The 128,317-nt window shown below is 39.2% G+C and overlaps 6 protein-coding genes across 9 annotated transcripts; 3 read left to right on the forward strand and 3 right to left on the reverse strand.

The window, feature by feature from the left end:
* Positions 1–3,351: 3,351 nt before the first annotated feature.
* chaf1b (chromatin assembly factor 1, subunit B) lies at positions 3,352–15,023 on the reverse strand. Its single transcript, XM_084724986.1, has 14 exons — positions 14,907–15,023; positions 13,436–13,581; positions 12,490–12,622; positions 12,226–12,346; positions 11,581–11,684; positions 11,329–11,425; positions 11,079–11,163; positions 9,785–9,878; positions 9,598–9,667; positions 9,410–9,501; positions 9,143–9,302; positions 8,057–8,596; positions 5,396–5,484; positions 3,352–4,051 (listed from the first exon to the last, which is right to left on the reverse strand). Exons 2-14 carry the CDS (start codon positions 13,559–13,561, stop codon positions 3,951–3,953), a joined length of 1,812 nt encoding a protein of 603 aa, XP_084581112.1. The 5' UTR covers positions 13,562–13,581; positions 14,907–15,023; the 3' UTR covers positions 3,352–3,950.
* A 2,512-nt stretch (positions 15,024–17,535) lies between these two features.
* Positions 17,536–35,617, reverse strand: morc3a (MORC family CW-type zinc finger 3a). Of its 2 annotated transcripts, none has more exons than XM_084724989.1 (19): positions 35,518–35,617; positions 29,245–29,317; positions 26,300–26,432; positions 25,921–26,147; positions 25,414–25,570; positions 25,188–25,326; positions 24,336–24,464; positions 24,056–24,175; positions 23,862–23,959; positions 23,567–23,671; positions 23,353–23,481; positions 22,463–22,540; positions 22,268–22,295; positions 22,064–22,177; positions 21,901–21,937; positions 21,676–21,748; positions 19,643–20,741; positions 19,046–19,206; positions 17,536–18,215 (listed from the first exon to the last, which is right to left on the reverse strand). In XM_084724989.1, exons 1-19 carry the CDS (start codon positions 35,593–35,595, stop codon positions 18,035–18,037), a joined length of 3,159 nt encoding a protein of 1,052 aa, XP_084581115.1. In that variant the 5' UTR covers positions 35,596–35,617; the 3' UTR covers positions 17,536–18,034. The 2 variants fall into 2 exon arrangements, with proteins under 2 accessions (XP_084581115.1, XP_084581113.1); XM_084724987.1 differs by having other exon boundaries at positions 21,841–21,937; positions 35,518–35,616.
* A 2,573-nt stretch (positions 35,618–38,190) lies between these two features.
* Positions 38,191–73,060, reverse strand: dop1b (DOP1 leucine zipper like protein B). Of its 3 annotated transcripts, XM_084724991.1 has the most exons (39): positions 72,784–72,974; positions 67,276–67,327; positions 66,867–67,044; positions 65,079–65,260; positions 64,803–64,973; positions 62,224–62,413; positions 61,991–62,089; positions 61,227–61,350; positions 61,029–61,138; positions 60,156–60,267; positions 59,797–59,917; positions 59,559–59,678; positions 58,702–58,810; positions 57,364–57,600; positions 56,963–57,267; positions 55,570–55,973; positions 54,151–54,422; positions 53,904–54,056; positions 52,619–52,719; positions 51,716–51,906; positions 49,381–50,968; positions 46,101–46,200; positions 45,799–45,990; positions 45,571–45,693; positions 45,334–45,468; positions 45,193–45,248; positions 44,996–45,100; positions 44,364–44,430; positions 44,112–44,271; positions 43,375–43,457; positions 43,182–43,291; positions 42,949–43,098; positions 41,966–42,027; positions 40,716–40,844; positions 40,461–40,597; positions 40,307–40,362; positions 40,065–40,208; positions 39,785–39,917; positions 38,191–39,449 (listed from the first exon to the last, which is right to left on the reverse strand). In XM_084724991.1, the coding sequence occupies exons 3-39, from the start codon at positions 67,002–67,004 to the stop codon at positions 39,192–39,194; spliced, it is 6,927 nt and encodes a 2,308-aa protein (XP_084581117.1). In that variant the 5' UTR covers positions 67,005–67,044; positions 67,276–67,327; positions 72,784–72,974; the 3' UTR covers positions 38,191–39,191. The 3 variants fall into 3 exon arrangements, with proteins under 3 accessions (XP_084581117.1, XP_084581118.1, XP_084581116.1); XM_084724992.1 differs by lacking the exon at positions 67,276–67,327 and having other exon boundaries at positions 72,918–73,060; XM_084724990.1 differs by lacking the exon at positions 67,276–67,327.
* A 14,893-nt stretch (positions 73,061–87,953) lies between these two features.
* On the forward strand, positions 87,954–98,663 carry slc5a3b (solute carrier family 5 member 3b). The gene is made up of 2 exons (XM_084724994.1): positions 87,954–88,340; positions 94,182–98,663. Exon 2 carries the CDS (start codon positions 94,414–94,416, stop codon positions 96,547–96,549), a length of 2,136 nt encoding a protein of 711 aa, XP_084581120.1. The 5' UTR covers positions 87,954–88,340; positions 94,182–94,413; the 3' UTR covers positions 96,550–98,663.
* Positions 98,664–113,719: 15,056 nt separating this feature from the next.
* Positions 113,720–115,370, forward strand: LOC146322877 (potassium voltage-gated channel subfamily E member 2-like). The gene is made up of 2 exons (XM_084724071.1): positions 113,720–113,830; positions 114,821–115,370. The coding sequence occupies exons 1-2, from the start codon at positions 113,801–113,803 to the stop codon at positions 115,133–115,135; spliced, it is 345 nt and encodes a 114-aa protein (XP_084580197.1). The 5' UTR covers positions 113,720–113,800; the 3' UTR covers positions 115,136–115,370.
* A 2,659-nt stretch (positions 115,371–118,029) lies between these two features.
* casq2 (calsequestrin 2) lies at positions 118,030–125,528 on the forward strand. The gene is made up of 11 exons (XM_084724995.1): positions 118,030–118,430; positions 121,398–121,482; positions 122,245–122,345; positions 122,428–122,539; positions 123,007–123,080; positions 123,331–123,461; positions 123,628–123,673; positions 123,758–123,812; positions 124,625–124,725; positions 124,890–124,964; positions 125,071–125,528. Exons 1-11 carry the CDS (start codon positions 118,194–118,196, stop codon positions 125,365–125,367), a joined length of 1,314 nt encoding a protein of 437 aa, XP_084581121.1. The 5' UTR covers positions 118,030–118,193; the 3' UTR covers positions 125,368–125,528.
* The last annotated feature ends 2,789 nt before the right edge of the window (positions 125,529–128,317 follow it).

Consider the following 128,317-nt stretch of genomic DNA (forward strand, 5'->3'; position numbering starts at 1 on the left):
TTAATATATACTAGAGCTGCACAATTTATCGCAATATTGTTGAAATCACAATATGGGCAACTGCAATATCAAAATTGCAGAACCAAATCACAATTTTTTGAAAAAGGAAAAATGTATGAGAAAGAGAGATCCCAGCCTTAAAAAAAAATCATGTTCTTCAGATGAAAGAAAACATGTTTGTTTGGTACAGACCCCAACAAATATCACATAATCACAAATTTAAGTTTTTTTAGTAAAAATAAAAATTTAAATGCAAAAATTCCCACTAATCATATTGCATATCACAATTGCAATTTCAGTAAAAATTATTCCAATATGACGTTTTTACCTAATCATGCAGTCCTAATACATACATTTATTTTGGCCTATTTGTCTACTTTTTTACAGTTAGTTATTTTTAATTATTAAAAATGCAGGTGAAAGCTATTTCAGTGCCCTGGTATCATTTTGGACAATAACTTTTATTGCTAAACTGTAAAATATCCTCTCTCTACTGTTTGCTGCTTTTGAGGAATCATTGCAACAAATCTGTGTCTATGTATATATTCTATATTCTGTATATTCTGTATATGTATGAACAATATCAGCTAAAATACGATATTAGATTATTTTTTTTACTCCCAAATATCTGCCCCCAAAATCCAGCATCGTTCGCTCTACTTTTTTGGATGCTCCTTTTCCTGTTGGGTAATATAAAGATCTTGGTGCCATGAAGTTTGTACAAATATACGCGTTCAAAAAATCTATTTGCTTCACTTGTTTCACTGTCAAGTTAAACACGATACACCAACCTTATAGACATTTGTGTATGTTTTCATCGACTGACACCAACATCGGAAGACATAGTCTTGTTTCTGAATTATAATGTTCTCAAGCTTATGTCTCTTACAGGGAAATATGAAATCCATAAGGCTGGGTAATAATGCTTCATAACCACTGCTAATATCCATCTATTCTGTGACGTGCAGCATCTCTTAGACTCTGTTTTTAAGACAACAGGCAAGAAGGCTATTATAACCTCTCAACTGATTGGATAACTGTAATGAAAATAAATAAGACGTGGGCTATAGTATACATGTAAGTTTACATGCCTACTGTACAGTTTAATGTTCCCTGTCCTATTACTTTTTTTTTCTGTTTTCCTTTTTTTATCATCATGCATCACTGTGTGTATGGATGTGTTTGTGTCTGATCAGCGCATCTGAATACTCCTGGACTGATCAGCCTATTTTTTTGTGCACATTCATAACTGCATGCTGAAGGACCTCTGTGATTCAGAGTTGTTGAAAAAACATTTTTTTGTCTCCATGCAAGGTGACAGCCGTGGCCAGAGCCTTTATGTTTTCAGGTCATCCCATTCTTGTGAACACGATATCTCAAGAACACCTTGGAGGACATCTTTCAAACTCGGTACAGATGACCACTTGGACTCAAGGATGAACTGACGAACTGTCACAGTGACCTCACTAAACATATTATTGGCCTTAACTCAGTAATTAATTTGCTAATTTTGACAAAATTACACACAAATATCTAATAGGATAAAATAATGAGGTGATGACATTTTACATCCAAAAGGTCAAACATCAGCTTCACTGTGGCATCATCATGTTCAGCTCTCTGTCAGTCCTCTGTAAAAATAGTCTCTAAGTGAAGACGGCATGTATTTCACTAGAAATTATTCCCTGGAATCAGTTATGTCAATATATGGATAACCTAAATTTTGCCAAAGAATACACTCAATACCTTTTATTAAATTCTTTCAAAGTTACAAGTTAATATAGTGGTAAGTTTCATATTAAATTCCTTCAAAGTCTTCACTACATGCATTATATGAGTCTGGACAGACATGGATGTAAACTGCAACTGATTGGTGGAGACATACAACTGTGAGGCAGTAATTCAACTGATAAATTCACTGGGAACAGTTTCACATGTCTTTTTGTCAATGCTGGAATAAAGTTGTTCCAACAGCAGGAGCTGTGACTTTTTGTGTAAAGATGAAGAACTGAGTCTTCAGACTGAGAAAATGTAAAAGAAAATTAAATTTGTCAGTGTGACAGATGAGTTGTTGATTCAACTTAGTATCTTATGTTTATTGGACATGTTTCATCCAGTACAACTAAATTAATATCAAGTTTATTTGACTAGAAAAGTTTGCTTAGAATCATTACAAGATTATTCTTTTCTCTTTTCAAAATAAATCACGTTGAAATGTTAAGGCAGCTCGGACACTGCCGTCAGGTTTAAACAGATACTTTATTTTTACAGTTTACATGTCCTGGATAATTTACTGGATCATCACTGTATCAATGTTTATATTTGACTTCTTTTGGGCCAATAAATAAATAAAGGATTTCTTAGGCCCACATATGCTCTAAGTTTGTACTTTTTTAAAATGAAAATGAAAAAAGGATTTTATGTCTTAGAATGACCTGCAGGTTTGACTCAAACTAACCCCGTCCCTCTAAGCAAGTTTTAAACAAAAGTTCTCGCTACAATCGATAATTAATGTTGTCATACACTCTCTGTGCTCCTTTAACATCTCCTGTTTATGTGTGGACATTAGTTTTTACACTGTAAAACTTGTAACATCTGGTTTTGTATCTTATTCTATTATATAATCAATGTGCACACAAAGTGTAACTTCTGTCACTGTAGAAAAGTAGATTTTTATATTAACTGGTTTTAGCTGGTTAAATAAAATTTACCCAATTTTTTTCATGTCACTGACCTATAAACTGACACAAATTAGACGACAGAACCCCTTTTGATTAGATTTTGTCTCAGGGTCTCCCATCTGTCAAGATTTTAGGTTTTTGTTCTTGTTGTATAACAGAATATGTAGTGTTTCCTTTGTCATTTTCATACAGCTGTGGAAACAGAGGAAACACTTGTGTATAAAACCATGAACAAGTGGTCATTGGGTTACTTATAGATGAAAAATAAATCAAATAATTAAATTACAAATTATTTCCTGTGGAAATCTCAAGATCCCCAGACCCCCACGTTAGAACAAGCAATTTACACCACCATGTAGTGAATTGCAATCTATAGAAAATATAATGTGAAAGTTAACTGAATAATTAAATATGAAAATCCCTAAAAAAAAAAGTCTTGTCATGAATGCACATCTACTTGGCAAACTTGCACCATTAATTCCCCATTAGCCTCAATACAACTTACAATGTCTAAAGAGATGAATACTTTTAAATCTAAGTTTAATACAAAGACCACTCATGAATAATCATTTTCCTAAGAGAAAATGTTTTCCACAACTGCCAGCTGTAGCTCGTAGTTAAGAAAGCACCAATCACCCCACAGCCATTTGCTGCACTTGAACATGACCTGTATATGAAACATCCTTTATTATACAATAATAAAAACAACTTCAGTACTTGACAATGTTGAGGTTTTCACTCACACTGCGGATTAAACAGCTAATTTGTCAAATTCTTCAGCAAAGTAAGACTCAAGTTGAATATCCAAAGCTCTCACAGACACTAAACCTTGAGGCACTTCTTTTGTTTTTTTGCACTCAGGTTTTCAGGGCAGTTTTAGTTTCACAATTACATTTATGAAAAGAATGTTCCTTTTTTTTTTATACAAAATTTAAGCATTTGAATGCGAAATCACATAATACAGTTACCTCAATACTTGTTTACTATATGATACAAAACACACACACACACACAACTAAAAGAAGAGTTAATTCAAGGCCACTTACTGCAGTTCAGTTCATATTATAGCTGACTACATTATGTGAGGTTAAAGTTTCATCTAGTTACATCAAGTACAAACAGTATCAACCCAGAACAGGACGCTACTGCACTGTGGCGATACATCCGTGGGCAGCCTGGGTGGTTTGGTGCCGAGGCTCCTTTAACTGTCACCTTCTGCTGTATTTGCTCCTCTCTGATCTCACAGCACCACACCGCTCCCAGTAAACACTAAGCTTTGTTGACACTGGTCTTTGCTGGAGGCTCGCTGGTCTTGGGTCGTTTGGACTCTGGAGGCTGACACACTGGATCAGTGGGAGGAGAAGGACGCTCTGGAGTAAAGAAGGGATCAGTGACAGAAGCGTTACACATGAGGACTATAAGCTTCTGCTTGCTTTAACAAAATTCAGTCAACATTTACAGTTGTATACTAATAATGAAACTGCTGAAACAAGGGCACAGTTAGATTCCAATAACTTGTATATTTATGGAAACTGATAGTCTGCCTTGCAAGTCCACTTGGGCTGGGCATCTATTGATGCAAGATACTAACTTACATTGATATCAGAATATAGATGATGGTGGTGGACTGGTGACTTTAAGTTTACCACACCCAACAGAAATGATAGTCAAACCCAAAAAATTAACCCCAAATGTAAACAGTAATATCAGTTCAGTTAAGAGTTTTTAAGCTTTTCTGCCAGGCTATAGAAAAAAAACACACAGCAGATGTCATGTCAGTGTTGAATGTGATTAAATATTGTAAAGTGAAGAAAAAACAAAAGCACAATTACTGTGAAAATACAATGATCACAACTATAGATGCACCGATTGGTCTGATAATGAGTTTCTTCAGGATTTCTGCAGGTATTTACAAGATAACTGAGGACATTTTCAGACCATCGTGAATAAAATTTAAGACCCATATCATGTCCATACTGACAAAAAGTATGTTCATTAATCTCTTGTTAAATCATTTATTTTAATTAATCTTTTAATGTAATCTGCCAATTCAAACTGTGTAATGTAAGACCTCTTGTGCTTTCCACGCTTGAAGGGGAAGCATTAAGTTAGCAGGGCTTGTATTAGAGGTTTTTGGTTCCATGTTAATTTCACTTTGTGGTTTTTACAGCATAATCAATACACATTTATCCAAAACATATTTAAAAGTGAGACTGGTGCTAATGCAACATCATAATCCAATCAATTTCTAAGACCAATCAAGACATTTTATGGTTTAAATTCAGATTATTGGATTTCAGTCTCTTTAAGGACCAGTGGAAACCCTGCACTCAGTCAATGTCATTAACAAGTTTCTTTCTGCCATCAGATACAATTTTTTTAGTGCCACAGCAGCCCCTGGCCTCATGTTACCTTCCATAAGAACAATTCCTAGGAGTCTGAAGCAGTGAAAAATACAGATTTTTAAACTGGGGTGGGGGTGGGGGAATCACTGTTGGGGTCACTGCTCTGTATTGTCAGATACCCTGTGTTGAGGGATCCGACTCAGTATTAAAGGAGAAAAACAGAGGAGTGGCGCATCCCTAATCATAACAGACTGTGGGATAAAGGCTGAGGAATTTTGCATCAGCATTGACCGTGATTTTCAGTCATAAAACTTGTGATACTTCCAGCATGAAGGACGACAGCTGAAGTAGTTGCCCTCGCTCACTAACCATGTTTGGCCTTCTCAGTGGAGGCTGGAGTGCGGAAGAGTGAACTAACGGCTGGAGATCGGGATGAAACGGGAGTCAGAGATACTCTCCTGTAAACAGATAGAAAAAGCACAAATGGTAAAAACACTTCAAGCATTGGACAGAAGAAAAAACAGATAAAACACAACCACAGAATACAACAATAAATTGTATTCTTGCACATAGAACAAAGTTAATCACTGTTCCAATTCATTTATCCTCTTTTTTTTTTTTTTTTTGTACTTCTGATTCAGTCGTTGCCCACTAGTGAAACTAGTCAAGACTAGCCAAGGCAAACGTTCCAAGTTACAGATACAAGGCAAATACAAAAGCATGTGCAGACCTGCCATTGTCTACACACAGTCTGTCAGAGTGATTATTATTTTATAGTCAGTGGGGGGTCCAACGAATCCCTCATACCAGACAGGGCTTTGTTCTCACTGCCAGTACGGACCACATGTAAACCAACAAAACATCACAAGCCATTTATATTTATCCTGCAGTTGGAGATGAACATTTAAAAGTGAATTTCAAAACATGTTTTAGACATTTTAAAAGAACATATCTCACTCTTGGTGTTTGTCTCTGTAAATTGCATCTTTAGAGATAATCAGCTTAGTTACTTTAGTCTTTAGTGGGGGAGGGAGGTGGACACTGAGTGCTCTGTGTAGTTACTTCCTCAGTCTGACTCACAACACATTTGAATAGCCCAAATATTTCCATAAATTACAATATGGATTGTGATTGTGTGAGGCAGCACCTACATTCTTCACACCAACAGCACATTTAAACAGACTTTTGAATACCCTTAATGAATGAAAAGATCTGAATTACATTCAGTCTGCCGCACGAGTCCCATATCTTCTCGGTGATGGTTTGACTACACCTTCCTATCAAATTACGAGTGATACTGATTACTAATGAGGTGGTTTCACCGCATGTCAGTGAGCGCCCCAGTCAAAGTTTAAGAGTCATGGTGACCGAGGTTTTGCTATCCTGGACCACGGATTGTGCGACAGTCTCCCTCTGGAGGTCGCACTTAATCTTCTACAGTTTTTGCACGTTTGATTTAAATATTTACCCTGAAACTTATTGTCTTTTTTAAAACTGTGAAGCACTTTATAACCCTAGTTTTGAAAAGTGATATATGAGTAAAGGTTTACATAGTAATAATCATGTAAATGTTCTATGCACAGGAAACAAAATAAATGACATGAAACATCCACTAACACTACACACAAAACAAAACATTAGGTAGATAAAAATTAATCAAATATCACAATAAAGAAAATGTCTTGACATTGTACATATTGAAGGGTTAATTACTTTATTATTTTATCTTATAAAAGAACTGCTACCAAGTGTTGGATTCTTTTTGTTTTGCCTACATAATTCAAACATGCATTGCCAAAGACAACTCAAGCAATTTTTTTGCACATGCTGAGGTCATAGCTGGCTACTTTTATTTTATTAAAGCAGTAAAGCAGAAGAACTTTAATTTAAAAGAACAACCTTTATATGAACAAAAGATGCTGTAAATGTCATATTTATCATTTAATAAAGGCTGTTTTTTCAAATTGTGTTTTTTCTTTGTTAATATTACAATACATACCATGTCATGGACCTTTTATCGTGGTATTATCATACCGTGACTTTTTGTTATCGTTACATTCCAAGGAAGTATGACTTTGCCCTAGTTTTGGCTCCAGAATTAATTGAAATATGGCCAGGAGAAATTTCCAAATTGCAGAAATGGTAAGAGGTAAGAGATTAAAAGACCCAAACAATGTCACATCATGATTTTAGCTTTTTTTTCACTGAAAATTAAAATTGTGATGCATAAATGATCATCCCCACTAACTCTGACTGATTTTTTTTAACCATAATGTGCAGCCTTCAATTGAATAATTGATTGACGGCTAATTAATCACAACTAGTGTCATAATATTAAAGCTACAGTAGGCAACATTGTTTTGGTATAACTGAGAAATAATTTTAAAAAAACAACTTTCAGCATATTGTAAATCAGGTGTTCTGAGAGAGAACTAGACTTCTGCACCTCCTCTACGGCTCTGTTTTCAGCATTTAGAGAATCTGGCTGTGACGCTAGACTTAAACCAATCACAGATCTTTTAAGATCTGGGGTACAGTTTTATGACTGAATTCTTCCAAAAATTAGTAACACAGACACGCTATGGCAATTTCAAAATAAAAGCACATCTAAAAAAATGATATAGATTGATATTTTCACTTTGCATCAATCATACTGGATTGCTGAACAATGAATCAATATGTCGACTCAGACCGATGTATCGCTACACCCCTACTACTTAACGTAGCCTATTTAACGTAGAAAACCTGGTGCTTGCACACATGCACTTGGAGAAACTGAAAATTTAACATATCACTAAACCCTAACAGCCATTTCTAATTATTTCCTGAAATATTACAGAGTAAATGATCAATCTATAATGTAATAATGATGTGCAGCCCTAATACAAACACACCTACCCTTACATGCTTGAAAAAAAATTACCTGCCAACAATCAAAGCATGCTGAGCCAATATAAAGGTTCACCCTCAGTGTTATAATAATCAACTCACTCTGACAGAATCAAACTTGATAACTCGTGCTCAGTATACCTTGGGGTGGGCCCCTTTTGAGGTGGTGTTGTGGTATTGGCGCCGTTGAGGACTTTAGGGGTGGAGGGAGTGAGGGGGGTGACGCGTGGCTGGGTGGTGGAGTTGGTCGGGGTGAGAGGGGCGACACTGGGTTGAGGAGTGGAGGGTGCGCTTGTGCTCGCAGATGTTGGTGTCTGAGGTCCTGAAGTAGCTTTAGGGGTAGAGGGCTTCCCCCAGCCCTCCAGGGTGTTGAGGGTGATCCTGCGAGGCTGAGGTTTAGACTTGGCACTGGGGGTGCTCTTCTTCTCCTCTGGGGGCGTGACAGAGGGAGCATCTTTCCCGGTTTGGGATGTGGGAGTTGGGGCTGAGTTTGGTGGCTGGGTCACAGGAGATGAGGTCTTGGCCGATTTCTTGATCTTTTTCTCCACGCCACTGTTTGGAGTAAAGATCTCCAGGGTGGGGGGCTCCTTCAGCGGAGTGCCCAGCTCTCCAGGAGAGAAGGACAGGAAGGAGCAATAGCCGTCCGTGGAGGACACAGCCAGGAAGGAACCATCACGAGACCTACAGAGGATATAATAGAAAAACATGTTTGCGGGTGAATGAAAAACAGAATTTTTAAATTCATACCTCTAATTTTTACGATATTTCTGTGTGAACGTATCTTTTAACACAGGACTATTATACTCTTTTATAATGGAGGGTAGGATGTGACAAGCTGGATCTTCCTCAGCACCAAAACACCCCCCCCCAAGATAAACCCAGTCACACCCTCATCCACGATCCATCCACAATCCACTCACTCATTCGTTCATGGTTTGTGCCACCATTCAGTTCACTCCCCATATCAGTCACTCAGTCAGGAGAGCAGGAGAGGAGAGAGTGGGAGACAAACAGAGCAGCTAAACGTTTCATCCGCCACTGTCTGCTGTCCTCCGGTCCACAAACTCCGCTAACCTTTCACAACCCCTGGATCGGTTCCTCCCTCTCCCTAAATCAGCTGTTCACTGAAGCTGGTCAAGACACACACCTCAGTTCATTTCCTCAAACGACAACTATTCAAAAAGGTGTTCAGTTGTGCAAGAAAGAGCTACAGATGAAGTAGATTACCATGTCAGGTCGCTGAGCGTGTGGTAGTGGACGTTGGACACGAGGCCGAATGGAAGGGTCTGCTGCGTGTCATACAAGAATATGGAGTCTTCAGAGGCTACAGCGAACACCATGCGGTACGGCAGCTGGAACACGTTGGGAAGAGTCTGAACAGAACCGTCTGTAGGGGACAAGGGGAGGAAAAATGAAGAGCACATGCAAGTAAAACATAAAAGAACATAAAGTGTGCAGACAGTTAAGAAAGGAGGGTTTAATTATCATCCTTGCCTTCTCCCTTCTTGGTCCTCAGCTCAAAATAGATGGGGCAGCAGCGCACAGCCAGTGTAGCTTTAGAGGGACAAGGCAGGTGGGCGATTGGCCTAAAACACACAGACAGGGATTTGTACATCATTAATATATTCATAAATGACTCTGAAAAAAAAACTATAAACACCACAGCATGGCACAAAACTTACCTCTTGAGACCCTTCCTGGAAAAGATGTAGGTGGTATTTATGATGTTTTCTCCGATTTCCACACACCCAGCTGAGGTTAAAAAAGGTGACGACAGTAGACAGAACTTTGAATTAGACAAATGATCTTATCTAGGATATGATGCACTGAATTTCGCTGGGATATTCTAAATAAATGTTGTGTAGATACCTGGGGCAAGCAGGAAAGACCCATCTGGTGTGAATGAAAGTCGTCTGAAAAATGACCTCATGCTGTCATCATGAAACATTCTGTACTGTTTGACCTGCAAACAAAATGATAAAGGACATGATGAATGATAAAAATCATAAATGACAAAGATAACAGCAATGATGTTGTTGTTGTAGTAAGTATTGCTGTGCTTTGGCAATATTGTTCGCCAGACATTTATACCAATAAAACATATTGAATTGAACTGAATTATTGAGAAACGCAGCACTGTGAGCACGTATGTTACATGTCTCACTCTCTTGGCTGTGGGGCAGAAGTTCTCTGAAGATTTCACACAGTAAATTTAATTCATTTTAAGACCAAATATGGGGGATTATAAACAAGTTTAAGGCAACAGGTGGCCAAAACAGCAGTGAGAATGGAGTTGGTTTTATGTAGACTAATTTCAAAAATGCACATGCAAAAGGTAAAAATTAGATATGAGGTTCTGTCTACATGTAAGTATTAACTTGTTTGAAAAAAGACAAAGCATTGGAGTGACTCAACCAGGCCTTGACATTAACTCTTTTGTGGCCCAGCTATTCCATTTCTGCTTTCAACTGCCCCATAGTTAACAACCATTGTCTCAAACTGAAGGTCTTTTTTCCATTCTACAAAATAAAATCAGTTTAATAACTTGGTTTCAGTAATTCGTGTCACTTCACCGACTTGTTTTGATCTCCCATGCAGGTCTGACAGTTGGTCCCTGCATGTCTGACTATAAACATAAACTGATAGTGTGCAAGTGTGCGTGTTGTAGAGCTAGTGTCAGCGCCATCTCACACTTTTTGAGTTTAAACACCTAACAGTTAGGGCTGCAACTAACAATTATTTTCTTTATTGACTCATCTGACAAAAAATTTTCACATTAGAATCTATTAATTGTTTAGTCTAGAAGACATGATTGTCAAAAATGCTCATCACAATTCACACGAGCCCAAAGTGTCTTTGTCAAACCAACAGTCCAAAACGCAAAGACTCTTCATTCACTATCATGAATGACACAGAAAAGCCTTACATTTAAGAAGCTGAAACCAGATAATCGTTGCAGCTCTACTAACAATTAAAATTCTATACATTCTAACTCAGAATTACAGCAAAATAATTCATTTGTAATCATAAGTTTCTCTGTCTGTCCCAGATATTGTGTCTTTGTGTCTCAGGGGCTATTTTTATTCTTCCCAGGATAACAGGACATCCTTAATTTTGAGTGCTGGACTGAACAAGGTGTCACCAAATTGAAGTTTCTACTGACCTCTCCCTCTGCAAGTGGCCCAGAGCTCATTTTACTGACAAAGAAGGCCTTCTTCTTGGTGTGTGTACTGTACACACGCATCACTCTGAAAGGGAGGAAAAACATAAAACATCTTAAGCACCAAGGTGCTGAAAACCCCACTGTAAGTGAGTAGCTAAGCAACAGCAAATACATTCATTTACTGATGATTTGACCCATAGAGAAGCCATGAGTGGTCTGAAACTGGGCATCTGAATCTCTGTTGTTCTACCTGTCACAGCTGAGAGTGGCTACATATTGCCCCAGGGGATCCCAGGTCACCCCCTGCACATAGCTCTTATGGTCATTCAAGATACACAGCTTCTGACCTAAACAAAGAAACAAACACAATAAATTCATAGACAATATAAGACTTGCTTTCACATTTTTTACAGTATACTGTGTATTTGCATTTCTAAAATACAAATAGAACAGATGAAAGTTTAAAATATGTTAACCGATATCTATACAAGTGTAAGCAAACCTTTGTTGATGTCCCACATAACAGCCGTGTTGTCGACAGACCCAGACACCATGAAGTTTCCATCCCGTGTCCAGCTGATGTCATACACATCCTCTATGTGTCCCCTAAAGACAAATTAAATGATAAGACATTTCTTTATAAAACCATACTGATGATACAAATTTAGATCATTAAGACAGCGAATTACAAAATGGACAAATCAAGCAGATCTCCAAACTCTGAATGATGAAATATTATTCACAACAGCTGTGATTCTTTGGTAATTCTAAAATGCACTTGTCAGACCTTGGTGGCTGTAAATGCTGACCAAGACAGTGAGGTGTAGGATGAACAGAAGAATTATGACCTAATATATCGGCAAGTGCCCTTGCATTATTGATTGCCTGATGACACTTAACTGCATTACTGCCAAAGACCAGAAAGATCTTACAGCTTTGACAGGACTCCACACTGTGCCAGTGCAGTGGCCACATCAAAATTATTAAAGGAGGTTGTATTTTTGACACCGTGCTATTGTCAGCTGTAACACAGCCTAGGAGACTTCAGAATCTAAGTAAAAATTGAATAGAAATTGAAAAGAATTTGAGAAGAATTGTTCTTAAAACACCCTCATTCGATGGGATCAAACCGGCCAGAGTTGTGTACCTTAATGTCTTGACCACAGACCAGCTCTCCTTGTTGAGCTGAGCATCTTCATCCTCCTGGAACATGGGGGCCTGCTCAGGCTCCTTAGAGTCATTGAGCTTCCACAGCAGAATCGCTGCATCTGTAACCCCCCAAAAACAAACAAAAAAAACGTCATTACTAAAGACCAATCTATTTTAAATGTCCTATTCTATAAATAGTTACTATAAAAAAATTACGTATCACAAATTTTTGCCTTGTGTCTGTGCGTTATGGATGACATACCATCTCCTCCTGAGGCAAGCAGCTCTCCATTCGGGCTGAAGCGCACTACGTTGACAGCCTTGGTGTGTCTTGCTAGATTAGACAGAAACTCCACCACTGCCTTCCCGTCTGGGCCCATGTCCACCCGCCACAGCTGCATCAACATCAGGGCAAGAGGTCATTAAACACATACTCAGTAAATAGGGATATACATGTATGTGCACAACATGTTTTTTTTCACCTGATACATAAACTGATAACACCTGCTTCTTGTGGCCAATGCCAATAAAATACCCAATAATTTCAATATTTTGTACTTTAAAAAGAAATTCATATAACTTGTAGTTTTCTAGCCTGTAGTCCTTGTAGTTTATGTACACCTGAGTGAAAGAAGTGCTAAGATGTAGTGAGTAAAGGTGGATGATTTAAAATTCCACATCTCTGAGCTAACCAAATCTTACTGATGTCACCATTATAAGAAACACAAAGAACAGTTCAGGATAGGGGCACAGTGCAGAGATGGACATATTCTATATTCACAGAGCCTTCACTCTGAACAGCCTAGTAAGTAAAAGAACCAAAGAACTGGTAGAACAATAGCCAAGTGTCAGGGAGAAGAAATCACAGCTTATTAAAAATGTATGATTGTTATGTTCTAAAAAATATGTAATACAAAGAATATTATAAAAGGTTCCTAAAAATATCAGTAAAACCCATCTATGTAATATTCCCAGGAAACAATCTGCTGAAAATTCATACAAATTGCTTGTTTTACACAAACTTCCTGATGTTATTGTGTTCCCTGTGTGGGTTAATTGCACAGTTTATCAGTTATTCTGTACTGTTATGGTTAAATATGCCACTTAGTCAGGGGTCGTCAGTGTACTCAATGATAGAAAAGGGGCAGGAAAAATGTTGGTTCATCACTGCATTAACCAAATGTATTCACTCCTGTCTCTCTACTCACTCTGACTGTAGTGTCCACTCCAGCTGTGGCCAGCCGATGAATTCGTCCATCAGAACTGTGCTGGAAGTCCAGACTGTAGACTGGCTCCTTGTTGTGCCATGCAATCTCACACGTTACCACCTTCATTTTGTATATCTAAGTCTGACCTCCAGAGGAAAAAACAAACAAACAAACAGACAAACATGTAAATGTGACGCTTCAGACAGATTTAAACAGGCTGATAGTGGCTCAGCAGCCAACACAGACTGTCATCTACACTCATCGCCCACTTGACCCCCTTTTGCTCTCAGAACTGCCTTAATTCTTCATGGCATAGATTCAACAAGGTGCTGGAAACATTCCTCAGAGATTTTGGGTACATATTGATATGATAGCATCATGTAGTTGCTGCAGATTTTTCAGCTGCACATCCATGATGCAGATCTCCCATTCCACCACATCCCAAAGGTGCTCTATTGGATTGAGATCTGGTGACTGTGGAGTTCAAGAAACCAGTTTGAGATGATTTGCGACATGGCGCGTTATCCTGCGGGGAGTAGCCATCAGAAGATGCGTAGACTGCGGTCATAAAGGGATGGACATGGTCAGCAGCAATACACAGGTAGGCTGTGGTGTTTAAACGATGCTCAACTAGTACTAGGGGGCCCAAAGTGTGCCAAGAAAATATCTCCCACACCATTACACCAGTACCAGCAGCCTGAACTGTCAATACAAGGCAGGATGGATCCATGTGTGTTCAGAGATGGTCTTCTGCATACCTTGATTGTAACTGTTATTGTGTGGTTATTTGAGTTGTCTGCTGCCTTCCTGTCATTCTCCTCTCACCTCTGGCATCAACAAGGCATTTTCATCCAGTGGACTGCCACTCACTGGATATTTTATCTTTTTTTTTAAAAACCCTAGAGATGGTTGTGTGTGAAAATCCCAGTAGATCAGCAGTTTCTGAAATACTCAGACCAGCCCCTCTGGTACCAATAACCATGCCACGTTCAAAGTCACGTTAAGTCACCTTTCTTCCGCATTCTGATGCCCAGTTTGCACTTCAGCAGCTTGTCTTGACCATGTCTAGCTACATGCCTAAATGCATTGAGTTGCGTTGTTTTTGACTGATAAGATATTTACATTAACGAGCAGTTGAGTAGGTATTCCTAATGAAGTGGCAGAGTATATATGTGCGGGACGACGTGGACCCTTTCACAGAATGCAGAAGAAAATAACGTCATAAAACTGATTATGTGGCTACACAGTCATTGGAACAGACTGCTGTAACTAGCTAACATCGTTAGCAATAAACTTAGCGGGCTTATTGTAAAGATTAGTGACTAACGTTATGGAGAAACGACAAAACTAAATATGTGGCTACATAAGTATATGTTAGCTAATGCGTATGTTCGTTACGACCACAGTCAAGTTTTATCTGTTTATTTATTGAACCTAACTTAAGTTATCTCGAACTAATTTTCAGTCTTACCTCCTCTGTTGTCCAGCTGAAGCGATTAGTAAATTCCCGCGTACGATTCTTTCAAAACTTCCGGTCGAGTATGCTGCAGTGATTGGACAAAACTGCGGAACAGGCGGTGACTGTCGCAAACGATCATTGGTCTTGTCTCGATCACGTGGGAACCCTGTCGCGAGAGTAAGTATTTTAACTCAAACCATAATCTTTACCTTAACCCCATTTAACCTAACTGTTTTTGTCCCTAAACCTAAACACGTCTTAACAGCAGCGTTGTCGCATTATAAAACATAGTTAGCTTTTACAAGATATACAATGAAGAAACAATGCTTACAAATCTCGCGAGAGTTTCGTAAATCTAGTGGTAAAAAAAAAAAAAAAAAACTGCTCATAATATGGGTAATTCGACCGAATTTTTTAGGGCTCACTTTGATCATTTTGGGATTTTTGTTTCGTTTTCCAATTTCAGTTTTCTTTTTTAAAATAATTTTGTCTGTGTCAATGCTAACAGCATACATTTTGGGGAGTCTAAACGTTTTTTAGTTTTTTTTAGTTTTTAATTTCAATCTGTCAGAGGTCTGTAATAGGCTCTGGCATTCACTATACACTTAATGCATTTGGTACGAAAAATGCACCACTGAAACCCATTAAAACCATGATTTTTGATCCCATGGTAGTCACAGCATTATATGTATTTCTCAATATTAGGCTTTCATTCTTAAGTTTTTGCTTCAAAATTGTAGTTTTCCTGTTCGCCACCAGATTTCTGCCATTTTCTTATGTTTGGCATAAAGGGAAATTATGTGTTTTTTTCCTGGTTTCCTGTAAGGGCACTATTGTTGTATAATGGAGCCAATGAAGGCATAATTATGCCTGCCAGGTGTAAACCAGATTGGGATCGTGTTATCGCTTCCATGTGTATGTGTGCGTGTGTGCATGTCTGTGTGTATGATCATGTGTGAGTGGGTGTGTGAGCATGTGTGGGACTGAGTGTCTGAGTGAGTGCATGTCTGCATCATGCCTGGAACTACAGGTTGTCCGCAGCTTATCTCAAATACTACTGGAGTGATCACCCTATTTTTTATGCACATTCATGTGCTGAAGGACCTCTGTGATTTAGAATTCTTAGAAATCCTTGAAAAGCCTTTTTTTTTTTTTTTTTAAATATTTTTATGCTTTTATGTTTTAAAGGCATAATGCATTATGTGTATAGGTCATCCAGTTCGCATGAAGGCCATATCTCAAGAACACCAAGAGGGAATTTCTTCAAACTTTACACAAATGTTCACTTTGACTCAGAGATGAACTGATTAAAAATTGTGGGTCAAGGTCAAAGGTCTTGTGAATATCACATCTCAAGAACATCTTTATGGAATTTTCTTCAAATTTTAACTAGGTCAACATCACTGTGACCTGACTAAACACGTTTTTGGCCATATCTCAAGATTTCATTAGCTATGGCAGGGAGAGATAGAAATTATATTGTGTAGGCAGTAGTTACAATTCCCCCTACCTGTCTCTCACAGACACATCACCCATCGCTCATCCATCCACTTATACACACATGCACATGCACATGCAAATGCATTCAAACTCAATAGTATGCATGCAAATGCATGTGCACGTATAGGCATGGTTCAAATTACAGGGAGCTAAGGTGAGCTCAGCTCACCTGACAAGGACACAAGCTCCCCCGAAAACCTAATCTGGGACATTTGAGGGGAGCTCTAAAACATGATGGTCCTGAAATAAATAATAATCCTTAAATTGGCTGTGCACACCGAAAAACAGAGCTCCCCCAAAAGCCACTGTGCTAACTATTCAAAATGTGTATTGGTTTATCACAGGCCATTTTATTTAGGCTTTTTTTTTTTTTTTTTTTACAATGTTTCTGAATGAGGACTGTGCATTTTACATGAGGTTATCTTAAAATTCAACATCCCCTCCCCTCCGAGGATCAGTAAAGTATTTCTGATTCTGATAGAGTAACTGTTGTTTTTTGTGTTGTTGTTTTGTTACTGCTGATGCTTTTTGTTAAAGAGGAAATTTAGCTTCTTATATTATTTTTACTGAAGAAAATAGAAGAGTTCATCTGAGTTTACAGCACATCATGTCTATTACACCTGTTAGCCACTTCTCTGAAATTTGCAAATAAATTCATGTTTTGGAGCAGGGTTTCTCAAAGTTATGATGACTGACTGCCAGTACAGGGCCACATGGGAAAACTCATTAACTTGTTGTAGGATTGGTCTCATAATGGTGTTTAATATTAAATTCACACGTTTTCAGAAGACAGAACATTTTATCTGTCCCCCGAGTTCTTAATCTTCTCTTGGGGACAAAAGTCTAACTTCCACAGCACTGTTGTGTAATTAATGCAGCTTCCTGAATGATGATCATGTATCCTTTCAGTGTTCAGAGGAAGAACTATTTACCTGAAGGTACAACATGCAGATTCAGCCCTCTATCATAGCTGCCTGTTATTTCAGCAAGCACAATCAGTCTCAGGACTTAGAGGGGAGGTTCTTGATAACCTTCTCAGTTAAATTTCAGTTGGTATCACTCAGAAACACACTTGTTGGCAGCCCTATCTTCTGTAATGTCTTTCCTATCAGAAGAACTCACAAGGATACTAACATTATCCTTAAAGTGTTCCACAGAGCATTTAATCACAAAGCCAGGAAATATAAAAATATATGACAGAATCAATAAAAAAAAATATGATAAAATACAAACCAAGGAGTGAACAGTCAGCTGTCACTGGGAAACAGAATCAGACACAGAATGAGAACTTTTTCAAAATAACCCTGGCATCATTACTTGGCTATTAGCTAACCTTAAGACAATATTGTGACTAGAATGAGCAAACTAAACAGTTAAAAGATGAATGGATTACTTCTATGATTCTTCCCCAGAACGCAAGAGCAAAAATGATTGGCTTATGACATTTATTTATGTATGCTGTGGCTGTATTATTCACATGATTTTTTTTTATCCAACCATATTCATCTTTTAGGATAAAGTAATGTGTTGCATTTACTGTATATTATTATAAAACCTAAAAACATATATGCATCTTCAATAAATATGAGTTAATGTTCCACACTCACAGGAATCTGTATATATTATTGTACTGTATTGCATTATTTTGTCGTATTTATTGCTCTGCCCTCCGGCCCCACTGGTCCGACAGAATCCACAGTGGTGAGAACCTGCTCTAGGATCTCATCAATTACATTGCACTCATAATTCACTTGGTCCAGCTCCAGAGCAGGCACGAAGGAGACGAGAAGGCGCCCGATGCTGTGTCGAAGCTCAATCAAACTGAAGGGAGGAGAGACACACAAATTCAGTTCAGCATGTATGAATTTGTTAGATAGTCGTAATTAATACAACATAAAACTTAAAGTGATTGTTTGTACTTCATTTCACGTCATCAGACGTAAAAAGCTGTAATTTATATTAAAAAAAAAACGAATGATATGTTCTTTGTTAGACATAGGGCTGTATGATATGGTAAAAAAAATCCTGTTGCTTGTTTTTGATTGAAATTGTGATCTGCAATACGATTAGTGGGAATGATCATTTTTGCATTACAATTTTCATTCTCACTGGACAAAAGAAAACTAGGCCCCAGTTAAAATCCTGATGATGTATCATCTGTTGGAGTCTGTACCAAACAAATATGTTTCCTTTTTCAGAAAATTGCACTTTGGTTCAGGTTCTGTGATTTGGATATTGCACCTGGCCATACTGCAGGATTAATTTTGCAGCCGTAATTAGACAGTTATTTTTTAGACAATGAACACACACTGCTATACCAAAATTAGACACCAAACACCTCATGAAACACGACCAAGCTGCACTTTGTATCAAATAAGACAAAAACAAGAAATAGGTTCTTTATTTGACAGTGTTATACCCTTTATTAGACTCTCATTAGACTTAATTAGAGGGTAATTAGGGTCCCATTACAAGAGAATTGAATTAGAGTACCGCTGGGTGTATAGTGTCTAAATGAGGGAGAGCTGTGGTTGTTTACTGTGTAATAAAGAAAATATTGTGTCTCTTTTTGTGTAAATACAAAGTATAGCTTGTTATGTCATATCAGTGTACTGTATAAGTGTGAGCAAGTGATTTTTCAACAGTCCAACCTTTTGAATGTATTCGAGCTTGAATCCGCTGCTCCCCCTGCTGCCTCCTCTGGACCAGTCGTGCTTCCCTCTTGAGCATCTTCTCTCTGCTGCTGCAGGCTCAACCTGAGCTCTTCACACTGGGATGCCAGGTTTGCCCTTTCCTCCTCCACACTGTCCAACTGTTGTGGAAACACATAGGGAACCCCAGTAGGAAAAAATAAAATTAAGAAAGAAGGGAGCAGCAGGTCAACATCAACAAAACAAAAGGTACAAAGTTAACAAAAATCTACAGGAGCTAGCAAGTGTGTATATAGAGAGAACCCATTATCGGAAATTAAGGAAAATGATAATTTATAACTGCACAAACTTGCATATCTTCTTTTTATAGTTTGTTTCTTTTGCAGAAAGTGCACAGACAAATTTAGGTTCGGATTTGTAGGATATAAATTGATTGTCCAAACATAATGAAAATATTTGTTAAGAACAAATGGGCTTAGGGATGAAAGTCAATGTCAGGCTGAGGAAGTTGGAAAACATTGAGAAACTGCTGTTTTTGGTCTTTCTATGGGATTTGCTGATAATTAGAAAAATACAAAATACAGCTGGAACACCGACCTTTGAACGCAGTTCTTCCATCTCCTTGTTTCTTTGATCCAGTTCCCGGAGCAGATGGTCAACCTGCACTGCAATCTCATCAAGGTCCTTTTCCTCAGCTTGGACAGCACTGGGCTTGATTTCAGCAGCTGCCAGTGAAGCCTCTTTTTCCTTAATCAATTCATCGACTTTCTGTTTGGCCTTCTCAAACAGGCTTTTGTAGTCCTTCCCACCGTCCGTTTCCTCCGTTTGGCTGGCCTGGTGACAACACTCCGTCTTTACATTGATCCGAGACAGCTCCTCCAGCTTGCCCTGCATGTCTTGGAGTTGGCAGGTAAGTTTATGGACCTGCTCTTTCAGGGAGTCTCTCTCCTGAGCTGTAGCGTTCATGAGCTCCAGGAGCTGGTCTTGCTGTTCCTGGACTTCCTCCATGCTGGTGTAGAGAAGTGGAGAGTCTCCCTTATGAGAGGCATTTGCACAGGAAGGTCCAGCAACGTCTTCATCAGTCTGACAATTTGTCATTCCCTTCTGCACGGTCTGCTCGCCTTGATTCTCGCTTTGAGACTCTCCACGGCTCTCTTCCTTAATTCCTCTTTGCTCAGTACTGACATCAACATCCACACCCAAATTCTGCTCTTTACTACTCGGCCCCGCTCTCTCCTCCCCTTCAGTCTGACTTTGGGTCTCCTCTTCTATCTTCACGTTGGGCACTTCTGTCTGGGTGGTGGTGCTGGCCACAAGAGGGGATGGTGGGGAGGGACTTGTTCCCACAGATGCTGACACTGCAGTCCCCGTTTCTGCAACATTCGTCTCCGAGGCGACATCTGGAGCAGCATCATTGCTGTGATCTAACACCATGCCTGCGTCACTTTGCTCTTTTTCTGTCTTCACTTTAGTCAAATCAAAGCCCGGCTTTTGAGGTTTGGGGGTGCTGGCAGTCTCCAAGATGAAAATGTCATCATCAGTATCATCATCATCATCATCAAAAGCAGGTCCTGGTGGGGAGCTCTGTTGACTCATATCCACTGATGTTGATGGACCTGAAGTGCCTGAAAGGAAGCCATTCATTTTGGGTCTTTTGGGCGTACTTTGTGGAGAAGCAGGTTGAGTTCTTTTCCCCCTGCAGTGCAAACAAAGCAGAGTTAATATACTTCTGAAACAAAGTAAAGTTGAGAAATTAGTGTCTGTGAAGATTCTCAGTCATCCAGGTCATGGTATTCATAGCAAGGGTTGTCGTAGGCAACTGGACTCGAGTTCTTGAGGACGTTTTGCCTCTCATCCAAGAAACTGAAGAAGCTTCTTTGACAAACCTTGCTATGAATTGAGAAATAAGTGAAATTAAGACTGTGTTTTCGTCACAGTTTTCACCACTTTTTCCCTGATGTAAACGAGATGATAACTGAACAAATATGAATTCGCCATAACTGTGACCGGCTATTGTGGTGGACAGGGTGGAGAATTTTCATGGACCAACCGACTTTTGAAGCTGCTGGTCGCAGCCAATAGAAAGTAATTTATGCTGACAAAAATCCCGACTAAATCTATCGACACTTTCATCAATGAATAAAAACAAGACGAAAAATGTTAGGGAGCAACAACTGGTGAAGAGACCCGATCTCTTCCCCACATTAAACACAACTTTTTCACTGAATATTTTCAACTTGCACTTCATTAAGTTACAGCTATTACAGTATACAGTGAATACTTGAAACAAGTATGCAACAAAAAGAAGAATGCATGTTTAAGGCAATGTAGTTTACTTGATGTCTGACATACGATGGGAGAAAAAAAGCAGACATGTAGTGTACTTTATGTTAATAATAGGTTAATAGATGTTTTCTTCTGGTGTTTGAGTTTGTAAATTGAAGTGGAGCATTTAAATAATGCATTACACTTATTTGAATCTACTATAGATTTAGTCTTATGATATTTAGTTGACTAAAACCAAAACAATTCATGACTAAAAAAAAGGCATTTTGGTCAAAAGACTAGAACTAAAACTAAATCCAAACTTCCTGTCAATATTAACACTTTCAAACAGCACGATATCATACCTTTGTGGTCCTGGTGACAGCGAGCATACGTTAGTTATCACTGGAAGACCACTGCTACTGGACGGGCTGCAGGCTGAAGAGAAGGAAGACAGATATTTTTTTTTAATTTCTTTCTCACAGTGTCTCTCTCTCACACACAAAATAAAAACAGCATTTTTTTTTTACCAGCTGGTGAAATGGTGGAAGATAAGGCTCTTGCAGCTCTTACTGGTGTGTTAAACCTACTCTTTGGGGTCGTTGGGGTGGAGGGGGAAAGGTCAGGCTGTTCAGAATAATGAAAAGAAAACAGAGATATGTTTTTTAAATAATTATAAATATTAATATAAAAATAATTATTTTAAGTGTCAACTTTAGTCATGACGTCTTTGGTGTAAAATGGAAAACACACTTTTTGACGCAGCTGTCGTTTCAGATTTTCACTCTTCCGTTTAAGGGCCTCTTTTTGCCTGATGAGATCAGCCATCCGCTGTGCTTCCTGACGCTTTCGCTCCTCCTCCTCTTCCTAGAAAAAAAAAAAATCCCCCAGGAGCTATTAATTGTGTTTACTTTTATGGAATCAATACTGTCACAAAAAGAACAACTTATTCTGTACCTTTTGTCTTTTTTTGTCTTCTCTCTCTCTGTAAAAAAGAAATAAATCACAGAGGTGTCACTTCATTTAGAACAGGTTAGGTTTAATTTTGTCAGCTTAACACAACAATGTGTAGACAGTACACTGTCTACACATTGTTGTGTTGTTCTGTCTTCTGTGTAGGCAGTTTTTATTGAGTACTAAAATGGGACTCACTTTTGTTTGTAGGTCTTGCGGTATGAGGGGCGCGTCTCATCATCAGAGTCCACAGGCTCTTGCTCTATCTGGCAGTTCCTGGGAGGACAAATCAGATAGAGATTAAAAACATTAGCAAACATCCACTGAGGCTGAGCAACATCTGGGTTTATTGATATGAAAACTTTTTTGTTTGTTTGGTGTGATTTAGATTTAGCTCAATGGGGAACATTTATGAGAACAAGAGCTGCTACCTGGCAGGTGTAAATACTGAGAAGTTATTACTTCTTGCTTTACAACTTTCCACTAATTGGCAGACAGAATTAAAATACTCAGAAACTGACTGATGCTGAACAGTACTGATGTTTATTTAGCTATTTATTTTATTTTTATTTATTCTTTTCTCACTGTGCCATTTCTTTAGTATATGCATTTGTTCAATTATTTAACACGTTAAATAAAATATATAATATTCTAAAATAAACTTATATTTCTAAAGAAAATAACCTTCTGAGTACCTTTCCATAGTCATATTGGTGCACAATTAATACAGAAAAGGTTTATTTTCATTCTAGCCCAATAATTCACTATATCGGCCACCATACAGAAATCAGTGATTTTTTCTCCTCTAAAATCTATATTACTTTAATGGCTGGCCTAACTACCACCCCTTTTCCATACAGATGTGCTGCTCTTCTTCAATTTCTTTATGAGAACCTTTTCAAGAATCATGTCCCTTAAAGCACATTAAACACAGGAACACTTGAGAAATGATCAGATGTCATGCAAAGATGATGGTATCCAAGTAGGCACAGTTTATTTGCCCTGGTAGAATACTTAAATGAGAGCAGAAAACTGTAAGAAGATATTAGGATATCAGTTAACAGGAATACCTGTTTTGCTCTGGTTACCTGAACTGAGGATCGGGGTTCAAACGGCAGTACCACTGATCTGGCAGCTTACTGCAGTCAATCCCATCGGGGAGTTTGCGCCATTTCATACACTCATCACACTGCACCCAATTTTGATCTGGTCGCTTCCTGAGGACGTACATAAACACAAGAATCAGCATGTAGACAACATCGTTAGATCAATGTATGTAGAATCACTGCAAAATGTACTAACACAGTATCTTCCACTGGTAAGCTGTTTGGATCCTCTGTTTTCCTCCTGTGGCGGATTTCCTCCCAGTACTCCTCCAGTTTGGTCGCCAGATTGTTCATAGTTTTCCTGTACCAAGACATGAAGAAGAAATTCTGCATTTCTGGCCAAGTGATGACAAAAAAACAAAAACTCATAAAATGATCAAGCTTATAACAAATATACATATTTTATGTGAAAGATCCAAACTCATATATACCTATTAGACAAGACATAATCAGACAAATGCAATCAAAACTGAACGTGTTGGTATGATTACCTGTACTTATCCGTCTCATTAAAGCTCTGTTTGTTATGAGTAGGTTCCAGAAAGTTACACTCTATGATCCCAATGACCCCAACACCTTTGTAATTGGCCTGCAGAAGGCAAAGAGTAATAAGCACACCAGATACAGCATACAGAAACACTTAGTAATATGTGCATAAAGAAACACACTTAACAAAACAACTGACCTTCAGCTGGCAGCCCACACGTTCATAGGCTTTGATGAGCCGGTTCTTGTGATACATCATAACGCCATACTGGTCTTTACTTTTGGTGTTATAACCAAAAGTCATACAAACACGTTTGGGCTGAAATAACTTTAAGGAAAACTCAAGAGCAGAGATATCAACATGTTCTGTGCACATACAAATGTCCTAATTCCTCAATATTCAATATATATTTGAAACCAAAGAGAAAAAGAATAAAGAAAAAAAGTTCAGCTCAAGAGGACCTGTGATGAAAGGATACCAGGAAACTGGGTTTGTAGTAGTCCTTCCTGACAAGGGCCAAAGTCTTAGTAATGAGCTGAGTTTTCACCTTTTGACTACGTATGATGATCTGCATCCGAGGCTTCAGGTAGAGAATACTGCAATATGCCTACACCCATGACAAGAAAAGAAAATTAACACTTAATTGAACATCAGCATCAGTCGCAACATGTAATAGCCAAATAGTAGAGACTGGGCAGCACTGTGAGACACATGAGAGCCAGTGAGAGATAATGGTGGTAGGGAGCTGTTGGGTCTGAAATCAATATAAGGCGAATGTTTTTTCTGTTATATTTCTTTGTATTTGCAGATGCAGCCACAAACTGTGTTTACCAACAATGATTTCCTGGAGTGTTCCTGAGCCAGTGTATTAATATCCTTTATAAAATCCTGTGGGTTTCAGTGCAGTGACAGAAGGTCACAGGGAGGTACTACTGCTGTAATTATGTTACTGACTTATCAAGGTCAGTGAAAATTATCCAGGTCATTTCCATATACTGAACAATACCACCCGTTCACATGCATGTTTGAATGTCGCAACATTTTAGCCAACCTGATAACAATCCCACAGCACTTTTTCCTGGCTCTTAAACAACTAAGCTGCCAATAATACTTTTACAAAACATCATCCTCAAACTGTGAAACAAATACTCTACCCGCCTAAAGGAAGAAATACATAGCCCACAACATGACTTGGTTATACTGCTGCTTGTTTTGATTAGCTAGCACATGTTTGTCTGCGTTCTCTCTCTACAGCCTGTCATTCAAAGTTCAGCTTAAGTATTTAAATCATTAGGAATTGTTTGAAGACATGCAAATTACTGCTCCTTACCCGCAGTGAGCATTCACTCTCAGGGATATGTGATTTGACCCCTGGAGATTTGTCATTCATTTCCTCGTGGAGATCTGGTGGAATTCGGATATCGTAACGATCCGTTTCAAAATCAAATTCTACTGTTTCAGCATATGTTCTATAAAAAAGACATAGAAACATAGAAAATCAAATTTTTCCATTAAGAAATAAAACACATTTTTGTATGTGTGGAGTGCAGACAGACCTGCGGAGATTCCAGATGATGATCCGTGTGCCAGTTTTATTGGTGGAACTGGAGGAGGTGATGGCGCTGATCTCTGTAAGCAGTTCTTCCTGTGTCTTGAAAGGGGAATAGGCCAAGATGTCCCGCAGACTCGCTTTGTGCTCCTCTCTTACACTGAGTAAAGCTGACGTTAAGGATAACTTGCAATAAAAAATTAGGACAAATGGATCTTTAGAGAAACTATGTCTGAAGGTCAAACTCATGAAAACGTTTTATCCAGCTCACATAAAATATAAAACATAAAAATAAAACTTGTCTTGACTTGATCTTGTCAAATTAAAAAACAAAAAAAACAAAAAAAAAACAAATCATATTCCAGAGTAGGGCAGAAAGATATCCAAAAAAAAAAAAGCATAGTCCTCCTGTACCCAAATCAGCTGGCAACTTATGATACTTTAAAAAACTACCACTACTACTTCAAGTTCATTTACATGATAAAATATGCCTTAACATATTGGTAAAGGATATGCTTATTGGTTTCTCTCTGCTCAAAGCAGACAATAGGTATAATTATTTGCTCAGCCTTAATTTTTTCCAGGTAGGTCTGAGAGAGCATCCCAACACATGAGGTTCTCTTTGACTTGGAGAAGACGATGGCGTCTTTGCCAAGACGCATGGATCCAGACTTGAAACCGTTGCCATAGACTCCAATTGGCTGGTGACCATTTTTAGCAGTCTTGTCACTGTATCCAAAGCTTGAGGGAGAAAAAAATCATGTATTCTTTAGTGAATATATAAATCCAATAATTGTTCTAATTGTGTACAGCATTTGTTTTTAAAGATTTTAGGCAGATGATACATTTTTTTCCAAAATTTCCCCCAAAATACCATGCGGCAGTGTCTGTACCTGAGCATATTATGCATTGTTTCATAAGCCAGTCCATTTCCATCATCCATAAAAGTGAGGCATTCTTGTCCTTGGACCACAGTCTTATCAATCCAGAAGTGTTTGGCAAGGGCATCTGGATCACAGGCATTGTCTGTCAAAATAAAACATTTTTTAATTCTGTTGTACATTTTATTCACCACTTTTACATATTAAAATTAATATTAAATTTAAGCTTTAAAGTCAATTTCATATGTGAAGGATGTTAATTTATGTAGCTGCTCACATTGTGCCGTGTGCAGTTTTCAGGGGCTCTATTTAATTTGGCCTTACATTTTATTAATTATTTTCTAGCTTGAATTTGAGGTACAGGCTAGCCACTGCACTCTTAATACAATATTTTATGGCTGCCATTACCTCAGGATTCTAGTGAGGCTCTGCCAGCACCATCCTCACTCTCCACCTGAGCTCATCACTATTAAAAAGCTTTCACATATCAGTGAGAGCAGTGACTTAAACATACATTAATAGGAGATAAGACTGAATACTGGGGCAGCGTCTTTGTTTTTGAGTTAGTTCTGAAATATGCAGTTTTTGAAAAGGACAGCTGAATGGACGCAACTGCATACACAGTACAGGCCCAACTAAATCCCTCCATAAATAAAGAAACAAATCGATATTTTCCCCTTTTTAGAATATTCTTTAAGTAGTGACATGATTGTCTTTACAACGATATTACATCAAAGGCTGCATACGTATTGGTATTTGAATCAGGCTATTTAAAAGTGCTGAGACTCAGCATATAATCAAGTTGGTACACCTACCTGGCATAACAAAATGCTTTGTCACTTACAAAATCAAACCCGAAGGAATTAAGTCTGTGGTGTTTCATTCATTCAAATGTTTGCTACAGGTTAATATTGTTGGTTGTTTGTGTACTAAGAGGAATCTTGGTGTTGATTACTGAGGCTCTATACATTTTGTAAATGTATAGAGCCAGGAAAGTGACTTTAGATTGTGGCATAAACAAAACCTGAATTGAGATGTTTTTTTAAAGACAATTACAAATGTAGTTGAAGACCTATTTAACATCCATATTGACAAAAAGTACACAGTTTGCAATAGTTAGTTAGTAGGGATGAGTATCGAGGACCGGTACTAAATTGGTACTGGTTCCTGATCGGTCAGTAGCAAAGTATTGATGAGCTCCTGGACAAGCAGTACTGCTATCAGCATTTATGTCATGTTAATTTGCTCTAAAGCCCACATTTGACAGAATCAGGAGTTGCAGCAATCAGACATAGGGGTGTGGCGGGGTATTAAGCTGTGCTTAGAACATACTGTGAAATAATTGCAAAACAATTGTTTTACTCCACTGATTCAGCAGACTTTCTCCCCATTCAGTATGTACCCTGTGCACTCTCTCTCCCACTCTGTCTCTCTCCCAAACACACTGACACAAACAAAGCAAAGCTTCTTGCGTCACTATTTTGCAGCGTAAACTGCAGCCAGATGCAGACGTCAAAGCTGGTCACACAAAATAAACCAAGCGAGGACACAGTTGGGAATGCTGTAGTATTGTGTCGGTCACAAATGTCTCACTCGAAAGAACGGATCTTCAAAGTGAACAAACTTAACCACTTCCTGAAACTATCTGTCCTCAGCCAGTTCACTTGAGGGAACGTGCAGAGATTCACTCACCAAGCCTGTCTCACTTCACTGAATCACCATCGAATGCACTGCACACACTTATTGAGAGCCCTGAGCTGTTGACATGCACTGTGTCGTTGCAGCCTGCCCATCTCCCTCTCCCCCCCGTTGTGTCCTGAAGTCTTGGGAAGGAAATGTTATCAGATATTTTATTTAATAATTAGTAGGGCTGCACAATTTGGTAAAAAAAAAAGTGAGTGGTTCACAGCGGCTGAGCATTTCTGAATGTTTTGTACTGGACAGTGATCTGGAGCTTTGAGCAGCTCCTGCCCGTCCCTCTCCCTCTCCCTCTCCCTCTCCCTCTCCCTCTCCCTCTCCCTCTTCCCCTACCTCCTTATCAAGCAAGTGTAAGGAAAATGTACTGTACAAAATAAGGTAAGAAATTGAGCTTTCAGTTTGCAAACAGTATCTATATCCAAATAAATTCTCAGCTCACTGGCTCCTTCACAAACAACCGCTGCCAGTGCACTAGTCAGTGAGCTGGACTGAATGATAGTGTGCTCTCTTGCTCAGTGAGTGGGACTGTGCAGCTGTTTCCCCATCATGTGCTGTGTTTCTCCAAAAGTTTACTCTGGTTTAACTTTTCCTCTACATGGCTCTGACCCCCCCCGTGTCCCCTCCTGCTTATATTTGCCCTGTAAGTGTGCAGTCGAGACGAGGGACACAGAGAGACGAAGTGAAAGGAGCAGTGACATGCAGTGGCTGTACAGTTTAGGCATTTGATACACATCCCTAGTGGTTGTTTTATGGTTGTTACAGCATGAACAACAGCCTACAGATTTCTTTTCTTATTTAAAAGTAAAACTGAAGTTATATTCAACTCTGTAACAGCACCATTAACAGAGTAAGTGTTAATGCATTAAAAAATAAAACATGGGCATAAAAAAACAAGCTTCCAATAAAGAATAAATGTAAGACCGTGAACTTACAATGTTATTATTTAATTTTGATATTTTTTGCATTGTGGTGCATTTTTCAATGACAGTGCCAAATGTTTAATGTAAATTTTTATTTTCAGTGCCAAACTCTAAAGTCACTGTCCTGGCTCTGTTAACATCTGTCCTGATGACAGAAAAATAAAACCTAATTGCAGTTTCATGCACTTATAAAATAAATGATACATACAGTAATCATAGAATCATAATTATGCCATCTGAAAATGTCACGCAGATCAACTGGCACTAGTATACAGTGAGATAGAAACTTAAGGAAACCCGCCCGTTTCACATGAAAACCACCATGTGATGATGACTCACCGATTAGCTCAGCTATGGCACTGAAGGGCCACGTGTGGCTGGTGGAGTTTGAGTGAAGATACTTGGGACAAAGCTGCAAGTGGAGCACATTAACAATGACACAGTGGATATACCTGTTTTTCATACATACATGCAAACATCATCTATTCAAATTAACTCCAAATCCATGATTTGATTAAGCTTCTGATTTTAAAATCACAAGTCATTGTTAGACTATCAGTCACATTTTATATATATACATATATAACAAATTAAGCTTCTTCAAGATTTATAGACTTACAACTTTAAACTGCAAGTCTATAAATCTTGAAGAAGCTTAATTTGTTATTTATGTTTTCTATTGTTGCTCTTTCAAACAAAAAACAAACATTGTATTCTATAGCTCTATCAATGTTATAATTAATTCACTGTGCACAAAGTCTTCTTCTTGCTTTTATCTGACATTTCAGAGTGAAGAGGGACAGGAAATGTGGGTTGAGAAGAGGAGGGAGATTGGTATGACACGCGACAAAAGCTCCTCAGTTAGAAGACGCTCACACCAAAATTGATATTACCCCATGTCTTATGTGGTCAGGACAGTGTTAAAGCGAAACTGAATTTTGCTTTCATATCTGTAACAAGAGCAGTGGGGTGTTGAAAATTTTGTGATGTGAGGTTGAGACTCTGTCCCGCAGTGTAATGAACAATGGAAATAGAGGAAACAAACATGAGCAAAACATTGAGAAAAAAAGCTTTCTTTGTATTAAAGTGACTGGATTTGAAATCAACAGCTTGTGTTTCAAAAAAGCAGTCTGACTGATTTGTGCTGGTGCACGTCACGAATGTTAAGAACATTTATCTCTTATATGCAAACTGCATAAATAGTAGGTTAAATTCAGCCGGCCGTACAGATTTTGTAGTGAAGTGATTGCATTCTTGTAATCAATTAAGTGAGGGATAATGTACAGTGAGCGGGTGACTATGGCAAAATAAACCCTTACAGGGTGATGCAGGAGTCTTGAATTACCCTGAAAGGGTATTTTTCCATTATGACCTGCTCACTGTATGTTATCCCACTCATTACATGGTTACTTACAAAAAAAACAATGAATAACTAGAACTGCAAGCAGTTATGAACGGGGGCCAAGCCTCCCCGTGCGACTCGGTCCCCGCGGCCCTCGGAGCCCACGCAGGGCTCGGGCCGATCGCGGGGATGCGCGCTGTCATCCGAGCTACAGTAATCGTTGTAGCGGGAAGTGCGTCGGTAGCGCGAAAAGCTGAACATGTGGCGATTTTGATTTGTTGTAATAAATCCCGCCCACTTTGACCAATCATTAGGTAACTTTGCGGTTGGCCTCAGGAGGGAACCCACATCATGCACAGCGAATTTCGTACGAATCTGAGCAACTTTTGGGAAACTTGATGTTTTTGGGTTTGTAGCGCCCCCTATTGGCCGATCTGCACCAAATTTGGCACAGAGTCTGTGGATGACCTCTGGAACGAGCGTCTTAAGTTTGAAGTGAAAAGACTTTAGTTTGACTGAAATATGACACAACATGTGTGTTTTAAGCGAGCCAAAAAAATGTTTGGTTATAATTAGCGCATTTTTTGCAAAAATTATTTTGATAAGTTTTGATCAGACACATCTAGACATTCTATGTGCAAAGTTTGGCGCAGATGGCGCTTAAACTGTAGGAGGAGTTTGAAAAAGTAGGTTTCAGACATGTGGCGACTTACCGACGGGAATTTGCAGCAAAAGTGGGCGGGGCCTATGTCAGAAAATCCAGCGCTATTCAGGGAATACGGCAATATAAGATTTTTCAATGTGTCATTTAAAATGTGGAAGTTATAGGCAAAAATGCGTTATAGCGCCACCTAGTGAAGTACACATGCAATTTTCAATAGGCACGATCTGAAACCTATTCTACATGTACCCAGAAAATTTCAAAGCCCTAAGTATTATACTTTGGCAGAAATTAAAGTTTGTTGTTTATCTTGTAATAAGCCCCGCCCACATTGACCTGTCATGACCCCCTTCAAGATATGGCCTCAGGACTGGCCCTACATCGTATGGACCAAATTTCGTAGAAATTGGTGCAGCCGTTCTAGAGATATAAACTTCCCACATTTGTAGCGCCCCCTAGGGGCCAACATTCTCCAAATTCAGCTCATAGGCTCCCGGTCTCATGCCAACCGAGGATCTCTGATTTGGTGTCGATAGCATTTACTTTGACTAAGATATGCAACATTTTCCATTTTTATGGCTAGCTACAGAAATTTGTTCGTTAATAATTTGCGGAATCAACCCAAATACCAAATAAACCCAATAAAAATCTTCTGATAACTTTAGGTCATGACGAGCAGAAGAGTGTACGGGCCAATTTTCATGCAGATCGGACAAAATCCCTAGGAGGAGTTCGAAAAAGCAGGTTTTCCAGTTTTCGCAATTTTGCGAAAAAAGTATTTAGGCGGAAGTGGGCGTGGCCAATTGCAAAGTGACTCAGCTCTATTCGAGGGATTTGGGGATATAAGGTTTTTGAACGTGCGACATATGGTGTGGGAGTTATAGGCCAAAACGCGTTGGCCTTGGTTATAGCGCCCCCTGCAGGCGGACATGTGCAGTTTTTTGCGTCTGAGGTACGTGCAGGGGTCTGGGCCAGCCCTCCAAATTGCACCATCCTACCTTGCACGGTTTAGCCTGCAGCACCAGTTTTATCAACGGAAGAATAAAAATAGAAAATAAAAATCAAAACAAAAACAATAGGGTTCCCAGCACCACTGGTCCTGGGAAACGCAAGCATACGCGTTTCCCAGGCCCCGCGGGCTTGGCCCCCTAATTAGATGCCTAAATATTACTGTAAAAAGGATTTTATTGCTTCTGTAGAGTCTATGATCAGAACTGCGTCCACAGCAACAGTCTGTTCTTCATAACAACGGCCTGTGACACATAGAAACAGTCTGTTGTACTGAAATAATAGACTTTAGAATGCTGCAACTGGCCAATCAGAATCAGCCAATCATTTCTTAATTCTGGAACATATCTTCTTTGTTTATGTGAAGAAATGAAGCATGTATGATATTTTTATAAAGCATGGCTCACCATTTTGTTGTAATTGACACAACAGTGACATCTTTGATAATTTGGAACAGCATGTTTGGTAATTTTGGACACAAGGTTTTATTAGGGTAGGCCCTGGTTTTCAACCCTAATGAATATTTTTAAGTGTTTTGTTTTTCTCAACCTTAAACACAGAGTATGTCTAAAGTTACTTGACATTTTGGAATAGCCTATTATGTGTTATGGTATCTTCATTCTGCCTTCACTCCCCTTTTTGTATTCGTTATTCCCTACAGGTTCTCCCTGTTTTTCCACTCGCCCTTTCAATCTCTCATGTGATGTGGCTGTTTCCTGAATATGAGTCTACACTGCAATAAGTTCTAAAATATATACAAAGCTATAAAAACATGTTTTATTTTCATTAGATGCTCACTTTCTAAATATAACAAATCATTGTTCCTGTTTCCTTCTACAAGTGTAACTATAGTTATTATACACATTACAATTTTGGGTTATTTGTAGTAACTTACTTTACTGATTTTGTGTGACTTATTAAGCTGTAGTTTACTGTGATATATTTCATTATAATAATTTCACAACATTATTATGGACTTGCAGAATTAAGTTTGCTGGTACAAAGGGTGTTACATCTGCTAATTATTTCATTGTCATTTACAGCACTGTAAACATCAGCAAATGCCTTTAACTCTGCATCGTGGCGCTTCTTTAGATGTCGAGCGGCTACTTTTCATGATGTGGTATCGGGTGTGGGGTATCGGAGTAGTTTTATGGGTAGGAGTACGAGGATGTGAGGACAGTATCAGATGGATCCGATGCTGGTATTTGCATCATTGCATCCCTATCACAGATTAAGCATTAAAGCCAGTTTCACAGACAGGGCACATGCTGTTGTTCTAATGGTGCTCACAAAAACTCCATTACTGGAGTAAAAGGCAAAACAATGGCAGGAGATTCATCAAAAAAAACTTCATTGAGTATGGAAAAAGAAATTGCATCAAAATAACCAGTTATTAAAAACAAAAAACAGACTCATCTGGCCTCTGTAACGCATGCTGGTCTCATTTAGATAAAGGCTGCCTAAAGTGTTGCGTGCAGACCATAGAGTTCGACTTAGCCCACCAAATGTTTCTAACTAAAAAAATATTTTTAATTTAACCTGCAGTCCTTTCCTTCAAGTCGTCTCCAGTCTCTCCTATCTTTCTTGTCTATCTTCACCTGTCCTGTCCAATAAAGGTAAAAAAAAAAAAAAAAAGACCTTAAAAAGTGCTCTTTAAATATGTAGGATTCCTACTTTTGAATTATTTTCATAATCTGAGTCGTTGGGCAGAGTGACACTTTGTGTAGAAAGTAATTTAATGAAAGGAACTTGGCATTCTAATACCATTTTGCATCTTGATAGTACAATACAGTACAACAGGTGTTTGCTTTGCTGTTTTGACCCTGCTAGGGAAAAACTCTGGCCACATCTAATTTGGATATTCTAAATAGTTCACGCTCTCTCGCAAACAGCACTACTGTAAATAGAAATTAAACCTGCCTCGGTTTAGGATAAATTTAAGTTACAATTTAGTCCTAGAGTAGCTTTAATCCTCCCTCTTGCAATCAGCTTAGTTTAACCCAGTACATACTAAATCTATGACTATTTTAAGGTAAATCAGTGTAGGTCCCTTTGAAACAGCTTAAACAGGCATTTTAGTCTAGGACTAGGCTCAAGCCTTGTCTGTGAAACCAGCCCAAATAGGTCTGTGGACAACACTTACATTAGGAGACACCAACATTGTTGCTAGATTACACTAAATTCCTTATTAGATCAGTGCTTGTACCACTACAATATTTCTCTTGTCAGAGAAAATTATTATATTTAAAGAGCCAGTGTGTGGCTTTTAGTAGAATTTAGCAGCGAGGTTGCATATTGGAAACACATCACCTCACCCTACCTGACTGCTGAAAGTTCAGTCATTATTTACTTACCCTCACACTATTAAAGGTTGGGTTTGTTTGTTTTTTTTAGTACACAAAGTATTGGAGTTTCACAGGAAAAAGTATTGCAGAATCTCCCAAACAATGTAAGTGAATGGTGATCAGTTTTTAAACAGAAAAAAACTACTGAAAAAACAAAACAAAACAAAACAAAACATATGTTCAAATGGTGCATGCAGACACAAATGTCACCTCAAGCTAAGGATCTACAGTGAAGATTTAGCCTAATCATAGTGTAAATGACATATTTTTTTTTTTTCGGTTGTTTTTCTATTTGAAAACTGGTTACCCACCTCAATTATTTGGGAGAGTCTGATGTTTTTCCTGTGAAACTCCATTAGTATTTTGTGCATTGAAAAACCTAACCTAACCTTCAATCAGCATAAGGATGAGTAGATAATGGCTGAATTTTCATTTTTGGGGAAAGTGCTCACAATTTGCAACCCTTGCATGTATGTATTTATTTTGTTTCACATGCTCATTCCCTCCATATTCTATTCTGGATTTATTTAATGGTCAGGGTTTCATTTTGAGAGTATTTTAAAGGAACTACAACTCTAATTTCCGTGTACAGCCCTGTGTTGTATAATGACAATAAACGTTATCGTAATCAGCAAGATATCTACCAGAAGGCCATGAAAGCTTAACTACCCCTCCCACGTGTGTTTGATGCTACCCACACAACCCACACCAATTTAATCATGAGACTCGCAGCATGTTATCAGATTCAATCATTAAAATGTTTTGACCTTACTAGCTAGCTAAACGTTTCAGGGCAAGAATACAATGTCAGCCCATTAACTAAATCTGAATTCACCCTTCAGTTTAACAGACTGTTATTACTGTTTTTAAGTAGCAGAGCAGTGATAGTAAAGTAACAGGGGTTTGCATCATCAAACCGAAAGTCAATCTTAGCCTTGATGATCCCAGTGATTTGAAGGAGTTTACAGGTGGAATATAACAGCGAACAACTGTAGTTTTTAGCTAACTATAGTATGTTTCCGTTGGTGGCTCACAAACACCACTAAATTTCACTTAATAAGCTAACGCGGTAAAGCTGACCACAGAGCAGTAGTTAAAAGTAAAGTGCGTATTAACATCGTAATTAAGATAGTATGCAGATTTAACCCAATTTTCCACTTTAATAGAACGTATATGTTCGTTGCTCTCCACATTAGTTGGCGTCACAGTCTAACGGTAAAAAAAAATCCTTACAAAAAATGAAATTAACTCACCGTGCTGACCGGGACACCGCGGTCCGTTTGAGCAGCCATATTTCCGTAAATAAGGTTGGCGGAACGTACCACTTCCATGGGATGAGGAGAAGGAGGGGGAGGAGAAGACGAAGGCCCTCCCCTTTCGCTGTTCAATGGCGGTTAGCAAACAGCTTTAGGTGCATTACCGCCACCGTCTGGGTTGGAGTATGATTTAGGAAGGTTATTTTTCTTCATCTTTATATCTGCAAACCGGCGTTAAAGGTGATGTACTTGTTTCTCCCCTAGCTTTAAGAGCCCTTTGGTGCTCCCCTCCCTTCCCATTTCGACCACGCTGTCCTTCAGTGTTTTCCTTTCTGGAATGAACTTCCTACATCCAAACAGATCATCCTCAACAGTTTCCCTACATCCACAAGTTTCACATTTATCTAATTCTGACTTTTTCATGATGAACAAAGTACCCTTTAATCCTGTGGCCTAATCTTATCCCAGTGAAAGTGACATCTTTCCTACATTTTCCTCCATACCTTTTAACTCTAACATACCTTTGAATTTTATGTTAACCCCTACCCTTTGTGTCGTTATTCCAGGTTTCCTGCCAATTAGGAAGGTTGTTAAACTATTACATTCTGTTAATTCTTATTTTTTTCGAAATTTTAAAAAATCCTGTATCCCACAACACCCGAGCTCCTAGTTCAAGTGACCTCTTTAGAGTCCTGATTTCTCACAAAGTGGATCAGAAAAATGTGACGTGAGGGTGCGCACAAGAGATTTTCTTAAAACAAAAGTAATTTATTAAGACAATAGTCAACACAAATCATAAGACAATTCAATACAGTGATGCATTTTGTTTTTATTTTCTGTTTCAGTTTAATAATAAAAAACTAAAAAATGAAACTAAACATGTTTAACAGTAAAAACAAAACTGAAAGAAGAAAACCCACTCTGGAAACTATCTGAAACTAAAGGGTGTATTTGTAGGGGCAACATTTAAATGGATAGTTCACCCAAAAAAGAAAATTCAGTCATTATTTTACTCTACATGCTGATTGAAGGTCAGTGTTAGTTTTTTTAGTCCACAAAACACCACTGTAGTTTCACAGGAAAACAGCTTTAAGAATCTCCCAGACAATTTAAGTGAATGGTGATTAGTTTTCAAATGGAAAAACAAAAACAAACCTAACAAAAAATGCTTTCATACTGCTTGTCTGGCATAATCCAAGTCTCCTAATTTCCCAACAGGCCGTTTACTTGCACATACTGCACACATCACACTGTACACACATCCAGTTCAGATGGTGCACACACAGATGAATGTTGCATCTAGCTAGCGCTCAACAGTGAAGATTTAGGCTACAAACATGATGTAAATGAAGACTTTCAAGTCAGCTCGGCATGTCTGGGCTTTAGGAGACTTGGATTACTCCAAACCACAGAATGGCGGCATTTTATGTTTTTTTCTGTAGTTGTTTTTTTTTCTATCTGAAAACCACAGTCAGTTTTTTTGGGAGATTCTCCAACAGTTTTCCTTTGAAACTCCAGCAGTGTTTTGTGGATTAGAAAATTTAACCTGACCATCAATCAGTCTGAGTGTGTGTACATAGTGACTGAATTTTAATTTTTTTCTATTTCTTTAAAGGGCGGCACAGTGGTGCAGTGGTTAGCACTGCTGCTCACAGCAAGAAGGTCCTGAGTTCGAATCCTCCAGCTGGCTGGGGCGGGGCCTTTCTGTGCAGAGTTTGCATGTTCTCCCTGTGTCTGTGTGGGTTCTCTCCGGGTTCTCTGGCTTCCTCCCACAGTCCAAAGACATGCATGCTAGGTTAATTGGTGATTCTAAATTGCCCGTAGGTGTGAGTGTGAGTGTGAGTGGTTATCTGTCTCTATGTGTCAGCCCTGCGATGAACTGGCGTCTTGTCCAGGGTGAACCCCGCCTTTCGCCCAATGTCAGCTGGGATAGACTCCAGCCCCCCGCGACCCTTCGGGAATAAGTGGCGACTCAAACACAGTCATGTAGACATCAGTCCCACAGGATCTTGGCTTAGTCGTTCTGGATCACCTTTGGAGGTGTCTTCCACCTTGATCCCGGGACCTCCAGCCCATACTCGGTACAGATGTTCCTGTGTATGATGCTGGCCACCTGGTTATGACGCTCCATGTATGCCTTCCCTGCCAGCATCTTACACCCTGCTGTTATGTGCTGGATTGTCTCAGGGGCATCTTTGCACAACCTGCACCTAGGGTCTTGTCTGCTGTGGTAGATCCTGGCCTCTATTGACCTTGTATTCAAGGCTTGCCCATGATCAGTGCCTCTGTACTGTCTTTCAGTCCAGCCTTGTCAAACTCAGTTGATTAGAGTAATATCTATTCTGTTGTTAGTATTAACAATAATCATACTCCTAGCCTACTTAATAATCCATTATGGCTAGACCACGACCGTGGCATCCATTTAGACAACCAGGACTTTGTGGTTTCAGAGGTACTGTTTGTTTTCTACGTTTTCTAACTCTCATTATTGTTCTTCCTATTGTGGACACACACCAATGACAACAAACTATCATACAAAGTGGGAAGTGTCAGTGCTCTGTGACACTTCGACGTGTGCAGGAGTTGACGGGGATCGAACCTCCAACCCTGCAATTTTTTTTTTCCACAGTTCTAACACAAATGCATAAAAACAAGCTGCTAAACACAATATTTAAGCTTAATGTTTAATTTAATGAGTCTTTTCTGTTAATTCAAAACTTCACATGGTCCTTTAAACATCCAAAATAAATTACTTGAGCATTCAGCACGGTGGAAGAAAACGACAACAGGCAGACGTGAAAACTATCCATGAACAACTACAGAAAGAAACGCTGATTTCCCTTAAACACCAAAAATGACAAGCACGTATTTTAGCGAGGTACATCCACTAATATTTCAAAGGATTTTCTTGATGCATACAAAGCACATTCAGTAACTTCCTCATAAAACTCTGAACATAAAGCTTGTGAGGTCCCATGATGCTGTATCCAATAGGAAAGAGAAAGTACCTCTACAACAGACGTGTACTGTAGTCTTTACATTCTTAGTCAGACAGAAATACATATGCATGTACTGGAGTGTGGTTATGAAAGAGTCAAAAGAACATATTAACAATACTTAATAAGGTTTTTCACAGTGAATCTGCTATTTGGTTTCAAACTAAAAAATATTAACTGGAACTATTGTTATTATAAGGTGCATGACTTACTAACAACGGGTAATAATTCAAGGTTGGTTTACATAATAAGTATTTTTAGTCGTAACATTTTTTAGTCTAAAACCATAAAGCAAAGAGTAGACACTATGAAACAATCTCAATGAAAGCATGTTTTTCAAGAGATCATCCTTGAGAAAGAAAGAAGCTTTCTACAGGAATTTGTATTTACTACTATTTTTCAGATATCCAAAAAGCCCACTGAAATAACTACAAAGTCCCTTAGCTTTCCTATACAGATTCAGTGTGAGAGCACCTCGGAGGTAAATGAATTTATGTGGAAATCAGACAAGTTAAAACATTAAAAAACAGAATTCAAAACATTTCCTTTTTTTCTGGTTCACAACACAACATTATCACGGGTTGTGCCTATTTCAGGTGTCCCACTCGTATGGCTGCATGTACAGTAATAAGCTCAAGAAGAGGATTTAGTTCATGAGAACTTCATGCTGGAGTTCTAACTCTCCATGAAGTCCAGGAACTCTTCCTCAGTGATGAACTCCAGCTTCTTCAGGACCGCGTCCGAACTGGCTGCTGGGTACTCTGCTACTGGGTAGTGGGGCATAGGGTTGCTGTAAGGGGGAGGGCTCTGGAAGGAACAGCAAAGGGTGCGGAGGAAAGGCAGCAGCTGGGTGATGGAGGACAGGGAGCGCTGAGTGAGGAGGGGGAACTCCAAACGCTCAGTGGAAGATTCCTCGCTCAGCCCGTTCAGTATCTGGAATAACAGGACAGGACAGAACGTCAAAATCAGAGAAAGATGTGGCCATTTCACAACACAGATCTGACAAATATGACTTATGGGGTTTGTATGTTTGCTTGTAACACAATATAAACAAAGATCAATTTAAGAGGAAGTTTATCAGAATTGCCACTGGGATATTCATTAAATGATGCCATTCCACAATAACAAGGGTTCCTAAAAAATTTCCATAGACATATTATGACCGACAGTCATTCTGAGTATGTCATCAAAATGACCATTCTAGAGTCTAATGGGAACCATCATCTACGAATTTGAAATGTGCAATTTTAACTCACATGTGACCTTACCCCATATCGCTGCTGTATCAGTTCCAGTGTTCTGACAACATGTGGTGTGCACTCCTGCTCTCCTTCAATCAGCGCAGTCTCTGGGCCACTGTAGCGGTTCACATCCACCTCAGGAACAAAGGCCCAACGATACCTAGACATTGAGCGGATAGTTACACAGAAAAGGTCAGATAAAAAAAATAATACACAATACAAGGTAACTCACGCAACACCATAGCTTATGAAAAGACATATGTTAGCGTGTCCTTTAAATGATTTTCATCCTGAACTGAGCTCTTACATCTGAAACAGAGGTATACTCTCTGGAGGAAAAGCCAGGGAGGTGTCCAGAAACTTGCAGGCTGACAGGTACATGTCCAACTCTGCCTGGGAGAAATTCACTGGTCCATTTCTGTCCAGGGCTCCACGCACCACTTTAGCCAGCCTAGGTGGTACAAAAGAGCACAAGAAAAAAAAAAGAGAGGTATTTTGAGATACTGTCAACAGTGAAATATGAATTTGGGAATAAAAGAAAACACTCACTTTGAGACATCTTTATCTGGCTGCAGAGCTTTCTCCAGACGTGCAAATATGCGAATCTGGAAAAAAAAAAAGCATACCAAAAAAATTTCAATTATGATGATTAAAATAGAGAATTGTGTGCACAAAGTCAGGCTCTCAGTGGATGGGATCGTACCAGTTCTGTGACCATGATTGGCCAAAGAGATGTGAGGTGCTGGGATGAAATCCGCAACAGGAGAACGCGAAACATCAGGAACATCTGGGCTGAAACAGCAGCGCTAGGGTTCATACGCAAAGCTTCAGTGAGACGCTCTGAAAGACAGGGGAAAGTTTTTTAACCGAATAAGAACACAGTCCATTTGAATGTCTGTTTCTATCACAGAACTGAACATAATAACTTAAACATCACCATAAATATCCAGTACCATACCTTGGATGAGGGGCAGATACAGATGGTACTGGTCAAGTTCTCCACTGAACATGGCAAACGCCTGGCGCTTCAGCAGCATGGGTTTCTGGTCTACATTAGCAAACAGTTTCAGAGAGCCGCTCTGCATGCCTGCAGAACAAGCAAATACAGGTTTATAACAGCAAACAGTCAAAAATATCTCTGTAATTTGAATCTGATACACTTCTTCCAGAAGTGACATTCAAGCTTTAGTGATTTGAAAACAATTTCTATCTACTTTCTGGCGTGAAAAAGCCCATTACTATATAAATGATTCGTCATTTTTTCCCCCAATACTGTTTTTTAGATGATAAAACTATAGTTCTGTTTAGGATGCTAATGTTAGTTTAACTGCCACATGATTCATATTAAAGAAATTATATATATAAATATTAAATCTTACTCTAAAGATTTATCTAAAATTACAATTGAGTCTATTCATCTACATGATTCTTGGGATTTTTTGTTGATGAGACTGAGCAGAGAACAGTCTGACAGGGTTAGCAGAAAAATACATAAATCTATTGGTACATTAAGGCCGAATAGTCCTCTTTGTCACTACAAACCATCTCCTAACTCTTTATTTAAGCAGCACCACAGAAGAAGGAGTGCTGCTGTACTGAAGATCAGCACGGCTGTGATTCATGTGACAGTTTTACAAACACCACTTATTATTTAGGGTTTTGAATAAGCAACAAGAAATTATGACTTATATTTTTATTTACTCATTTATTTGGCTGCGATAACATAAATAGTTCCACAACAGGATTGGGACTGGTCTGTTACCAAGCAACACAAATAATTTCCTGCGGAGGCCTACACCTTACTGCAGTAGAGCTCTCTCTTTAGTTGTCCAAATGGATCCATAAAACAGACTGAATTTTGCCCTTCTTAAGGGACTGAATTTGAACGTTTAACTTTTTGAAACTAGCCAAGTCTGAGAGCAGTTCACGGAAGAATGTGTCTTCTTACTGGCTACAGCTGCAGCGCACATACAGTCACAAGCAAAACAAGATGGTGAGCTTTCGTTTTGGGACTGTGTCAGATTTTGTTTTCAGTTTTTAGATCCAACACAGCGCTGTGATTTTTTTATTATGCAAAATAAAACTAAACTTAACTCTACCTGTCCATCTTTGAATACTTGTTGTTTAACAGTCTCACAATTAGATTACAGTTGTGATTACGATTGTCTAGTTCCAGCACCACAAATGTTTCCTGGAGGCAGTACTCACTCATGAGGTCTTTAAACATGGTCTTCTCATGAGTCAGCAGGTGGTCAATGATGGACTTCCAGCTGTAGAGAACACAGGACAGTCACGCAGAGTACATTAGATAGAAGTGAACTCTAGTTAACCCATATAATAATGTTAAACACAGCTGACAGACAAAATATGTCTTTATAAACAAACAGCAAGATAATTACACACATGCTTTGCACTCTTTACAATAATAGCTTTAGTTTCATGTGGTCATGTGAAAAATTTCCCTGCTCCTGTAAACTTGTTAACATCTGACACACTTCTCTCAACATATTTCAAACTCGAGGCATGTCAGCTCCTGGATTTGCTTGACAAACTAACCAGTCCCCACCAGAACTTCCCTACAGTGTCCCTGAGATCTCAACACACTGCAACTTAAGAATCTTCACTAATTTGACAACACATTTTTTATTTTATTGGTTTTAAAACATCTTGCCAAAGGACTGCAGTTTTATTAGCCAGCAGGCTAACAATGGCTCATTTACAGAAATGTTGTTAAATGTGTGTTGTCCTTAAAAATAAAAAAACATGACATGAAAATTTAGTGTGCGCTGTCTCCAAACGATTTTGGACCAACAATCTTTATACAGTTAATGCAACAGCTCATAGCTCATTATGAGAAGGACACAGAAACAAACTAAAATAAAATTTCAAAATAAAGGTCTTGCAAAATATGTGTCAGAATGTGAAGAATAAAAATAAAATAAAAGTTTTTCATCAGAATATTGAAAATGGTATTGAATACTGATATTTTTCAAAGTATAGTACTAAAGTTAGAAATTCAAGTATTGTGTCAACAGTATCGTACATTTATTGTTTATTTATTCTGTATGACAGATTATGACTCATCTGTTTGTGTGCATATATGTCGTTCAATATTACAGCACTTCCTGGTTGTACAAGAGAGGTGAATAATTGTGTGTAAATAATTTTATCCAACAAACAAACATACTAACCTGGGAGCGCAGGAGGCATCCATGGTGAAGAAGAGAGGGTCCATGAAAAGCTCAAAGACCTCTTTCCTCCAGGCCCTTTTGGTGTAGGCATACCCACTCAGACTACTCAGCAGCTGAGCCCCTGCTTCAAAGCTGGGCATGTTGTAGGCACTAGAGGAGAGAATGCCAAGTTATATGAAGCCTATTAAGATAAAAGCTTTTATCTTTTTAGACAGCCGAGCGACAGTAGTTACCTGTGGTTCTTCAGGTACGGGAAAACATAGTACATGAGTCGAGAAATGAGAGGAACAGCTTTCTCCTTCTCATCACTGCGGTAAACCATGTCAAGAAGGGGTGCCAAGACCTACACAGTGACAAAATGTGTTACAAAATACAAACAATCATCCATTATTTCTCTCGCCATAAATAAGACCTCAAAAGCCCTACCTCAGCCAGGAGTACAAGCGCTTGCACGCTGTAAACTGAGGGGGCTGACGAGGAAACCATGGTGCTAGCTTGAGCCACCGACTCTGAGAGGAAGATAAGGAGAATGAGAAGAGTGAGTTTACTTGTTATTACTTTAAGTTACCATTCAATTTAAGAGACAAACACCCCCAAAATATGCCAGGAAAATGTCCCAGACAGCATAATAAAGCCATCAGGACCCTCTCACTGTAAGGGTCAAGCGTTTGGGCCTGTAATTATACCACAGATCTAAATGCAGATATCACTTAAATCATTGTTCATGATTAAGCACTAGACACTTGAGCCCAATTAATTCTGAATTGGAAAAAAGCAACTTAGGTCTTTTCCTCTTGCCATCTTGGTCAAAAATCAAGTTCAGCATTTTTACACACATCGCAGAGCACAAGAGGCTGTTCATAAGGATTTCCTTTAATTTGTAATCCATCTGAACATGGGAGCCAAATATTACTCTCTTGTTCAACCAGACTTGCAGAACATGCAAGTTCAATGGTCTACTGCTACTTCGATCTGTTTTGTTACTGTCTGACTTTGGTGTTTTGAAAAGTTAGTTTGTATTCATAGGTTGTATTTGGGCAGCAGAAGACCAGCAACTCCTGTGGTCTGCGAGGTAACATTACCGAATTTATCAATCTGAGTCTGGATGAGCAATTGAGAGCAATATTTTCATGCATGCATTTGTCAGAGGGATCTATCGTTACCATAGTGGTCTCCATCCATGTCTGCGTCATCAGGTTCCTCTGCTTCAGCGCACACCTGTGGCTGAACTTTGACCTCGAGGCTGCGGCTTAGCCAGCTGGTCTGCTCCAGAGACGACCCTGCGATCCCGCCCACTGCCTCGAGGATCCGCTGAGTCACCTCCTGCACAACAACATCACCATCAGTATCTTCACAGTATCTAACATGGACTCACTATGTCAATCATAGCTACAGCAATTCAACGTGCTTCATACCTGCAGATCTCTAGTGTCCTTCTTATTGTCCAGGTTTGGGAGCCTGTTGACAAAGTCATTGAGAATTCTGCAAGACAGAAATAATAAATTAATGTTGTATTTTCCAAAAGGATATTAACTAGGATACACGTTCAACAATTTGAACAAATACAATCAGCCGGTCAATCATTGCCACTTCATAACATGAAACATGACATTTGTCAGTGCAAGTTCACTTTTCACAAGATTTAGCTCAAAGGTCTGTCTGCTGAGTGCAGACATGGACCATAGCGCATTTATGAGCTTTTTGGTGTGTATGCTCTGATACTTAAAAGAAAATTAGCTGCTAACTATTTTGAAGCAATTTCAAGCATCTAAAATGTGAGGATTAGCTGTTTTTGTTTGTCATTTATGACAGTACATGGGTTTTGGACTGTTAATGAGACAAAAAAAGCAATTAACTGCAAGTAACTGCAAAGAGCATTTTTCACAATCTGAAACTTTCTAGACTGAAGGATTAATCTATTATTATTTATCTATTATAATCAGCAGGTTAATCAATAATGAAAATAATTGTTAGTTGCAGCCCTATATAGAAGTATTGCTGATAATAATCAGAGTACAGTATAAGAACTGAATGTATAAAAACTGACCCGAGCAGTAAGAAGTGTCCAGGCGGGGCCAGGTTGAGTTGAACAGACTCCCGTAAGAGACTGAGGAGAGGACCAACGTTTTCCTGGAGAGCTTGAGCTGAAATGCTAAACACAGAAACAGAGATTATTATAAACAAGAGCATTTGTAAAATAGCTTTATTAAACCTGAGGTGGGGACATTGTATTTTCCAACTCACGTCTGGATATAGGCGTAGCTGAACTGTAACATCGGGATATCGACCAGGCTTGACTTCTGATGAAGAGCAAAGTGGAAAATGTTACAAAAATAAAGGAAAATTGACTTCAGAAGTTTTATGCATGTATGTGTATTTGTGTACCTGTTCTCTTTTGATCTGATGTGGTTTTTTCACCACCTCCTTGACCAGTTGTAGGATGGTGTCTGTGTGCAAGGTGTTCAGTGATTTCACCAGATCCACAATGGCTAGACGAGCCTCACTGGCCACTGGTAAAACCTAAAAGAAGACAGGAGTGTGATGAAGCAAACAAGCCTCTCGGTGATAGATGACCAAGTGCACGTATCTTTGCTTCATTTCTAGACTCACTGCAGTTCTTACTTTGTTTTTATGTCTCCTTTTACCCTTTCTTCTGCTCCAAACCTCTCCCAGTGAAGCCATGAGTTGAACCCCATACTGCCCAGTCAGAGGGACCAGGAACTCCAGTATCCTCTGCCGTAAGATCTAAAGATGCACACGCCGAAAATGGATGAAAGTTTAGATAATAATGCATGCACATGGATAAAACTGAACAAAATATGTAAGCAAACGCATGTATGTAACCCACACCTTTGTGCTTTTAAAGTAGACAGAGGTAGAGGAGTGTCTGCTGCTCTGGGCGGAGTCAGATGCACGCTTCTGGAACTCTTCCCTCATGACCACCCCCCATAACAATGCCATACTGCTGAGCATGTGCGGCAGTGCCTCGATCACAGCGCTGCGTGCGTTACGGACATCCATAGAATCGCAGGGAACCAAGGACTGACAGAGAGAGAAAAAGAGAGGAAATGAGCATTTATATTCTCATACTATAGACATAAGAGGAACATATCTGTGTGTGTGTGTGTGTGTGTGTGGGAATCATTCCTCACCCTCTTGTTGTCCAGCAGACAATAGTGTGTAATAGCGGTGAGGCCTTCAAGCAGAGTCAGAGGGTAGTCAGGAGCAATGTTTTCCCTCCTACCACTCAGGCTGAGCAGAAGAGACAAACATACATCACACATTTAATTAGTTTCTAGCAGTAAAGATTTAATATGTGAGTGGTGGAATTCTACAAAATTTAGGGACTATTGTTTTCTTCTTTGGCGACTAATAAATTGATGGCTGCCGCTGATTCTTGCACATTCACTACGATACACACTGACACACATACCCACTTACAAAGATTATTAGGAGTGTAACAGACAATCCAATATTTCAAAGTAAAAAAAAACATATTGTCATACTCAAGATAGCCTTTATTCTGAAATTCCCGTGCTGCACGTCTGTGTCACCGTTTACACCCAAGCACGCCTTAACAATCATTCAAACAGGAAGCACTATTGGTCTTTATCACTTACTGTGTCCATGGCAGTTTTTATGAGGAAATAATAACACAGCTGAGAGTTTAACTGAATCCACAGCTGCCCTTCTGACATAAGATCAGACAGATAGTGTGTTGCTGCTGATTAAAAGAATCCTTGTGGCTAAAAGTGAGTATACCTGACAATAAATAGAGTTTTGTACATGATTATGCATCGCTGTATTGTAGGCCTATTACCTCCTAGTCTGTCGGTCTTACAGCAAGTTAATAGTTACAGGTATAAGATACGACTTCTGCTGTGGCTGTGCTGCGTAGCGGGGACAAAGTGAAAATTTATCTGGACCACAACAGCACAACTTCGTTGTTAAAATTTCACAGCAGGGATTACATGTGAGTCAGAAACAAAATATAATGATTTTAGTGTTTGAATTATGTGAAGAGAGACAGCGAGAGTGAGGGGTGACTGTATGACTGCCTCTTTTAACTCTCCTCCCTCCTCTCCATGACTTCTAATCGCTCAATCCTGTTACTGAGTGCTCATATTTGAGACTGTCAAGACAGATGTTGCACTCAGCTATCCCGCCCATCATGTAACTGACTGTGTTAAAAGGGCAGATGATTTTGCTTCATATTGATCGCAGGCTCTTAAATCAAATCGAATCAAAATCAGATTTTGTGATTCTACTGGCAAACTAAGCAGTGTGTCTTTCACTGTGACTGTTTTATATGGCGCTTGTGAAGAGGAAAATATTCTTCTCTGACTCTGTTGTCTTTTCTCTGTTTACTTTTTTATATGGTTTTCAGTCATGGGTTCTGGGACTTGAGGCTAACATTTAATGTTTCATGTCAAGGGGGAGACCTGACAGGCAGCCTTGAACATGAAAAATGACAAAAGGAGATTTGCTTGAGGATGAAGATGTTGTGGTGAAAATGGTGAAAATTCCATTTGGGGTTCCTCAGAAAAATTCTGCTTATCTTCATTTTATTTATACCAATACAGAATTTCTACGCAAGTTACCTCAGTACAAGACTCTTCATGGGCCAATTGAGGAATCTCAACTACACAAAACAGTTTTATTTAATATTTTTATGACAACTTCCGGACATATAGTGAGAAAACAGGGTGGTTGAATGTTGGGAAACTCTTAAAACTGTCTAACATGAAAAGGATTTTGGTAAGACTGCACCCAAGCATCTCACTCCATTTCATTTCTAATAGATTTAAGGCACAGAACACTGCAAATTTACACAAAACCCCAGCAGATCCCCTCTTTGTATTAAATGCAAAGTTTCTGGTTCTGTATAGCACAGGAGTTGAATATAATCATGAAAGTCAGGGCAGTTTTTATTGGGGCTATGATGAAAAGCAGAAATCTTTTTCAAGCCAGAAATGCATACTATTTAACTGGATTCAAGAAGAAATGTAATGGTATATAGAAATCTTTGGAATACTTCATATGGAAAGACTCTGCCAAAATAAAAGGAAATGAAAGTAGCTTCATAAGTGTACAGTACCTATTAATAACTCCCTTGTTCAATGATTTTAGTCACTTGCTTCAAAGAGGAAGTGGCATAATGGACTAGAAAGCTCCAGAGACCCTTCTACCATACATTTTATGAATGATTTGTATGTACGCAGTAGTGTGTCAGGAACAGTGTGGACATCATGCATCTTTCTATGATTAATGTGTGAGGTGAGATTTTTCCATTGTTAACGCCACTTTAAGTAATGTTCTTTTTTTGGGCATTTTATGCCTTTACTGACAGGACAGCTGAAGATGTGACAGGAACGGGGGAACGACACGCAGCAAAGGGCCACAGGCGGGAGTCGAACCCACGGCTGGTGCAGAGGACCCATAGCCCCTGCACATGGACTGAGCTACCCAAGCACCCCAAGTATTGTTCATATTTTGCTGATTTAGGAGGCCCATGTGGAAAAGCAGTAGCATTTCCAGTGCAACCACAAAATATAATCTACTTAAAACTCTCCTCAAGTACGAGGGGTATTCAAAAAGTTCTAAGACAAATTACATAAATTCAAACTGAGTCAAAATAGTGTAACAAAATGACCTTGAATCGTACCACTGATGACTTATAAACAAATTTGACAAGTTACAGCATTCTAACTTTGTTATTCAATGTTCCAGGTTACATATTACAAAACCAACTTTTTTGACCATCCAAAATGAGCCAATTTGAAGTTCGAGCAAACATCAAATTTCTAACAAAACTTCAATGGAAAACTACAGAAATCATTGATTCTTTGCAAAATGTTTATGGAGACTCTTCACCTTCTAGAGCCGTATTTCCAAAGTTGAAGGAACGTTTGAAAGGAACAAGATTTCAGTCCATACTTGAAGCGAAGAGGGAGGTTGTGACCTGGTTGACTAGACAAGCTCCAGAATTCTATCAAGAAGGAATTTCTCAGTGGAAACATCGCTTGCAGAAGTGTATTGAGTTAGGTGGATCTTATGCTGAAAAATAATTTTGTATCTTTCATAAATAAAGTTTTTTTTCAATTTGTCTCAGAACTTTTTGAATTACCCTCGTATTTAGGTTTTAGGTAGTTTTAACTGGTACTGATCACTGTATCTTTGACAAGGAAAATGTAAACAGAGACTAATTTCATCTGACCCGGTGGGAGGCATTAAAAACAACCATAGAGAAGTAGCCAGTCTTCTCACTGATAGTCTTATTAGCTTATGACGGTCATATAAATGCATCGATATGAAATTGAGGCTGTTTCGTAACCCGTTAAAAACTCTTTGTAGCTGCTTTAAAAAAAACAGCAGGACAAATTAAAAACTATCAAATTGTCACAGTGTGAAAAACTATACTGCGTGATCTACCTCTGATTTGTCTTTCCTCCATCATGCTCGTACAGCTTGACCAGCTCGTCCAAGTTCCTGCAGATCTGACTGATGAGTGGAGCCACGATGATGCCCAGTGAGCGACCCAAGTACGGCAGAGAGGAGCACAGCAGTGACACCCAGTGGGGGTGCATAGAGTAGCCGTACTGAGGCTGCAGCGCTCTGGCCGCCGCAGAGACAAACATTCCTTGAGCTGTGATGGGGTGGCTTTGGACATACTGGGCCGCCTTGATGGACTGCTGAAAAAGAACCGCAGTTTGCCACTCACGGGCCAGGGGGGTGTTGGCAGTTGGTGATTCACGAGGCTCTGTGGGTTGGCCACCAGATCCAGCTGCTGGTACAGCCCCACCAGGCCACACATGGTATTCCAGGACTATGAGAACCTGGAGGAGTTTCAGTAATTCCATCTGTAAGGGGTACTGCTCCTGCCCTCCTCCTGTTCCAAGATTCACCAGACTCTCCTCTGACAGTCCTCCCTGCTCCTCAAGCAGTTCCACACCCTTGGGCGCTCCCTTGTCCGTTCCCCTTTGGCTGACATACATGGATGCAGAGAGTGTAAGCAGAGCATACTGTTGCACTTTACATTCTAAGAGGAGTCTGCGGATGGGCTCCAGGCTGGCCCCGTTGCCCTCTTGTCCCCGTGCCACGCAGCCAAGCTGGTTCACCATCCGTGTCAGCACCTCAACACTCTTCACCTGCACCTCCCTGTTCCCCTGCAGGTCCAGCGGAGCCAGGCTCAGGTAGGACGGGTAATGAGAGCGCAGGAATCTCAGACACAAGGACACCAGCAGCTCAATGAGCAGAGACGGAGGCACAGAGGGGGAGGAGGAAGGGGAGAGCAGGCAGCCGTAGAAACAGTGACCATCCTGAGCCTGTTGGTGGCGCTGCAGGAGGTTGGAGACCAGATTCAAATGTGCAGCAGAGCTTGTGTCCAGAGAGGTGGAGGAGAGTGCATCCACCAGAGGGCACTCGGCGCTGCTCCTCAGCAGGCTGTCAAGCAGTGCCAGGCCTTGGAGCAGATGGCGCCAGCCACCCGCCACAGGATATAGGAGCACGTGGCGGAACAGAGAGTCGATGGCCTCTCTCTTCTCCCGCTCCTGTTTCAGCAGGCGAGACCTGGCCATGGCCTCCAGCTCTAAGTCCTCCTCATCCTCACTCGACAGCGAGTCAGACGCCTGCGTGTGCTCCGACTCTGCTCTCCGCAGGCCGTTCACCACACCTGCTTCCTCAGTGCTACGGTAGGGGGCGGAGCCAGAGCTCGAGTTCTCAGTGGATACCTGGGCACCACTGGTATCAGCTGACTCAGTGTGCTCACTCTCAGCCTCCTCCTCCTCCTCCTCCTCCTCTCTATACTCCTCTTCCGTTTCTTCACTCTCACTCCTTGATATCGCTAAAGCGTCTGGCGGTTTGGCGAGCTCTGCTCCGCTGTCTAACTCGGTCCACAAGGACTCCCTGTCCACAATGTTCATCAGATTTAAGGTGGTGACCTCTGTTGCCATGGCATCTCCAGATGTCCCAGAAGTTCTGGTGGAGCTTCGACTTCTGTTGCTTAAAGCTTTCAGGTTACCTTTAAGAAACAAAACAAACAACACATGAGGGCTGACAGCCAGGGCTCAGCTGGTCGATTAGTTGGATGTTATGCTCTTGTCTGACCAAATTCTGATTGGTTGGTCAGTCACTGGTGTTACACTAATAAAGAGAGAAGTGCTTCTTAATCTATTATTGTCAGAGGGCAGGACAACTGCAGACCTGATGTGTTTTATTTTTGAGCGACATGTTATTTACTTGCTTTCAAACAAACTGACACCAGGTTAAAGTATCTGCACAAATGCACTGCTTTTTTATGGTTGTTTTTTGTGAAAGCAAAAGCTGCGTAAGTGCTGAGATTGTTTTTGTTCAGAAGCCGGTGTTACCCTCGTTGCTGGTACATTATTGCTGTAGGTGAATTTACTTGATATGCCGTAAAGGTAACGATATATCTAGGTGTGAATAAGAAATGGTTAAACTGCAGGAATTCATTTGCTTGGCAATACTGTGCACGTTTGATTGGACCCATTTACACTACCAGGTAGTACTCACTTGGTTCACTGTAAATGATTAAGTTAATTTAGAGACAACTTTCAGATTTTAATAAAAACTAAACTAAAACTAAAGATTTTTTAACAATTAAAACTAAACTGAGATGAAGAAACGCACTCTGGAAATTGAAATTAAACTGAATAGAACCAAAAATTTTAAATTAAATAAAAATAAAAACTAATGAAAAATTCAAAATTGTAGTAAATCTGCAGCACATGCTGACAGATTCACTTACCAGCGGTGACATTTTGCTTGATGCTCTGAATGGAGCAGCGCTGCGTGGAGGGGTGAAGCAGCAGCAGCAGAATAGGCTCCAGGATCCGAATGACGTCACTGAGGGAAAGAGCCCTGACCAGCCAGCACTGCGCTGCTGCACTTATAGAGCCATCTGTGCAGCTCAGACTGTCCACCACAACACACAGAGACCTGAGAGACAGACACATTTCAACAGTCAGAGACAAAGCTTTCATTCTTTATTTTGACAGCATGCTGTAAATGATGCCAGTTAGCTGAGTTCAGTGAGGTTCAAATCTACTAGGGCTGGAATGATACACTTATCTCCTGATTCGATACCATCTTGGGAGCCAATCTGATTATGTATTTGGATTCTTAAGTATTACGATTCAATTTTATGATATATTGCAATTTTTGTTTGCTGTTTTAACATAAGACCATAGAAAAAAGTTGAGTCATGCATTTCTATATATTGTATATTATGTAATTTCCAAAAACAGTTATACCTTAGATCTTACTCAATCTGTAGTTTTTGGACACGTTTGCAGTCTGGTTTGAATTCATGGTGTTCTTTACACTGACATGACTTTCAGATATTTACATATTCAGAGTGATCATTTGGACAGTTTTAACTGATTAATATTAGCTGTGACAGAAGTGCTGTTGGTCTGCCTGAGGTTTCACATTTGCATGAAGTTGAACTTTTCCTCAACTTTATTGTGTAGCAAGTAGGTCCATTATCGGGGGAACACTGACACAGACGTTGAGGATGTAAGCTACATAAAGTGAATATCGGGACAGTATTAGTTTTCAAGAATTACCCAGAGAAACACTGATATACATTAATAAACACAATACCTTCTATTTGTCTTAAGGGCAAACCTCTTTTCCACCATGTACTAACCGGTCAAAGGAGCGACTGAGAGACATGGTCCTGTTGGTCTGGATCTCTCGGGTCAGGTGCCATAAAACTGTGAAGCGGTGAAGTGCTTCAAGACGAACAGCCTTGGGCAGAAAAACACAAGATAAACCTTCAAACTTGTCACATTTCTTAGTGTATCTGTTTGTGTGTCCAACTTAAACCGAATAGAGAAAGGGAGATGTGCACATCCTGGTTAAAATGTTTATTTGTGTGACCTTTCAAACTCCAGGCTCTTCCTCAGACTGCTTGTCGTAAGGAAGGAAGAGGCTGGAGCTCACAACATCATGCAAATAAATACTTTAAACGGGAGCTCACGTCCCATTGAGACAAGTCTAGAAGATGCTGGGAGAAAATTAAATTGTTTGAACAAACTGATCTTGAATTACTTTTAAACTCTGATAAAACTAAATGCTGTTCTCCAGAAAACTGACTGATACTGTTTCACTGACATGAATATTAGCACCTACCTTGGTTTCTGGCACAATGACAAAGCTGTGCTTCAAAAACATTAATGAACTCACTAAGTACATGAAAGCAAAGCCAGCATTATTTTATAAAAATCAGGCATATTTTACTCAAAAGCGCAAAACACAAATTGTTTAGTCCTTTTTTTAGACTATGGCAATGTGTTTTCTTATGCACTCTCGTGCTTCCTACTTTTGAATTTCTCAATGCAGTCTCCCATTCTGTCCTTGGGTTCATAACCAGGGAGGGCTTCAGAATAAACTGTTGTATTCTATATGAGGAAGTTGGATGGCAGTCCTTGGCAGTGAGAAGAGAGCCACGTCTATTTATTTAAAAAGCATTTACTAGAAAACTTCCTGGGCATCTCTCATACGTCTTTTCATTGTCACACTGCACTAGGTCCCAAATCTATCTTGTCCTCAAAAACCATCTTGTTATTACTGGGATTGGGAAATTGGCTTATAAAAAAAGCTATACTCCACACAAGTGGAACTACCTCCAGAATCTTTTAAAATCAGACAAGCTAATTCCTTTTAATCAATTTAAGTCTCTTCTGACTGACATAGAGCAGTGTGAACATGTGTTTCCTCTTGTATTCATGCCTCTGGACTCTTTGTTGATATACCATAACTTCCTATATGTGAGTTGTTGTTGATGTATACTTTAACTCTTGTGCGCTTTTATTGTTTGTATATCCAGAGCTTGCTCTCAGTGGCCCTCCCTATTTAAATAAAGGTCTGATGATGATGATGATGATGATGATGATGAAATTGTGATTCAGCATGTGTGCAGGTATATTCACCTTGTCTTTGTGCAACAGCGCCTGGCAGATGATGTCTTCACAGATGGATGCTGATGGAGCCAAACAGTGAAGCCTGTAGAAGAGTTCCACACAGGAAATGTGCTGCTCTCTTCGCTCTGTGTCCAGCTGGTTCCACAGCACCTGGGACACCCTCTGGGTCATGGCAAAAAAAAAAGGTAGATCTTAAAATACCACATTAATTTACAGCTGTAAGATACACCAATATTCTTCTGTTCTCTAAACTGACCTGATAAAAATCTGTGTGCTCCTCGATGGCACGCAGCAGAGCAGGGTAGATGGGTGGCACGGTGACCATCTGCAGCCGGCCACTCAGAGGATTGGAGTCAGATGACTGGTAGCGTCTGTGCTTGTCCTGGATGACCAGCGCTAAGGACTGGGAGTGGTTGATGAGCTCCAACAGGGAGGCCACTGCAGTGTGCTGGATGTTGTAGTCCCTGGACAGGCAGCAAAGTGTCATCAAGGACCTCAACCACACTGGCAGGCTGTCCATGTCACTGCCTATGGAAAACAAAAAGTTTTTAATATTATTACCTGTTTGTGGGTTAAAGAAGCACTCAACCTATTTTATTTTACACATAAAGATCAATTAACTTGTTACAAGGAGGGCTACTCATCCTGTAAAAACAGGAAAAAATCCCAATAATATCATCAGGTTTATCTCAGAGTGGACTTGAGAATTTGAAAAATGTATTTACCAGGCAAGAGGATTTAAATAAAAATTCTATTAGCTGCATTATAGGAAATGTGGGATCCAGTGATTTACCTTTTGGAACTTAAAGTCAGGAAATCTTGGCCTCTGCTTCACCAGTTTCGACCATTTTTTCATCTGTTTCTTGCATGTTCCCCAATTTTATGGAAGTGCAAAACTAAATCACTGGAGTGCTCATGTAACTAAGAAGGTGGTCACAATATATTGGTATGAACTTAGCTGGAAAATTACCATCTACTCCAGGGTTCCTGCTTTTCTCAAAATCGTATGTGCTTTTAACGAGACAGTGCTAGCTAAGTAAAAAAGTAATGTGAGCCAGTATTTAGCTGGTGTTGGAGTGATTCTTTGAACCCTGGCTTCCCATTTATTATTATCCAACTCTTTCAACAATGCAAAACACACATTTGAAACCACTGCTACTTGCCAGAGTTGAATCACAAACCTTTGTAGGAAAAACAACCTAGAGAGAATGTCAACTTTAGCGCTTGAAAAAAGGATGATAACCTATTCAACATTATTCAACCTTTTAAAGCTTTTTGAGAAGAAAGAAATGTTTGTCTATGTCTATAAATATAATAAAAACAACCAGTTACCAGCTATCAGTGACTAATATTTGCACTTGAAGGAAAATGTAATTCAAATCATTTGGAGTTTCTGTCTCTCAAGTTGTAAAATCATCCAACCTGCACGTGCTACCATGTGACGTGACTTGGATGTGTGTGCTTTTACAACATAACCTAGAGCAGCCTATTCAAAATACTTTCGTCGAACTACCATTTTAATGTTAATATGATCATGAACATAATCTAGATCATCTGTAGCTCTGACTGATAACCTAATTATTCATTCTCAGCTAAAGGAAAATAGGAGAATTAAATAATTTGACCAGAAAAATGGTCAGCGATATCACTTCTTAGGAAGGCCCCTGGCGCTGACCTTTGTGACCAAACATGTCTGTGTGGAGAGCCAGAGTCTCCTCTTCACTTAGGTAGACAGGGAAGGTGGTGCACTCAAGCAGCAGGTGGCAGGTGGCGGTGAAGGCTTGTCGACAGGCTTCAGAGATCTCTGCCCTGCCCCGGGGCATGTAGCCAGCTGCCCAGTCCAGACTTCCTAAATGCCCACGCTCCTTTTTCTTCTCCGTGGGGGCTGCTGAGAACTGGACGTCAGATGTAGGACGGGATTTGATTTTGTTTGGAGTGAACAGTTCAGTCAGTTTGTCCTTAATTTCCCGTCCCCCTATGCCTGTCAACGAAGTCTTCTGATCCAGCATGGCAGCAGACAGGTCAGGCTGGGGTACTTCCTCCGGTCCACTGACATCCTCCACCTGCACCAGCAGGTACCTGAAACACAGTAGGAAGGAAAATATTTAGACATTACAGTTAATAAAAGAGGCTCATCAGCTCATCTGATGTAGTGCTGGGTGATTCATTGTGCATAATTAATGTGTGATAGAGCAGATGGCCATATTTAACTTTTCCAGTGGTTGACCCTGAAGTGTAGTTACGTTACTGTAGTCAACCATAAAGTGTGAAGATAAGCTCAGGCTGCAGTATAATAGTTACTAAAAGGCTGTTTGTTGTGTGTGTTTTTTGTGTCTTTTGCTTTGTGTTTAATTTTACTTAAATTTTAGCTTAACTTTTTCTTGCCTTTGTTTGGCTTCACTGTTTGGCCTTCTGTTGTTATATTGCTTCCTGGGTCTCCTATTTTTGCTTTGTCTGTCAAAGCACTTTGTATACTACATTATTCATTTATTATTACTTGTAGCTGCTAACTAGCCAGCTCACTTTTACTACAAACCCCTCTAGACCTCTGTCACACACAGAGGTTACCCACAAGCCCACCCTGCTTTAAGGGGAAGGCTCGGCTGGTAACGCAACAGGTCCAGGTAGGCTGTAAGTGTGCTAACAAGAGGTGGAAGAAGTATACAGGTCCATTACTTAAACAAACACACTAATACCAACCTCACTTTGACAAAACTCTACTACAAGTAAAAGGTCTACATTCCTAACATTACTAAGGTAGTGTGACAGTATTATAGCAAAATTTGCTGGAATTAGTCATTGTGCAGTGTCAGATTAATATGCTGCATTAATGGGTCTGTTGCATTTTACTGCTGTAGATGTTTAAGGTTGTGTTAGTTGTAACTACTTTATATGCTGTTGCAATGAGAATTTTTATATGCTGTTGTAATGAGAATTTACAGAACACTGTTTTAGGAAAAAAGTAAACTCAAGATATAAATGGTATACCAACGTATAGCCTAAAATTATCAGGATTATTTATAAGCCATATCACCCTGCCCTAATTTGATCAGGACTCAGTTGTTCACCTCGTGGTTATGAAGGCCAGGATGTCCTGCATACACTGGGTCATGGTGTCTACACTGCCTCCCCTCCTCCACACTCCCTCGCCTTCTTTGCAAACTCCATTTCTCTCGGGCGCCAGCCCCATCCCCGGTGGGAGATGCTGCTCTGACGGTGAGGCGCTGATGCCCAGTCCGCTGTCTTCAGACCTGAGTGTCGGGTAAATACCATCTGCAGGCTCTGCCTCATCTCCTCCATCTCTGTGTAGCTCTTCATCTCCATGGTGACCATTAACCTGACCATTGTCTTTCTTTTCCTCAGTCTCTATATCCTAGATAGAGAATAATTGATATGATGAGGCACAGTTAAACATTAAATATATTGTTTTAAAAGAAATCATACTGGTATGGACTGTAAAATGTCTGACCTGAGTCTTTTTGCTTTCCTCCTCTGGTGACTGTAGCTCCATGTCCTCTGTGTGTGCCCCTGCCTCAATGTCCATATACGCCACAGGCATCTGGATCTTACTCAGGACCTTGAAGCAGGCACGTAGACCGTGTGTGACATCTTCAAGGCTAACGGTGTCCATGTGGCCGCGCAGAGTCTGCAGCATGGTGCTCAGCATCTCAGGAAGGAACTCGGACTGGATGTCAGCATAGAGCTCCTGCGGGAAAAACCAAACATGTAAAACACACTGTTTGTACATAGACATTCCTTTAGGTGTGTGTGTGAGTCACAGTTGGGTCAACTAGTGCTGAATAGTCAATATTTGTTTAAACCTAACTGTGACTGAGTACCAGAACTATGCAAGACGTTCAACCAAAGAAAAGCTTAACATTTTTCTCTGTTTTGTGAAAAAAGTAAGATTTTATTGATTATTTTTTGAGCACTAAATAGTCTAGCCCTTAGTTACAATGCTGAACTTTTTGACACTTTATGAGCAGGAACGCAGCCTCAGATCCACAGGCAAGGTTCTTTTGGTTGTTCCACAGTTCCTCAGGACTATACAGAACTGTACTTTGAAACGGCCATCTTTAGGAAATTAGGCAGGAAAAAATCTGTTTCTTCTTTTAAATTCCTTATAAAAACACACTTTTATAGACAGACTTTTCTGAAATTATCACTCTCTTTGCATTATCATTTTGGAGATTAGAATCACTGAAGGTTCTTTGTATTTACTGTGCTTCATTTGTATTCTCCTTTAATCCTATTTTTCATAATCTTTCAAAATATACTTGTATGTAAAGTTGTGGCCTGTTCTTAATAGCATCTTTGTTATCTTTCTTTTTAGAAAAATACAATTCCAGAGGTTTTCAAGGTGGGCCTCCAAACAGTTGCAGGGAAGGTTCCCTGAATGGAAATGAAAAATGTGGTTAAAACAGTTCAGAGAGACAGACATTTGGGGGAATTTTACTGTTATCCCCAGCTTCCCAGAATTAGAAACTAGTAAATACCTTTGGGACAGATTTTTACATGTACTTGGTGTAGCCTGAAAGGCTATCAAAGCTTTTTCCAAGCTTTGTCCCAGAAGAGGCCCACAGTCTCAGACTTTGAAAACCCCTGCTATACAGAGAAAAATTATTATTACCATTATTATCATTGTTAGTAGTAGTATAAGTAGCAATAGTACTAGTATAACACTAATCTGTTTTGTCTAAATTTGTAGTATCTAAATATTTAGAATTATTGGCAAACATTTGTTCTGGGTTGATCCTTCCAGCATAAGGGAGGGAACTAATAGTGTGCAAGGTGTGAGTTGTTTTACCAGAGGAAGAACGTCAAGCAGGAAGATGATGAGATAGGACATCTCTGCGACAGATGGAGCAGGGTGACTGCGGTCCTGCCAGGGAGGTGTTGGTGGGTCATCTTTGGCACTGAAGAGTAAAAAGAGAGAAATAAAAACAAGGATCCTTCTCAGCTCACATATGAGGGTTTGGCTTTTAACGTTACTGGTCTAATGCTGTAATACTGTATGTGTAGATAATCTTGCATTTTCTGATTTGGCATCGCATACTGTGTTATCAACACTAGACAGGTTTAAAGCACCTGAAAAAATAGTAAAAATACAGATATGATATTAAAGTTGACTATCTCATAAAGTATCCACAACAGTCTGAGTGCAAATAAATGTTCATAACATCTCCCTTAGGAGTAGCCAGATTCCATAAGGTAAAACTGTGATTTTACCTCACAGAACACCGGTGTTGTTGGACTATTGCTGATTTGATCCATTAATTAGTTACTGTGTGACCTATTGTGTAAGATTTCCAACTCATTACTTTGCAGCTGAACTAATGTTACTTGCTGCAGATCAATGCAACTGAAGACCAGCAGTTCCAGTCTTCTGCAAGGTAAAATTACTGTTAAAACGGCTTTAAAGATGCAAATTAAGTGGCAGCAGAGAGGTTTTGTTTCACCTGTTTGGTGAGACTGGACTTTGGACTTAATTGCAGAATTTTTGTAATAAATGTCCAAGCAAAGTGTACAAAAACTTAAATGACAATATTTCTAATTGGATTAAAACTAATTTCTAATACTTCTTAGATGATTACTAATATGAACGTAAAACCCTAAATTACAAAGTTAGAAAGCTATTGTGGATTTAGATCGTCTGTGCCATACCTGAGAGAAGTGCAGAAGCGTCTGGTCATGTACTCCCACAGGTATTCACTGTTCATGGAGCTCACAAACATATTCATCGTCTTTATGATCTCTGATGCATTCTTATTCTCCTTTATTTTGCTGTTAAAAAGAAACCACAAGAAAAGAATCATCTGTTTATAGGTTTCATTTGCTATTTGTTGCATTTTAGCTACATATTTATCATCTGTGCACCTTTCCTGTTATTTATTGCTCTCACCTGGCTAGCTGGTTGCCTGAAAGCCCTGAACTGGTGATGGTTTCCTCCCCAAGCATCTCTCGACAGTAGCTGTGAAAGGCTCGGACAACCTCCAACAACACGCTGCTCAGGACCACTGGACCTAAGCAGAAACACGGTCATATCACAGTAAAACATGCTTAGAGTAAAGCTGAGACATTAAAGGGATAGTGGGATAAGTTGTACTTTTCCATAGTCAGTAGGCAATACACTCCCTACTGATAAGTACATCATACAGCCCCACTTCAAATAATTCAAACTATCCTTTTAATAAAGAGTGCTGGACTTAGTAATTCAGCATTTTGATGTGTTTGTGTACTGCATTGCTCAGTGCCACCTACCTATCTCTGGCTTATCCAGCAGGCTGATGATGATGCGAAAGGGCCTGAGGTATCCAATCACATTCTCCGGGTCGCTCTGCACATCCTTTTGTTTGAGGATGTTAATCAGAGCCTGAAGTGACGGAAAATAGCAGATAAGAACATGAGACACAGGTGACAAACATACATTGGTACACTGTTCAAACAGACACACCTGACCAAGACGTGACATGTGAATTACGATTCCTCTCATCTAAAGTACGAGCTGAATATATACTCCGTTCTAGGGCTGTCACAATATCAGATTTTCACAACACAAATTCACAACAATGATTTTATCACAATGCCTATAGAAAATTTAAAGAATTATCAGTCAAATTAATCTCTAACTTTGCTTACTGTGCACTTTGTCACAGCACAGAAGCTAAGCAATGTGGACAGGGTCAGCAGCAAACGGCACTGTAGCCACATAAAAAGGATCACCAAAAAAAACAAACAAACAACAAAAAAAGATATTATACAAGATATATACAAGCTTTGGAGAGAGTCATATTTGGTTCTTATAATGATGGTTTCCCATCAGAAGAAAAGGCTGTCTGACGGCAAAGTTGCAGTGAAAATAAAAGTAAAATAAAAAATAAAAAGTGGCTATAATTTGTTTTGTTGCTGAACCCGTCCACAGCAGTTCATTGCTTGGCCTCCATGCTGGCACTCCTCTCTGCTTCTCCACACTGGGGGCATGCTGACCAACATCTAAGTAGTCTATACAAGTACAAGTACTTTATACAACTCCACTTCAAATAATCTGAGCTGTCCCTTTAAGAACATTGAAAAAAAGATACGTATTTTTTAGGTTGTGGCATGTCTCTGTGTGCTAACACATTAGTGAGTTACCTGCACAAGGCAATCTCTAGAGTAAGTGTTGAAGTAGTAGGACGTATGTTCCTCTGTGGTAGTGGACAGGGTGGGGTGTGGTGCCACCATTCCTCCTTTTATGTCAGTCCCTGAAAACACCAGAGACCCAACAGTAAACAATACTGAGGTAACTAACACACCGACTAGATAATTCATTACTGAAGTAATAATCAGTACCTAGGAGCCAGGCGTAAAGGCGTCTGTTAAGGGACATGTCTCTGCGCAGTAGTGTAAGTGAGGCTGCAGACACCACTGTGATCATTTCTTCCACACTCATGGCAATAGAGGCCTCCGCTGGATCCTAAAACAACAACACAGAGAGTAAGATTTGGACGACGAACAACAGGAAAGAAAGGGGTTGTATTGACAGAAGTGTCCCTATGTTCAGTGGAACAGAAAAGTAGTACACAATATTTTCAAGCAGCGGTTTGGTCAGAACACATGAAAAAGATATTGGATAGCTAACAAAAGCAGTGACGCAGGGTTCAACATACATTCCCTAATAATCAGAATCTAATTATGTTATAAGGGCTCTGACTAACAGGATTTCGAAATGAGAAGAAATGGAGAAACACTTTACTTAGATCAGTTAGAACCAGGGATCATTAATCAGTTTATTAACAAACTATCTACCATTACTCTAGAGCTCACAGGTTTTCTCACAGTTTGGTCTGGTTTGCCTTGTTAGTATAGAAATGTCAGTAATTGCATCCCATTTGACTTTATTTTGTCTGGTTGAGCAATTTGTTGAATAAAGATAGGCGGACAAGAGCAGCTGTTTAGAGCAACAGCCTTGTGTTTGTTTAAATTGTTTGTACTTCATAAATTAATGTTTCACACAACTAATGTGCCGCTGGTGTTGTTTAGATAAGATTTAAAGAGGTGCATTTTGTATCTTATTAATTTTTACTGGAAGTGAGTGCGTTCATGTGTGCACATACCAGGCATTCAGCGAAGGGGAAAAAGTAGAGCAGGATTTCAAGCATGTTCCTCTGCACCAGGACATTTGAATCTTGCAGAGAAAGACACACAGACTTCACCTGAAGACAGACAGACAGAAGTTCAAACAGTTAACAACAGATGCTGATGGAGCAGACAATAGAACTCAGCTGAAATATATTAATTATCAAATGTTCCTAAAACCACTTGTGTGCAGTAAGACAGACAAACTCACTGCCAGTCGGCGATCGTAGCCCAGCATGTGTGTTTGCTGGCGCAGGGACGCCACGTGATCAAAGTGTGTGACAATAAAGATGGAGGCAGGCAGTCGCACTGATGGGCTGACCAGCATACTGCCCCACAGGGCACCATAGAAGACCTGCTGACCCACCAGCAGCGACAACTTCAGCAGTAATGCATCAGTCCTGGACAGGGGACAAAATGGAGAGCAGTCACTGACATGTGGTTCAACAATACAGCCACTGATAAATCTATATTTCTGAGTGCTAGGCCAGCCTTGTGGTTAGTGATGTCACAGCAATCAATTCTGATCGAAATCATCTATTGTTTCAGTACACAAGCACTGTTTAGACAGTATACAATCCCACCTACAATTAGCTAAAAAAAGCACCAAGAGCAACTCTTTGTCAGTATGTTAGCTAAAAAGCTGTAAATCTAAACTCCTGTTCAGCCACGCCTTCTTCACTGGTTTAGCACTTCCCAATTCTTCCCAACTCTTTGATATCAAGCTGTGGCCCCTCTCTCTATATGCACTACTGTGTAAATTTAACGATGAAAGCTGACAGATCGTTGATAATCTCAAACTGAAATGTTTACATATCTGAGTAAGCAAATAGAACAATGCAAAGTGAGATATAACTTGCTCTACTGTGATAGTGGGTGTAGGTAAGAGTAATAAGACTTTATTTCTGGGATTAGAATATACACAGTTATGTGTGAACTCCTGTTCATTTCAGGGGCATATCGTGGCAATTTTCTATTTCGACTCTGAAAATGAGGAATGAGACAAAAATCTCTTACAACCCAAACACACTGAAAACACCCTGAAGTGTGCGTTTTGAAGTGCACGTATTTTTTTAAATGACCAAACCCACGTGTTATTAACTGTGTTAAACTGCCCTGCTCCAACTTTGGAGTGTCAAATGAAGACCTACATTTTTTTTTCTACAACAGCAGTATCTGTTTTGGAGAGAACTACAAGAAGGAGCATGTAAATATAGATAATTAAACTTTCTCTGATCATGAATCCTGATGTTACTGTACAGTTCTGTGCAGACTGGAGTCTCTGTTAACAGTGACAAATGTTACATACACTCTATAAAACATCCCTCACTGTGCTGCATTGTTATAAAATAGGATGAACTGTCCACACGCCACCTCTCCCTTTTCATCTCCTCGGTGTATGTTGGAGTTCAAGACTGTGTCTGCTGTAGTTTATTGTAAACTGTTGCTAACAATCAAGTTATCCTGGCTGCCTAAACCAAAAAACATGACATGATCAATATGATCTCAAACCATTTAGTATGAGGTTGTTGTGTAAATGGACCTGAAAAAAGTCAAGATTTTTTTTCTCTAGAAGACACGCAAAATAAAATGTCATTAATAAAAATACTAACCAAATAATCAGATACATATAAACAGCAACCTTTTTGCAAAATACTGCTGCATCGGTGGTATTCGCATTTCAAATCTGATGGCTGCAGGGTGCCATAGGAGCATTAAGTGACATGTGTCAAATGAGGTGTGTCAATTACTGCTTTCAGTGCATTTGGGCCTTTACAGTATTGTCACACTTTTAATGCTTAGAGGATGCACACAAGACAAAGGTTAGTTTGTAATATGCACACTGATGGGAAGCTCTTCTCTCTCTTTACACCTTGGTTCGGGGCTCCCCTCTGATTGAGGTTGCTTCTTTCAGTTAGCATCTTCCATGACTTTTTGATTGAGACAATAGTGCATAAGCCAAATGGTCTTCTGATGACATCCAGATCGGCAATGCTGCCTTAGTCGAAGCAATCAGGCCAAGATCTATTTAGTTAACTCAAAGGTTACATTGTACATGATTCAACATGATTAAACACAGGAAAATTAACATGATTACAAGCGCATGATCTGATTTCCCCTACAAGCACAACACTAGCTCAATCACCCCTCAAAAAGAACAACGGCTCTTTAGAATATATTTGATTGTTTTGGGGTTTTTTTGCTGTAAAGGATTAGATTACTATGAAAACAAATTCCATTAGAAAACCAGAACTGTCCAACTAAGTGCTTTCCCACTTCACTACACTGTATGTGGTTCACAGCTCATTAGTTCTCTCTGTTATTAGTAAGTATGTACAATATCTTTAAAAAGTATTTCTCTAAAACAACAAACAACAAATTTTGAACAAATTTTACTTACATGCAAGAAAATATTGCATTTTTGGGGTACTATTTTCAGCAGCAGATTAATGCACATTAGGTATTGTAGTGAGTATTTGCAGCAGCAGGATACAGTTCTTGGGTTCGACATAAACTATTGTGCTTCTGTTCAACGTAATGAAGGAATATGTCACCCAGTGCAACTGTGTGGCTCGTTAATGTGATTTTAGACAAGAAAAGAGATGTATGACCGAGAGGTACTTTTTAGTAGGATCAATTAATTGTTAGTTTTGGTCTTTTCATGATTTGCTGACCAAGAGTAAAATATAAAATATTGTCAGACTTTACCTATAAATTTACAACGAGAACAAAAGAACACTTTGAGATAATTCTTTCTTTCCCCTGGTGAACAAAACAGGCGCTATGTACCTGTCATAAACCTCGAGTCCCTCCTCCAGGCCTGGCAGTAGTCCAGTTATGAAGGCCTGAAGACTGGGCAGTAAAGCCCTCTGCAGCGGGAGATAGTAACGCTCGTAAAGTGTCAGCAGCACAGGCTTCACTGCCATGGCTGCATGGCCCAACAGCGGGAACAATCCTGAGCTGTAAAACAGTAAAACGACACACTTGCTCACAAGTTATTTCATAAAAAGCTGCACAGACCATCTCTCTCCTTGAAGCAGTAAAGTAATTATGCTACTTTCTCACCTGTAAATGAACAGATCCTTGGCCAGCCATTTTGTACCGATGATTTTGAAAATGACCTCGTAGGTCTCCAGTGCCTTTAGGTGTACTCCGCTTGGCAGAGCCGGGTGCAGGCACTGGGCGAGACGCTTCCCTATGATCAGCCTCTTGGGCAGGAGCGAGTAGCGAAGGTTACTCTGCAGGGCCTGAAAGAAAGAGACAGAAGAATGGAAAAAACATTAAAGTGAGAATTTGGCAGAACCATCCAGTAAAACAAATAAACCCATACAGGCACATTTCAAGAGATTTTGTGCGTTTTCTTGTTGTGCAGTTTCATGTTTACCATGAAAATTTCTGACCCTCACATTCTCTGTGTACTTTAAGGACCATTTTCATGCACCAACACACAAAGACACTCCAAAGTAAATATCTGCTCTGCAAGTGGAAATAAAAGTGACACATTTATTGCCCAAAATAAATGGCCAGATGTCTTGAGTAGTAAGGTTGTAAAACAGAAGCCATTTTCATTTTTAATATTAAATTGAAAATCGATCAAAGTAAGTTCTCAGTTTTTCAGTCAACAATCAAAATCAAAGATACAATCTGCAATTCTCCCAGTATTTTTTTCTGCAACCCCAAGTGTGCAGCATCTGAAGAAAAACAACACGACAAGATGTCACAGTGCATTTTACCAGCTATTATATCACACTTGTTACTTGTTACTATACTTCTTTTTAAAGAAGAATTTGAAAATGTAAGTTACAGCTATCAGGGCATAAAACCTATAATCTCTTAATCTTTATAAATCAAGGTTTGATAGTCTACAATGGCAAAGCCTTTAGTGCAAAAAAAAAAAGTGTAAATCTAAAAATCAAAAATGTCAAGTCAGTAAAATCTAGTCAAGTGAGTCTTAGATTTTGAGAACTGTGACACCCCTCGTCTTCACATCACTCCAAACAACATCCTGACAATCAGATCAGGATTTCAGTTCAGGACATTTTTGCTCCTCCACACTGTTGATATCAATATAAACCAAGTCTCATCTACTTGATAGAAACAGATGGCAGTGTGAGACACTTTGTGGTGTGCTGGGATTTCATCTGATCTATGAGCAGGACATACACTTTTAAATCACAGACGCGGTGATAAGAAATATACAAGCAAGCAAGTATGAAGCAGCAACAAACCATCTGGGCTGAATAATTTCGAAAAATATGTAATTGGCATAAACTATCCCTGCAACATGAAAATAGTTCATTTAAAAAGAAAATCTTACACACATTTTGTCTTAAACAGATATCGCACCTCCTGTGATTGAATATTGCAGTTGAGAATATTGCGATGTATGTCAAATTTCGATTTGCTGTTCAGCCCTTCACACCATCCAACATCATCGACACACCCACTTGCTTGACCTGCTCTATTGACACATGTGGCTCACCCGGACTTTGGACTAGAGAGCTGGTAAATTTAACTGCTGAACAACTGACACGGACACTGGCATTCACACATACAGCTCCTCTGGGTAATGTCTAGGTATGTGCAGGTTTGCGGCGCATGTGTGAAAGGGCCACGAGAGAAAGAATCAAAAAAACAAGACTTCCTCATATGTACAGAGAACTGAAACACACAAAGCAGCAGTGAAATTGAAAATTGCAAAATATCTGCACCAAAAAAATAAAACATCACATTAAACAACAGACCACAGGTCATCATTATATTGACTGTTTTTATACTATAAGCGGGAGCAGCACATGTTAGCAATTAGAGTACTTCTGTGACATCAGGTCCAATCTGTGCATCATACTGTACCTTATTGAGTTTGCCCAGGGAGGAGATGAGATCTGCCCACTCACTCGAGGACTCGAAGTTCCGCAGCGCCTTTTCAATGACAGCTGCATAGCTACGGTAACGGTAATCATTCTGCAGTTCCAGCTCCTCAGGATCCATGATGCATCAGACTGATCCCAGCATGTTCAGCACAATAACTCTGGACAAGAGGAGAGACGAACGGGAGGCCTTGAGTCGAGAGGCAGTGCGTTTATCAGACTCACAAGAGAAATCAGTTCTGTCTGCAACCTTTTGGATATCAGTCTGCCACTGAGGCCTGTTTATGGCAAATAAAATTAGCCAATTAGCTCAGTTCACTGATATACACAAGCTCCGAGGCTATAGAGACAAATGTCCTCATTCATGACTGGTCAGTGTTTGTCTCACTGACCTGTCTCGCAGTCTGATGAGGGAGGAGTCATTCTAACACAAGCTGTGTGGCCCTGCAGAAAAACAAGTTATGGACTGCCGCAAATAACACACAGATGGATATAGTTTGTTTCTCTCATGTCTACATGGTGAAATTAACAGCAGCTTTAACTTTTTTCTTTGGTCCTCTGGAGCCAAACCTGCAATATTCATTACATTATAGGTGTAGGGGTTGGAAACAAAAATGATTCTCTTAAACATCTTATCTATGTAGTAGCTAGTAGCTCTATGCTAACACATAAAGGGAATCCCTATTAACACATGAATGGAAGTTTTCAACATAATCATGCTAATATTATCTTAACAGATCCATGAGCATGTTTTCAGGCATATAATCCCTCTGCTCCATGGAAACAAACTAATGACTTCACATTGTTACCTCAATCTATTACTCTACACAGACCAGCCACAGCAACCTCAAAACTCAAAACTTTTTCACTTTTTATAATGGGTGTTAACAGACTGTTGTTGGAACGGGGTCCGTACGGATCACCCCCCATGGTTCAGCCTGCGTGTGACCCTCGGAATAAATGAAACCATCACAGTGCGAAACGCAGTTTTACTGTTGCTGTTACTTTTTGAAGTAATAATTCCCTGAATCTCAATGCAGAGTACCAGTGAAAAGACGAGAAAGATGCAAGCTGTGTTTTACTCTGCAGCACATCTCAGTGTGGCAGCGGACTCTGAAAAAAAGGGGTGACACATCGCCTCTATGGAGCGAAATACCGATCGTGACATGTTTAGCAGTGTAACTAGGAAACTGTGCAAGCTGTTGTCATAGAAAAAGATCATAAGATTGTGATGTTTACTGCAACCTCAGTGATATCTGCTTCTACTCACAGCGCCTCGCTGCTTACCAGTGCAGATCTGCCTGTGACAGTGTGTCTGTGATGATTAGCTATTACTCATTAAGTGTAACCAATCATATGTTGGTGTGGGTGGGAACACACATTTTTCTTTTTTGCTCAGGTGAAAAATGATCCAGTCCGTGACTCAAAACTGTGATACAATCTGAACTGTTGAGGTTTGTGATGTGTTCCACCCCTACTTTTTAAGGTTTTGAAAAGCAAGTTTTCAGGTTCAGATTAATATGTGAAGGATGTTACTTTAAAGGCTCACATTTGTGCTGTGTGCAGTTTTCAGGGGCTGAAAAGAAAACATGATATTCATTGTTTTTGTAAATATCAGTTATTATTTACAGTTTCTAAAAGCGTATGATTCAAAATTTTCCCATGGTCTAACATAAAAAAACCTAAACAAACAAAAAAAAACAATAAATGGTAATATTGAATTTTAATACTTAAGAATTACAATACATAGACACCCAAGTATCGCTATAGTCTTGAATCATGAAATAAGTGTATTGTCTCAGCATTAATTAAATGTGGTTATTTGATGATCTGTTTATGTCAATATTGATGAGTGCAACTTTGCAAGGCTCCGGAGCAACAGTTGAAATAGGAATAAAACATGTTATTTTAGGCTACAAAGGCAAAAAACACAACAAACTTAGAAACAACGTTCCCCACTGCTAAATATACTGTATGATCTAGAAAGAGCAGCTTTCGAGCACATGGCATAGACGCTGGTGTGTGTTTGTGTGTATGTGTGTGTGTGTGTGTCCATGTAGTGTATGTGAATAAAGATAAACAGAGAGATGAGTGGGGGAGTTGGAGGGAAGGATTAGAGGAGCACAGACATCTGGACATCTGGACTCCCTGTGCTGAGTGGGGCTTTACCATCATGGGCAAACATTACAACACGTGCCGAGGGCAGCTTCGTATCACTGGTGAAATGATCAGTCTATTGACAGAAAAATAGTCAATGAAAGTAATATTACCGATTAGTCTGTTGAGTAATTTATCAAACACAAATACCCTACATTTGATGTGGATTTCACTGGAGATTGAATTAGTATCAATAACAACTATGAACCACAACACAAATACATAACATACCCTAAAACTCATCCTGTTAAAACATGTCAACATGAAATAGTAAACTTATATGCCAACTGGAGCCTGACTGATATATTGGCCGACCGATATTATTGGCATCAGGGCTGTGCTATATATATTGATAATTTATCGATATCGTCTTGTATTTTGGATATCATATCATGATATGGTATAAGTGTTTTATTTTCCTGGTTTTAAACGGTAAAGTGATGTAATTTTCTGAACTTACCAGACTGTTCTAGCTGTGCTATTATTTGCCTTTACCTTACTTAACCACAGTACTGATGATAATTGATCAAAAAATCTTGTGTTACTATTTTGTGAAAGCACCCACATCCATATCCCCCAGCCCTAACTACTCTACTGTTCGGTAAATTAAGCCAAAGCAATGCATAATATTCTATGACATCATCATATGTTTGCAGTATTTGAGAATTTATGGCTTGTTTTTTTAGAGAAAATTTGTATATCCACATACTGTATATTATAGAACAACCTAAAAATATCAAGGTGTTATTCACGAGTCATATCCCATAGACTTCATTAGTATAAAGCCTACGTGGTCTGATATGCGCCAACACGATGCAGACTGTTTACATCTTTTAGCTCTAAAAAATATAGAAAAAAGAAAACTAATATTTTATCCTTTTTCAGTTCAATATACATGTATATTCTTCTATTTGTGTTTTTTTAATTTATAGTTATCTATAATTACTAAAAATGCCAGTGAAAGTTTACCGGTTCAGTGCCCTGATGTAATTTTGGACAACTGTTAAATATCCTGCCTCATTTACATATCTTCGTCACAAGTGTTTTATTACCACATTTCGGTTGGGCTCTAACGTCAACTCGTTAAGTTATCTCTAACCAAACCAGATGAATTTTGGACAGCTGTATATCCTGCCACATTTACATATCTTTGTCACAAGTGTTTGATAACCACATTTCAGTTGGGCTCTAGATGAATGACATCAAAACACGTCTAATCTATAAAAGCCATATGCAGGACTCGTGACTGCAGTATATGTGGCTGAAGCTCTGTCACCAGTGGATTAAGCTTTCCAACGTTTTCTTTCCCATTGATAGCCTTCATTCAAGCAAAGTCACTCTACACAGCAATCTATCCCCAGATTACGTTTTGTTCTACGCTAATTCTGATTCAGATGTTTCTCCTTAGATGAATTACAACTCTTGCAGCAAAGAGTCATATTTGTGTGCAACCATTAAGCAAATGGGGATTCCACAAACCAAGCTTAGTCACAGGCGACAGCTAGATAGTCAAATTGCGTGATGCCAAGCAGAACTAAATGTACATTCTCACTTCCTCATTATATGTATCAGCAAAACAGCAAGTGCGATAAGGCCATGCATTTCTACAGGCTGTTGTTACACAGCAGTGTGTGCTTTGAGGGTGGACACACACACACACACACACACACACACTATGGCACACAACAAGCCCCGTTATGAACTGTGTCACCTGACTGACACCACCAACGCCACCACAGGCTTTAATGTGAGTGTGTGCAGCTGTAAGATGGTAGATGAAAAGACATACTACATAAATTGTGGTAAAATGGCAGTCACTACTGCAGCTTTAGCCTTGTGAACCTACTGTAGCAACAGTATTAGAAGAGAAAGACAGGTTGCTTTTTTATTAGAAAAGCTTTACTTAGTAAAACTCCACTACATATCTGATCTATTGACCCTTAATTCCAGTAGAGATAACACTAGGCCATCAGAAAAAAATCTGTTCATGACCCAAACAATTCCCAACCAGTCTTGGTAAATCTGCCACTCCTTTCATGCCAAGGCATACTTAACTTTACCCTCAATTGACACGTTCAAAAATACGAAAAACTGGTTCTAGTACCTATGTTATGTGTGTATTTTTAGTATGTTTTTGAGTCTGTTTTTTGCCTTTTGGTACGTTTTTGTGAACAGGGTTTCTGCAGGTTTCAACAATCTAAACTTAAGACTTCAAAAGACCTTTTAAGACCATCATGAGTGCAATTGAAGAGCGATTGCACATCCATACTGGCAAAAAAGAACAAGCACGGTTAGCATCACAGTAAGACTTATTGTAATCAACCACTTGTGATAAAATTATTCATTTACAAATGCTATTTTAAAAATTTGCTCATCCAAATAGTCTGCTTACATTGTTCAGTTTGTCTCAAACAAACAATACATATTTTTGTTAAAAAAAAACATGAAAAAGTGTATTTTGCATAACATGTTACCTTTAAAGCTATGGTATTGCTATTTTTTTTTAACTTCACTCCCATGATTGATAACAAAGTATCCCGCCTGCTTCCGGCAGGCTACCTTATGACAAACAAGCCAATGAACTGCAGCAGCAAAAATTGTTGTTCCACAGACCTCCTTGTGTACTGAATGAGAAACAGTCTGTTAGTGATGGAATCATGAAAATGAATACACACAGGAAAAGCACCTATGGTTAAAGTCCTGTGCCATAATGCCCCCTTGAGTGGGCCCTTGTTGTGAGAAAAGTAGTTGTCTATTTAATTATTTTATATTTATGTAATAAACATACAAATGTCAATTAGATGGTAATCTGCATGTATTCTTTTTTTTTTGTTTTGGTATGTTATTATGATGATGATGAGAGTTTCTGCAGGTTTGAACAAGTTAAATTTAAGACTTTTTAAGACTATTATGAATGCCATTTATGGCCTTTTTTAAGTCCATACTGCCACAAAAAAACAGTTTTAAGATTTCCCCCAAAACACATTTAAAAGCAAGACTTACGTTATTTCATCTTTATAAAAGTAATATTAACTTCATAATTGAATCAGTTTTTAAGTCCACTCCAAATTGTAATTCAGGCCTTTTTGTAATGCCTGATTTGTATTTGTCACTTGTGTTTTATCCATGTTCTTGCAGTCTGTTGCTTGTGTTTTAGGCATGTTCTGGTAATGTGTGTTTTGTATCTGTTTGCAGTCTGTCACATGTACTTTTATATGAAACCTATTTTTGGTTGCCCAAATTGGCCATGACTCACTGACAGAGGACATAAAGTATCTCAATAGGACCTTCTTGGTCGAATAAATAATGAATAATGTTTTTTTAAAAAGATAAATAAATAAGAAACAAGGGCCTACTACTGAGTACGTTATACAGTATTATGTAACCGCACGACATCAGACCACTGACTGCACTAACTGGATGTTAACATCACTGCCTCCATGGACCAAGAAACACGTAAGATATTCTTTCAGTAGTCAAATATGATTTTGTACAACTAGCCTAGCTAAGTTAGCGTAAGCACGTTTTAGTCAATATTAAAATTGAACAAGGGGAAATTCTTAGATATAGCTAGCTAGCCGTTAAAAATGTAACGTTAACGAACGACAGGATTTCGTTTTTAGGGTGAAAAATGAAGTAATATACTAAAACACTGGTTATAAGGAGATTATATCTGTTAAGTTAGAGCAAACACCACCACCGTTAACAAAATTAGCTAGCTATCAGGTGCATCAATGACTCACCAACTGTGAAACAAGCCCAACATGCGCCGGAGCACACTCGCTTCAAAGCAGTCCTACTCGAAAAAGCGACAGTAGTACAGTCCTCATTGCGCATCTTTCACGCTAACATGGCTCACAGAAATGAGGTAGCAAACCTGTTATTTGTCCTGAGGTTGAGGGTGTCACTAATCATCCCCAGAGTACCAGAGGCGACAGTCTTGACGGGGCGGGATCCTCAAACTCAGCTGATTCAGACGAACGCAAACACGTCGTATCTGAAAGGGAATCCCAGAACCGCGAATGATCTCGCGAGAGTGATTACTTAAACACACTGAAGAATCTCTCCTTTATTATAATCAAGTGTTTTTTCCCTAAACCTGATCATATCTGAAGAACAGTGTTCCCACATTGTAACACATAATTAGTATGTATATCGTGCACAATGGAGAAAAATGCGCACAAGTCTCGCGAGAGTTTTGCAAAAGAAGGGTTCCCTTCTAGGCACAACCACGCAGACGGACGGCTCACTTCCTGACAATGAGAAGGGGTGGGGTGGGGATATTTCACACAGTAAATGGTGATGTTTGCCTTCAAACCGTTGTGAAAGAGTCAATACACAAATCACATGGTAATATATCGCCGAAAGCGAAAATACAAACCAGTTCATCTTCGAATAGCTTTAAAAAGGAAATATAAACATCACTCTGAACTCACTGCCTTCAGGCGTTTGGTATAGTCCAGGATGCACTATGTTTACAAACCTCTCACCTCTCTGCCAGATGTTTGACAATATTGCAACCACGCAGTTTATGATTAGCAACTTCAAACACAACTTTAGCCACCCTTATTTATTAACGGATTGCAGCAATCAAGCAAGTAATGTTTAAATATTACCCAAGTTTGTTGTGAAATATGTTAGGGGTTATTTTAATGTAATATACAACATACACTAACTTAAAATAGATACAAAAATATGCATAGAAACAGTCTGATATAGGTCCTTTTTGACATGTTATAGCATAAAAAGCTCGTGTACAATAACTAATAGAACCCAGTCTCTTTGTTTTGTTGCTAATAGTGGTATCATTATTTGAGAGTTTAAAAAAACATTGGTTGAAGAAGTACAATACCCCAATGTAACAATATTGCATTCAGATTTTCACTGATTTAAAAGTACACAGTTATTATCAGCAAATGAACTTTGCAGCTCCAAGTACTCATTATGGAGCGTGAGTTACACTATAATATAACTGCACTATCACTACTGATGCATCAGTAGTGTGTGAACGGCTTTTTACTGTTGTAGTTGGCCGGTTGAGCTAATTTAAACAATCCACTATTTATATACTGTTGGGTAGTTTAATCCACAGTAATGCTCTGTGTCTTATAAGCCAATCATCAACATCAAGTCAACATTATATACTGCAAATTAAATGTAATGGAGGACAAAGCACAATATTTCCTTCTGAAATGTAATAAAGTATGAAGTAAATCCAGTAAACATACACGTGCGTCCAAATTCTACTCAAGTACAGTACTTGAGTATATAGTTACATTCCGACTGATATATTTTTAAAGGAATTATTTTCCACAGTTACTCCCTACACAACTCCACCCTGTGGAAAAGCAGATTTGTTACGTGAAACAGGAAGTCAGTCTTCTATCCAGATTCATTCATATTGTTTCTATTACAGATACTTCAAGGTTGAAGGGTGCAACTATGGTCACTGGACTCATACACATACCAATAAAGATGATAAAGGTGATGATAACATAACGTAACATAATCCTTTGGTAGTCCCACTGTGGCAAAAATTGCAGTGCTACAACAGTAAAGTGGATATCAAAATAAATCAAATTCAACCTCAGTGAAATAGTGACGTTACACAGTCAGTATATGTTAATAGTGCAGTCAATTTGTCAGTTTTTGTATGTATGTGGTCTACTGGAAGCAGTGCTGGTTGTAAAGTCTGATCGCCACAGGAAGGAAGGACCTGCATTATTGCTCCTTCACACATTTCAGTTTAAACAGTCTGTAAGTGAAGGAGTTCCCCGGTGCTGTCAAAGTATTCTGCATGGAGTGTAGGTTGTTTTTCATCAGATGTGATAGCTCAGGATCATTCTCCTTTCTCCCACCGCCTCCATTGGGTCAGGGGGTCACCTCAGGACAGAGATGGTCTTCTTAATCAGTTTGTTCAGTCTTTCTGTTAGCAGTTGAGATGCGGCTGCCCCTGCTGATCACACCACAGAAAATGGATGATGGCACCACAGGGTCAAAAAAGGTCTTCAGGAGTGGCCCCTGCACTCCAAAAGACCCCAGTCTCCTAAACAGGTAAAGTCTACTCCATCCTTTTATGTAAAGTGTTAAGTTCATGGCAGACATTTGTACACATCATGGAAAGAAAAGCACAGTGTAATTAATGACACAAGAATAATTAAAGATGGCTGCATCCCATTTGGCTCTTTCAGGGTCCTGGTAAATGGAACAAGATGTCCTTACAAGATATCATTAATTTTATTAGTAGTACCTGTGTTATTGTCTGTATATGGCGATCTGTTTTTATGCTGCAAAAAGTTATAATTCAAAAAAGTCTAAATGTCTCCCGTGAAGAAAATTATATTCAGTTCTGTGACCTGTCTAACACAAGTACTACTAATATCTTCTTCTGTAGTAATTCATTACTTCATAATAAATCCCATGTATTGCAGGGAACAACAGACCCAACCTTGTAGACCCCACTTTCACTTAAATATAACATGATGTTCCTCATCGTAGCAAAATTAATGAAACAATAAGCAATGTGTGGGATAGGGAACCACCCCATTCCTGCGTTATCCTCTGGTAATGAATGTGACAACTTTAGTGCTACTCAGCATTTCTAGTAGTGTTTACAAATGCATGTCAAATGTAATTGTTTTTAAAATAACACATTTCCAACTGAAGTTTTGGTTAGAAATTGTTTAGTCAGATAACTGGTTGTAAGTGCACACAAAGACTGGCAAATACATATTTATGCCTGTAGATGGAGCTCCTGCATTATGCAAACATTTTTAACCCTGCCAGGACTACAGCTGCTGAAACTAGTATAGTAGTGATAGCGTGTCCAACAACTGTGCTTTATGTTTAAATATCAGAACAAATGAGTCATTTTAAAGAATGCAATGTCCCAATTTACACACATATTTACACATACACATGATATATACAGTATGTATATTACAGAATATACAGCATGAGTTGAATAGCAGCCACCACTATTTCCTTGTGCTTCCCCTGACATCTAGATGTTCAAACTAAATCAGCAACAAGTTTTATTTATGTTATGTTTATTCACACACTCTAACTCACTTCCTCACCCTTCTGTTTCTTCCCTGAAGTTGTAGCTAGTAATGGTAGTAGGAAATGCACCGTTACCCTTGATAAATTACTCTTTTCTCTGTGTTTGAACATTGTTACAAACATTTGGGATAATGTAAGCACATAACTCAACAAAATGTATAACAACACCTAGAGTTTTTAGTTATAATGCAGAAATGTTACATATTATACCTTTACTCGGTCCACGAGTAAGGGCCACAAGGGGACATAAACACCAGGGGTGTAAATCTCTTGTTTCATCGCAATACAATATTATTTCATTTCTCTGGACAATAATGCAATGTCTACTGATATGAAACTGCCAGAATATGATTTGGTTTGGTTCAATTAAATTAAATTTAGTGGTCTCCGATCAATGTCAGACAATATCATATGTCCAATTAACACATTCAGTTATTTTAACATCAACTCACAAAGAGCGGCTAAGTTATGATTCAACAATTCTATGGTTTACAGTTGTGACACAGCAATGCCATTAGAATTTCAAAATAAAGGCATATATTTGTTTTATATATCAATATTTTCACTTTGCATCACTTTTAACTTTTATGGCTTATTAGTTTTTGTACACACACACACACACACACACACACACACACACACACACACACACACACACACACACACACACACACACACACACACACATACATATATCTGCCCAGACTCATATAATATATGTAGTGAAGACTTTGAAGGAATTCAATAAAATGGTGTGCCCCATGGGACATTAAGGAGGAGTCAATGGTGAGAGACAAATAACCTTTTGATCCCATTTGAATGAATCACTCATATGATGTTTGTCAATCTAAAAGATAATTTTACATGATGAGAATTTTTATCACACTGTGAGGATACATAATTAGAAAGACACACACAGAAGTCGCGCAAGTGATGTCAGGACTTTCTCCCTCAAAAAGCTAACGTTAGCTGCTGAAGCTGTAATGCCCATATATTTTTGTATTGAAATGTAGTCATACAGTCAACAGGTCCTGATCATTCTTTTGCTTCATGGCAAAAGGACCAGGAGTCTCTGGATAAGGTAAAATAATGTTACAAGAAATAGGAATGTTGACATTGATTGTGTATATTGTGGAAGACAAGAGATTTATAGTTAATTGAGCAGTTTCACATAAAACTAAACTACAACAAACTGCGACTTTCTTAACTTGGAAATCTATCTTTTAAATTGACAAACATCATATACATAATTAATGACAGAATTCTATCAGGAATAAAAGATGATTTCTCTCTCCTCACTGACTACTGTGTATATTTTTTTCTGTAGTAATGTCCCATGGGCACAACGCAAGGCAGGGGACTTCGCCTCTCCTTAGGGGCAAGTGGAAAGAACAGTCTATGTTTAATATCAGACCAGGGAGGGGCCGTTTCTGTTAGCAAAGTTTACTGAGCTTTATGTCTCAGGCAGGTTTAAGGAGACCCATGCCACCCTTCGTGGTTGGCAGCTTTATCCTCGGATGTTTATTGTTCCTTAGGAACTTGCAATATGGCTTTTGCAAATATCTGCAAATATGATCAAACATTTTAAATTACATAAGACGTATGGCAATAGACAGACACTGAAGCAGATAATTCAACCTCAGGATGCAGTTCATCTTTAGGATGTTGATTTTTCCCCAATAATGATAAAAAGAATGGTGACCACCTTTCCGTATCTACTGAAAGGTTTTTAAGAAGAAGGTCCAATTCTCTTGAATTAACCCAAGTTACTTTATACCTTCAGTTTGATATTAACCTGATTGATATGAAGTTTTTGGACAGTATGAGGTCAGTGGAAGATCCTGAGACTTAAACCAGTTTACCTTGAAGAACAATTTAATATTATCCAAAAGTGTTGGGACAGGTGGGTCAAAGACAAGCCACAATTTTTTTATGAAAAGCTGCTGCGAGGGGTTTGAGAGCTAAGCATTTGCCTTTAATTTTTAGCCCTCAAAATTACTACAACTTTTTGAAGTTCTTTCTGTGTAAATCTGAAAGAAGTCTATTACACTTATCCACACTACGCTAATAAATCTTGGTATGGTCTTTTGACAATCTGACATCACAGTATTCACTGTTAATATGAACAAGTTTGCATGTAATTTGAAGTGACAAGTGATTTAAAAAATACTGAATAGGCTACTGTTAAATAACAGACTGTAAAAGCGCTCATAGGGCAACATTTTTACAAACCAATCTATTACATCAAATATCACACACGCCTCAGGGAATCACAGGCCTTTTTTCACATATGGATGTCAAATAGGACCTCTAACAATCAGATAGGCAGCTATTTCTCAGACTTTCACACTTAGTTTATCCATGCAGCACCAGAGAACATAGGCCCACAGTTATAATAGAAGATCTTTTTATAGACTCAATGACATAATACAGTATTTACTGTTGGAAAGTATGTCTAATAATAGAAGAGCTTTATATAGACAGAGTAAAAAAAAAAAAAAAGTACCCGGAAAGTACCTGCCCACTGTTCTCTAAAAGTGGGACGCTGATAATTCTGCATTGTATATTTAATAACCCTGTGAAAAACTTGATTAACCAAAACTCAGTGGTGTCAGAGAGTTGTGGATGAGATAAAGATAGTGTATCAGCTTTGCAGACTTTTCATCTTTGTAAAAAGCTCAAATATTCAGAGAAATTTTGTGACCATGGTTATGTTTGCAGCTGCAGCTTAAAAAATTTTTGAAACTTTTTTTTTTTTTTTGGTAGCTGTAAACTCTGACTTCTTTCTATTCGTTTGACCTGATCTGTCATTCACAGTGTTTGCACTGAACCTGATCTGGACTATTTGTTACAAATGCTTCTTTTTAAACAAGTTCATTGCTGCAACATATCAGGTTGCACATGATCACTTGATAACTATGTTTGTGTTTGTGAAGTTGGATAACTCAACAGTAGCCTGGGGTTTATACCAGAATGTGGGTTTGGTGAAAACTCTGTTTGTTAATCATGAGATGATGGAAACTCTGAGTTTTCAGCTCCAGAAAGAGAGTTAAACTCTGGGTAACTGTGAACCTAACCAGCTCGCTGGCAGGTTTTCTTCAAGAAACCCCGAGTTTTTCTCTGTTTCCTCCCCTCTTACAGAACCAATTTAATGTCCTCATTCATTTAGCCTGTATTAAAGCACACTAATTAGTTTTACTGTCTGACACTAGTTGTTACCACTGTCATGTGCTGTCTATCATTTCTTTGAACAGCGGGTTCAAGTCATCTCCATCTCAAAATAAAACCTCTGCATGTCCTTCTTTTTGCAAGACATTATTATTTATATAATGAATTAATGGACAAGACTGAATAAAACCTGAGGATAAAGGGTGTGGTGGCATTGGTCAAGCTTCTAGTTGAAAGTACATGAATCAGGTTGCAATTGCAGCTGCAATGACTAAACAATTGGTTGATAACTATTGAGTTGATCACCAACTACTCTGATAATTGATTGATCAGTTAGATTTTTCCAGCTCCTTGGATGTCTGGCTTCTTTTTGGGGAGACACTGATCAACATTTTCACCATGCTCTGACATTTTGTAGACTATACAACTAACTGATCAGTTGAGAGAAAGTGAGGTTAATCGACGATGGAAATAATTGTCAGTTTCAGCTACAAATGTAATAAAGCAGTATACAATCCAGAACAGGGTCTTTTTATTGGAATTTGATTTATTGTTGTTGTTGTTATTGTTGTTTTTGTTGTTGTCATTGTTCTAATAATATAATAATAATCTTTATTTAAATTCACATTACAAAGTGTTTCCACAAAGGCAGTTGTTCTTTTTCTTCGCCTTCTTGTTATTATTTTGTTTTTTCCTTTTCTCATAGTTTTGTTTTCTCCTCCCTTATACCATTCTATTATGTGGGAAGGAATAAGGGGGAAAAACAGGGAGAGGCAAAATATCTGTTATAATATATGCTCTTTGTTATGCCGATCGCTAGCAAACATAATTATCAAAAAAGCATATACATGCATTAATGTTTCTACGTCCACTGGATTGAAATGGACACTTTGCATTTTATTTACAGGTTGACCATGGTAATCATACTATTTTCATTCACCATGCACGTGCTAAACTCAAAGTAAACATAATGCGAGTTGACTAAACTGACTCTGATCAGCTGTTCTGGAACTGAAAACTCGGAGTTTAACATCTCAGGGTTCTTCAACTCAGAGTTGAGGCTCAGAGTTTGTTAAACCTGCTTTCTGGAGTGGACGTCTGCTTATGACTAACATGACACAGAGGGAGAGCGATGGTCACACGTGTATATACTGTACACGTGGAAAGGGCTGTATAACAGTACACTGGTGTTTCTAATCAGCCACAACCAAGTTGGACAAGAGGCAGGGGGGAACAATGAGTTTATTGTTACCTCCACCAGGGGAGTTGTTTTCCCTGTTTGTCTGTTAGTTAAAGAGATATCTTGCAATTTTGTCCGAGTAATAACTGGAATGAAGAGCTTTTCCTACTCTGTCTTTCAATAGTTAAGTATCATTCACCAAGCCTGCTATCACCATCTTAATTGTATTGTGCGTTTTGTAATTGAAATGTATCTGCCAGTACCAATAAAAACATCAGCTCATCAGGTTCATTTGGTTCTCAGGCTATTATTCATCTTCGCCTGGTTGGTAACTCCTTGTATGTGTTATCCACTTCACATAAAGTGCAACACTTCTTAAATACAGAGAAAAAATGCCAACAAAATTTAGCTGACCTCTGCAAATGCAAAGGCCAAGTAATCCTGCAAAATTTTATGCCATTTCGCCTGCAGGTGGCTCTACAGCAGCATGGTACGCTGAAACAGACACATGTCAGTGGTTATGATATCTGACTCAGACAGCACGATTGTCCATCACTAAGTGTATTTGGATAAGCAAACGTATCCAGAAGATCAAAAATACCCACATGTTTTATTAAGTAAGCTTTAAGAGGATTGTGCAGCTTTTGCCTAAGTATACACTCTGAGCACTTTATGATTTACTTACATCTGGCCCAAGCTAACAGCATACATTCACTGAAAAACTCACTAAGGCCAGTTGTTTTCTATTTTTCAATTGAAGACAAAGATATTACTCAAATATTAACAAAAAAGCTTCTTAATGTACTGATTTGAACAACTTCAAGGAGAGAGGGAAATCAGATAAATCAGTGGATGCATTATATGGCTAGAGTGAACTCACCATTCCTACATGATATGATTGGTTGGTCCTCTCTAGCAGTATAATAAACATTGGTATTTGTAAATCTTATTGGAAAGCTACCACTTCATCAAACTCCCTCAAACAGCCGGCTTATGCTTTAGGTCCCTCAAGCACAGTCCACAGAATTTGGAAAGTCCGCCTTTTCTTTTAGTGCACCAACTTCTTATAATGATCTTCAACACACACTAAATATCACTAAAACACACACTATGGCTGAGTATCAGTTTTTGATATTTTTCAGGTGTCGACCAAAATAATGCAGTACCAAGTAATATCAAAACTTCTCCAGTCAAACAATACCACAGCATCTGTGTTCAGTCCAGTCAGTTGAAGTCGAGTGTGGTGTATTTGACAGAGGTGGCAGTTCTGCATGCCAAGATGCCCCCAGAATTTTCTAGTATGGCTGCACTACACATCTGTGGTGTCTGATAAAAATGAATGCATAAAATGTGGAAGGATATACAGTGCTTCCACCCACATGATGCGATCGAATGAAGTAGAACAAAAATAAAGTGTCTGTACCACTTCGAGGGTATTGGCTGTGGTATCATCCTTTTTTAAACTGGAGGTTCTCATTTCTTTCTCAGCTAAGGACCCCTTACAAGATCAAAAATGTGTGGGGATGCCCTCATGTATGTCCCTTGAATTGGAAATTGCTGTTTTTTTATTAATGGGTGACCTGCAGGCAGATGATTTATATGCTTGTTAAGAGTGATAGATTGTTGTATTAGAAAAAATTTAAATATTATTTTTTAAGCTTTGAAGCATTTTTGATAAACTGAGTAAAGAAATATTTTTTATCATGATAATTCAAATGAATGAATCTGAAAACCTCATGGACCCCTGTGTTTTGTCCTATTTACCTTTTTTCAAACTTGTCTTTAACTCGACATCATTGTAAATGACAAGTTTACATAAAGCTTTAAACAGATTTTCAGGCATAAACATGGTTCAGTGAGTTGTAGATGACTGTCCGGGGGCAAAGCTGTGTGCTGGATACTATGTCTCGTGTTAGCACAAACAACAAACAAGGATGACCTACATCACACAAGGCAGGAAGGTGTTTTCCTGTACATGAGCTCTCGTCCTCCTGTAGTTTGTCTGGGGTTACACACTATAGCAGTCACAGCAACAACTCTGCCGTAGGCAAGTACACTAGATTAGGGGTTTTCAAAGTCTGAGACTGTGTAGTTTACTTGCTCGGACCAAATACATAAAAAAAATATTTGTGCAAAGGCATTTATTAGTTTCTCAGTCTGGGAAATCAATAACATGCATCAATACAGTATCTCTGAACTATCTTTTTAATCAAATCACACACTTTTAGGCTATTACATGTGAGCTCCTTTTGATAACAAAAGTAATTTCTTGGAGACTCGCCTCCCACTTTGAAAACCACTGTACCAAATGTTTATTATTGATGAGAATCAAGTAATCAAGCCCTAACCTTACTGAGAAAAGAAGGCAATGGTAAACATGGTCTTACAATTTTTCCCTTCCCCCATTTCCTCTCTTTCTCTTTGTCCACAAATGGCAGGAAATTTGTGCAAAGCAACTACAATTTCGGAGCGCTGTGACATGACAGCAAGACCACAGCAATTAAATTACATTTCTATTTAGAAAAACTATTAACTTAAACTATTAACTTTAAGGAGGTACTGAACAAAACTTAAACCACTTGCCATGACAGATTAATTGTGTATGAGTTACTTGTCTTTTTTAGAAGACTGCAGGAGTATCTATGTATGTATGTATGTATGTATGGCACAGGTGAAAAACTTTCAAATGCGTACACATAAGATTGAGGTAGAATTTACCCCAACTTATATCAATGGGACATTTCAAAAATCAGAACAAAGCACTGGTTTTGTTAAGTGGCCACTCATTTCTGTTACATGGTTTTGTTAAGTGTCTGAGCAGAGACAACCACAGCGCCGACCACTGACAAGATAACAGATCAGAGAAAACAGATCAGCCGAAAATAACTGACTGACACTGGAGCCAGCTCCTCCTCCACTTGGCCTCGCCTGTTCTGTTTGCTGGCAGCGGAGATTAGAGCTGTGGCTTTGCGGCCTTCCACCCCATAAACCTGAATTAAGGGCTAATGAGGGAACAAAGATGGTTGAGAACATTAACACTGACATACAAACTGGCATTAACAACAAAAAGAATGCCAATAATAGCAAATGACCTGCTAATTAGTGGTCAATCAAAGTCCACGAACATGTTAAAGGGATAGTTTGGGTTTTGGAAACCACTATTATGTAATGCAAACTCCTTTTAACGCCACTTTTTTTTTTTTTAATGCACAGTTAATGCATGTTCTGTTATATTGGCCTGATCAACAGTTTGAATTGGAAGCAAGCTTCCCTGTCACCCAACAAAGTAAAGGCTTGTCTGTTTAGGCACAACGCAAAGAAACAGAAGTATAGGAGGAGGGGGATTAGCGAGTGCTGATCGAGCTGCTCCACCTGAAACCAGGTTAAAGTGAAAATAAGTCTGACCCACAGCAGAGAGAGAGGGAGAAAGCATGTGAATATGGACAGATGTGTCGACTTGATATAAAAACTGTTTATGATCATGACTCATAATATTAATATAAACTCTGTGGCACGGGATTTTTTTTACTCCAAGTCCGATTTGTGTACTTTTAAATACTTAATTACTTCATGCTGACTAATCACAACCACGAGGGAGGAGAGATAAGCTGCAGGGAGGAGGGAGGGAGGGGGAGCGAGTGTGTGAAGTACCGACTGATATAAAAACTTCACCGATGATGAATCCTGATGTTACTTCATAGTTCTGTGGTTTAAACACTACAGATTAAAATATCTCTCACTGTACAGGCTAAACAGACACTCGTCTCCTCCATGAAATGTTTGTCACTGCGCTGCATTATTGTAAGTCATGATGAAGAGTCCAGACTCTGTCTCTCCTCTTCATCTCTTCGGTGTGTGTCGGTGTGCAGTTTGCTGTCTGCTGAGGTCTAAAACATCCTCACTGATGTAAACTGTCAGAGTGACACTGATGTAAATGATCCTGCTGCCTTAATATAAAAACATGAATATTGCACACCGTTTCGTCATTATATAGACTGAGCTGAATAAAGGTGAGGATTTTTCTCCTCAGAGGACAATATTTTATTAAAGAAATAAACTATTATTAACAATAATAATACTAAATAAATAAATGCATATAAATAGTAACCTTTTCCTAAATTTCTGTTGGTTCTGTGGTGTTTGAGTTTTAAATCTGAAGTCTGCAGTTCCACAGAAGCTTCAATTGACTTTTCTGTTGAAGTTTTTTGTGCGTATTGGCCTTAATGTTAAATTGAGCAGGTCAATCTGCTCATCTGTGCCTGATGGACTGATGGGTTTGTCATGTTATTATTTGACCATATTTTTTATGCCAATGCAGTGACTTTTAGGGTTTCTGGACAATATTTGTCATTGTTTTGGGTTCATGTATTTTATGTAATAAAGTTACATTTGAATTACATTTTAAACACTTGAAAGCATCCCTTTAATTTAGATTTTGAACCAATAATAAAATGTGTGATTAATTTGCAATTAATCGATATATATATATATATAGATATACATATATATATATGGGAGGGATTTTTTTAATATAAATACTTATTTTACTTATTTGCTAGATTCAAACAAGGACACAGAACACACAGAAACACAAAAGCCTTCATCTAAGACATGTTTAAAATCTCTCAAGAGTCTATTCTTAGTACTTTTGTTCCAAACTCATACTAGAGATGCTTTTAAAATTTAATATTGACTTGCATCTCCACAACTTATATTTTGCCTGCTTATAAATAGCCTGCTGGGCAACAGGGTTAAACCAAAGTGGCAGCTGGTCATGGATTCTCATTGTAAACCACCATGACACACAGCTGTTGAGCCCTGATGCTGATCAACACCACAGATCTTATGACTGGGATGACGAGGCAAAAGCCGTCCAGAGTAAACAGTGTTGCATCAAATCATTAGGCTCTTTGGAGATGCGCCAGGCCTGTACAGGATCAATTAGGCTGTCTCGCCACACAATGCATGACACTCAGTTGCATCATACTGAAATGGGCAACAATAATCTTACAAGATCAAAGTGCCGGCAGATTTTCGAACCAGGTGCAGATGCTTTCCACTAACTATAAAACTTTAATGCATGATGAGAAACTATCGACTTTCCTGTTGTCTGAGTGTTCATTGGCACAGGCTATATGCTGCATGTTCTCTTTGATTGCATAGATATGAAATTTATTAGCTTTAATTTGTACTGTGAAACCTGTACTGATGTTTGACATATCAGAGAATAATCACGTGCACCTCCTTCTTTACCTCGTTATATATATAATTATTATATTATGAGACATAAAGAATATATGCTGCTTCACTAACAATTATTTTATCCATTCATTTTGTTGCCTACTTTCCTGTATATTGTGTTTTTCAACACTGGGTCAAAACATTTGAGATCCATATTCAGATTTGAGTTTTTGATAATTGTTCAGAAAACATCTTTCTTGCTTGAAATAGGAGAAAAATAAACTAAATAACAAGCTAATCTTATCAAGCTTTTATACGCAAATTTGATTTATTTATTAACTAAATCAGCTTTATATCGTGTTAACAAAGGCGACCGTTGATTTGCGAAACTCTCGCGAGAGTTGTCCGCGTTGTTTCATCACTGTACACCTTGCACAAACTAATTTTTTTTTTTATGTGATAACCCAGCGGTTAAAGTCTATGTATGTTCAGAAACACAAAACATCCGGTTATAGATAAGGGAGGGATCATGTTTGAGTCAATATAATAACTCTCGCGAGATCTTTCGCGGGTCTGAGGTTCCCTTTTGGACACGACCCTTAGACGTAGCAACAGTATGTCGCACTGAATTGAAGGCACGACAATTGACAGTCAAATAAATAACAAGTGCACACCGTCATGGGACAAAAACAAAATCACTTCATATTTCCAGCACGAAGATTGGCACTGCTGCTGTCGCTCTACAAACACGCAACACAGACACGCTTGCTGGGATATGTAGTTTTTCTTGAAATGGAAATTTCCAAGATATCTGTCTAGAGGAGTGAGTGGAAATTTACTCTGTTCCTCTCCATGCAGAGCTGTGTCTGCCTTGCGGGATGTTTTGCTGGAAGTCAACCATGTTAACCTTATTCTCATCTGACTGCTGAGTCTGGTGACAGTTGTTATCATGATTGTTAAGATATGATTATGACAATTACGTTTATTACTACTGTAGCATTGTTATGCTGTGTCTGTTTTCATCATGTTGCATTATATGACGTTATCCTATATTATTATTATCAGTAGTAGAAAGTAATAATAAAATTATTACTAGTGGCTTAGTAGTTAATAGTTAAACTCCTTTCAGTGTCATTACAAGCATATGAGGTTGGATGATACATAATGCAGTTTACCTGGCACACACACAAACAGGATCAAAGGAGATTTTACCTACACACATGTTCAGATGGAGTGCAGTGTGTAACGACAAAATATAACAGAGACTTGGGCAACATTATGAACATATGCACATGTTTGTATTGCTGCACACCTACACGTCACATGCATACATGTTTATCCAAATGCACAGTATATCTCCAGGGATCACTTTGCATGGGAGGTGCTGCTGCCTGATGAGAAATGGAGATTTGCATTGTCTCCCACACTTCATAGAAATTTTTTATAGTGCACCTAATATGGTTTAACCCTCAGAAACAGTATTATATAGCAAAATAGCTACTGTATATTAGTCATAGCAGTGCTGTGGTGGGTTATGAACGGTGTGTTTCCTCCTATCGCTCTAAAATGACAACCATTTCCTCCTGATCACTACTTTTCCAATGAATAGCATCATCTGTGCCAGATCACTTGCAAAATGAAAACACATGTGCCTGCAAAAGCTTAGCATGTACAACATATCTGCAATAATATTGGCATGCAGGATGAAAATAAAAAAAAAACAACTTTTAAATATTCTTAACACTTTTTCAGAGAGGCAGCACATGGGAGTTGTTGGATTGTTCTAGTGCCACTCTGAAATCTGATTAGAGTTAATCAGTCAGAACAGGGATTTCTAGTAGTTCCTATAATTTGTAAAAGCTCAGTGACCTTACAACTGGGTTGTTGAAAGATAATTAGCCACCTTGATATCCATTGCTGGTTGCATGCACCACAGTGTTTAAACAGTATTATTTTATCCATGTCAGTCAAGCAAGTCTCAAGTCCTCTAATTTGCGGCCTAAGTCTGACTCAAATCAATTCATGTGACTTCAGTCTCGCACCTGTGTCAACCCCAGGTTGAGAACCACTGCTTTAAACAATAAAAAAAAAATGTTGTTTCAGATATCTCTATAACATGTCATCTTCAGTTTCAGTGTAGTATTACAATGTCTTAGAAGTAACATTGTTTAATTCCAATCACTTAAAATCTATTAGTTATGCACAAGAAATTAGGCTCATTCTCCTCCGCAGTTGAACCAAGCTGCGCGAGGTGGGTGTGTTCAGTGTCGCCACGCTTCCCGTCTTGATTGGTAGCAGCTTAAAACCCACCATCCCTCATATTCTTTTGTTTACACCGAGATGCGGGTCAATACAGAGCCTTCTTAATTAGCCGGAGAATTTTCCAGTAGGCGATTCAGTCCACGGACGGGTGACGGCTGTGTTACGCGTGGGGCGTGGAGCCGAGAGCGTGCCTATAAGGGGCGGACGCAGCACCGTTTGACGGCTGTCTCACACACATCTACGGCTCCTGAGAGATGATAACGGGCTGCTAACGTCAAATCAACGTGCAGACCAGGAGCAACTGCGTGCTGTAAGGAGGCAGGCAGCCATCCCGGGGTGCTTCTTCAGGGAGGGAGTCACCTCTTCTTCATCCTCATCCCTCCTCTCCTCTTGGGCGTACAGTGCCGTTTTAGCATCTTTAGCGGTCAGCTAACGCTAGCTAACAAGGTACATCTTAAGTGTTAATTTGTGTTTATTTTAACAATAGAGCCGGTGAGTCAAGTGTGTAACTTGAATAGATGAGTGTCTTTTTTTTTTTTTTTTTTTGTTATTACCTCTTAAAATGTGTTGTTATGTGTCCGTGTTAGGTCTGTGCAGCTGTGTTTTTTGGTAATCTTATCATTTATTATTTTGGTCAAATGTCTCAACTGACCGTGACCGAGACGTCAGACAGTCAGAAATGCGTTATAAACACCTGAGCAACACAATAAGTCGGACTTGCCTGTGGTGTTAAAAATACAAATATGAATCCTGCGGTGCATGAAATATAGAAAATATTAAGGAGGCTTCTTGAAGATGCGCAGCTTTCGCAGTCGGATGAATGAGTGACTGTTCTAGAAATTTCCTGACGCCTCATAGGTGCATCTGTGCGCTGCATGCCTGGCCGTGTGGACTGGTGTCGCCTCCTCTTTGTATTCCCAAAGACAGTCTCAGGCTGTCAGCCACATCTGGACATTAATTAAAGCGGCATTGTTGTTTACACCAACTATCCATTATATACACCACTGATCCGTCATGGCGACAGCCGCCTTACCTGCTGCCCAGTTCAGCCTGGATTTGATGTTGTATTCATTGTTATGATTAAAAGCAAAGGTGAAGCATCCAGTGCAGTGGTTGAAGTTTTTCCTCTCCCCATTCAGGTTGTTTTTGTCTGCAACTACTGAAATCTGTGTAGAAGGCTTTGCTGGAGTTTCACAGGAAAACAGCATTGTAGAATCTCCAAAACAATTGAATGAATGGTGACCAGTTTTCTCACGGACCCTCCCCTGAGCCATACTGCTTGTCAGGTATAATCCAAGTCTCCTAAAGCCCCAACATGCCATTCACTTGCACGTGCATGTGAACATTGCTCCAAGCTAAGGATCTACAGCGAAGATTTAGATCCAGAAATGGTGTAAGTGAAGTCAGCTTTGCATGTTGGAGCTTTAGGAGACTTAGATTACACCAGACGAGCAGTATGGAGGCATTGTTTTTTAATTTAGGTTGCTTTTTCTGTTTGTAAACTGTCACACTGGATTGCAGCACTGTTTTCCAGTGAAACTCCAGCAGTGTTTTCTGAACCATAAAAAACTAAACCTGATCTTATGTTAGCATGAGGGTGAGTGAATAATGACTGAATTTTCATTTTTGTGTGAACTATCCCTTTAAGCAGGTCTTGAGAAGAAAAAATGTAACCTGAGTTCTATAAATCTCAAATTGTGATTTCCTTGCATAAAATGCAGCATTAATGAGGGTTTAGTGAGAGATAGCCATAGACCAAAAGAGAAAAAGAAACTTTTTGGAGGACGACATCACAGCAATGATAGAGGAAACTGAAGCCAGGCAATGTGTATTATTAGGTGGGCTAAATGAAAAAAAAAAAAAAAGCCAAACACTTAGCTTGTGACTGTGTTGCAATCCATTCCTCATACCTTTAATGGATAATTCCTATCCCATTGTTCATAAAGCTAATGCAAAGTTCACCAGAAGCTTGGGCTAATATGCACCCCAAACTAAAATACCCTGACATAAACAGAAGGAAAATTACTTGTTTAGCAAAAGGATAATTTTCATGTCAAAGTAAGGTTTTAAAAATGACCCAGTGTTTAAAAAGAACTTCAGCAAAAGGACAACATATTCTTCTTAAAAGCTACACAGAATTTTAGTTACTTTATAACTGTTTATTTTTAATGCATTATTTGTACCAAGCATTCAATAGAAGGGGGTTCCTGTTTCTTCAAATGTTCAGTCCAAATTCCACCAAACTCCTGTGCTGCTCTGATCAGTGGTCACGGTCATCTCTCCAAACCTGTCTTGTTTTCACCTTTTTATGTAATGAATTTCACTGTCCCCTTTGTGATCTGATAGTCTTGGCAACAAACATGCAGATAAAAAGTTTTGTATATTGAGTCAAATTGTGTTCAGTACATTGTTCTTTTTTTAAGTTAATTAAATAGTGTAATGTATAATTAAGCATAAGTAATTTTAACAGTAACAGTTAAATGTCATGTTTAATATGTTTCTGCAATGTCTATAAAATGGCAGGTCTCCTTCCCAGTTTTCAAAATCCAAGGTGATGTCTTAAAATGTTGTTTTGTCAGTCCATAACCAAAGATATTCAGTTTAAAAGGCAAGCAAGCAGTCTTTATTGTTGAGCCCTTTTGTAATGAGTTACTTCCATCCTTGGTAAATACTAAGTCACTGGTACCTGAATATAAAAAATATATTGTGTTATCATCCCACCTTTTTACCTGACTATTCTTAACTTGAGAATTGCTTTTTAAGAATAATATTTATAAGGAAAATCTACCATTGTGGCAGGTGACCTAAATTTTTTGACAACATTTGCCCTGTATCTGCCAGGTGGCAGGTGCTAATTTCATCTTCTGATCCAGTGTCTCCCTTAAGTCAGAGGTCTTCAGAGTGGGAGGCTGGCCTCCCCAGTGGGGCTCCAAACAGTTTCAGGGGAGGCTCAGTGAATGGAAGTGAATAAAAATTACAATGGTTATCTAAACGAGATCACATAGACTAGCTTAAATATGTGTGATTTATTGAAAGAGATAGTTCAGAGATACAGTATTGGGATATTTAACTGTTTTTTTTTCATGCTTTTCTAGAGGCAGAAACTAAAAAGACAGACCTTTTTATGTATTTGAGATAGTCAGGAGTTATGAAGTTACAGCAAACAGCAATATTAGGCTATCTTGGCTCAGTTGACCCTTTGCTAAGCCCTGCCTCCAAACAGCAACTGTCCATAGGTTCATAGGTTAGCAACAATATCTAGGGCTGGCAAACTTCCCGTGTCTCCACCTGTTGAAGGTGTGCAGGAGACTCAAAGAAGAGCGATACTTGTTTCATGAATCTGGACGGCGGTGTGTTTTTGTAGTCTCTCAAAAATGTGAAACACAAGAGCACATGTGTGGGCAAGGGATTAAATTCTGTCTTCATCTGCTCCAACATAAGATGTGAACGCTGGCATGTCTGGCTAACTAAAGCTAGCTTACTAGCTGCAGTAACGTTACCTTCAGACAAACTTGTTAGATACCACTGCATCTGCATTTGTTCTGCGAGAGGTTTGAGGAGGAGGAGGAGGATGTGGGCTGATGCAGAATCAAAGTGGGTCGACAACGGTGACAATCTCACTGTGGCTCGCTGTCTCAGATCTGAGCCGGGTTAGCTTAGGTCTTATTCTGGCTGTCTTCTGGTACACTAATAAAGTCCCAGTGCTTCCTTTTCTCATGTTAATGAGCGTATTTCTGTCATGTATCATGACACCATCCATCCAATGCTTGCTAAGATGCAAGGTAGCTTTAGCCTTTTTTACACTGACCATTACGCCATGTACCATGTACGCAGCTGCTAGGTAACTTTACATTTACACTTTCACAGGGTTATTGTTTTAAAAGGTGTCAGATGGAAACATTACAACAGAAAGACTTCTTGGACAACTCAAGGAGTTAGCAATAGCTTACACGAGCCAAACTACACTTATGAAATCTGCTTATGAGTCATTATTTTAGCGACAAAAACCCACCATCATCAACTACAAATGAGATGCTGCTTTTGTTTATGTCTCTAAGGAATCAAAGACCTCATGTGTCAAAAGTTACTTCTAATTTCGATGTTAAATCTGCCACCGTTATCACCATGAACTGCATAAATGCAGTGCAAGAATTGGAAAGTTTGGCAGGCGTAGCAACAGTGACTAAGGGGGGTGGTGCTTAGCGAAGATCTTGAGGTTATATGGGGTCAGATGATATAAGCAACCAGGAGTGAAACTAAGCAAGTAAACTAGCTTGTCTGAGGAGAGGCCTACAGTGTCAGACTTTGAAAACCTCTGCTGTTAGTTATGTGGATCTGTGCGAGAGTACAATTTAACTGAAATGTCTTTTAGTTGTATAAATGAAACTGTTCAACATAAATTGTTTTTAGCAGTTGGTGTTTATTGATATGCAGTTTTGTTTACCTCAGGGTTTCGTTAAATAACCTCTCTGGACTTCATGCATGTCAGGGCTGGTTGCCTTGGTATCTCTCTTGGCTTTTGAATACCTGGCACAGACTAACAATAAACTGTCCTGTAGCGGAGCTCCAGTTTCATCACCACCATTGCTTTGCCTGAATCAGTAATCTGTTTAAGAGAGGGGAAGAATAGAAGAATTACACTTGTTGTTTTGGTTTAACCTAATTATATGATTCGGCTTGGGCTAAAGTTAGCGTCCCTGTGGCACTGACAGCACCATATTTTTTAAATTATTTTGGTAGTGGCCTGAGTTAGAGCTCTGGAAGTAGGTCCTGGCATACTGGGATGGGAGTGATTATGTTTCAATTCCCCATTGTGTAACTTTGCAAATAAAATTATATTAATCTGTTGAATGACTTTGCTGTATTTCAGAGCCAGAGTCTCTTGGGCAGTTTATGGTGAACACATGGAGTGTAGCCCTTGATGATGGGATGGTAAAATGAAAACAAAGACTTCTTTTATTGAGAGGGATGGTTATGCATAAGCCTGGTTGTGAAGACAAATGCGTGGGGTTATTTTCTACCATGCATGGCAGGCCGAAACCTCAAGAGAGGCCAGACATCCAAGTCTGTGTGTGTTTGTGAGATGGACATGAAACAGATGTGCTCACACATCATCCTGCAGATTACTTTTTGCTAACGTAGGGATTCAGTTTGAGCCATCACATTATTATCTCTAATAGTCTGTTGAATCTGAGTTATTTAGCATTGTACATAGCAAACAACTAACTGTAAATTGATGGATTTTGTTGATGGATTTTGTCACTTTTATAGGTTTACATTTGGTGGTGTCAATACAGTTAGGTGTGTGCATGGACTGATACTGTATGGTAAAATAAAAAAACACTTTGTATTGGTCATAATGTTGTGTGATTGGCAATGTCCTGTTGCGTCCCTCTAATTCATAATTATTCATGTGATCAGCGATTAAATGTAATGCCACAGTTTTGTTTGAAATCCACAGAATGGCCGCCTTTAGCACAAAAAAATGCTAAAGACAGGCATGCCTGTTGTCTTAAAGCTACTACAAGGAGTTTGTAAGTCGTTAGTAAACAGTCTTAATTTAATATTGATGCTTCTATATGACCTACAGAAGCAAACAAAACCATCCTTGAGAAGATCGTCTTTTTCTATATAGATATTTTTAATGCCTGCACTGGGTCAGATCGTCTTTGAAATCAGATGAAATAAGCCTGTGTTTACATTTTCTCAGAAAGCATGAGTGAATTGAATGTTAGCCAGATAAAAAGAAGCAGGAGGAGATTTTTATTCAGATAATTTTATTTTTGACTTAAGGTTATTACAGTGGAAACACTATTGCTTTTGTCGACAGGGGGCTCCAAAACCAACTAAATCTTAAAGTTCCTTGTAGTAGCTTCAAAGAAGTGCAATATTCTGATGATGACAGAAGTCAGGCCACATATTAAATCGTATAAGTAGTTGTTTTTGTTCCTTCTTGACTCGTCTTGATTTCTTACATAATGTTCTTAAGCTTCCTTTGAAGTTTTTACAGTGGCATGGCTTGAGTTCTTTGTGTTAAAAAGATTAAGGAGGAAAGTCATACATAGGTTAAACCCAAGGAATGGCATTGGCAAAATACTGCAGTTGCAAAACCGAATTAACTCTTAATAATTTTCATGTGGTTAATAGAGTGCTAAGCCATATTTGACCATTCCATGACTGATTCAGAGAGGCTGTTGTAAACTTTCAAGCATTTATGTTCGGTGTTTGTCCCTTCCCTCTCGATAAGGCTCTAATGAGGTGTTTTTCTTTGTCTTTGCTGTCTTGCAGGAATATTAACTCTAGGTTTTTCTAGACCAGAGGCCTACAAGATCCTCCTCTAAAACTAGAACGACCTCAGTGCCGGTGGATAACCCCCTCCGAAGCACACCTAGTGAATTTGACCTGACGTTGGATACTACAGCTTCCATCCAGACAGCAAACCAAAGCAGAGCATTTCCATTTCTCCGTTTTTAATGATTAATTCCATAACTTTGACTGCTTGTGAGGTAAATCTGTAAAAATGGGTCCAGGAATGGAAGCAGCGGACATAGCTGTGGTAGCACTGTACTTTATCCTTGTGCTGGTCATCGGGTTTCTTGCCATGTGGAAAGCCAATCGCAGCACTGTGAGTGGCTACTTTCTGGCTGGACGCTCCATGACGTGGATAGTGATAGGTGCATCACTGTTCGTCAGCAACATTGGCAGCGAACATTTCATAGGCCTGGCTGGGTCGGGAGCAGCAAGTGGCTTTGCTGTTGGAGCGTGGGAGTTTAATGCACTTCTGCTTCTGCAGCTGCTTGGCTGGGTGTTTGTTCCTGTGTATATCCACTCAGGAGTCTACACCATGCCTGAGTACCTGTCAAAACGCTACGGTGGCAACAGACTAAAGGTTTACTTTGCTTTCCTGTCTGTGTTACTTTACATCTTTACCAAGCTGTCAGTGGACTTGTACGCTGGAGCTCTCTTTATTCAGGAGTCCCTGGGGTGGAACCTTTATCTGTCTATTGTCCTGCTCATCAGTATGACTGCACTGCTCACAGTCACTGGTGGATTGGTGGCAGTAATGTACACGGATGCACTTCAGGCAGTGTTGATGATTGGTGGAGCCCTAACCTTAACCACCATCAGCCTAATCAAAGTTGGTGGACTAGAGGGTGTCAGAAGTAAGTACATGCAAGCAGTTCCTAATGTTACTGCTATAATAGCCACTGGAAACTTCACCTATTCTCCTTCCTGCCGCATTGAGCCTAAACCAAACTCACTACGCATCCTTCGAGGTCCCCTGGATGAAGACATCCCATGGCCAGGCTTCATTCTTGGCCAGACCCCTGCGTCAATTTGGTACTGGTGTGCAGACCAGGTCATTGTTCAGAGAGTGCTCGCAGCCAAGAACATTGCTCATGCTAAGTGCTCAACACTAATGGCTGGATTTCTCAAAATCCTGCCCATGTTTCTAATAGTCATTCCAGGAATGATCTCTCGCATCTTGTTTGCGGATGAGATTGTCTGCATTGGACCAGAACACTGTATGGCTGTGTGCGGTTCTCAGGCCGGCTGCTCAAACATTGCCTATCCACGGCTGGTCATGGCGGTGATGCCTGTGGGACTCAGGGGGCTGATGATGGCGGTCATGATCGCTGCCCTGATGAGTGATCTAGACTCGATCTTCAACAGCTCAAGCACCATCTTCACACTGGACATCTACCAAACGTTCCGAGTGAAGGCATCTCAGCGCGAGCTGCTAGTCGTGGGACGCATATTTGTTGTGATCATGGTGGCAATCAGCATCGCCTGGGTCCCTGTCATTATTGAGATGCAAGGTGGACAGACATACCTCTACATCCAGGAAGTTGCTGGCTACCTCACCCCACCAATCGCTGCCCTCTTCCTGCTAGGTGTGTTCTGGAAACGGTGTAATGAGAAAGGCGCCTTTTGGGGGGGCATGACAGGTTTCACCCTTGGTACCCTACGACTGATCCTAGCTTTCATTTACCGCCAGCCTCGCTGCGACCAGCCAGATGATAGGCCTGCCTTCATCGTCAATGTTCATTATATGTATTTTGCTGCTGGGCTGTTCTGGATTTCAGGATTGGTGGCAGTGGTGGTCAGCCTCTGCACCTCTCCTCCAGATGAGGAGCAGATTCGCACTACCACAGTGTGGGGGCTCCGCAGGATTGAAAAGGTTCCCACAAAGGACACAGAGGAAATGTACAGGCTGACTGAGAAGAGCCATAGTAACGGTGATGGAAGCCTCCATAAAGAATTGCCCCCGGATGTCCGAAAGGAGAGGTGCTTGGATGGGGCGGATGTCAAACTCCTCGTCCCATCCACTGACCATGACCCAGCAACCCCTAGTGCAGAAACGTCCCCTGCCACGACCCCTGCAGAACAATGTGGTAACGGAAGGATGGAGATGATCAGAGCTGAGGAAGGCTGCCATGGTAATAGGGAGACTAGCAAGTGTGTGCGTATGCTGGAATGGTTTTGTGGATGGAAAGAGGCATCACAGAGCGCTCAGCAAAAAGTAGTGCAGGAGGATGCGAGAGTCATTGCAGAGATGCTGTATGAGCCACCCAGAGTTAAACTTCTCCTCAACTTAGGTCTGCTATTCGTCTGCTCTGTGGGCATCTTCATGTTTGTTTATTTCTCACTGTAGTTGAACTCTGCACTGAACTAACAGGGATGGGTAAGGGGGCTTTTCTTAAGATGAAAGTTACATGGGGGGTGTTATAAACAAAGAGTGGAATCTTCAGAGATTTGAGAAGCTCTGTCTGTAATATTTACAGTTGTCTTTTGTAGCTCTCTAACAGGGATCAAAGCATATTCTAATCATTTTTTAAATGATTAAAGCTTCTCCATATGAGAAAAATTATACTCTTTTATGACTATGAAGCTTATTTGGCACTGGTGTGTCCATTTTGTACAGCGCTTGTTGTTAGCTAATCCTGCATTTAGAATATCTACTGGGATTTTTTGAATTGTTGTACACAAAGTTAATTTAATATTTGCCTTATTCTGTATATGCACTTGTCCTTTTTTTGTATGGTGAAAAAACAAATGTATTCTGTGATTTAAGCTTTTTTCTCCCACTCACATTGACAGTGATGGTAGGCTTAGTTACTGGTGTAGATCATATGTCGGCAGTAAATCAAAAAACTATTTTAGGTCATAGGCCATGACAGTTTTTAAAAGTTTCTGCCTCTGAACACTATATTATTACTGCATTATATCAGTAGAACGTCAAGTTTGTGATCACTGTTTAATTTTTATTGTGCCCTGAACCGTCATCTCAAGGTTTTTTTTTAGCAAACTACCTAATAAATCTCTCTTTTTGTTTTTGCTGGAGAGAATCGGAATAAATGGTATCCAGCTCTTTTTTTTAAGAGGACCATCATGACATTTGTAAAACAAGAGATAATAAGTGCTAAGAGGCATTGCTTCTCTGCTGCTGTTGTGTATGACCATTCTGTTTATGATGATGATCATAATCACTGGTTTGATTTAGCCTACTGGAAGAGTTGCATCAAAAACCATTTTGTCAAGCTTACAGTAAATACCTGGTATTTAGAAACATGTATATGTTTTGCAGCACAGGAATGTGAAGAAGAAGAAGCACAAGATTAGAAACTATACTTTTTTTTTTTAAGAGGAAACAATGTTTTCATCCTTAAAGAAGAAATAGCCACACTTAGTACAGTATGGTACTTAGTCATTTTGATTGGCTGTTCAATGTGTTGTCACTGTAAGGGACTTTATATATTGCGTTTTCTACTACTGTGTTTTGGTTTATTTTTTTGTGGCTGTATTCTGTGTTACATTTCAAAAACAAACATACAGCTTTTTATGCACTATTATTGTATCATAACATAAAGCCAGAAGTACCAATGCTCATCATTCTGTATCAATCTATATTTTATGCATATCTCATTGTATGTTTCACATTGTTGAAAAAGTGTGTCGAGTCTGTTACATTGTTTTAACATGTGTACAATATAATTCAGGGCTCACTGGATCACCAACAATATACATTTATTCTATAGTAGGCTATCTTTTGTGTATTTACTGTGTGTCAATGTACATTTAGTGCACTGCAGAGCTGAAATGTCATTTAATCTTGTTTAAGTGCACCTTTTATAAACCTCTACCAAATGTGTCTTAGTGTGCAATGCTAAAGAAAAAAAAAAAGAGAAAAAAGTCAAAGAAAACAAAAAATAGTTCACGTCCTGAAAAAATTGTGCAGTGAATACCACATTTGTTTAAAGCCATTTAATAAATCAGCTTTGTCACAAAGTCCATTTTCAGTGAGCTGCATATCAGCAGGGAGTGGTAATGCAAAGCAGAAATGACATTTCAGACGTTTGCTGCAGGATTAGCACATTAACTGGATGAGCTTACTTGTGACATTATTATCAAGGGTAATTCAACCAGGTGCATGAAGTTGCTGGCCTTCTGGATTGTCATTATTTCCACAGTGCAAGGTGTCCAGACATCAACACCCTCACGCCCAAGAATACTAAAACGAAGAACAACTTTGTTTGTATTTTTGGAAATTGACAACAGTGGTAGAGTGACCTCAGTCATATTGAGACAGGCCAATCCTTATTAATGTCAGGCATAGATGATGCATAACATGGAGGATTGATAAGTGATGATTGCTCTGTGGGAAAGAGCTTTAAAAACTTTTCTTTCTGAGAGAATATATGTTGTTATTTTTATGGATTTTATTTTTAGAAACTGAAAATAAAGTTTCTGTGAAGACAAAAAGACAAATGTGTACTATTTCTTCTTTATATTGTGACAAAAAACAACTACTGGCTAACATAAAGTCAGTTTTGCTCAACATTAACATCCGTTTCAAATAAAGTGTAATTTTAATGTGCTGTTGATCTCTGATTTTGCAAAGTCAGGTGATTTATTGCCTTGTGGTGTCCTAAAGACTATTGCAACTCCAGAGACATTTTCCATTGGTCATGTGATTATCAGCTGGCTCCAACTTCTAAGAAGAAGTCTGATCTCTTTTAATGAAACTGCAAAATATTTTAATTCAGACCAGAATATTTTATTGTAACTCCTCAATAGCTGCATTATTTGTCAGCAACTTTTTGCAACTTGTACATGTGGTGATAATTTTTAGCCACAAAATTTTGAGTTTGTTCTGAGCTCGTGGTAGTATCAAAAGTGCCCTCTCATTCAGCGTTTCTTGTATATTTTGGGTCTTTTTGTTATTGTTGACCACAGTTACACAACCCCCAGCAATACTTTATTAATCTTCTCAGAGCCAGAAGAGGATTGGGTGACTCCAGGCCTCTTTACACAAAATTCAACCAATCAAAAAGCTAGGATCAGTGGCTTACAAATCTCCACTTCTTACCAGTTCAGCTCAATACATCAATTTGTCCTGTGCTGACCCACGCTTACCTCACTTTCCATCATGATGTAAGAGTGAAATAAAAGTAAACGTGAAAAAAACTCTTACAAATGTAATACTGCTTGTTCGGAAGCACTGAGGGTAACATGCAAAATGCAAAAGTAAGCATTTTGGTTAAGTAATGTGTTGAATAATACACTGCGTTTTTTAAAGTGACATAATCAACACCGTTGAATTAATCTGTTTCAGTCAGGAGGCATTAAGGGTCAGTGAAATGTATTCCTATTTAGACTGTGACTCATATCACTGGTGTCCTATGACTTCACATAGCAACAAGTTAAAATGTAGCACGCACACTCCAAAGGGGAGTGTGTGGGTAGCTGTTGGCAATAATTTGAGAAAATTACCTACCTCACCTTGACCAAGGAAGGCAAATAAGTAACTTTATTAGCAAATGACTAAATGAAAACATCTCTGTCACCTTTCCTTCACTTCCCTCACTTGATCTCAGGAAAGGGCACATTTCCTCTCAAGACACCGTGAAGGAGATGTGAGTAATGTTTGTGCATCATTCACTCACTCATGAGTTTAAATGACGATGGATGGTTCAACATGTGAGAGAATGACCTCAGTGCACAATTCATTTAAGAATGCCTGGACACATTTCTGCTGATCAGATACTGTACTTATGTAATATAACATTTATTTAAGCACGTTTTTGTATGAAGTTGAAGTTTTCGGACAAGGAATTTTTTAAATCATGATGAGTTATCTTCTGACTTGAGTTGAGTAGAAATATTAAGTAGTAATATATTGAAATAATAATAAAAATACAGACACAAAAGTATTGGACTCTGACAAAGTGTTACCCTGAGTCCAGACTTTTGAATCTACCTGCTCCACTGAAAATGGAAATGTAGTGTAACAAGTTGACAATTCAGTCTGATGTCAGGCTCACAAAATGTAGAAAAAAGTTCAAATAATAAAAAAAAACTAAATACATCAAGAAATGATACTCTGAATTAAATAATTAAAATGAACTCTGTGAGGCTGCATTTAGCTTGCTTTGAGCTAAATGCTAACACTTCTTAAAGTTCTCATGAAACGATTGCTGGAGTGCTTATGTGTCTCCTGTAAAATAGGCTGTTAGGTAGAGACTTTTTGCACACACTGATTGGCCTTTACAACAGCCAATAGCACTGTGTATTACTCCCTGCCATGCAGCTAAAGTGGTCCATGAATGCAACGCTCTCCTTCCTAGCTGACTTTTCCTGGACTGGGAGCTCCCAGTGAACACAGCTGAAACAGCCTCTGAGACCAACGATGGCAAGGTCGACAACAGTGAAAAGACTTGTATCAAGGTGGTTTTCTGGCTGGGTTTGGCTCCTAGCACCCCAGGGCTGAGTCACGGCTAGCCAACGTAACAGCAGTTAGCATTTTGCAAGAAGTAAAGCCATCTATCCAACAGAAAACTTGGTAAATAACCTCTGTATTGTATACTGTTTTGGAAGGTGTGTTTGTACTACCTAACAGCTAACAGTTGTGGTTATTTTTTGCAACAAGTAAGCTAAAGCTATCTGCTCATTAGGAAAACTGCAAGTCAGAGGACATCAGTGGGAAATGTGATCCAGTTTCACCCCAATTAGAATATAAAGTTTTAAAGTTGTGCATTTGTACAGTCAGGCCCACTCCCACGAAACACTTGAGTTCACTCTAAATAAGGGACATAGTCTTCTTCCAGTGTTGCCAAATGTAAAATACAGCAATATCATACTGTGACTTTAAAATGATCGTATTAATTATTGTGCATACAGAAACAACACACAAAGGAGCCGTTATACTACACCAAATGGCAAAACTATGCAATGTGCGCTGTATGACATGGAGGCTCAATCGTCTAAACAAGATGGCAACTGTGTATTGTTTTACACAGAATCAATTGCAGCCATCACACAATCACTTCTTCTGTTCTTACCCTTCAGAATAAAAGCCCCAGATGGTGTTACTGCTCTACCAGCTGTTCGATCAGTGTGGTGCCGATGTGATTGGTTGCTCTCAAACAAGGTTTTGTTGCAGGTTTATGGACATGTCAGAATTGTCATAGATTTGGCCTATATTTGGGAATAATTGATTGTAAATTGTCAAACAGTTGCCAAAATTTGGCACAAATACCATAATTATCGTACATCTGGCGACACTGTCTCCTTCCAGGCTTCACTGCGTCATAAGTGAGAAATCTTTTATTGCCTCTTTTATTCTTACATAGGTGATGCATAGCATAATACATGTGTGATAAAAACACTTAAACATTGATTTTGAACATTTGCTAAGTAGCAACAGTGCCAATGAGTAGCACTAAACACAAACTACAGCTGAAGATAAAATGGTATTTTCAGGTATTTTGTCATAAACCAAAGTATGAATGTCTGTGTCAAATTTCATGTCAAAGCCACCTGATAGTTAATGTGGAAAAAACCTTGCTTCATCTTCACTGTGATGAATAAAAGAACATCTCGGTGAGCCTCAGTTGTCCTTACTTATGTAACTGCAACTCTGACGTCAGAGGAGATCTCGGTGCACGTCATACAGAATCACGTATAATCACACCACCAGGGACAAGGCAGAACAATGTGGGTGATCCATGGTCAATGTCATTTCTCATTTAATATTATCAGGAGAGTCCGGAACATCCACAATGTCTCAACCTAATCTCAACCTCTGGACAAAGCCTCCTACATAAAGGATGCAAACTGTGAGGGACTCTGTGGCCTCACAGGTTTATTACCACGCCAATGCATAAACTGAAAAATCCTTTATGTCCAATAAATTTCTAACACAATAGACTTTTTTTCTCTGCAGCTATTTTGGTATGTAATAGTAGGATAAACACAGATGCTACTAATGATACTAATTAAGGACGTGTTCTATTTAGCAGAGCCTTTCCAGTGAGCCAACAGGCACAGTAGCAGCACGCTGACTCTGTTTGACCTCAATGGAACAGAACCTTAATTAGTATCACTGGTAACACCTGTGTTTACCCTATTTTTTTGGCTGCTGTGAAAAAGGGAAAAAGGCCTGTTATCAAGATATTTCAATCAAAACCACAAACCTGCTGGTGGCACTAGAGGAAGAGGCAGAGGATCACAAAAGTCGTTGGCACACACCCTCTGGGGAATGAGTGTTTGTATAAAATTTTGTGCCAATCCGTCTAGGAGCTATTTAATATTTCACAGAAAAAGTGGCACTTTGACCTTCTGGTGGCACTAAAGAAAAAGTCAGTTAATGATAAATTTCACCAGCACTCATCCCATGGGTACCATGGCAATCATTAAAATAGCTGTTAAGATATTTCAGTGACTAGCAAGAATAAAATCTGGTGGTGGCACTAGAGGAAAAGTCAGAATCACAGAAGCAAGTCGGAGGGATTCGTACTTTGAGAACTATGAATATCTGTACAAAATACAGCTAACTAACCTCTTAAAAAGAAAGAAACTATCTTATGTGCTTTAATGTTTTAGTTCGGTCCATGTCCTCACCCTAAATGGATGTGTCAGTGTTAATGACCTTTACTGCAGCTAGCCACCAGAGAGCGACCGAAATGGGTTGATTGTCAAGCCTAATTTTTTTTGTTGAGTGGCTCCGTCTGAGCCATCAATGCCAAGCGTTGGTATTTGACAAGCAGGGAATGAGATTTAACAATTCACAATCTTTCTCCAGAATGACTTACCCCTCTTTTAAAGGTTGAGTGTGTAAGATTTATGGGTATTTATTAGCAGGATATCACGGAAATTGAGAATAATATTCATAAATATATTTTCTACAAATGCGTTTTACAACACGTATCACCTCAGAAAATATTAGGCTCTTCAAGTACCACCACTATGACTGACATTAAAATACAGTAGCATAAGCCTACCCCATTCAGCTACGGACAGTTCACACAGGTTTTAATCCTCATAAGTTCATTATTAATTGTTGACTTCCACAGAGGTCACCATGTCGCTCCACCATCTCTCTACAGTAGCCCAGAACGGACAAACAAAACTGGCTCTAGATATAGGCTTTCGTTTTTTGCAAGAGTTGTCACCACCAAAGGCGTTTCTAACACACTTGGAAGGTGTAAATCCTATTTACCGGTCCTTTAAGCACATTTTGCTGCAGATATTTAGTACGGCTTTTAACGTAGGACTCGTGATGGAGTGATTGCTACATTTTCCTGAAAGGGACGGTTAACCAGAAAATCAAAAGTACATATTTCCCCCCTGGCCTGTAATGGTGCATGAAACAGCTTGCAACAAGGTTTTGATGCTTTAGTCACCACAGGACTTGTGCCGACTGGTCCTATTATAGTGGAGATAAGGCAAACACCTTTATGACTAATACAGTATATCCAAAACTAGGGAACACACACCAAACAAAAAATGTTGATGGATAACTAGCACTACAGGCCCAGGGAAAAATATATATTTTTGCTTTTGGGGTGAAATGTCTCTTTGAGTAAATGACCTGACTAAATCTCCCACCATTGTTTATTTGAATTGTACAGATGCATAACAGATTAACCTGTGTCTGTCTTTACCCCCTAACTGTAACTGTGAGGACTTAAGCTCTCATACGTTGCTGTTATTAACGTCACTGCTGCAAGACACAACACGCACTGTGAATTTGACAGCATGACTGATTCACATGAATGTCTTTGTCACTCATTATTTGTCTCTTACACACGTTGCCTAACTCCTCCACCAAACACCACCCGACTCTTACCCTCCCTCTTTCCCAAGAGAAAACTAATGATATTGTCCTTGTGGAAAAGTACTGGCATCCAAGCCATGCTTTGTTCATTGTCTATTTCGGACAGTGAAAACACCAACAATTGTCTGAAACAAATGCTACAAATGGCTTCACAGTGTTGAAACGATGATATTCTCAGATGTGCATTATGCATTATATTCTGTCAAAAGCTAATTGCATAAAAAGTTTAAAAAATGTAAATGTAATCATTTTGAATGAATATAATGTACAGTTATTATATTATTCAGGCTTGCAATATATTGAAACTAGTCCAAAAATTGCAGAATTTATTCTCACAGCAAAACAACATATCAGTGTCAGGTGAACTCTGCAGAGAGTTGGATGTCATTTGGTTGCCTGAAGGCATAATGAGTGGAACTTTCCCACAGAAACACTGTAACTTAAACAAGACCTACTTTGCATGTTGTTTACATCCAACTGGTAATCTGTGTCAGAGTTTACAGTGACCAAGCCTTCTCCCTATATTAATGTATTTTAATTATTGCTCATTGTTATCTTTGAGGATGGTGATCTTTCCTCAAAGGAAAAACAGGTGTTTTGCATTAACCTGGCTGATTATCTTCATTAACCTGGCTGATTATCTTCTTCTAATATTTTAGCCTTGTTTCACACTGGCAGCTTTTAGCCCTGGCTTTAGTCTATTTTCAGGGGATAACCCTATAAACTCAGGGCCAACCCAGCTCTGGAGTAGGGTCAACTAGCCCTAGGCCAAAGTCAAGGTTAGCCCACTTTGGAACATGCCAGGAATGAGCCAGTGTGAAAGCTCTTTTAGCCGAGGCTAACAGCTCCCTTAGCCTGGGGCTAACTGTTCTCTTAACCTGGGCAAACTGCAGTGTGAAAAGCCCTTTGCTGTACCAACAGACATGTAACCAAGGGCTAGTAGAGGTGCAATGTGAATCACAGAGCCCTGTACTTAGCTTAACCTTTGCTTAATAATATGTTTGTGAAAATGTAAATGTCTTACAGGCTCTTACACTGCATATTCTTAGCTCTGAGCTATCCTTAACCCTGGGCTAACAGTTGAACTTGGGCTAACTTAGCCCCTTTTCACACACATATTGTTAAGCCAATTTTAAGACAAGCCCTATATGATTCACACTGCCTTTCCTCTAGCTCTGGCTTAAAGCCTACACTCACACAGATGTTTTGCATTAACCTGGCTGATTATCATCTTCTTCTTCTAGTCATTTAACCCTGTTTTACACTGACAACTTTTAGTCCTGGTTGTTGTCAATTTTCAGGGGATAACCCTGCAAACTCAGGGCTAACCCTGCTCTGGAGCAGGGCCAGCAAGCCCTAGGCTAGAGTCGAGATTAGCCCATTTTAGAATGTGTCAGTGTGAAAGCTCGCTTAGCCTGGGGCTAAGTGCAGTGTGAAAAGCTCTTTAGAGATGTGCATGTGATGAATATAATGTAACACTAATGTGATGCTGGATATGCATATGATGAACTGAATTTAGGACCCCAGGAAGACTAGCTGGTTCATGGGCATTAGCTAATGGGGATCCTTTTTAAATAAATAAATCTGCTTTAAATAAATAAATAAAGGGGGATAAACTAGCCTAAGTTGAACTCTTAGCCTAGGGTTAAGGACAGCTCAGGGCTGAAGAATAGGCACTATGAAAATCCTAGGCTAAAGTTGGGGTCACCCCACTGAGGAATGTGCAAAGATTGTGCCAATGTGAAGGATTTCTTAGCCTAGGGCTGACACTTCTCTCTGCCTGGCTAAGTGCAGTTTGAAAAGTGAGAATGAGAGTTTAAAAAACAGGAAGAAGTACTGAGCTTTGTGTTGTAGAAACTTCAAGTTGTCATCAATAACCAGAACCAGATACGTTCATCATAACATTGAGATCTGTGATTTTTATTCCTCTGTTAAAGTCCTCTTCTAGTAATGGTTTAAATTATATAAAATGTTCTGCTATAAGTAATTAATTCTGTCTGATATGTTTTTTTGGCTTTCATACAGCTCTACACCTTGCCTACATTTAGTTTTCTGGGAGTCATGAATATGCAAATAGTCCCTACCCTCTCCACACACCCTACGCTGGCAGATACTTCAAGCTCATTCTACCATACTATTTATATGTCAAGCATAAGCGGTGTGAACTTGTTTTAAAGTATCTGCCCACTATTTTTAAATTGTTCAAAAAACCTTATATATAATTATTTGAAAACTAAACCAATCCTCCGCTTTGGCTACAACCACACTTGAACATATAAAACTGCTTTCCTCACACAGAATAATGATGCTCTAAAACAGGCCTCACTGACATAATATGTCTCCAACGATATCACTGTAATTTAGGAATGGTGTGGAGATGTTAGCCTACTTTCACATGTTAAAGTCCAGACCAAGGTCCATTTTTGTGAGACCTCCCCTTTGCTCCCCCATAATTTGAATCATGTACTGATATAGTAATTTTTCAAACGACAACAGCCCTAGGCACCCCATTATCCTAAAGTATGTTTGCCAGATAACCTAGTGTCTGTTTGGTGAGTATTTTTGAAAGTAATATATTTACTGTAAATCATTAAATGACCATGATATGTCATCAGAGATTAAGAAACATGTTAAGATGAAATACTGGCTTCTCCAACAACATTGCTGCTGTTAAGGCAGTGCAAACACAACCAGGAGACAGAGAATGGTTAAAGACAATTAATTGAAATTTGTAGATGGCGGGCTGAAGGCTTGGCAGAAGTGGTCTGGATCCTGGCTGAGGAGGGCTGGGTATGGCAGAGCAGAGCATGCAGAGGAGCTGATGGCTGAACAATCTGAATCAGGTGGCAGAAGAGGAGGACAAGGCTGGACGTGGTGGAGCAGGTGTGGAGAATCTGAGGCATAAAAAAAAAAAAAGCTGACATCCAGAAAACACCAAAAAAAAAGCTATCAAAAAACACAGAGAAAAGTGCCTTGGCGTCTGTACCGCATGGGAGACTGAACAGTCATATCATATTTGTATGGTGCTGCTCTGCTGTGTTGTGATTGGTAGGACAATTCATCTTTTAAATTAAAAAAACTCAAACACAGGCACAACACGCATCTAAGTTATTAACGCAGATAGCAGTAAATTAATGCTACTCTAGTGTGTGTGAATATCTTTTTGGCCTTCTATTTGCTGTTGAGTAATTTTGAAAACTAAAAATGTTGTTCATTCCTATTGGGATAAGAACAGAAGCAGCCCTGGGAATGTGGAATGATTAAATATATGGCAAACACATTCCCGTCAATACATTCCTGTCATTCCACGTGCACAGCCCCAACTAAACTTTGGCAGCATGCCTGTTATTCTGGCATTAATCAATGGAACTGGGCTTCAATGGCAAAAGGAAATATTTACCTCCCTTAGTAATAACAGCAGGGAGAATAGTGTCTACGACTGCGACACAATGAATGAGAATCAATGAGGCGTACAGCGGTGAGGCCTCTTCCCATCTCTCTGAGTCAAACTGATCACTGACAACAACATTCTTGATTAGTGACACACCAACAGCACGGCTGCTAGAGTGTCAAATGTAAACTGCTGATTAAGAGTTTGCTGTTACACTAAATTATTGATATGGTTTATATGTTATGAAGCTAACTTAATCAACGGTTCTCACTCTCGTTGGTCAAAAAGTATGTGGAGCAAAACAGTCCTTGACACATTTGTCACGCGGTTCCTTGAATGGACAGGATATGAACTCACTGCTACAGCTTCCAGAAAATAGGTGAAGGTGTATGGAAGTATTTAAGACGGTAGAGAGAAAGACAGTGGCAGCTTGGGTTAAAAGCGTGTTATATTTCAAGCTTTCTTGTTGTCTTGGGGAACCCCTACAGGACCTAAACTTAATTCTCCTTCTGCTGTACAATGTTTGTGTTGTCTCTTCCTTCCTCTCTTCCGTAGCTAATCTATGTCAATCGTCAGCTAGCTAGTTACATCTGAAAGTAATGTTAGCAAAAAGCCAGCTAGCTAGTGTAACACATCAGCTAGTGAGCCTGGCTCTTTAGTTGATACTGTGGCTGTCTGTGCTTTGAGAGGAGCTACAAGAGACATATCTTGTGACATCAGTGGGATCTCCCTGGTCGTGGAAGTCCCCATAGTTGAGTCTTGCTCCTTGTGCATGTGGGTGCACTTCTAGTAAGACAGGGCAACTGTAACACGTAAGTACAGCTGTGTGTCTGCTCACTAGCAGGTCTGGTTCTTTAGCTGACCAGATATCGTGGCTGCCGGTTCGATTCCCAGTCTAGAACAGTGGTTCCCAACCTTTTTTCCTTGGAGACTCCCCTACTTGTATCTAAGGAAAGCTAGACCCTCCCAGCTTGCACACACACACACGCAAACATGCACAAACACATACATGTACACCAAAATCATAAGTGATTCATTCCAAAGCTTTACTGTCCAAAATAAACATCAATTAAATTGTTTCCATTTGCAGAAACTTTATCTTTGTCTCTTTCCTAATATAAGTTTTTTCTTTTATCAGCCCAACAGAGTAGTTTATACACACTCATCCTCACCAAAAGAACAATATTGATTTATTATCACAGAGCTTGAGAGGTTACAGAGTTGTGGCAAAGTAGCTTACTATTTGTAATGAAAAGAAAAGTATCTTTTTGAATAGTTTTGTGTGCAGACTTTTGTATAAAGTGTGATTTTAGTTAACAGGTGCAAATCTATTTTTTAGGACCTCAGAGCAGACAAAGTCTTGAGGACCCCTGTGATTTCTGGCATCCCCCTCATAGGGGCCCTGATACCAGGTTTGGAAATGATCATCTAGATGAACGTTGGTGGGATCTCTCCAGTTCTGTCTCTCTGGTCACGGACGTTTGCCCAGTTGATCCCTGTGCGTGGACATTCTTCTCGTAAGACAGGACAGCTTTAAGCAAGCTCGGCCATTACCCTAGTTAGTTAATGAGCAGGTTAGCTGGGGCTAGCTGTTCTGTCTAGTCCTGCACTACTGTGTTGTGATTGGCTGCCACTGCTGTGCAATAATTGGCTAGTACATGTTGCAAGGAGCCTTAATTTTATGACATGTGTGAAGTTCACAGTTTGGTCAAGTTTATGCAAGAAAACTACTTTGTTAAGGTTGACCCAACTTGGGTCAGATGTTGCACCAGGTTTACAGAGGAAAATTATTTGGTAACGTTTAGTAAAAGTTCATATTTGGGTTAAAATAGACCCTTTTCCAACGTTAGGAAGCCTTTCTGGTTGTACCCATCGAGGCGATCACTACTACCCAATCACAGCGCACGAGGGTAGGACTAGGTGGAACAGTCTTGAGGAAAAAAAATCCACCTTTTCAACAAACATGAGCTTTGCACATACCACACCTAAGAGCAGGGAACAGGAAAGGAGAAGGTTCATCAAGGTTTTGCAAGGTACCTAGTTTGCTCAACTGTTACTGGAGCACGGAGCAAAAAAGGGGGTGGGACTTAGAAAGGGCCAGTTGAAGCCTTGTGTGATAATGTTACAGTGTGCCTGCACGTCATTGTTTTTAACCTCACTAAAATGTTAGAAAAATGCAAGTACTCTTTACTGGATGACTTCTAAAAGTACAACATGATGTTTTGACATACATACATAGCTTTGAATAGCCTAAGCACTGCTGCATGTGTGCCGTCATTTCACCATTCTTACTTTTACTATTTTACATAATCATGCATGCGGATTCCTGCAACTCACAGAGCACTGCTTTATGTTCACACTTTATGAATGACATAATCGCAATACCCAGAAGGAAACACATAACACAGGCTAACACTTAACATGTGAGGTAACATAACACGTCTCAGATGAGTGTGTTCCTGCTCATGTGTGCATAAATAAGTAGGCACTGGTATATGGTCTCAATGTGTGTCAATCTGCATTTCAGAGTTTATGTAACATTTGAGCCCAGCAGGGGGTTTATGGTTCACTGGTTTCAGGGGCACAGCCCTCTCTTTTGCATATGTCAGTCTTGCCTTGGGCTTTCTGTTGCTGTTCTGGTCCATTTCTGACCACTGATGTTTAATCCAGCCTGGCTTGTGATGATGTCAGACGGCCTTTAGTCATTTCAGTCATAGCTATGCAGTATTTAGCTTGATTTACCAAACATTTTTGATGTACTTTTAATTATTGACGTATCTGCAACATATGGACATATGGGCCTTTTGCATATTTTTCATTGATCACATACTGGGATTTTACATTCTTCTGCCTTATAGTAATTTCTAGTTCGTTTGACAGAACTTTATGAAATGATATTATTTGCAAATATAATGATGTGGCTTCCAGCTTTGAACAGTCAGATGAAGCAGTGTGACCTAAACAGAATAATAGGTACCATAATTTAAAGTAAATGTGTGCATTTAATGCAACATTCTTGCATCTTCAGGGGAAAAGTAGAAAAGCTCTGAAGCTATGTTCCAAAGTTTGATGACACAAGGTGCCTTGTATAGGTAAAGGTCATCTCTAACTGTCATCTATACAATTATACATAGTACAACAATTTGAAAACAGACTGCAATGATTTTAAAAAAACTATATTCCATTGAATACAGTACAAAGACAAAATATTAGTGTTCAAACTGATTAACCCTCTACTTTACTACTGTGTTACATTTCCTTTTCTGTTAACAACACTCAGTAAGCCTTTGGAAACTGATGACACTAATTGTTGAAGGTTTAAAAGTGAAATTCGTTCCCATTCTTACTTGATACACAACCTCAGGTGCTCAACAATTGGTGGACTATTTTTGTATTTTGTGCTTCATAATGCACCACACTCTTTAAATGGGAGACATGTCTGGTCTGCAGGCAGGCCAGTCCAGTATGCAAACTCTTTTACCGCAAAGTCACACCGTTGGAACACGTCCAGAATGTGTGTTGGCATTATCTCGCTAAAAGCAGGCACATCTCTGAAAAAGATGTTGTCTGGATGGCGGCATCTGTTTCTCCGAATCCTGTATGTACCTTCCAGCATTAATGGGGCCTTCACAGATGTGACAGTTAGCCATGATGTCATGGGCTCTAACACACCCCCATACCATCACAGATGCTGGCTTTTGAGCACTGGTTACCAAAAAATTTTGAAACACGGGCTCGTCAGACCACAGCACACCTTTCCATTTTGTGTCAGTCCATCTCAGTCAAGCTCAGGCACAGAGAAGTCAGCTATGTTTCGGGATGATTAAGCACCTTGGTCAGGGGTAGTGACAGAAGAATTGATCTTGCATACAATGTTCTTAATGATGAGAGAAACTGGAGCACACAGGAAACACATTTAAGTATGGGGCAAACATGCAAACTCACAGAAAGTCCCTGAAAAGCCCTCCACAAACTGGAATTTGCTGCTATGAGGCTGTTTTACTGATGGTTAACTGATGCTAATATGACTGCACCTCAACCTCAACACCACTGTATCTGCTGTGGAATCAATCTGGTTTCTGGGGTCCTTCAAGAACATCTGGGATCAGCATTCTCCCTTCCTAAAATGGACATCAAACATAGACTGTGTCATCAAAAATTTCCATATTAAATTCCTTCAGAGTCTTCACTACATACATCATATGAGGCTGAACAGTCATGGATGTAAACTCTAACTTGACTGGTTGGTGGAGACAGAATCGTGAAGCGGTAATTCTATTTTTTGACTTCTCTGTTTTATACAAAAGGAGATCTACACTCTACTGAGTGCACTCTTTTAGCTGTCATAGAAAAGGTTGTTGTTGGCAAACTGGACTTGGTAGAGGTCTAGAAGACGTTTCACACTGCCATCATGCGAGTCGACTCGCATGATGGCAGTGTGAGTCAATGACTACCTGTAACTGCCAACAAGTTAGTCAGAACTGAAGATGTCAGAACTGAGATGAATACCATGACCTGGATGACTGAGAACCGTCACAGACATCTTTCAGTTGTCCTTGTTCTTAGCTGTCATGTCTACTATACTGTCATATCTATTATACTGTAAGTACACTGAGAGTAATAAAACACCTGAGTCAAATTCCTTGTGTGTGCACACATAAATGGCCACTAAAGCTGATTTTGTATAGATCATCCATGAGCTCTTAATAACAGTACTCTTTATGTTGCCAAGTTGTGAAAAATCCCTCTGAATGATCATACCATCTAAATCTGAGAAAGATTTAGAAAAGGTCGCAGAATAATGCTTCAAAGCTGGAAAACGTTTGATCTCAACATTCAACAATATTGTATCAAATACATATATTTGCACTCTATCACTGTATTTTCACTTTTACCAGTCCAAAATATGTGTCTGGTGAATGATTTTAGATGTGGGAAAGATGCTGTTTAGGTTGATGCAGTGTCCCCGTCCTTTATTGTGAAAAGCATCAGATGTTCAGGTCCCCTGCAGTCAGTTAATTTCAACACACATTGTGTTGTAACGTGCTTTCATCACACTGAGCCAGCGGAGAAATTCCTGATGTTTTAAAGAGACATTATGTTGTGAAACATCAGATTACTGAGATGCCATTTATCAAGACATGCAGATGTTGAAAACTGACCAGAGTTGGAGAGAAACAGAGGAAAGAAATCTAGGGACATTAACCATAGATTTGCACATGCACATTTGCATTTTCAATTTTGCATCTGCAGATCTCTCGTAGAACAGTTCTAAAAAAAATTTTGCATATTGCACATCAGATTAGAGTTTTGCTATCTCTGTCATTTCTCCACTACTCATTTCAGAGTAGAGGAGAAATGTGTAGCACGTGGAAATTTACTAGTTACAAGCTCATTTTCAGTCCCAGTGTATTGTGTATCTGTTTCTGTGTTTGTGATCTTTGTACACACTGTCCCATTTCTCTCTTGTTTCACTTTACAGAGCAGAAAGTCAGCATAGCGTCCACCCGCTGGCACTGCATAGCAAAACATAAATGATCTGGGAATGATCAGAGGTGGTGGGAGACATCCACTCCAGCGGTGGGGAACTGCGGGGGAGAAACGCCGCCCCTTCAAACACAAGATCCAGTTTCAGGCATTCTTGTCAGCAAACAGATACTAACCTGAAGTGTCCTTGAGGGAGACAATGACTCTCAGTGACCTCAGGGTGCTGCTTTGTGGCTGAAACGGATACTTCATTTTACCTTCAATCAAATAAGGACCTCATTTCAACTCCTGCCTGAGCCAAATGGCACAGATTTGCAGGAAGACAAACAATGTTAATTTGATATTAAAGCAATCATGGACACGCATCACTGGGGAAATGTCAGTGCATGTCAGTATGACTCCAAAATGTGTTGCATTGTGCTGCCACCCAGAGGAAACTACAGTAAAACTTCCATGGACTGATAAACCCTCTCTTGTATGCTACCCCTCTGTGTGGCCAGATTAGGAAGTACAGGTGAAACGACCCAGCCAGTTAATATTTCATTATTTTTATACTTTTTTTTTCATCTGTCACCATAATTCAGGAAAGTTTTGTGTTTTTCTGGGTGTTTTTTTTTTGTTGCGGGTTGTAATGACTTTCAGCATTCCCCTTTCTTTATCAGGTGGAAGGAATATCAGCATTTTGTATGCATAACATTTTCAAAGTCATGCCCACACACACACATATACTTACACACAGACTCACACAATCAGAAAAGATTAAAAAGTAAACAAACTGTGAACAGTGGTTGACTGCGCTCCTGTGAGTGAATGACTTTGCTTTCTCACCAGTCACACTTGCCTGTCAGTCTCTCTTTATTTTGCTCTATTTTCACCTCAAACTGTCCTCTTCATCTCCTGACCAGTTTCATGATGTGGCCTTCGGAAACCTGGCCAAAGGTTGGTACAGTATAGAAAAGTTGAAAAAATGTTCTGTATGTTTTTTTTTTTAATCTATGCTTGAATGAAGATGAGTTGCTAGACAAAATAACTTTGAAGCAGTTAATGTCTATTTGTGCACTGACGATATGGTCCTTTGTTGAGCTTTATTACTTGTTGCATGCTGCTTCAAAACTCTATATCACAGCATTGATTTGTAGACCTGAACTCTTTTAGCCTTTGTAACAATGTTTGCTGTGGTCACTAAATTACAAAGCAGTTTAAAATCCTTGAAAAACTCTTTTCATAATCAGGTTTTTAACACGATTGATGTGGTTCTATACAACCCTGACTACAAAAAAGTTTGGATGCTGTGTAAACAGTAAATAAAAACAGAATGCAATGATTTGCAAATATTTGATGACCCATATTCAGTTGTATACAATGTAGAGACAAGCTATTTAACCTTCAAACTGATTAACTTTATTGTAAATATAAACTCATTCTGAATTTCTCTTTTTTTATCATTTGTTTCCCCAGGCGCTGAACAGCGTACTGTATGTTGTACTCTGTATAATTGAAAATGTGACAATTAAGTTTACCTTACCTTTACATTTTACACGACATCCCAATTTTTTGGAATTGGGATTGTACATGTACATGAATTTTTAGCCGAAATAGTTTTCATTTCATTGGGTCTCAGGGACATTGCAAAGTGATTAAAATCACGGCAAATGAGCCATTGCTAGCAGAAAAGGCAAATTTTCAGTTGTTGTCCCTTGGGCTGATGTTAAATCTGCCATTAAAGCAACAGTTTCTGGCATGCCCTGCCTTCAGAAGGCGAAAAAGGTTCAGTTTGGTTCAGAATCTTGTTTTTTTTCTTCTTAACTTTGAGTTTAGCTGTTGCTTATATAGGTTCAACCCCAATTTAAAAAAAAAAAAAAATAGGAGATCATATAAAAATGACAATGTCCGTGATTGCCAAACAGTCTTTGTTTTCCCTACAACCAGATAAGTCCGTCTGATTGGTCCAACCTGACCCTCCACCTGGAGGGATCCCTGACCAGCACTTTGGGTCATTTCCTGGACAGTTGGAGGCGTAACGTGACAGCTGCAGCCAACGCTCTGGACAAGACTCTGGCTGAGGAGAACTTCACGAACGTCATCTGGTATCTGGCGGTGATGATCGGAATGTTTGCCTTCATCATCGTGGCCATCCTGGTGAGCACAGTCAAGTCCAAGAGGAGAGAGCACTCCAATGACCCCTATCACCAGTACATCAAGGAGGAGTGGACTGCTCAACAACAGAGTGACTTCAACCTTTAAATATTTAAATAAATAACTTTTCAGCTCCATAATGCAACATAGACACTTAAAGGACCAGTGTGTAGAATTTGGTGGCATCTAGCGGTGGGACTGCAGATTACAAACACCTCATCTCACTCTTTCCTCTCTAGAGACAGTGTTTGGTTTGTCCATTCAAGATTACACTAGAAACATGGCAGGAAATCATGGAGGAGGACTAGCACCCTCTGAAGATATAAACGGTTCATTCTAAGATAATGATTCCTATTTTCAGGTGATTATACACAAATGAAATTATACGTATTACATTCCACTTCTGCTCATTTATGCTTTAATCTTACACACTGGTCCTTTAACTCACAAAGTTGAAGTTGGGGGGCAGCGACCCCCAATGTTAGGGCATAACAGGAATAAATGCAGTTGTAAAATAGCTGTTGACTAATAAATTTAATTGGTATTTGACAGGAAAGGAAAATAAAGTCATAGCATTTTGCTATTTAATTTTCATGTGGGCTGGTGTGTGTTTGGTTGTTCTTATGTGTTCAAGACTCAGATGACGAGATACACTGTCATGTTTTTGTGTAAACTGTACAGCTAAATGTAACATAACTTTAAGACTAGAAGCAAAGGGAAAAAAGTTTTCCTGAGTTTCTCAAAACTCAAAACTTCACCTATGTGTCTAATGCTTCAGATGCTTCTTTGTTTAAGCCATAATATGTAACATTTCTGCATTAAAATGTATACAAATGCTAGACATGTTATATATTGAAAATATGGAATTTACTGAATGCATTTCTTGCTGGCTGCTTTAACAGGAAAATGTGACACACCAGATACTTGGAGTGAAGAGGGAAATCTGGGAACATGACTAAAAGTAACATGAATAAAACTTTAATATTACCTCGTCTATGAACATGATCTGTCAATCTGCAATGGCGAAAACAACTCCTATGATCCCACGCTACTTCATGACATAATCAAATTAAATCTTTTGTTATTTTGTTGTTAGACCCCTATTGGCAGAACGTATTTATTGTGCATTTATAATTTGTACATGTACAGAAATGTAGAAACAATATGTCAGCTTATTAACTATTTCATAGTGAAAAGCAGCAGTGCACAGTTACTTCGTGGAACTAATCAGCAAACAAATAGGCTTTTCACATAATGATGTACAAATAGTACAACTTACAGGGGCTGACCTCCATTTATCTGCTTCAGTTTCAGGGTTCAGATGTTACTGGTTCACTGTCACACTGTCATGGCTTACTGGAACACTTACACAGAGCCAGCATTAATTGAATTTGTAACACCTGTTCTTTTCCTACCATGACAAGTCATAAATGTCTGCTGTTAAAAAGCCTATTGATAGTAGATATACGAATGATCAGTGTGACACCAGTGATAATCCTACTTTTGTTTTCTTTCCTCCAAAATTATAATATTAAATTGTTTTCTAAAGGCTACAACATATTTCTGTTCACAAATCCCCTGGTAACTGCATAAAAACACCTGGTTGAGAATTACTGTACTGTAAGTATCTTCCACCTTTAGGGCTGATATTAATTTAACACTCACAATTCAGCAGGTCATAGATGGTTTCTACCTGCAGAGGGCAGAAGAGGCTACTTCCTAAGCAGCTAGGGAACTCTTGTACACAAGAGTAGAAAAGAAGAGGCCAAAATAGAGATGCAGCTACTGCCCCTTTGTCAATAGTGTAATAATGGTGTATGTCAGGCCTATTCAGTTCCTTTTTAAGGGATCCATTCAGACTGACTCTCCTAAATTCACTGCTTAAACAGCCTGTGTTGAACCTTAATAATAAAATTAATGAATAAAACAAGTGTCTGTATGCTAAACAACAGATGAATTGGTTATGCTACCATTTCATTGTTATACCAATAAAATTATGATCTTCTATAAATCTCCACCTTTATGATCAATAGGCAGGCTTGAGGTCATCAAAGGGCTGGATTTGGCCAGAAGCTGCCAATTTAATAGGTCTGTTATATGTGAACATTGAATATACAGTTTAAGAGGAAGATCTTTAAGTCAATGTATCAGTGTTTGAAGACCAAAATGGGGGAAATTGTGAAAACAAAATTGTACGTTCAAACGTAAAATTCTTTTAATACCAAAGGAAAATCACACCCAAATCAAACCAAATGTCTTTATACCAAAGTCAAAGTCAACTTTATTGTCAGTTATGCCATATGTACATACATACGTACTGAGGATTATAATGCTGTTTTCAAACATTACAACACGGTTTAAAAACACTAAAACAGAAACAAAAAAAGAAAGACACAAAATGCTAGAAAGAACTGAAATATATATTATTGATAATAATATATTCAGTTCATGGTCAGATTGAACATGCAAAACTCGTGGGACCACATCTGCAGAACAACCACGACACAGATTTTTGGAGTTGCCCTTTACACACCTGTTGGCATCATGAAGCTGTCACTTAAAATACACCCCCATTTTCCACACGAGCACCAAACCTCACATCCACTACGTTATCTGGTCCTCACAGTCTTTTAATGCCTCGGAATAACTGAACCCCCCAAATCTCCGGAGGCTCAGCTCTCTCCTCCCACATCATGGACGCCCTGAGAGAGACATCAGAGGGAGCAAAAACTGTGCTCACCATTAAACCCAACGCTGTTGTCCTCTGCTATCTCCCTTTCTCACTTGCAGTTTTATTTTTAGCATTCAAACAACTGGTCTCCTAAAAATGGGCCTGTCCTGCACGGGTAGGGGGAGAGGAGTTGCTGCTATGTATGGTATCCACCCCCTGAGCACCTCACAGGCCGGACTGTGCTCCTCTTTTGCCTTTGTGTCTTCAGAGAGAAGGCGTGAAGGAGTGAAAGAAAGAGCTGATAGATCTTGAAGATGCTGGATTTCTTTGGGATGCTTGAGAGCTGCCACTGACGGACCAACTTTTAGCTCTAAAACTTTCTGCAGCACATTTCCCCACCCCTTTCACAGGGCTTAGGTGACCTTTGAGTGCAGTTTTATACTGTGAAACTAAAACCAAACTCTGACTTTTGGGGGTGTGTGGTTGCTCTCGACCATGCTCTCCCTCTGGTTGTTTCTGCTCCCCTGCCTCAGCCTCGTGCCTCTGGCCCCGGCCGAGAGGGGCCTGGAGTTCCCACAGTATGACGGGAAAGACCGTGTCCTAGATATCAATGACAAGAACTACAAGAAAGCGTTGAAGAAGCACAGCATGGTGTGCCTGTTCTACCACGGGCCCATACCAGACGGCAAGGAGCTGCAGAAACAACACCAGATGACTGAGCTGGTGCTGGAGGTAAAGTATCAAGAAAAGGAAAAGCAAGAGTTGCAGGAACAAAATTAAAGATGAAATTGTAAATTAAGTAGATATACAAAAGGTGAAGATTTGGTTTGGTTGTTTGTATAATTAAACAGAGTATTATGAAAGATTTAGAGTATAACAACTCCACATTAGTGCTCCAGTAATCAGAGATCCAAATGGTGAGATATAAATCTCTAATTTTTTCCATTTGAATGTGCATGTGCATGAGTTTTCTCAAGGTCACTGTATATCTACATGTACAGTAAAAGTAAGACAGTAAAAGAAAAACGTCTCTTTCTACTGGATTGCACCAACAATGATTATTTTATAAACCCAATTAAGTCATGGTTTAACTCATCTTGCTGTAGGTTGATATAATCATGTTGCACCAAACTAGCTTAAAATGAAATCAGATTAAATTTAAACCTCTCTTTAAACCTTAGTTTAGTTCCTACTCCAAACCAGTGGTTCCTAAACTGGGGGGGTGGGCCCCTTCTCTGCCAAACCATCAGGAGGAGGCTAACTAGGCTAACTAACTTTTTAATCAATCTTTTCAATCTAACATTTTGTTAACTTTTTAGCTAGTTAGCAGACAATATAACTGTTTTTGCATTTTGTGTTCTTATTAGCTTTTACTTTATAGCTAGCTAGCAATCAGTGTGGCATTTTATTGACTTGTAGGTAGCTAGCAAATAATGCGACATTAAAGAATACAGAGCAGGAGAAAATATTAACTGTTTTTTCTTCTCTTTTACTTAATAATGTACCAACAGCTCTAATTTCTCTGCTGAATTTTGAATTTAGATTTGCTTTTTTTTTTTTTTTTTTAATTAATCTTTGTTGGTGGAGCCCAGTGTAAGAGTGCACAGTGAGTCCAATAAAATGCAGTGCTATTGCTTAAGCTGAAGTTTAAATAAATTTAGTATGTGCTTCTATCCCTTAGATCCAGCTAATTCTCCCTGTGGCTCACCTCTGCTGGCAGAAATAGGCCAAGAGTTCATGAGCATTATGTTTTTGAGAAACACACATGAAGGGCACAACTTCTGCTCTGCATTAGTTTTTGGTGGTAAAAGTAAGACAGCTTGACAGAATTTTTTTATTCAGGCTGAGCCAAGCAGCTGGAGACATGTCTAATTGATAGACTAAATGAATCTGTGTTTGAATGCCATACAGTAGGAAACCGTGTGCGTCGTGCCCTGTCTCATGTTACACATGGCTGAGCGTGAGTTGCTCTCTGATCTGTCAAAGGTAATCTGAGCCCAGTCATGTAGTCCTGATATTAGCTTCACTTATTTTACACAGCACAGGTGGGCCATGTAACTACAGCCTCAGTCACTCATGTACAGGAGCCATGCAGAATTTTAAAGCTGATCATAGTCTACTATACACCAGTGATGGATGCACCTTTCAGATGGTTTTGTAGTCTTACAACTTGGAGATCTGTTCACTTTCTATTTGTTTAATCAGTGGAAACATTTAAAGGTGCCCCATGGAGTTTTCTTGTTGTGCACTGATTACATTCATGTTTGCTTGGTAGCAATGTTCTGCAATTGTTATTGCACCTTTGTTTTATACAATAACACTCAGACACATGTGTGGACTACAGTTTTGAATCCTTTGAAATTGACATTATGAGGGTTGTCATCTTTTTTTTTGCAAACAGAGCATGCACAGTGCTAATGAGAGCGTGGAGCTGATGGGTTACATACTGCCACTTCATTGGTGCTTATACATTTAGCAGGAAATAATGGCAGCACTACAATGTGTTTCTGAAAACATTTTAGGTGAGAAATAGACGTAGAAACAGAATATTAGCCATATTTCATCAACACTGCCTAGTTTTACAGCTTGGTCTGAATTTCGGGAAGCTCAGTTGGAAACCAGACACAAAATTGTGACCACCAGGTCACAATCTTAGTTATATTACTGCTACACAGTACACTAATATCTGTTTAACATGTTTTAGGTTAATCCATATTTGATCAGCATTGTCTAGTTTGACAGTTTGATTTCAGCTTCACGAGTCTTGTGTGTTGCAGGGATGCACCGAGAATGACTTGTCAATCACATGGTAGCTGGACCCTAAAACATACCCTGCTCATTATGTTTTTTACTCTAAATGGGGCCACAATTTACAAAATGAACATCATGCTTTATTGAAGAAGACTTGGAAGTAGCAATCGAGACCATAAACTCATTAGGAAAATGTTTATTGAGGTAATTAATTAAGTGAGAAGAGCGTTCATTTTCTCATAAAGGTAAATCCAGGCAGACGACTTTTTGCAACCAGTGTAGTCACCCCCTGCTGGTCATCACAAAGAGTGCAGGTGTTATGGCACCTCCACACTGGCCTCATTTTCAGACCTGGAAGCTCTGTCCACTATTTAATATATGGTCTATGGTCCTCTTACACAATGCTAACAAAATGGGGGCCCAGTTGTAAAAAAAAACAACTTTGTGGTCAGAACTCCACAGGGTGCCTTTAACTTTTCAATCACAGTGTAAACAAGCTTGTTACCTTTGCACACGAGGATCATTTATGGCAGGAGAGTCTCTGTTAGGTCACCTACTGTACTTCACAGAGCAATTGCCAGAACAATTGCATATACTCTTGCTTTGGTTATATTTAGATCAAGGCAGTCTGGCTGATTATGTAACCGTGTCTCCGTAGCCCCTGGACAGCTGAGCACCTCTGCAATATTGCCAACTTTGGTATTCATTTTTCTGCCTTAAGACCTTATTCGACACTGCAGTCATGCTCCTATTCACTTTTCCCCCCACAAAAGCAGCCTCGGTGAATGTTTTAACCGAACTGGGATTTGTGCTTCCACTGCCTAGAACCTCGTCACTACACCAGAAGATGCAATTCTAAACCTAAAATTGATAATTTTGTCATGTCAATCATGTCTGTCTTTACATTTAATTTCTTTGAATCATGGCTTTTTTGTCTTTTTTGTGCAGCTTGTAGCTCAGGTTGTGGAAGAGAAGGATATTGGCTTTGGAATGGTCGACTCCCATAAAGATGCAAAGGTGGCAAAGAAACTGGGTGAGAATATGAAGACCTTATTTTAGCCTCCTTAATCTGGTTGATACTTGCAAGACCTGAAAGTCAATTGCCCTAAATCACAAATTTAGTCAGGGGTAAAATAGCTTTAGGAACAGTCTTTGGATGTGCAAACCATGCCAGATTCCACATGGCATTATGGATAACTGTCACATCAATGAAGGCACCATTAAAGCTTAAAGGTACATGCAGGATGTGGAGTGACATATACTGCCGTCTTTTTCAGGGATGTGCCCACATATTTCAGTAAGACACATATTCTGCACGTGTTACAACAGTGTGGCTTCATAGTAAAAGAGTGGCTGCTTGACTGGCCTGCCTGCAATCCAGATCTGTCTCCCATTGAAAATGTGTGGTGCATTATGAAGTGCAAAATATGACAACAGAGATCCCAGACACCGCAAGTCACATATCAAGCAAGAATGGGAAAGAGTTTCACTTATAAAACTTCAACAATTAGTGTCCTCAGTTCCCAGATGCTTAATGAGTGTTGTTAGAAGAAAGGGTGTCCCAACTTTTTTTGGAAAGTCAATTCAGAATGACTGCATATTTGCAAAAAAAATAATTAAATTTATAAGTTGGAACATTAAATATCTTGTCTTTGTACTGTATTCAATTGAATAGAGGCCGAAAAGGATTTGCAAATCATTGCATTCTGTTGTTATTTTTACATTTTAGACAACATCCCAACTTTTTTGCATTTGGGGTTTGCATTTATCGATCTGTAATTTCCATCAATCACAGGCCTGGAGGAGGAGGGCAGTGTGTATGTTTTCAAGGATGATCGGGTGATCGAGTTTGACGGCTGGCTCTCTGCTAACACCCTGGTGGAGTTCTTGTTGGACGTGAGTAATTTAAAGACATATTCCCAGCTGCTACCATTAATCAACACCAGCACTTCTAGCTCCTCTTTCCGCCTGTCTCTAGCTGCTGGAGGAGCCGGTGGAGGTGATCGGAAATGCTCTGGAGCTGAGAGCCTTTGACAGGATGGAGGAAGACATCCGCCTCATTGGTTACTTCAAGAGCGAGGACTCTGAGCGTGAGTGTGCGAGGCTGTTGGCATGAACAAATATGTTTTCTACTCTTTGAACACCGCTCAGTCCCTTGTTAGTCTGTGATGGGCTCTCTGTGGCTCATGCCCTTCATTATAACTTGAGTGCATTTTAACCCCCTCATCTCCATGGATTTACAGATCCATTTTTACCACTGCTGCACACACAGCTGCCACTGTCTGGTCCCGTCTCACATGCTGTGGAAGAACTGAGTCTGGAGTAGTTTACTTGTTGCAATGAGCTGCAGCTACATCCCATCTGACCAACTGTGGGAGCATTAAGCAGAGGTCAAAGTTCAGCTATTTCCGCTCCCTGATGTGCAAATGTCATGTACACAACAGCCAAAGAAAGCACAAACAGATGCGTGATCAGGAAAACAAGGCTACGTAAAAACACTATAACACTATAAACTCTACTTAACTCCTTCTTTCTCCCTGTTTGCTTTCCTCCTCAGATTATGAAGCTTTTAAAGAAGCAGCAGAGCAATTCCAGCCCTACATTAAGTTCTTTGCAACATTTGAGAAATCTGTAAGTGACAAGCATATGAATTCAGTGTATCACAATATTTGATTTCACAAGTTGAAGTAAAAAAAATCTGCGCACACAAAAGGTTTGTTTCTCTCAAATTGTGTTCACAAATTTGTTAAAATCAGTCTTAGTGAGGACTTTGTCTCTTCTGTTCAACTGATGAGGGCTAAAACAAAAGCATTGCATTTATATTTTTGCTGGGTGTAATTTAAAATCAGTATTCTTTAGTGACCCGTCTTTGTTGCTTCAGGTGGCCAAGGAGCTGACTCTGAAGATGAACGAGGTGGATTTCTACGAGCCTTTCATGGAGGAGCCAGTCACCATCCCAGGAAAGCCTCACTCTGAGGAGGAGCTGGTGGAATTCATAACTGAACACAGACGGTAAACAAAGAGCAATGTTGAACTAAATACTTCAACAAATGTGTATTTAACCAAAATCCCTGTGACCTTCAAAAAAAGATGCATTTCTGAGTGTCTGTAAACACATAAGGGCTTTTTCACTGCATACTCTGTAGGCTGTTATTGAGTGTGTTTTCTGTGCCGTCAGACCAACTCTGAGAAAACTGCGTGCAGAAGATATGTTTGAGACCTGGGTGAGTGATGATTAACAGCTTTAAATTTAGTTTTCTCTGGCACTTCTAATATCCTGACATTTATATTTGTCTTTTTCCTCTCAGGAGGATGATATTGAAGGCGTCCACATTGTGGCTTTTGCAGAGGAGGAGGACCCCGGTAAGTGCATGTTATGTACTTTTTTTTATTATTATTGCTTTTGAAGATGTTACATCACTGTGAGACAGAACACATAAATGAGAATTCATGAAAAGGAAGAAAGGTTACAGTTTTGTTTTGTAACTATCAAGTTTTATGCAAGAAGAAAGCTCATTACTCCAAAGGTTTACAGATGGACAAAAAATGTTTTTTATTTCTAGTAATAAGACACTTTGCTTGTATTAGACAGAGGTTAACCAACTTACTTTCATGAGTTCTCAGGAATAATTCCTCTGGAATAGATCCTAGATTAGACTAGACAAGACCAAGATCTCTGGACACAAAGGGATTTAGTTACGGATGATACTGGAAATTGTGTTGATCGTTTCTTTTCAGAGAAACTTGTCTGTATTTACACTTCCTCACTATTTGAAAAACTCAGAAAAGAACGCAGAAGGAGTTAGAAGAGAATATCATCATCATCATCATATAGCATTCTCATGTCTGTATGCTAAATAATTTGTTAGCTAATTCATTTATGCTAAGATATGGGACTTAGCTTAGCATAAAGACTGGAAACGGGGAAAAACTTTTTTTTTTTTTGCAGATATAACAAACAAGTTGTGTCAATTATCGTGCTTTAGGGGTGCAGGTGGGCTGATTTTGTTGCATTTAGATAGGGCCAAGCTACTCGTTTCCCTGTTTCCAATCTTTTTGCAAAGCTAAGATAACTAACGTTATACCTACAGACACGAGGGTGGTCTGAATCTTCCTATCTAACTGTTGGTAAGAAAAGAATGAGGAAATTTGATGTTGTGTGAAATTTCTTCTAGATGGTTATGAGTTCTTGGAGATCCTGAAGGAGGTGGCCAGAGACAACACCCACCTACCGGAGCTAAGCATCGTCTGGATCGACCCTGATGACTTCCCTCTGGTGAGACATGATGAAAGTTCCAGGCTTAGAAAGACACAGAGGCAGGAGAACCAGAAATATAGTGAAACATCAAAAAAAAGAAAGAAAGAAAGAAAGAAAATTGAATATTAAGCTCACAAGCTGCACATCTAATGTGATCTTTTTTTCTCACTGACCCCCTTCAGATGATCCCCTACTGGGAGAAGACCTTCAAGGTGGATCTGTTCCGACCTCAGATTGGAGTTGTTAATGTCACAGATGTAAGTCCCTGAGAAACCTGGAAACTGTCTGATGTAACATGAGCTTCTCCAGAAATGATTTGACCTGTCTGTCTGTCTGTCTGTCGGTCCGTCTGTCTGTGAGCAGGCCGACAGTGTGTGGATGGACATGGACGATGAGGAGGATCTGCCCACCCCTCAGGAGCTGGAGGACTGGATCGAGGATGTGCTGTCTGGCAAGGTCAACACAGAGGATGATGATGATGATGACGATGATGATGATGATGATGACGACGACGACGATGACGATGATGAAGATGACGATGATAGTGAAGATGAGGATGAAGATAGTGACGATAATGATGAAGATGATGATGGCGACAATGAAGACGACGATGATGATGATGATGATGATGATGATGATGATGATGATGATGACGAGTAATCCACAGCTAGAGGACAGTGAATGTTGCGTCTTCAGTTTTTATTCTTCAGGAGTTTAATGTGAATTTCAAACTACTGTACAGTAAATTAACTTTTCACCAAGAAATTACTGTAATTCAAAATGTGTACAGAACATTGACCTAAATAAAGATGGACGCTGCATCTCTTCTTTCTCCCATTCTGCAAAAATGAAGCCAAACATCGGACATAAGTGCTGCCATATTGCGCTGTTGATGTTATTTGTAGCCAGAGTCTGCATTGTAGAGTTCTCACCCAAACACCTGGCGAGCAGAGCTCAGCTGTCACTCATGACGTGAAACCTGCTTTTTATGGCATCAAAAAAACTGATTAAAACCAAACTGATCAGAAAAATGAGCACTTGAAAACACATCAGCGTGATGTTAACAGTAATGACAGAAACCATCTTTGGGAGAAATTTATTTGATGTGTACTTTGATCTTTTAGTTTGGCTCATGTGGTATCTGCTAACATGGAGAACGCGGGATTTATGACCTGTACTGCAGTCATCATTCAAGATGTTTTGGCTTCACTTGTAGGGAGCCGTCACATTGTCCATCTTTAGGTCAATGGTACTGAATACGTGCCCACTCATAATAATGTGTCTACCAGTCTGTCATTTTTTGACAATGTAAATAAGCCTGGAGTGGGTTTGGGAAGTGACACGTAAATGTCTGGACCAGACATTTACCTGACATTACACATGACATGACATTCATTTATATATATAAATGATAATAAAGGACTGTCATTGTCAACTATCACTGTCATTATCAAATTATTTTTAACCGCTACGTTCTGAAAACCTCAAGACAAACACGAGTCACTCACAATAAATGTAGAATAGCAAGCAAGTACATTTCTAATTTTAAGGTACTCTGTTTGAGTATTTCCATTTTATTCTACTCTCTACCAGGGATGCACCTGAATCTGAATACATTAGTTGAGAGAGCGCAAATATTCAATGGAAACGTGTATTTCTTCTATCAGAAGTTGCTCAGTCCCTCATTGCAGGAAATAACTTGTCATAGTGTGCTTCACTGGCACTTCATATGTTACTCTTATACTTTAAAGGGACATTTCACCCAAAAATAAAAAATACAGATATTTCCTCTGGCCTGTAGAGTAATTTATCTATATATTTCTGATTTTGGGTGAACTGTCCTTTTATTCCCCTCATCATTGTGATAATATTTCTGAAGTTTTACTTAGGGGAAAAGTTAAATGTGGACTTTTACTCGTAATGGGGTATATTAACATTGTAGTACTGGCTAATTAACTTAAGTAAATAACCAGAGTGCTTCTTCCACCACTGAGCAGCACTTTCAAAACTTAATTTCTTTTATTTATAACCTGTTCAATTACATATGTTGTGGCTCATTGTCCTCAGTGTCAATAAACCAAACTGGGTGGTAAATGTGTGCTTCCATTTCAGCTTGCTTTTAGTCTCCATCCTCTTTTCAGGTAATACAACTTAAGATCTAATGTTTGGTTCACCTCCAAAAGGTGCATTTTCTGCCCGGGGGTCCACACCTTTGAAGATTTAAAACCACCTGCTGACAGTCTCCATTTCCAGTAGCAAAACTCTAATCTCTTCTTTCATCTTTTACTGCCTTCCTCTGTCTCCATCAGGTTTATCTCACCTGAATTAATGGGGCGCAGCAGCTGCACAGCGAGATAATAAAGTCGTTATTGCATCGACATTGGAAAGCCCATCAGAATGCTAATTCCTCATGTTTCTCTTCCTCTCCTGCATTCTTCACTTTTACTTTGCTTTGTTGCTTTTCTCTTATCTGTTGTGACTCCTGCTCTCTCATCTCCTCTGCACACAATGGAAGAAAACACATCATACAGAAGCAAGGGATGTTTCTTGATCTGTGGGTAGGTGGCGTTTTTACCTCTGTGTATTGTGTAACTTGTGTATTTGAACTTGCATTTGAAAGCTAACCAGCTAAACAGGCCTCAAACAAGTAAAATGTTTATTGAGAAAACATTTTGTCCTATCAAACTGATATTTTTTGTTAAATGTTTGAAAAATCACTGAGTGCTGAATTTATGTAACTTCTGCAAATAAAACAACAGTGATGGACTGGCCTAGGATGAATTATTTTGCAAAAATAATCCTACCTGATTAGTCCTCAAGGTCGCTGCTGGCCATTTTGGTGCCCTAAATGTAAAGATTGTTAATTAAACTTTCAAACTGAACGTTTAGAATGTACATGCTCTTATAGCTTTATGATGGACGTATATGAGGACCATTGCCATGCTCAATTACGTCTCAGAAGCCTCATAAGACCAAAAACCAACAGTGAATGCTGTGACCTTTGACCCATGGCACTGCATTAAAAACTGTATTAAAAACCCACAAAATTGTCAGTAAACACAATTTGCCCAAGTTAATCTGAGATGAACTGATGGAAAGTCTGATGAGTCCCCATTTCAGATTGTTTCTGGAGATCATGGATGTCATGTCCTCCGGGCTAAACCTGCTCGAAGTCTAACTTCAAAAGCCATCATCTGTGATGGCATTTGGAATTGGAGTTGTGTTATTAACATTATATTTCATTTAAAAATGTATTTTATATTTATTATCAATACTGGCATATTGTGACACTCCTCACTTTTGCTATGAAAGAATCAAATATCCTGCACAGTCAACTCACTTCAGACTTTCTTCATGTCAAGTTTATTAACTGAATTATTATAAGCTGACTGTCCTTAATAAAAGATACCAGGTAACGTGGTCATCAATTTTAATTACATAAAAACACCACAATAATCAAATGCCTTGCAAAGGTCAATACAAATATTGATTTATTTGTTACAAATGTGACTTTGACACAGCAGTGATTTTACATGTTCTGTTGTATAAAAGAAGACAGAGACAACTTGATATGACTAGTCAGCTGCATGACATTTAGGAACGAAATCTC

Source organism: Lutjanus erythropterus, chromosome 8 (genome assembly GCF_056507025.1).
Source record: "Lutjanus erythropterus isolate fLutEry1 chromosome 8, fLutEry1.hap2, whole genome shotgun sequence".
NCBI lineage: Eukaryota > Metazoa > Chordata > Actinopteri > Lutjaniformes > Lutjanidae > Lutjanus > Lutjanus erythropterus.

Bases quoted from the DNA above. Each gene is read 5' to 3' on its own strand.
- slc5a3b (XM_084724994.1), top strand. From the start codon at position 94,414: ATGGGTCCAGGAATGGAAGCAGCGGACATAGCTGTGGTAGCACTGTAC.
- morc3a (XM_084724987.1), bottom strand. From the start codon at position 35,595: ATGGAAGTGGTACGTTCCGCCAACCTTATTTACGGAAATATGGCTGCT. The intron at 26,433-29,244 runs GTGAGTCATCAT...TTATTTTGACAG, and splicing joins TGCCATAGCTGAGCTAATCG to ACAATGCCTGTGATCCAGAT. The intron at 25,327-25,413 runs GTCTGTCTGCAC...TCTTTTTTATAG, and splicing joins ATCATCTGGAATCTCCGCAG to AACATATGCTGAAACAGTAG.
- LOC146322877 (XM_084724071.1), top strand. From the start codon at position 113,801: ATGATGTGGCCTTCGGAAACCTGGCCAAAG. The intron at 113,831-114,820 runs GTTGGTACAGTA...CCCTACAACCAG, and splicing joins CTTCGGAAACCTGGCCAAAG to ATAAGTCCGTCTGATTGGTC.
- dop1b (XM_084724992.1), bottom strand. From the start codon at position 67,004: ATGGATCCTGAGGAGCTGGAACTGCAGAATGATTACCGTTACCGTAGC. The intron at 59,679-59,796 runs GTGAGAGCAATA...TCTTTTTAACAG, and splicing joins TCAGGCAACCAGCTAGCCAG to CAAAATAAAGGAGAATAAGA. The intron at 55,974-56,962 runs GTGAACAACTGA...ACTGTGTTTCAG, and splicing joins CTGGCCTTCATAACCACGAG to GTACCTGCTGGTGCAGGTGG.
- chaf1b (XM_084724986.1), bottom strand. From the start codon at position 13,561: ATGAAGGTGGTAACGTGTGAGATTGCATGGCACAACAAGGAGCCAGTC. The intron at 9,668-9,784 runs GTATCTACACAA...TTTTAACCTCAG, and splicing joins GTCTTTCCTGCTTGCCCCAG to CTGGGTGTGTGGAAATCGGA. The intron at 8,597-9,142 runs GTAATCTACTTC...TATCCTCTGTAG, and splicing joins ACGCTCAGCGACCTGACATG to GTCTCGTGATGGTTCCTTCC.
- casq2 (XM_084724995.1), top strand. From the start codon at position 118,194: ATGCTCTCCCTCTGGTTGTTTCTGCTCCCCTGCCTCAGCCTCGTGCCT. The intron at 123,813-124,624 runs GTAAGTGCATGT...AATTTCTTCTAG, and splicing joins TGCAGAGGAGGAGGACCCCG to ATGGTTATGAGTTCTTGGAG. The intron at 124,965-125,070 runs GTAAGTCCCTGA...GTCTGTGAGCAG, and splicing joins GAGTTGTTAATGTCACAGAT to GCCGACAGTGTGTGGATGGA.